The 144,179-nt window shown below is 38.2% G+C and overlaps 7 protein-coding genes and 3 pseudogenes across 11 annotated transcripts in view; 7 read left to right on the forward strand and 3 right to left on the reverse strand.

Annotated features, from left to right (window-relative positions):
* Positions 1 to 1,727: 1,727 nt before the first annotated feature.
* Positions 1,728 to 47,390, forward strand: LOC145495169 (glutamate receptor ionotropic, kainate 3-like). Its single transcript, XM_081474747.1, has 17 exons — positions 1,728 to 1,755; positions 1,982 to 2,040; positions 27,951 to 28,042; positions 28,221 to 28,355; positions 28,669 to 28,908; positions 29,463 to 29,668; positions 29,938 to 30,006; positions 30,271 to 30,357; positions 31,093 to 31,224; positions 31,569 to 31,673; positions 31,882 to 32,001; positions 32,208 to 32,402; positions 33,483 to 33,843; positions 33,943 to 34,305; positions 34,923 to 35,093; positions 44,583 to 44,730; positions 47,057 to 47,390. The coding sequence occupies exons 3-17, from the start codon at positions 27,958 to 27,960 to the stop codon at positions 47,106 to 47,108; spliced, it is 2,469 nt and encodes an 822-aa protein (XP_081330873.1). The 5' UTR covers positions 1,728 to 1,755; positions 1,982 to 2,040; positions 27,951 to 27,957; the 3' UTR covers positions 47,109 to 47,390.
* LOC145494215 (glutamate receptor 4-like) lies at positions 7,249 to 19,840 on the reverse strand. The gene is made up of 14 exons (XM_081473670.1): positions 19,753 to 19,840; positions 19,201 to 19,332; positions 18,422 to 18,661; positions 17,882 to 18,084; positions 15,649 to 15,696; positions 14,997 to 15,110; positions 14,549 to 14,680; positions 13,355 to 13,459; positions 12,907 to 13,026; positions 12,270 to 12,464; positions 11,245 to 11,605; positions 10,226 to 10,588; positions 9,028 to 9,198; positions 7,249 to 7,509 (listed from the first exon to the last, which is right to left on the reverse strand). The coding sequence occupies exons 1-14, from the start codon at positions 19,838 to 19,840 to the stop codon at positions 7,373 to 7,375; spliced, it is 2,409 nt and encodes an 802-aa protein (XP_081329796.1). The 3' UTR covers positions 7,249 to 7,372.
* A 1,896-nt stretch (positions 47,391 to 49,286) lies between the features above and the next one.
* Positions 49,287 to 60,565, forward strand: LOC145494216 (glutamate receptor 4-like). Its single transcript, XM_081473671.1, has 14 exons — positions 49,287 to 49,470; positions 50,896 to 50,991; positions 51,083 to 51,214; positions 51,490 to 51,729; positions 52,305 to 52,510; positions 53,503 to 53,649; positions 54,638 to 54,763; positions 55,203 to 55,283; positions 55,730 to 55,834; positions 56,326 to 56,453; positions 56,585 to 56,930; positions 57,747 to 58,125; positions 58,455 to 58,825; positions 59,671 to 60,565. Exons 1-14 carry the CDS (start codon positions 49,287 to 49,289, stop codon positions 60,013 to 60,015), a joined length of 2,886 nt encoding a protein of 961 aa, XP_081329797.1. The 3' UTR covers positions 60,016 to 60,565.
* A 1-nt stretch (position 60,566) lies between these two features.
* On the reverse strand, positions 60,567 to 81,888 carry LOC145495189 (uncharacterized; annotated as a pseudogene). The gene is made up of 21 exons (XR_014050381.1): positions 81,211 to 81,888; positions 79,123 to 79,215; positions 78,719 to 78,752; positions 78,093 to 78,556; positions 75,745 to 75,765; positions 74,980 to 75,231; positions 74,463 to 74,759; positions 74,156 to 74,271; positions 73,716 to 73,780; positions 73,232 to 73,377; positions 72,602 to 72,892; positions 71,922 to 72,043; positions 71,623 to 71,765; positions 70,929 to 71,039; positions 70,163 to 70,341; positions 69,429 to 69,551; positions 68,595 to 68,665; positions 66,910 to 66,950; positions 66,516 to 66,612; positions 65,835 to 65,934; positions 60,567 to 65,604 (listed from the first exon to the last, which is right to left on the reverse strand). The product of XR_014050381.1 is annotated as an uncharacterized LOC145495189 (transcript).
* LOC145494217 (uncharacterized) lies at positions 81,486 to 85,120 on the forward strand (annotated as a pseudogene).
* Positions 85,121 to 87,822: 2,702 nt separating this feature from the next.
* LOC145495188 (angiopoietin-1 receptor-like) lies at positions 87,823 to 102,480 on the reverse strand. 2 transcript variants are annotated; one of them, XM_081474770.1, is made up of 21 exons: positions 102,339 to 102,480; positions 101,544 to 101,635; positions 101,011 to 101,044; positions 100,713 to 100,852; positions 99,576 to 99,596; positions 98,696 to 98,947; positions 97,599 to 97,895; positions 97,285 to 97,400; positions 96,945 to 97,009; positions 96,504 to 96,649; positions 95,747 to 96,037; positions 95,407 to 95,528; positions 95,068 to 95,221; positions 94,421 to 94,531; positions 93,656 to 93,834; positions 92,927 to 93,049; positions 92,199 to 92,269; positions 91,571 to 91,611; positions 91,196 to 91,292; positions 90,392 to 90,491; positions 87,823 to 89,023 (listed from the first exon to the last, which is right to left on the reverse strand). In XM_081474770.1, exons 2-21 carry the CDS (start codon positions 101,602 to 101,604, stop codon positions 88,925 to 88,927), a joined length of 2,520 nt encoding a protein of 839 aa, XP_081330896.1. In that variant the 5' UTR covers positions 101,605 to 101,635; positions 102,339 to 102,480; the 3' UTR covers positions 87,823 to 88,924. The 2 variants fall into 2 exon arrangements, with proteins under 2 accessions (XP_081330896.1, XP_081330895.1); XM_081474769.1 differs by having other exon boundaries at positions 100,392 to 100,852.
* A 5,548-nt stretch (positions 102,481 to 108,028) lies between these two features.
* Positions 108,029 to 110,697, forward strand: LOC145494219 (uncharacterized). The gene is made up of 4 exons (XM_081473672.1): positions 108,029 to 108,514; positions 108,938 to 109,359; positions 110,280 to 110,391; positions 110,515 to 110,697. Exons 1-4 carry the CDS (start codon positions 108,029 to 108,031, stop codon positions 110,695 to 110,697), a joined length of 1,203 nt encoding a protein of 400 aa, XP_081329798.1.
* Positions 110,698 to 112,320: 1,623 nt separating this feature from the next.
* On the forward strand, positions 112,321 to 127,166 carry LOC145495190 (uncharacterized; annotated as a pseudogene). The gene is made up of 19 exons (XR_014050382.1): positions 112,321 to 112,531; positions 113,595 to 113,686; positions 113,885 to 113,919; positions 114,068 to 114,539; positions 115,832 to 115,852; positions 116,486 to 116,737; positions 116,896 to 117,192; positions 117,391 to 117,506; positions 117,772 to 117,837; positions 118,241 to 118,386; positions 118,673 to 118,963; positions 119,467 to 119,588; positions 119,774 to 119,927; positions 121,757 to 121,867; positions 123,391 to 123,569; positions 123,927 to 124,049; positions 124,852 to 124,922; positions 125,954 to 125,994; positions 126,252 to 127,166. The product of XR_014050382.1 is annotated as an uncharacterized LOC145495190 (transcript).
* Positions 127,167 to 130,598: 3,432 nt separating this feature from the next.
* LOC145495195 (NEDD4-binding protein 1-like) lies at positions 130,599 to 141,813 on the forward strand. Of its 2 annotated transcripts, XM_081474776.1 has the most exons (4): positions 130,599 to 135,384; positions 137,123 to 137,416; positions 137,894 to 138,840; positions 139,607 to 141,813. In XM_081474776.1, exons 2-4 carry the CDS (start codon positions 137,222 to 137,224, stop codon positions 140,292 to 140,294), a joined length of 1,830 nt encoding a protein of 609 aa, XP_081330902.1. In that variant the 5' UTR covers positions 130,599 to 135,384; positions 137,123 to 137,221; the 3' UTR covers positions 140,295 to 141,813. The 2 variants fall into 2 exon arrangements, with proteins under 2 accessions (XP_081330902.1, XP_081330903.1); XM_081474777.1 differs by lacking the exon at positions 130,599 to 135,384 and having other exon boundaries at positions 135,391 to 137,416.
* A 10-nt stretch (positions 141,814 to 141,823) lies between these two features.
* LOC145495203 (kynureninase-like) overlaps positions 141,824 to 144,179 on the forward strand; it is a 30,378-nt gene continuing 28,022 nt past the window's right edge. Inside the window, exon 1 of the mRNA XM_081474786.1 lies at positions 141,824 to 142,860. Within this exon, the coding sequence (XP_081330912.1) occupies positions 142,662 to 142,860 (199 nt within the window). The 5' untranslated portion in view covers positions 141,824 to 142,661. The remainder of the gene's footprint in view (positions 142,861 to 144,179) is intronic.

Raw genomic sequence — 144,179 nt, forward strand, 5'->3', positions numbered from 1 at the left:
GGAAGCCACAGCTTGGAATGTCGTACAGGTTTACGTAATTTCCAATTACTCATAACATCAAAGTGCGAGGATTATCTGCATTCTTTATTTCTCCCCGCAGTTCAAACTTTGCATTTTTTCATTTTCGTCATGTGCTATAGCTACTGGGAGTCACACGGTGGGTTGCACGCGATATAGGAGAGAAAAGTGAGACCAGAACGAAAGGAAGCATCGCTTTGTGCCCACGCCAATGACCACATAAATAACAAATATGGGCGGTAATGTATTGCGTGTTTATTCATAAATAGCTCATATTAGAATCTTTGTGTCGAATAAGTTATGTAATCAAGCACACATTGTTTAATAACTATTTTTGTGTCCACTTTTTGACATAGCATTTTAAAATCTCAACCAAAACAGCAATAATGCGCCACGTGTAAACAGCATCAGTTTACCACAAAAAAGAAAATCTTTGAAAAGTTGGTGAATAAGCATTTAAATGAGAGTTAGCATGGGGAGGCATCAAGCTTATGGCAAGGGACCGACAGATGTGGAGGGAGCATGTTACTGCCCTACATGCCACCTAGACGTAAGGGGCATGAGTGAGTGAGTAGCATTGTTGGGCTGCCTGTTCAGAGAAGTTCATAATTAATTTCACACAGCTACATTGGAAAACATTGGAAATCTTCTCACCTTGTTACGAGAGCCGCAATTAAATTGTATGGTAAGAATTGAAATTTGTTTCTAGGGAATTGACTTAACCTATTAGAACCAATTCGAGATGCAAAAAATGAGTGAGAATAAAACCTTGGACCTCAAACCAACTAACCAAACATACAAATAAACAAGCAAAGAAACAATGAATTTCCATAGAATACCTACATTTTATAAAACCAGGCGAGGACGTTTAGCTTTCTCGAAGCAGTCTACTATGATATACATGTCGCTAAAAAAACTGATAGCTGTACTTTTGGAAAAAGAGAACTTACAGTGTAAGGGAGAGGCGGTGAAAGAAATGACTATTTTTAACGCAAACAATTATTAATAAAGCGATTGTGACAAACAATACAGCCTTTGATGTATTCTCCCGATTTCGTAAATGAACTGATATTCAAGCAATGAAACATCGGATCGCTCCTCTTTCATTTTTCCCGAATAATTGATTAATAAACCGTCTAATTTAAATTGTGTTCTTTAATTTAGACTTCAATAAACGGAAATCTAACATAATTCGGCAATAATCAGTTTTAAATATATCATTCCACGGCGTGAGAAAAATTTGCCAGTTAGCAAAAATTTTTAATACTCTTCAATTATCAATATTTGTCACTGAGTAAAATAAACGTTTAAGATCGATTGCTGGTGATCTCTGGAAATCACTGATATTATTATTTGTCAATCTGTGGAGTCCACAAACAAATCTTGTTATCAATCGATGCATTTTTTTTCTTCCGTTTTCATGCCCACCTCCTGACTTGTAAACAACTGCTTACACAAATTTTGATGAACATCGTACAATAATTGTTAATTTACATTGAATGTGTACCCAACCTTCCAATTTCCTCGAATTGCCTTGTTCGTAAGAGCCAGCAATTTGTAGTCTTATAATAAGTCAACAATTGCATCGGATAAAGACATTAAGTGGCCACGTTGATATTAAAACTGCCAACTTGATAGTTTATTCGAGACGACATCTGCTCTGCTGCAAGCTATCTTCTGCCCTTGTAACACTGACTGATCGCCGGTCACCCATCACAGGATAACTGCAGCTTTCAGGTAATAAAATGTGCACAGTTTCGCATTAAAAAAGAACGACCTCATGGTAAGAACATTATTCTGCCATCGGCCATATTAGAAAGGAAAAGTATACTAAAATCAGATAGCAGTTTTTGCTGATCAGTGGTGGTACATAATTGCGCTGTTTTGATATACTTATACCGTATGTTTTTTTAGCTGTTTGAATTTTACTGCAAAGTCGTCTACAATATGATGTCTATTTTAGGTGATTTATAGGATATAAAAGACGAAAAAGGAAAGTACAGAAGGCTACAGAATTGAAAGGTGAGTTTGACCGAAAAAGTTTAAATAACGTCAACTTTCAAGTCATTTAAACCATCGCCCATAAGCAAAGGAATATTTGATTATTTACTTAATCCAATGTTCAGCAACCGTCGGACGGTATCGAATAAAGCCTTAATTCTGCTTCTACAAACTGGGAGCTCGCAGTTAGATTGTAAGTTCAGCACTGGGTTTGAATGACATTTAAGTCTGAATTTCTCTAAGCTTTCTTTTCGCAATTAACTGCCTAAGTTGCTTAAATATCTGCGTCGGCCTGCTTTCAGGTAATAGACTTTTCATCCGCCCTTCATACATTCAGTTCTGTCAAACACTTTCGGCAAGTCCAACCAACAAGAAAATTAATTAACAATTATTGGACGAGGTTGAGCAAAATCAGTATCGTGACTGCTAATCAGTGGCACGCAGATCAATTATTTGCGGAAGCCAAAGCTCGTTTGGTCTCGCCATGGATAGTACAGTAAAAACACAGTAAAAAGACATACGATAACAAAAAGGTACGTTTAGGTATAAATGTTAGTCAGGGCTTGAATATATGGCTTGCAATCGAACCTCTATAAGCGGCCAGTTATCACAGTCTCCAAATTGTGGTCGGCAAATTGCTTAGAATGAAACCCTATTAACCGGCTACCTCTATTAAGGGGCCGCGGCCACCTTTTGGTCGTCCCGATGAAGGTTTTCTATTGTCCTTACCCCTGTTAAGCCGCCACTCAAAATTTAATACACTTAGTTTAGATTTGTTTCGGAAATGGCTATGACAGATAAGAATCCGAATTGAAAGTGACCACTGATAAAAACTTTGAAAGACATGTTTATGATTGTCTTCACGTGATTCCGTGTTTCCTTAAAGCATGTTTGTAATTATTAAAAATAAATTGATGTTTCTACTAAGCCTCATGCTAAATTCCTATTTAGCGGTAATCTCCTGTTTACCCGATACAAAATCTGCCTTGTTCACGGAGAGCAAACCACACATTGGGACATCCAAATCAAAGAAAAGTTAAGTTAATTTTGTACCGTGTGACTTTTGGTTGCAAAGGCCTTATTCATAATGGAATCTTAAAATGGCGCTTGGAATTGTTCCTTTCTGTGTTTCGCGCAAGGAGGAGAGGAGTCTTGTCTGACCATGGAAAGTTTGGCCGCTTTAACTTACATGAAAAGCCGGCTGTACACTGTTGAAGTCAGCACGGGTAATTTTGCCCCCTTTCTCTGTCTAAATAGGGTTAAAAGCCTTCAAAGATCGTGTTTTCACATTGGTCCACAAACATACAACTTGAGACTGATTTTAATTAAGAATTGGACCTTTAACCAAAAGGTGGATCAACGATCGATTTGTAATGATCGACGAATCACATCAAAATTGATCTATTGGGTAGTTTATCCACCACACTCTTAGCATTTAGTAGACCTGTTAAACAACTTTCTCTAAAAAATTGTCCTTATACCCTTGGAAAAATGTGCTAAAAACGTACTTTATAAACATGCATCACATTTCCAAATAAAGACAAAAGGGCATTTCGCAAAATTTTAAAATGTTTGGAAATGTGATAAAAACAAAATCTCAAGTGTTTTTAAATCATCTTTTCTATTGAAAAGCGAACAACAGAATAAACCGAGACAAAATATTAAAAGTTCAAGCTAATTTAAAACTGATGATCAAACAACCGTCAGTGTAGCTCATTAATATTAACGTTATTAAAGCCGCGGGAGGCACGGTGGCCTCGATGTTAGTGTGCTCGTCTCCGGATTGAGCGGTCTGCGTTCGGGCCCTGGCCCGGGTCATTGTACGGGCATGTGTTGTGTTGTTGGGCAAGACACTTTACTCGCAAAGCGCCTCTCTACTAAGGTGTATAAATGGGGGTTAACCCTGCGATGGACTAGCATCCCGTCCAGGGGGGAGTAGAAATACTGCTAGTCGCTTCATGCTACAGAAACCGGGATAAACTCCGGCCAGGTGGGCCATTTGGCTCGTATGCAGACTTTTTTTAAAAGTTAAAGCGCCATGGTTTCCTCAGGATGCTCTAGGCGTCGGCATGTACTTAAACACGAAACAACGAAACGAAACCACCGAAACGACCGAAACGAAACCACCGAAACAAGCGAAACGATCGAAACGAGTAAAATAGTAAGTAAATAAATAAAAAGTTAAAAAAAAGCCTTGATCTCTAGCACTTTACTATGGCAGCCGGATCTCGTACCCAGGTCCTGCTCTTTACCCACATGTGTGACATCGTGATATTACAAACCTGAAAGGTGGATGAGCGCAAGCGTGTCTAGCAGGAAGACATCGAGAAAAAGGTGGGTATTTTCACATTCTGAATGGTATTCTAGCTAAAACAAGAAATCTAATTTCAAAGAAAGGTTTTCTGGTCGTATCGTGGATTCTTAGACGTGGCGAATCGAACGGCCTTTTCGAGGTTGACTTTGCAGCATTCTTCGTGCGAACCAGGACTTTTTAATATATATCTCTAAAGAAAAACGAGGGCGACTTGACAGGCTTTAATTATATTAACGTCAGGCCTTCGTGTGCTCCTGCAGTTCTCAAAGTAATTTCTTATTAGGCGCTCAACTCTTCACGGATACTCTTGAGATTGCGTTTCCGTACATCCTGGGCTCGGCGTTGTCGATTCGCCACCGCCTAAGAATCCACGATACGACCAGGAAACCTTTCTTTGAAATTACGTTTCTTGTTTTAGCTAGAGTGCCATTCAAAATGTGAAAAATACTCACCTTTTTCTCGATGTCTTCGTGATCGTCGTCGACACCCTTGCGATCATCCATCTTTCAGGTTTGAGATGTAACGATGTCACACATGTGGATCTGGGTACGAGATCAGGCTACCATAGTAACGTGCCAGAGATCAAGGCTGGTTTTTTTCTTTTTTTTTTTAACTTTTTCATTTATTTACTTATTATTTTACTCGTTTCAGTCGTTTCGCTCGTTTCGGTCGTTTCGTTTCCGTGGTTTCGTTTCGTTGTTTCGGGTTTTAGTACATGCCCTACGCGTCATGTTAAAAATAAATAGTCTAGTGCGAAATTTATTATGAACTAATGAGATAACTTAAGCCTTTCAGTTATTTCTAACAAGCACTTTTAATAATTAGTTCTGTGTAGATTTTAATGGACTCCTGCCAAAATGCGACTGCGCAAAAAATCGAGTACGGGAAATTGAATTTCAGATTCAAATGTTTATGATGTGCTTGGTTTCAAGATTTAACCGCCATTTTTCCAGACCTTTGGTTTTTGTTACAGGTTTTCATTTGATTTGAAATCACATCATATATTTGTATACAGTTTAGATGGAGTTTTCACAATTCTACTCCTGCTTTTATGTTACAAGTGACTTAAGAGGCTGTCTCTGTAAAACCGACCACTGATTTTACTTCGAAAATTCGATTTTTCTTATAAGCTGGGATTTCGAAGCCCTTCCCTAATCAATCGCTAAATTGAGTTTGATTTGATTAAAAATTCTAATTGAACTTTTCTAGGATTGAGTGAAGTTCGGTCCGCTCGACACAAGTTGCATGCCTGCCGAAACTGGAAAAATAGCACATATTGCCGGCGCTCTAAAAAAATTTATATTCGCTCAAAAGTCCCAATTCTTTCTTTCAACTATAGATATATCATAGCGGTTTGTTTAGCCATGTTGCAATTATAATTCAATGTTGTTCCTTCAACGGTTAAAAGAAGATTTTCTGCCCGTTAAATCGAGTTTGAACCGAACACGAAAATAGCTCTACTTTGAAGGCACGTTTTAAAAATGTGGCACCTGTTTGAAACTGCTGAACTACATGAATAGAAAGTATAAATGGCCCTTAATTTAAAGCAATAATAAAATTTGTCTGCCTACTAGGTTTTCAAAACTAATGACCGCTTAAAGTTAAGGAAATTTTGAAAATTTTCCGGTGAGTAACTAACATAGTCGCCTTCGTAAAGTGCTCCGATAAATTCACGTAAATCTCTTACCTGGCTTCAAGATTACAGTTTTGGTCCTTTGTAGTGATCCTTGAAACCTAGGTAGCGGTAGGTTTGTACATTTATACTTTCCTCATCTGTGTCGAGCGTGACCGTAACATACTTCGATGTTCTTTGTATTACTGACCATTGTTTTCCTCGAAGCCGGTTTAATCATGTAGAGTCCTCTTGAAAGGTTTGTAGAAGCACTCTTTTGGACAACTCTCGGCACACATACATGTATGAACAGTAAACGGTGATCCGGGGATCCAAGGAAGGATTGATAAATGCCACGGCCATTTTGTGTTTACAACAGGTGTTTTAGTTCCCAATCTTCCCGTGAGTATCACATCATCATGATTCCCATTATTAATTCTTTAGAACGCTTGAAATGTTTGTTATGGTTACAGTGGCTGAGCCTACCTCTAACTTTGACTGAGTTTTGCAAACAAATGAACGGTAAAACTGAAAAATTGGCGACAAGCTTTCTGGCGTTCCTTAAATTTGGTTAGAAAAAGCATGGCCACCTGGTTTAGTTCAATATTAAGAATATTACGAGTTTTATTTCCTTTTTATTTCGTATACCCTTCAATGGTGTTAAAATATATTAAGCGATTAAATATTGACTTGAATAAATATCGAATTGCACAAAATCTTTTTTTCTCAAAAAAAAAAAAAAAAAATAAGGAAAAAAATATCCCACCAACTGACCATTCAAACAGTATACAGCGAGAAGTCTCACTGACTGAAAAAGTCATTACTCAGAGCCAAAATGGAATGGATTCCCTTATTTCCTTATGTCTATGCTTGGTAGAGTGCTGACCATCGGTTGTTGACCTGTGATTTAACATGAGAAATGCTGAAATATCGATCTTTCAGAGGGAGGAGTGTGATACGGTATGTCTCCAGAATAGTGCACATACATGTATCCCTCAGATAGGTCATATACCAGTTATTGACTTGTTATAACCGATCAATCGGAGAGTTCGATCCTTGGCTGCACTTGCACCGTTGCACTCTTTGGCCTATCGATGCAAATAAAATTGTATGAGGAGGAATATTTGCAAGATCAACTTCCCTGATATTTTTATACATTTTTTATTTGTCAGAAAATAGTATTTGATGTTACTATTAGACAACTACACGTTATTACATTACGTTGTTTTATTGGGAAAGGAGAGTATATGATCTCAGTAAACAAGAAAAACCTGAAAACAAAACAGGATGGTGAAGAGCCTTGATGTGCCTATGTGCATCTTTGTCACGATGGTAACAAGGTTAGTTCAAGGAATTTAAAAATAATAGCTTATTTAAATATCATTGATCCCCAAGGAAAGAATATTACCAAACTTTGAAGTAAAAATCTAATCCAGCAGCTCAAACCTTTTGTTGATCCACAAGATCTCTGCGATCAGTGTCATGAATGCAAGAATTATTCCAACACCCATCACAACATACACTCCCAGCATTACTCTCACATCGATACGCTTTCGGGACAAGGCTGAAAAGGAGAAATAAAGTTTACTTCTCAGCATTTTGAGAGGAACCTGTCTATCAAAATATCTAAATAGACGAATTCGTTGGCTCTCTCGGCAAAATGTCCGGTTTTTTTGTTTAATGTATTACTCGGCCATGCCAAAGAGTGGTGCTTCTCAGCTTATCAATTTGATAAAAACAAGTAGCAAAGAGTTACTTCACTTATGTGTTGCAACATCATCAAGTGATTTTAATACACCACTTTCCATCTAAGCAGACAATAGTAATACGAATAGCAATAATAATAATATTAATAATATTAATAACAATAATAATAAAAAAAACAATGGAAAATTACTCTAAAACTTTACAATAATAATAATAAACAAAATAATTCGTTGGCTCTCTCTATAATAACAATACTACTACTACTACTACTACTACTACTAATAATAATAATAATAATTTAATAACAATAATAATAATAAACAAGCCGAATGTGGGGCATGAGAACGGAAACAATACCAGTTATCATTGGAGCACTTGGAGCTATCAAAAAGGGACTAGAAACTTATCTTGGAAGAATTCCCGACCAAATAAGCATCAGTGAACTACAAAAGATGACCTTGTTAGGTACAGCACACATTCTGAGGAGGGTGCTATCAAGCTAAAAACTGGCTATCCCCTAGTGCCCCAGGACCATGGTCTGGTCTCGGCCCTAAGGACTCTCAGCAAACATTACGTGAGGATGATGATAATAATAATAATAATAATAATAATAATAATAATAATAATCCGTGAAAGTCAGTGAAAAACTATCCAAATATAAGGACTTGGAAATCGAAACAAGCCGAATGTTGGGCATGAGAACGGAAACGATACCAGTTATCATTGGAGCACTTGGAGCTATCAAAAAGGGACTAGAAACTTATCTTGGAAGAATTCCCGGCCAATTAAGCATCAGTGAACTACAAAAGATAACCTTGCTAGGTACAGCACACATTTTGAGGAGGGTGCTATCAAGCTAAAAACTGGCTATCCCCTAGTGCCCCAGGACCATGGTTTGGTCTCGGCCCTAAGGACTCTAAGCAAACATTACGTGAGGACGATAATAATAATATTTTAGGCAGCATTTATGATACGCCATTGAGCATGGTGATGATGATGATGATAACAATGATGATGACGATGACAATGTTGCTAAACGAACAGTCATAAGATGGAGTGTATCAAATGTGAATTTACGGAGCTGAAATTATGCAGATCTTTTAATAGTTTCGAGTTACTTTCTTGGGATTTGGAGACGAAAAATGCTTCAAAACTTAAAAGATTTACAAAACTCACTCTGACGATGAAATCATATTTAAGTTCTCAACACATCTGTGGTTTTGTTTTGATTAATCTAGTTCTTTCCTCCCTCATGTAGGGCAAAAAGTTTTGTTCTTGTATTATTAAGAAGTAAATCACTCAACAGGCAAATTTATTGCCCGATGATAAGAAAACACGAATATAAATAACTGCAGTTATAGAAACGTTTTCTCACTTGTTCCTTGTTCTTGAGGACACTCATTTGTTAATTCCCACCATTCTCTTTTCAGCTGATCAAGGAAATCATTCTCACTGAGGCGTAGAATGGCCAATGTGAAGTCCTTAAGGGCTGTGTCGTTTGCTTGTAAAGCAAACGAATACGCAAGGGCCGTACTTAAACCTGGAACTGAGAAATGTTACAAAATCAAAAAAAGTCGCTGAATCACACAACATCTACATGTGAGTTGCAGCACTTGTAGAATCTTTGGTGCTAGCACCTGAATCGTCTTTTCGTTTTATTTTCACGTATGCACAAATAATACGTGTATTCAAAAATGCTTTTAAAAGGACCACCCATCAGATATAGCACCATGTCATTGAAAAGCGCGCAGGAGTTTTCACTAGATTCAGCAAAATAACGATACAATATCTTGGAATATTTTTAATCGTTTCGTGCGTTGCTCGCAAGGCCTACCAAAGAAACACGATATTAATAATGACAAAAGTTAAATATTCAACAGTTGGTCTGGAAAATCGAGCACTGATATATTAAGCAATTAGATTATGAGCTCGAGATTTAACGAATAATCTAATTGTTTTAGTATAAATCTACTAGTCGTTCGAAACGTTATGTAAATCCTCTTCATAGACATTTCGAAAAAGGGTAATAAAGAAGATGTTGTTGTTGTTGTTGTTAACGCCAAGAAGCGGCCGTCATTTTGTTAATAAGGACACACTACTACGCTACTCACTATCTATCACAGAATAAATAGTGAGTAGCGTAGCCAATGCAATAAGAGAACGGCGTTCGTGATAGAACGTTGGTAGATTTATACTCATACACATTAGTATAAATCCACTAGAGTTCTATCACGAAAGACGTTCTCTGATTGGCTACGCTACTCACTATCTATTCTGTGATAGATAGTGAGTAGCGTAGCAGTGTGTCCTTATTAACAAAATGACGGCCGCTTCTTGGCGTTTTCGAAGTGTCTGTGAAGAGGATTTAGATAACGTTTTGAACGGCTAGTAGATTTATACTAAAACAATTAGATTAGTCGCTCTCGATTTCTATGCGTGATAGTTGACTCGGGCTGGGTCCTAGTAAACTATCACGTGATAGAAATCGAGAGCGAATAATCTAATTGTTTAATAGAGTCGCACAAGTTGTGATACTCATGGTAGTTTTGTGAGTGAATGTGTGTGAATTTTACCTGTTGTTAGGTCGCAAGGTGGCTTAATGGCGGCAAGTTTGAGAATTGGCCCGTCTCCAATGAAAGCAAACTCGTCTCTATCTCGCACCAGTTGAATACCTGCAGGTGTGTCTTGAATTGTGGTGTTTTCCTCTGTGATTCTATTCCATATCTTTTCATGTGGCTCGTATTGACTTGTCTTGAGTGCCTCGTACGTGCTTGACGAGTCCACGACTGCTACGTGATAAGAGGACTTCACAATATCTTCAAGATTGTTGATGGGAAGATCAGTGTTTGTTACGGTGAAAAAAGCGGCCAGGTTCGCAGTGTAAGTTGACACCCAGATAAGTATACAGAACCAGTAGCATCCAGCGAGAATACGACCTAAAGAAACCCGGACAAAGGAGAAGAAAATCAGACGAGCTATGCTACATTTTTCGTTAATAAAAGTTAGCGTTTATCTGGTATGACGGATCTTATATAGAAAAACCAATAACAACAACAACGATAATACGAGCAGAATACATCGTCCTAGCATGAAATCATACAGTTATAAAGCCCAAGACTAAAGAGTTACCAAAGTTTGAACCCTCATCAGGCAGAAGGGGTGCCAAAGCTATTTATGTTTATATATTTTCAACTCAAGTTATGATCAGGTTTCTCGATCCAAAAAAATATACCGTGATATTTAATCCATTTGAGAAATTAAAGTAGCGAGAAAAGTGTCTATGTAACCTTTTGTATGTGAAGTGCAGATAACCAGTGGCCCAGATAATGAAAGTTATTACCATTTATTTACGCCTTTTTCCGGCCGCTATACTAAAAAAAGCAAAAAAAGTTGAGGTATTGTTGGACCATGGAGGTACACCAATATGGCGGTTCCATACTGGACTCTGTAAATTCGTGAGGTTCGAAGAATAGAATTTCTGCCCCTCAGCTCCCTTGTTCAGCAAGCAACGGTTCGCCCCGGTCACCCTGCTTTCTCAATAAGGCGTGAATAAAATAAAGTGTTAAAACAAATGAAATCCATTTGCCTCTACCTGACAAACTTCTTGGTGTGTTATCACCTCCCTGTTGCAACATACAAGCCAATGAGAACCAGACACTGTTGAAAAAGCTAAACTCTTCCGATGTCCCTTTGCCATTTTCATCTTTGTATCCATAAGGACTGTAATAGTTTATTACAAACACAGCTATGGCAATGATCACCAGACTGCCTAGTGTGCAGATCCAAACATAGTGGTGAAACGGAAGCATAAACTGGAATAAATTAACCGTCCCAGCGGAAGTTGTTTTCTTGATAAGTATCTCTCTTGTGTAGTACATGTACGGCACAGTAAAGTCCACCACTTTCTCGCGACGTTCTGTTACTGTAATCGCAGCAACTGCGATGTCGGCACGCTTTACAAAAGAGACAAAACATGTATTTTTATCACATGACTAACAAATAGTTTTCTCATTAACTTATGATCAGTCTTTAGAATTGTAGATTGAAGTTTTCTTTCTTACAGAAAACCAAAATGGTGTTACATGAACTTGCTGTTTTAACTGTGCTATATCACAAAAATTAATTCGACAGGATAAGTTCAGGACCATTTACATCCTTAACCCAAACATTAACAGATCCGATGAATTTCGAACTTCTGACGCTCCCTCAAATTGCTACCATGGTAACCGACTAAGAGTATTGTCTCCTCCCATACAGTCCGATCCGCCCCCAAGATTTGCAAGATTAGCAGTCCATTGAATCCTAATTTGATAATATGCGGCTACTAGATGGCTAGTCGTGCCATCTACGCGAATATAGAGTAAGGGATTTTTCCAGTTATTGGGATCGAGTTGTCCTTATTTTTCATTTCGTTATTTTCCCCTTCATTGTATGAAAAACAACAGTGGGTTCACAGCTGGCACGGATGAACAAAGAAGCATTAGGAAGCGTTTGTATTTTGACACTTCTCAAAACCTAATATTAATGGGAAATTTTCTGTCTGAATAGTTCAACTTTTACCACAAAAAGCTGTTGTGTGGAGTATAGTGCAGGAAGAACGGTAAATGTTCAAGTTACCTTGTTCATTAACTCGCCAATCAGTCCATTCCAGGTTCCGTTTTCAGTTTCAGCACCGTACAACCCGTCCGGGGAGGGGTAGATCTCATATGTAAACTTGAGATTTCTTGCTAGCTCATTCAGCAGACGGATACAATATCCGGTATATGTAATGCTGCCGTCTTTGTCCCTTTTCTCCATCACGAATGGTGCGTCCTGTTTGAAAGTGTTGTATAAAGAAGACATCGATTGTTAATTATTGTTAGCATCAAGCATCTACTCTCTGTGTATTCTGCTGTAGACGGTGAGTAGCCTGGCAGTGTGCGATTTTTGACAAAATTTCGGCTACTTCTTTGCGTTTTCGAAGTGTTCTTGAAGAGGACTTAGATAAAGATTTGAAGGACTATAGCAGTATACTAAAACAATTAGCTTATTCTCTCACAATTTCTATGCGTGATAGTGGACTCGGGCTGCGCCCTCGTCAACTACAGCTGTGTGACTCAACAGGAATCTCGAGTTCATGATCTAATTGTTATTTTGAGTCAATTGACTTTAAACAATAACAAGATAGAGCTTTCACCAAACCTTTAGAACACTAGTGGAAGGTTTTATCAAGTAAAACAACAATAACAAAACAAAATGCTACTATAGATCTTACCATTGCGACAACAGCCCTAAGCTTTCTTCCTTCGAGACTTCCTTTGGAAAGTGGATTGTCCATGTTGCGTAAGACACTTTCAAACAGTACGGCACCTTTAGTTGAATTCCATGTACCTACCTAAAATACGATGTAAATAGCAGAGGAATGAATAAACCTAATTAAAAGATCTTAAAGCATGAATTTGAGATAGCAGAGTTTAACATCAAATAATTACGTATTGTCTACATATACTGCTACAGCTCTACAGAAGAAACTACCCAAACCCAGTTAAACCAAAGTTACCAAAATCAAACATCAATCACCTTTTAGTTCAAACCAAAAAATGTGCTTTCAGGGTTCACAGCAAAGCTTTAATTAACCTTTAATGGGAAGTAATCTACAATATCCGTCAAAAGCAAATTAGTTAAACCTCAAACAAACGACTTGTCTGTACATTGTCGTATACCTTTACGAGGGAGTTGTTTCGAAGGTTCAAAATCTCCAGTTCAATTCCTTTTCGCTTTCCATGCTTGTTGAAGTGAATAGGGCCTGTTGGGCTATCTAGATTAACCTATTTTAGCAAGGAAATGATCGTTAGACAAAAAAAAAAAAAAACCCACAACGTAGGAAACTAAAAAAGAAAGTTAGCGAGCTGAAATCCTTAGAACAGTATGCTGTATGCCGATTTGTGCGTGTCACTCAATAAATAAGCATGAAGAACTTGCTGCACGTAATTATATAAGCAGCAGCAGAAGAAGAAGAAGAAGGAGAAAAAGATGAAGAAGAAGGTGATGAAGAGGAAGAAGAGGAAGAAGAAGAAGAAGAAGAAGAAGGAGATGAAGATGAAGAAGAAGAAGATGAAGATGAAGAAGGAGATGAAGATGAAGAAGAAGAAGCAGAAGCAGAAGCAGAAGCAGAAGCAGAAGCAGAAGCAGAAGCAGAAGCAGAAGCAGAAGCAGAAGCAGAAGCAGAAGCAGAAGCAGAAGCAGAAGCAGAAGAGGGTGAAATCAAATTTTGGGAAAAACACGTTTCATTTTAGCGGAGCGAAAATTGTTAATGAGCTGTCCACCGACATAACGAAAGCCGAAGACATACAGAGTTTCTGCCGCCGTGCAAAAGGGTTTTCATTATCGTAATAGTTCTTAGTGGCTTCTTTTAGTATTTTAGTATTGTAATTAGATTTTTAACGTAGTTTTATTTTTTAACGTATAGTTATAAAGTTTTAATTTGTGTACATAAATTTGTTTTTTTAACCTGATGTTATTTATACAGGGCCCCTATGGATACCAGCCTTTGAGCTGAACGGGCTACCCTGTTTAAATAAAGTATTACTTTACTTTAAGAAAAAGAGAAGAAGAAGAAGAAGAAGAAGACGGCTTTATCTCAAGGCGCCGGTCAACATTTAGTACTGGTGGCTCAGTACTAAAAAGTACAGTTAAAGTAAAGTACAGTTGTAATTGTCTTAATTAACTACACTGAGATTTTACGAAAGCTTTCTGCAGTGATTCCTCAAATTGTTCTTTCAGAATTGTTCTCATTAATAAGACATAACTATCTGAGCTAGTTTTGCTTATTAAAACTGATTTCAGTGTCTGCTTAGGGTACAAATATGGTAAAGGTTTAGCAGTATCAAATCCATGCCTTCAAACAGCCTACTTACCTTCCTCATGCAGGTAAACATTGCATTCGTATCTTTCGAAGTAATAGCAGACCCATTCATTGATGAACATGGTTCCATCTTCATAGCGTGATTGATAACTTGCAATGCGTCGTACACAATTGAAATGAGCTCCTAAGGATGTAATAGTGTGCATTAATTTAGTTCAGTGCAACTTTTGTTTCATACCCTCGTGTACAGAATCAGAAAAGACCTCAAGATATAAAACTGCCTTTATTTTATTGAGATTGTTCCCCTGGAAGGAACTGACGTCTTTTCCCACCGCTCTCATGCCCTTTAATGGTCCTCTCCTAATGCGCCCCTCAACCACTTATCTCGTCAACCTAACGCAGAATATACGTGCTAAATTTTAGTCACTGTCTGAAGTTTACTAACTGTACAGTCAAGTTTACTAACTTAACAACCACTTCAACAGATGTAATAAACGTACTTTGCTGCTATCGTTAGATTTATTTTGGATTGCAACAGGAACCGAGCTGTGGATGTCTGGAAGCTTGAAAGCTAAAACAATGTTGTTCCAGTTGCAGCTCAAGTTAAATGGTACCTGAAGTAGAAAAAGATGAATTAAAAAAGATTGTTATAAATAAAACATTTGAGATCAAATTGAACTGATTTTCATGTTGATGTACACATTCACTCTATAACTACTTATAACTTGCTTACAACTTAGACTTTTGAGACTTTTTAGGATGTTAGAATACCAATGATTGGCTATGTTTTAGGCGTACAGCTAATAAGGTCCGGCTTTCCGTTTTTATGACTATCACATTAACAGGGGAATGTCCCCGCGCTGACTTAAACAGTTTAGAACTTTTCGTGGAAGTAGAAGCAGCCCCGGCAAACCTTAGACCCTCATGTAAGGCGTGTCTCGTAACAATTTGGTTTGACATGTCACTATTCGGTCGTAGGAAAGAAAAGCAGCGTCTGAAGAGCAATAAGGTTAATTGAGCCATTCTAATACTCTGAGGATGAAGTTGTTTTACTTTAATCTAGTGTAAAATAAAATAAGAAAAAAAATCAATAGCAATTAATTATCATTCTCCTTATGCAAAATCGTAATTTTAGTCAACTGATGTTCTAACCTTTCCCTGAATTATCCATTTGTAGCCAGTCCTATGTTGACACTGTTTCTGCAAAAACGTAACAATATGATTACTTTCCCTCGCATAGACAACTTTTAAAAGCACTATGGCAGATATAATCAATAATGTATCGACATCTGAAGCGATGACGTTTGAAACCAGGAGCAAATTGTCCAGACTGCTACATTTAAAAAGGTATCATATAAAGGTAACTAAGAGCATATATCGGCTACACTAGCATCATTTAGATCAACGCATCGAATAGCATAGTTCATCTGCTGTTGGAAAACATCTGACAGAGAACCATAATGCCTTGGTTTGCAAGAAAAGATTTTAAGGGAATTTTAAACCTGAAGAGGTGACAACTTGAAGGGGAATAACCGAATAATCACCTATGAGTTGCTTTTCACTTTAAAAGCTGTCATACGTGAAAAAGTTCTTGTCGGAAATTTGTCGACAGCTTACAGTCAAAACTTGTTTGGCCCAATTTTATTCTGATCTATTAACATTCGAAAATTACTCCTTACTTGGTTTTGATAATCATGCGGCTGTACAGTTCTCAAAAGCGGTCGCTCGGTATTTCTTAGTTTTGAGATCATAACTTTTGCCGTGTTCAGTAATAATAAGCTTTCTTGCTTCCCAGAAAACTATTCGATCATAATTTGACTAGCGGAGATCCTGAGCCCCGAAGGCGCCACATCCGTCACATCCGTCACATCCGCCACATCCGTCAGTCCGTGCGTACGTGCTACGCGACAAATGGAAATTTACAAGCTTTCAAGTTCTTGTTTTCGTTCAAAACACTATCAATTACTTCTTTTGGTCTTAACATGGAAAGAAAAAACACCAAAAAGTGTTTAAAGGGCATCTAAGAGGAAATTGCGCAAAGTTCAAATAATCAATTGGAACGCGCTGAATGCAAGTGTCAAAAATTGTGGACGTTTTTGTGCTTCTGAATACATTTCTTGGCGTTATTTTAAAGTGGTACTATGATCAAATTTTCCCCCCTCGATGTTTTAGGTGTATCACATAGAATTCCATGAAAGAATAGAAACGCCGTTTACCGTTTGCCGTTTGCAAATATCTGCATCAGTTCCGGAGATATTTAAGTTTGAAAAATGTGTAAAATATGCAAATGAGATGACTGATGATGTCATACACTCAACCCAATTTTATATCAAGTATATAAATAGAGCTATCTTGGGTAATTTGCAGCGCAGACCATTGAAACTTGGTAGGCTAATAGTTCTACAGGAAACACACCTACGGTTATATAAAATTCTGTTGCCATGGCAACTCACTCTTTTCCAGTCCCCACCCACTTGATTTCAATATGTTAGTGATTTTCAGCTCGCAAAACATTAAATGAGGCCACAAACTTGAGCCAACATATTTATATGCTTGCTGGATCAAGCATATGAGGCACCATTAGCAAATATCAAAATGGAATGCCAAAGGTGGCCAGAAATGCCTTTAACATTGGGGAGGTCTGGAACCCAGTATGTTGCCATGGTAACCAAACTGTTAAGCTCATATTGTGGAGCACATTTAGTAGAATCTTACTGCAAAGAATCAAACATTTCTGATGCAAATTGGCTGAGATATCTTTTTTTATCATATTTGATCAAAATTTGGTTGAGTGTATGACGTCATCACTGGGCTAAGTTGCATATATTATAAACTTGAATATCTCTGGAACGAAAAGAGATATTTGAATATAGTAAACAGCATTTTTCTTCTCACACAGGCTACTTGTTTATGTTTTAAAATAAATGCGATAGGAAAGATGCGATTTTCGTCATAGTACCACTTTAAAGTGGTATATAAGCAATCTTCACGAAGTTTCTTAAACATTTCTTTCATTTGGTCATCTTTCGTTGAGAATTTATGCTTTAACGGCGAGCAGGATTTGCTATTTTGCACTCGCACGTAGTGATTTGCGTATTGTGTTTATGGTGATGTTCATCAGTTCTGCTTAATTGAAATAATCATTTGTGAGTTTCTTTAAGGGTTAGTGTTTGGAGTAAATGATCAGTATTTTATGTTTCCTCCCCAATCTATATATTAGTTTACGTTCTTTACTCGACAATATTTTTCAATGAATAGGCACGTGGATAAGATACCTAGTACTCTAATACCAAACAGAAAACCAACAGGAACAAGTGTATTACAAATATATTAAGGAATCACTGACACAAAATTACGAAGAACATGATAATGCCATTAGATGTACCTTTTGTAGCATTAAGTGAATAGTTTCCGTGCCTGTGTAAAGTAAAATTACTTCGGCCTCAAAGTTTTCAATTTCTTCCATTGCTCTCAATATTGAAGAAGTCGGACTTTCATTGCCTTGTTCAGAAAGCTGCACCAAATTCACCGTCAGACTTGATCTCTGTGTTATGGCGTGAAAATAACCAGCTTCGTACAAACGAGACTCTAAAAGAAATGTTATTCAAAATGTTTTGAAAATGTCTTAGTCAATTTTGGCGTTCATGCCTGCAAACCACAATCAGCATTCAGAAATTCTACACTAAAGAAATTGCTTCTTTAAAGGTATTAAAATAATAGAGCCGTGAAAACAATTGTCAATCTCGACCTGTAAAACCTGACCTGTAAATTCTGGTCTGTCTTAATCCTCCCTGGTATCGCTCACAAATAGCAATGAAGATGAAGAGGTGTATGTTACGTACATGTTACATAGCTGTTGTTTAAAAAGAACTAAAGGGAAAATTACTAAATGAAAAAAAAAAATATATAAGCTGAGTACGTTTACCATCATATACAAGTGCTACGCTTTCCCAGTGAAATGTGTTCAGTATGGCAAGTGTAGCATGGGCGTAGTCTTTGTATCCCGCTGACATCTGAATCGCTCTACCGCATTGGTCAGAGGGCCTGCTGTCTCCATGGAGACGGAGAAGAGGAATGCCGGTCACTTCAGAGAGCGCGCATGCGCACGTCCTCTTGTTGCTCCCCTCAATAAGAACAACGACGTTTTCATCAAGAAGCAATGAAGCTGAAATGCAGATTAGAGCAAAGCTAAAAATATTCCTTACAGCATAGCAAAACATTGTGTTGCAAAGTATGCAGCAAATTAGCGACATTTCCTAATTGACCTATTAACAGCTATCATTTACTTGCCGTTTTCTTAAGGTATTACAAGAATTTTGGGGCAGAAAAAGAACTATATATGACAATTTGGGCTCCGTACATTCCCTAAAATATAAAATGGCAAAAAGTTTTAAAGATTAACTAATTAAAACGCCGATTGCACATGGCAAGAAAGATAATTTTTGGAGACACCTTGAAAGAATATATTAAATTGTCGTGGTAACCGTATCAAAGTTTAAACCATTAATGAATAACAACTGCAGCCATACCATGCCTGCTTTTCTGCTTTTGTAATGTGCATGTATGACGCTACACTAACTACGATTACAAAAATCTCTTGATAGCAAATAACCCACCGAGGCGTTATCTGATGTTGTTGATATTAACGTAACGTTTTAATGTGTGGAAAGCAGACAAACGTCTGTGCATTATGAGATATGTTACCTTGTTTATATAAGTTTCTCTTGTCTGACACGTTGAAGTTTTTCAAAACTATTGAAACACTGTTCAAACTGTGTGTATTATTGACCAAGAAATTGATGGCATCAAACTCTGCTGGGTATTCATTAACAACACCTGTATGAAGTAAAATAAATAAACAAATAAATAAGTAAATAAATAAATAAATAAATGCATGAAAGAAATGAATAAATTACAATATTTAGAAAGGAAGCCACATCAGCCATAGCTGGTTTTCATGTGGGCCCTCTATCCTGGTCGAGTTGGAATTTGGAGTGTTGGTTTTTGTGGATGAAGGAAAACCTGAGAACCCGGAGAAAAACCCTCGGAGTAAGGCATGAACCAACAACAAACTCAACCCACATTTGACAACACTGGGCTAGAATCAAACCCAGGCAGGGATAGGCGAGCGCTCTTACCATTGTGCCATTCCTGCTCTGCTTTTGAAACAAGGCAAGTCAGTCACACATCATCGCACAATATCATTATAATAAAGGAAATAGAAACATGAAACCAATACATCAATCAGTTACCTACCGCAAGTAAATATCCCGTTATTTGAGAAAACCTTGTGCACGAGTGAGATAATAGTTATCAACGCGGTACACACGGGTCTTCGTACCATGTTATCTTCTAAAAGAAATTGAACAGACAATGAAATAAATGAATGGTCGATCAGGCAGACAGACTGAGATGTAGGAAGACTGTCAGACAGATAGTTGTTGTTGTAGTTGTTTTACAGACAGAAAGACTAAGAAGGTCGGTCGTTCCGCAGGCACGCAGGTAGTAACTGAATAAGAAAACGTTGCAAAAAATAAGCGTTTAAGAACACAACCGTTTAATAATCCCCATTATTTGTTTTAACTTACGGCCTACCATACTACAAGACGCTTCATGGACGTTTTGTGAAAATGAGCATTTGCCGAAACATTTATCCATCATTGTTGGGACGTTGTTGAGCTATGTATGCCAAACGATGCTGTGAGGACGTTCTTTGAATTGTTCTGCATCATAGTACTTTACTTCCGCGCGGTTTAATAAAGTACTAAAGGGAGAGTTTAGACCCTGGACCGTGTTGATTTGATTTTGTATGTTAGTAAAATTTCCCCATTTCCAAGTACACCAAGTGGCACCCTTTAAATCTATACTTGCCACCTGTTCCCGCACACTTACATTACAATTAGCACAATGGTTTAGCCAGGTTAGGACCTGTTGTTTCAAATTCAGGTAAATAGTACACGGTGGCGTTGTTTTATAGGCTATAAATATTTCAGGGCTAATATAAGCACGAAAGGGATGGAATTAGAATGATTTGGCATAAGAAATAATAGGAAAAGAAAGAAAAGTTCCTTGAATCATTGTTTGTCTAAAGAAACGAAATTTAATTACTCTTGGTTTTCAAAGTGATTATGCTTGATGGCCAGTATAGCGACCAACTACAGTTCAGTGTTCTTTGAGTCATGCTAAAATTGATTAATAAAATATTATTGACCTCCCTAATATCGGTGGAAATAGCAGTAAAAAGGCTTTCCTTTCACAACTTATCACGTGAGATATCTCTGGATTCCATTTCGTCTCCACCAGGTTTGACTGATTGTATTCACAGTCGTGTTAAACCTGAAATGACCCGCATGCAAAAGGAGAATGGAAATGGGGAGTTTTCACGATTTTGCAGCTTCCCTTATTTTATGTTGACTATCCATTATTAACATTCAACGACAGCCTACAACAGTTAAGAGAATAAAAGTGGTAAGCAAGCCTTTCAAAAGGTTAATATTTAACAATATTTTTTTCTTCGAAACTGTGCAGGAGCGAAAATCTAATAATATCTAGGAAATAATGGCAGTTGGGTGTCCTTGAATTTCCTGTATTTCAATTTTGCCCGGACTCTGTTCCAAAAAAGGCGCGCTTATATAATTAAATCACTAATAAAGTAATGAATTCATCAAGGTTCTTTAGCTTAGCTATTCTAGAGGCAGTTTTTTTCTTTATAATTTTGATAACTTATTCACTCTTTAGGAATTGGCATATTTTATTTGTTTATTTTTAGAAGCTGGGCCTTTGTGTAAAAGTAGCTCTTTCCAACCACGGAACGTGTAGATGTTGAAAGGACACCTAGCCTTAGTCAGTAAGGTTTTCCAAGCATGCCTTTGTGCTCTCAGTAATCGTCATTGGCAATTACGGAGTTCACGGGTGCTTTTTAGAATTAGGTTGTCTCTTAGTATCGTAGATAGGGAATATGAAGATTAATCTAACAAAGAGTTCCAGTAACGAGTTTAAAAATAACATCAACAGATTTTCTGCACAGATCCCAGAAAGTAAACCTAAGTACATATCAAATTACAGTTAATTAAATTTTACTCACACTTACAAGCCTGGGAACGGCGTGAAATATGAAGGATATTCCGTGAGTGTGTAGTTTAAACACCTTTCGTGCAAGTAATATTTTACAGTGCAGCTGACAGCTGCCAGGACCTCGTTACCATAAGATAAGTTGCATGTGGGTCGTTTGAGAAAAGAAAACCACCTACTGATACTTAATCACTTGGCCAATTCTAAAGGAAATGCATTGTAGTATTGGAGGTACCGGTCGATCTACCTTCAATACGCATATTTTTCAATAACATAATATATTATAGGTAGGTTGTAGTTTAGGATGTGATTTAACAGATACGACTATAATTTCACTTGAATTAGCTAATGAAAAACAAGTATTTTTTGTAATAGCGCATTGCTTTTTAGCAGAGTTTTAGATTTTTTCAGTAAGATGTTGTTATATCCATAAGAATACGGCGAAGTCCTGGCAAGTCACTTACGATAACATACAAAATATATTCTGAAAGTCTTTTTGCAATGTAATGGTGACTGATTTAGGACATTTTTGTGTTCTCACTATCGATATCATTTCAGATTGTCTCCTGTGGAATCGTCTCCTGTGTTCTCGTTGGAGTACCCTAGGCGCTAGACAATTTTGTGCGAAAACGCGGGAAATTTATTTAATTTTCAATATTGAAATATTCCAGACAGTTTTGTTTATAGTACCAAATGGTATTTTTACCAAGTTACATAGAAGGAGATCCTCAAATTTACATGCTAAAGGTTGTAAACCTCCCATCGACCAGACATTGGTGTGTGAACTTAGTTTAATGGCAGTCAAATTTCGTTATCAACTTGGGTACAAGCGTATTTTCATATAATCTACATTGAGAAAAATGATTTGCAAACTCCCCTTTGAGGTCTGTGACTCTCGTAAAGTCTTTACTATTGAATTAATGCAGTGGTTAAACAGCAGCATGGGGTATTGTTTTTCAAAAAATAACTAACATATTCCATGAGAACTAAGAGTTGACAACGGGTAAAGTTATATTACCCAGAGTACCCTATGATAGCCCATACTACAACCTTGTAGCTTCTCCTATACGATCAGACTTGAGGCAGGACTCTTTTTTACAGATGAACTGAAAGGTGAGTGTATGGGTTGGTGATGTAAATTACGTCACATCTGCAGCTTTCAAGTCAGTGTGAGAACATACTCTAACGTTCATCATATTGGAATCTTACGCATTTCACAAATTACCTTCGACGAAATGGTTATCAATTTTGTGCTGTTTTCAAACAGTCTTTATAGAGGGAAATTTCCTATTCGTCTTATATTTGAATTCCTAATGATGTAAAGGACACATATACAAAGTAAAGGTATAAATATTTGTAAAGGTGAACTCGCCAACATTAATTGACAAATATTGCCGATCGAATCTGAATATTGTGAACACTCAGTGAAAACTAAACATCTGACATTGATAAGAGTAAGAAAATATTTGATAACCGTTGTAAACATATACATGCTTTGTGTGCGAAGGTTAAATTTGCATTTCATTGTATTGCCGCATATTTTATAAATAAACTGAATAACTCATAGCAGTATTCGGACTGGGTGTGCTGACCACAACTTATTTACTGATGTTTACGTAACATATCTTAGAGCTCTCTTTGATTTGAATTAAAGAATGTTTGACGCTTGGCATGAAAACGAACTAATTACCCAAAGTCTCGGCTACTGTATTGTTTCATTGTATTCAGGACTAGGTGTAGCTTGTTATGTGGTGATTGTTTATTAATTTAATGTTTCGTGGATATATCTTAAATCCTCCGAGTTTATCGCTTTACTTTAGACTATTTTGTGTAGTTCAATAAGTTCTTTGAAACTGATGTTACTATAAAATAAGGGCTGAAAGTAGACGACGCTATTATCCGTTCAACGACCAATTTCAAGTTTGACCCCAGGAGTAAAATTTACATGCTAAAATATGTAGCAAAACGCTGAGATATGTGCAACGAAACAAGCGAAAAAAAAAACAAACAAAACAAATGAAAACACTCAACAAATAACTTTGCGCGGATTGCATGCATAGTTACGTAATAGTCAAAGACAGTTTTAAAATTATTGAAATATATGAACAAATGACGAGAATAAATAAGGGTTGAAGTTAATCACAAAGACCTAAAAAAAAATTTATTTACAGATAGAGTTCACATCGCTAGGTAAACAAAAAACACCACTAAACGAAGTCCATCTCATGAGAAATTGTCGGTGAAATCGCTTTTGTACTTGTTGCATTCCACATACAAACAATAACCAAATGCAAATATCAAATCAAATGAAATTCTCGTATTAACCCCTTTATTGGAATATATCTACAATCTACAGATGCTTGCAATTATTCACCCTCAAACTGCTATAAATGTAATACATGCCAGAAATCTAAAAAGTCGGTTTAACCAGAAAAAAGTGACCAAACATAAATTGTATAAAACCCAGCTATAAATTTAACGACCCTGTTTGACCATAAACGTAAAGAGAGTTTACCATAAACGCAAAAATGGACTATGCTATCGTAAAGCATTAATTCATAATTCCAGGTCACTGAACATAACGTAGTCATCCTCAGTGAAGATATATACTTGTAGTTTGTTAGAAAAAAGACCCAAAAAAATACACGCGCTTATTGGTTCAAAATCGTGTTTCTATTTAATAATTAGATTATTAGCTCGAGATTTCTATCGCGTGATAGTTGATAAGGGCGCAGCCCGAGTCAACTATCATGCATAAAAATCGAGAGTGAATAATTTAATCGTTTTGGTGTAAACCTACTAGTCGATCAAAACTTTGTCTTACGGCCGCCAGTTTGTTAACAAGGGCACACTGCTACGCTACTCACTATCTATCACAGAATAGATAGTGACTAGCGTAGCCAATCAGAGAACGACATTCGTGATAGAACGCTGGTAGATTTATACTAAAACTCGATAGAAACATAGAACTAGCACGAGCTGTTGACGTTATAATGGCGCGAGCAAAGAGAATTTACATTTTGATGATCAAAGTAAACAGATTGTTTTCTTTTTTTCGTCGCGGAATTTTTTAAAAGAAATAGAGAACATGTTCACTGTGTTTCTATCGAGTTTTAGTATAAATCTACTGGCGTTCTATCACGAAATGACGGTCGAGTCTTTGTTTTTTCGAAGTATCTGTGAGGAGGATTTAGATAGAGTTTTGAACGATTAATAGATTTATGCTAAAACAATTAATAATGATATAATAATAAAACTTTATTTAAGTGTCAAACCATGTAGCCTGGAGGAAACTCATACTAATAACGGGACGCAGACTAATGCAAAATACAAAACTGAGAAGACTAAGATATCTACATTAAAATAGAAACACGAGTGGAAGTTTGGGAGAACGAGAAATGCTGTGGGAACACGAACCAACAGGCGAGCATTTCCACAGCTTTTTCGAGTTTTTTTAACAACTATTGCCTAATACAAGACATTTGCTGAGTTTGAGCTAAAATAATCAATTTCAGAAACTGTGTCTGTCCACAGGCCAATCACATCCACTTCTTAACAGAGAGCTGGCATATAACAGGCTTTTACATGGCAACCATGTGACAATTATTTTAACGAAACGCAAACATAACGTACGTATGCTTCTAAAGAAGATCTTATTTTCCGCGTGAAAAAAGTCAAATTCAACTTTCATCATGTTGAAAGAAAAATTATACAACCATGGCAACATCAGTATACTGATTGATAAAGTTAGTATCTTTTCTCTGCGCGATAAAGAAATTATATTTGAGGAACAAGAAAAAGCCCGGTATTTTATCAATATCTATATCATAAATGAACATGTACAACGGATCGTTGGAGTTTGAAACCGAAAAAGTTGTAAACTACTGAATGAGCTCTGGGACCAGCTGCACATGAGCACTTATATTTTCAGCTGTCAAATTTATCCTATTCTAAACAAGTATGAATTCTTTCAATCAAATACAATAAGTTGAATCCCACCTCCCTTCCAGGAGTATGATATAATATTTAAACAATAATCTTCATGTAAATATTTACGATAAAAAACGACGTTTTGATGTCATCTTGATATCATTATCATGTTACTAAAAAAAATTTATTCCGGTATATGATTATGTAACTCACGCATGAAACTCTTCACACCTCAACTGTATAGATACAAACTGATCGTTGATTTGGAAGGTGCATGACCAAAGGTTTTTAAGTTGCGGAAAATGCAAGAGATTTTTACAACGTTATGTCAGACCTCTGGTAAGTTTAGAGCCGTAATATGAGTCGTTTTGGAATTATTTATATTTCGAAATTTGATACATTTTTTACAGAGTATTTTATTTCGCTCTGAACTATGACATATCAGTTTAAAAAGCTCGGCAGATCCCACACGTTAAAGTTCTTGCGTTATTCGTCAATGTTAACAAGTAACCATTCTTCATTTATGATGTCGTGCAGGTACTTTCCTGTACTTGTGAAAAGAGATCGTCATGAATGAAAACAAACTTAATTGGAATTCCGTGTTATTTTGCGTCTGTTCAGTAATGGAAGTGACTTTGTGATGACAATAGTGTTACTGACGCTTGCACAACCACGCGACTTCGGATTCCAAAATGGCAAAAAACGAGGAGGAAAATTTTTTTATAATTCGATCAATTTTTGCTTATTTCTCCCGTTTAGCTCAATGTAGCCGTTAATTTTCAGAATGTCAAGTTGTCTGCAAATTAAAATACCAAAGTGTCGTATGCCTTGAGGAAGGTGGGTTTTCACTTAAACATTCTACTGTAATCACAAACGAAAGGTATGAAAATTTTGCTCGTTTTACGTATTCTGTTTTTGAGCACTTTGGTAGGAAAGCATCATAAATTGTCGTGTAGGAGACCAGATGATCTTTGTGACAGTCAAGCTAGGAAAATAACATTTTAGTGTTTTTGTGAGGTAAAATATTCAAGCTCACCAGGTTTCCAGAGAAATTCGAAAAAAAGAACCGAATAAATAAAACCTGTTAGTTGTCAAAAAGCAACCGACACTGAGGGAGTTAAGATGGTTATATGAAAGAACAAAACATTTTGAAGGGTTCGCTATAGGTGCCCAATCTCCGGCATCCGGGACGCAGTTCTCATTTGCGCCTCTATCAGGTTTTGTCGTAAACATTCGAAAACTTAAATTTAAATTTGAGCTGCAAACCTAACAGAAGATTGAAATAATATTTCCCGACTCCACGCTAAGGGTAGAGCTAAGTATGTGTACAGTGCAGTCGCCATACATCAGCTCAAGTAGGTTGAAATTTATTGCGTATCACGAGAAGTAAAAAATAATTGTTCTTAGTTGATTGGCGTAAAAAAGGACAAGCAAGCTGGATGCATCAGAGGCTATTGTGAAAGCACAAGTAACAAATTTACCTTTCACAAAGACAAAGATGGCTTCCGTACTCTCAAGGTGCACCTTGTAGTTATAATACAAACCATGGATGAGCGAAATAAGTGACACCTTCCACTGCACTTGAATATTCTTCTTTGGCGGTTGTCGTAAGAAATTTCAATTGATGTTATTTAACGTTTTCTAATCGTTTCAAATTTATTGCTGATTTTGATTCAGGATATTTCAAAATTTCCACGTCGGTCTATTTCAGTTATTTTACACTATAGTATTGGGAGATCTGTGATAAAAAAAAGATCAAAAACGATGAAATAGAGTCACCATCACGCAAAAGCTGTTTTGTTTGAGAATCGGTCATTCCTGTTTAGGGATCTTTTAAGAATTAAAATTACTGAGACAAGCTGATATTAATTTGGGTCCTTTCAAAAATAGAAGATAGTGAGATTAAAAATAAATAGAAATATATCTGTCTGGATTTGTAAAAGCTAAGCCAGAAGATCGTTTAACATGTTAAAGATTTAAATATATTTTATTTGCTGCCATTTCTGGCCATCAGAATGAAGACTATGCAATAGTAAAATAGCCAGCAAATAGGTCATTATTTGCCAAGACGTTTTCTCCTACAGACGTTTTTTCCTACAGTTACATTTTTGAACAGGAAAACACAAACATTATTATCTTCTAAAGTGTAAAAAAAGAAATTAGTTGTCACGAAAATAAAATGGAGTGGAAATTTTCTCTGTTCCTCCCGTAATTCTTCACGCTTCATTGTCAGTAGCTTAAATAGAAATATAAAATTAGCAAGCTTTAAAGTAATCATAGTATACTTTTCAGTTCGAATGAAAGTAAAGAAAGACATAAGCTGTTTTTTTCTGAAATTACTTGCATCGATTTTACACAATAGATCTAAGTAGTCTCAGTAGTCCATGTAGTTGTAAACCGCTGATTTTAAGATGAATTCGAAGTTTGTTATTTTGTTTCTTTCGCCCCAACAGGTCTACAATGGAAAGAGGACGCTTTTACATTGCTCTGATATTCATTTCATTCCTATCCAAGACGTACGCGACAAACAGAATATTCAGTTATGGTAAGTCAGTGAGTCATTATTACGACTTAACTAGACAGTTTGTTTTTGCATGGGTCATATCGAGGTTTACCATAATCACTTGACTTACAGGGCAATCAATATCAATCTATGACCAAAAAATGTAGCTTTAATCATCGATTTTTCAAAATAAAATGTTAGTTTATTTCTGATCACACAGGTCTTATCGATGGATATTCATCGGAATACGAAGCGCTTATCAATACCGTCATCAACAAAACTGCTAGTTCGAACAATGCTTCGATAATCTTTAGCAAGTACAACACATCAGAAAGTACAAAGCTATTTCATCAAGGTGAGATACTTTTCAGAACTTTGCTCTCACAGGCTTGAGGTTAAAACACGAGTGATGGTAGTCTGTAGATGTAACTATATAATGGAAAAAGAACAAAAAGCACGTCAAGACCGATTTAATCCACGCGCCCGTTACCGTTCAGATTCTTTATCAAATCTTTCAGATTTCTTCTTGAAGAAGACTTGTTAGACAGTACAGATCAGAACAATTTCCTTGCAACTTAAGTTCTCAATATCGTTTAGGTTAACTTAGTATTGCGTTGCATTATCGATCACAGACTAGCTCACAAGTTTATTAATCACATTCATTTCAGCTTCTCTGTTTCTTGATCAAAACATCCTTGTGCTCATCGAAGGAAGCAACACGAAGACGTCCGCATGCGCACTCTCAACAGTGACTGGCATTCCTCTTATCCGTCTCCATGGCGAGAGAAGGTCTCTCGATCAATGTGAAAAAGCGATTCAGATGTCAGCGGGATACAAAGACTACGCCCAGGCTATTCTTGACATACTGAACACATTTGAATTGAAAAATATTGCGCTTGTTTTTGATGGTAAATACTTGCTTTTACCTTCACTATGAGTCGCTAAAATCCTTACTTAACGGTAACTAGCATTTACATAGATCTACAAATTTATAACGATGGGTTGATCAGTTTTAAGGGATTTCTTAACATTCTATGTTACTTCCATTAATGCATTTATAGGGGTAACTTTGTAACATCCGGGTTTCGTCCTGGGTATGGTGATATCAAGGCTAAACTAAACTAAATTTAGGACAGACACAGCTTAAGTTAGTTATTTTGTTAGTGTGACTTCTCCACTATTCACTCTAACTACAGTTAAGACGGACGGTTTTCTGAATAGAGATACGAAACCAGGGTGACAACCGGACATAGCCTTCTCTGGTCACCAAATCACCAAATTAGGGCTGTCATGAACTACATGCACAGTACTTTTAAGTTTGACATTGGTGTGACAGCAAATTCGACTACAACCACTAACCACTGACAAGTCTGACTTTATTTGACTTTTACTGAGCCGAGAAAAACTATAGATAACGCTTTGATGTGCCTGCAACCAATATGTCTATACGTGTTTCTTTCAGAGGAAAGTTTGTACGAAGCTGCATACTTTCACGCTATATCTCAAAGATCAAAGCTTGCTGTGGATTTAATTCAGTTTTGTAAGCCGAATGAAAATGAAGATCCAACAGCTCCAGTATTGAGAGCAATGGAGGAAATCAGGAAGTTAAAAGCTCAAGTCATTCTCCTTTATACCGACAAAGAAAGCGTCGAGCTTATGTTACAGCAGGTAAGCATGTGTGCCATACTGGTCCAAAGGGAAATAACATTATTTGTTTTAAAAGAGTTGAACTTAATGCCTGACACGTCTCTATGAAACAGCAACGTGCACCGGGAGTAAACTTCGGACTAAACGACATAAATCCCGACTAAAGTACTGTTTTTATGGCAAAAAAATCACAGTGTCTTGCCTCTCATTTCGTTTGGCATCTTTTTTGTGTTTGAATGAGACAAACAGTTTAATAGTAATAAAATTTGTTTGTCATTCATCGTTTGCAGAAGCCTTGTCAACAAAGAGATGACTATAAGAATATGAGAAATGTGTATAAATGGATACTTCATAGAGAGGTTTGATTCTGACACTACTACTCATGATCAGGCTTTGATTATTGAAATCGACTTTGTAACTGTTTTCACTTTATAAAATTTCTTTATTTTATTATTTTTCTCACTGCTATTGGTATCTTTCAAAACGATGTGGAAGAAGATATTCCAAAATATCGTTTCTTCTTAACCATGCATTAGTAAATCTTGAGTAGGAGAAACTACGCTTAACTAAAAATTGATAAGAAATTATTGCTATGTCATGTGTTCGACTTTTTCCCTCTGCAGATGCCAATGAACTTAAGCTGTCACAGAGACAGTATTGTTTTATCTGTGAAGCTTCCATACAGTCACGGTTCAGCTCCCGATGGACTGGTAAAATCAAATAACAACACCGATGAGGCACTTTTGTTACTATATGCAATAATCAGATCCGATTATTTAGAGAATAGATAATACTACCGTGTTGTGCAAAATTAACTGAACGCAAGCAGAGTTCGCCAAATGTCGTGTGTTGTGAGCCCGAAATGTCCCCGATACCTCGTCGAAGTTTCGCCTCGGATGACATTGACATTTGTCTGAAATATCGGCTTCTTATCGCAATATCGGCGTTTCAAACGTAATATCGGTGATATTTCGATTTCTTAAATGAAATCGAAAGTTCGCTAACATGATATTGTGGCGGGAAGGCGATGAAATTTCGCCATTGGGTCCCGAATCTTGGCGAGATTTCGCATGTGTTAAATAACACGTTGCGAACTTTCCTGATGGCAAAATACAAAACAAACTGAAGCCTTGCACCAATGTTTTAAAACATACATCAACGGCAACTATTCGATGTCAGTTTTTGTTCTACTAAATAATTATAAAACACTCTTTAGTGAATACTGCAGTTGTTTTTATTATTACTTAATTTTCTCGGGAGAATGTTATCTTAACTTTAAACACTCGGGGTCAGGTGAGAGTCAGGCAAACCTTAAAGATTACACGAGGCTTTCTTTCCAGCAAAACAAAAAGACCATCATCGCAAACCCTAGTTGGGCTCTACTTTACATCTTATAAGTAATTTAATCAAGAACCATTTTAATACGTTTTAAATTATCTGCCTAGGACATGGCGGCACTTGCCCACGATGCAGTGCAAGTTATCAACCAGGCAATCAACACAGAGCCGTGTTTATCGATCAATGGAACTTCTATTAGCTCAAATGATAAAGAAGCTATGTTAACATGTCTGAAGAAGGTAAGCGTTATGCACTTCGAATTATTCTCCGAAAATGTTAATTCGGTTACCAGGATAGTCATCAGATAGATTTTGATAGTTTGGAAACTACAAACTATCCAGTAACAAGCCTGAGTTTCTACGTGGCTAACTTCGATCGCAGCTAGTTTTATTGTTTCAAAGAATGAATACTTCGAATAAATTAATAATCCGCAATTATTATTGCTGTATTATTCAATTGATAAATAGCCTCCATACTTTTGTTAATTACTAGGTATGATACTGGCCAGCGGGTGCTTTCTTTTCAGCAATCTTATACGATTCTTATTTTCCGGTTTTCATTGGTAAATACTTCTCTGTAACAGGTTAACATGGACGGCTTAACAGGCCCCATCCATTTCGACAAGTACGGCACGAGAAGAGATATTGAACTGGAAATTTTAAATCTCCGGAACAATTCCTTTAAAAACGTAAGTGACCCATTAGAGAACAAGCATATTCCGTTGCCGCCTCAAATTGTCGAGTTTCAATTTGGGCTTCTTCTTCCCCTGAAGCAGTCGACGAACTAGTCATGTTGAAAGAACAATCCTATCCAAACAATTGCCTTCATGTACGAGAATTCTTCCTAATTGATATGAGAGAAGGATTTTGATAGGTTTTTGTTTGCCTCGAAATTAGGTAGGGACGTGGAATTCAACCAAAGGTGTCATTCTATTTGATAATATCTCGCGGAACATGGACAGTCCACTGGATTCCAAAAGGCTGGAGGGAAGAAAGTTTAGAGTTGTCGTTGCAGAGGTAATCAATCCTTTGAAGTTGTCTAAGTGCATCCACATAGTGTTCTCACCAATTTTGGCCGATTTCCAGCCATTTCCTAATCTCGAATCCAAACCGGGCTCGGTCTGAACTCACGACCTCGGTCGGGATTCTCCCAAACAGGCCTTCTAGAGAAAACTAGTCCTTAATATGAACTATGTAAAGGTCAAGTCGCTTTCTTTCAACAGAATGCACCTTTCATGATGAGTACGAAGCTTGAAGGTGGCATCATTTCATACAAAGGATATTGTATTGACCTGCTGAATGAACTAGCAAGATACCTTAAGTTCACATACGAGATCTACGTCAGCCCTGATGGGAAGTACGGCTCTGAAACAGAAAATGGAACCTGGAATGGAATGATTGGAGAGCTGTTAAACGAGGTTCCTAAACATATTGTCTGCTTTGTTTGTTGTTGGAGTGTTTGTTGCTTTTGATAAGTGAACCTCCCTATGAATAGAGATGTCTTTTTTTTACTGATTTTTGAAATTTTTGGCCGCTGCTCGTGTGGGAAGTCACATTTCTCGTTATAGCGGACACCCTCGGAACCGCCATTTAGTGTCTGTAGTAGCGCGATCTTCCCGTTTCTTTGATTTGCAGTACATGTTTACTTTGACACATAATCATACTGTATGGGTCAAAATAGTGTGCAAACTAGTAAACATTCCAAGACGGCAGCACAATTATTTCATTCAATATGTCTAAGATGTCTAAGATCTTGTAACGAGAGTAGAAGAGGGAGTAGCTAATGAGAATTTTGCGTTCGCCAGCGAACGCAGAAATGAAGAAAAAAAGTTTCTTATGGCAGGTGTTCCTCCTCTCTCCCTCCCACGCCCCCTCCTTCTATCCCGCCCTTCCTTATCTTCCGTTTTACGCCTGCAACGCAAGCTATCTATCAAGGGGATCAAAGACCCGCTTGACAGCGGCGGTGGCAACCGATCATCTGGATGGGTCTGCTCACGTATACGACAGTTCCAAGATACCAAGTAATTTTTTCGGTTTTGTGATACTCTGAAAATAGATTTTGGATTATGTAAGAGAAGTGTATTCCAGATTCCACCCGCTGAATTCGGGATTCCAAAAGCAAAAATATGTTGGTTTCCGGATTCCGGATTCCCTTACCTGAGGCGAGTAGAAAAATAAACATTTTAGTCAGGGACCACATGATGTGTCTGCAATTTCGTAATAGGGAATCTGCACTGAATGGTGGGAGTGATTTCCATGCATTTCTTTGTGATTTCTGCTAGGGATGTAGCTTCTGTCCGCAATGGCAATGTGTCTGTAATAGCAGCGTGTCCGCAAGGCGAGATCTGACCGTGCATCTTAAAAAGAACATTAGATAATTTGAGACTTTTTTTTTGCTAAACCACGAATCGTGATTTGGACGGCCAGTAAATGGCCACTCATTGGTTATTGACAAGATTGTTCATCTTGTTCTCACACTCTCTCTTTTTCTCCCAAAGCATGCTGATATGATTGTGGCGGATCTCACTATAACTGAACGTCGCGAAAAAGTGGTGGACTTCAGTGTTCCTTACATGTACTACACTGAAGAGATGTTGCTGAAGAAAACCTCTTCAAGCGACACAGTTGATTTACTACAGTTTATGAATCCCTTTGACAACAACGTCTGGTTTGCCACTCTTGGGACTCTATTTATCATCTCTATTGCTCTGTTTGTTCTAAACTACTTCAGTCCTTATGGGTACAAAGATGACAATGGCCGGGGAACATCGCAGGAATTCAGTTTCTTCAACAGTGTGTGGTTTGCTTTAGCTTGTATGCTGCAACAAGGAGCGGACAATTCACCAAGAAGCTTGTCAGGTAGAGGCAAATTGGCTTTAGTTTTCATTAAAACAGTGTCCCAGAATTTTAAATAGATTGTTTCGTTTAGGTTTTGATTCTCTGGTTCTTAAATTTAAGGCCGTATTCTCACTGGATGTTACTGGTTCTCTATTCTTATATCGGTATCAACCTACACGGCCAATCTCGCCGCTTTTTTCACTGTAAAAAACGCAGCTCTTCCCATCAACAACCTCGAAGACATCGTGAAATCATCTTATCAAGTAGGAGTATTGGAGTCAGCAAGTACGTACGAGACATTCAAGACGAGTCAATATGAAACATACAAAAAGATCTGGCATAGAATTCAAACAGGAGGCACAGTAGTTGAAAGTGTACATGAAGGAATTCAATGGGTGCGACACGGGCAGGAGTTTGTATTTATCAATGATGGGCCCACTCTCAGATATACCGCCAACCAGCCTCCTTGTGATCTGACAGTAGGTAAATAATAGAATAAATTGCTGCGACTCACACTCAACAAAAACAATAACTTTTAACTCGTGAAATGCGTAAGGAAGTTACGGGTTATGGTGGTGGTTCAGATTATGCAAATTAAGGGTCGAGCATCAATGAACTGTTTTCGCAATTCCGCCTTTTTGCAGGCGCATAAATGGTTTGACAACTGCGCAACTGCGAGTGCTAAAATTGAACTAAAATTAGCTGGTTGTTGAAATTTCTCGTTAATTTGTTGATTAGGGAAAATGTTTATGCCAGCTTGTAATAATTAGTTCAGCTAACCCAGATTGATTGTGTTAAAATTTTGATTCTTTTTTTGGTCGGTGACAGTTTTAATCTCGAATGCTGCGAAAAGTTCAATTGAAGTCACGAAAAAGTTGGCTTATACCTGTCAACTTTAGCTAACATGGTTTTGCTGCGTTGGTTAACAGTTATTAAATAACCTTTCTGCTGTGGGCAGAAAAGATCGTTGTGAAAGTTTACTGTCAGAAGCACTAATCATTATTCACTGCGAAGTTCATGAGTTTGCTCGTAGAACACTGTGATTTAATGCGTGAGTGGAATATATTTCAAGCATTCATCGCTTATCTCTGTTTAAATAGTTCCAGGTCTGTCGACGTCAAAAGGACTTGCACTCGCTTTACAAGCAAATGATCCACACACTGATGACTTCACGCTGGCCATTTTACATTTGTACGAGAATTATGTCCTTGACAACTTGAAACGGAAATGGTGGGAAACTGCTGATGAGTGTTTTCAAGAAAAGGAAACAAGTAAGGAACCATCTTTATTAGCTATTAGAATTTAAGAGTCCCTGTCCATAAATATGGAAAATAACTCGGCAAGGGTCGAAAATTCGATTTCTCGCATATTTTTATGGTAGATAGGCTAGGGCACGACAAAAACTACTGGATAGTTTTTTTGGCAAGATATCCTTTTATTTCAAGGAAATATGCAAATTACCAAATTCCGTTAAAATCGTCATTTGACGCACCATTTTATTAAACAAGTTTGAGAGCCTCGCATGCAAAACCACATCATTCTTCCGCCTTTAAAACACTCAAATGTTTTTGTGCAATATTTAAATATGTACTAGTTTGATTTTCGGGAATGTTGCGTTGTCTTTTTGGGTGCAAAATAATTAAATTTCGAAGACATGTATTTCACTCACTTAAAAGTACTTCGTGAATATAATTAATTTTCACCATGTGCGAAACCTTCAAATGGATTAAGCTTCTGGTGGTTGAATCGCAGAAGGATGGTCTACAGATGCCTGTAAAAGTTTCTTTGGGCAAAGGATTATGAGCGACGCGAGAGCTTTTCAAAGTACGTCAAAAATGCAAATATTTGACCATCCCGTCGTCAAATTTCAATTTACGGGTTAGACGTATATTTTAGTATGCGCCACATGACATGACCTATATTAAGTTGAAATAGACACAGAGCTGATAATTTCGAAATGTTCTTACCTTATTTGCTGTAAAAGGCAGGTTCAAAAAAGCCGATTCGACGTGTTTCTCTCACCATACGATCACCACTGCATCTAAGTCAAAAACGGCTAAGTCATTTGTAAAAAGTTGCTTGCTTTGCACTACACCAAAATATTACGTCTGATCATCATGGTTTGATCTATTGCTGCTTGAATCCTTGCTTGCAGCGGTTTCTTGTTTCTTCGTCACGCGATGCTGTCATCCCATTTTAGGGTGTAGGGGTAGGACAATTTCTATCCTAATACGTAAGGCTCCGTAAGGCTTGGAACCACTGGGAGCACACAGTCTTGTTGAGTAGGAAGAGACTAAATTAATAATATAATAAAAAAATAATATTTAATATTTCTAAGGCGCAAATTAACATGTGAATATGATAAAATGCGCCTAACAAACCATATGAGTAATATAAATTAAACGATATGCTATGAATAGTGTGATTAATTTAAAACTAATTATTTGCAATAATTATGTACATTAGGCTAAGGTAACGAGCTAAAAATTAAAATATTAAAAACAAGGGATCTAGTAAAAATGTATAGAAAACATCAAGAGCTATTCAAACGCTTTTCTAAATAAAAATGTCTTCCGTTTGGACTGAATAGTCCACTATTGCCCCTGTTGTCATCTTTTACTCGACCACAGCAACCTACATGCCCTGCGTAATACTGTAACGCTAAACTCGTACCTAGGTTCTTTCGCGCTGTGCAATTATTTTTGGTTTACATATACAACATTTAATACAGTGGGCTACCCTCGGGAAAATGGGTGGTTGGCCGCTTAATAGAGGTTGGTGTACCCTGGATATTTTTCACTAAGGGTTATCATTTTCTTGGTGAACATGGAATCAATTCAAGAAAATCATGATAGATGTGTGTTTTAATTATCACTCGTCACCTTCAATTCCAGACTCTTATCTGCCATCACCCTTTCCAAAAGAAAGTTTTTAAATTTTGGGTGGCCGCTTAATAGGGGTAAAAACAATAGAGAGACCCTTATCGGAACGACCAAATGATGGCCGCGAACGCTTGATAGAGGTAACTGGTCAATAGGGGTTTTATTTACAGTATTTTATGGACAATATTTTTGGACTGTATAGACAAAAGTCCTCTATTTTCTGTTACAAAGAGACCAATGCCTCGCCGCCTAAGCAAACAAATAAAACACGCCAAATAAAATGGCATGGTCAGGGTTTGTTTACTCACGTAATTCCTTATTAAATTTAGTCTGTTTTTCTCACGAATTAGACACGTTGTGATTTCCTATTTTTATTTCAGCTAGTTCTTGCTTCACTGATCTACAACTTGTTTATGGCGATTTTTTTAAAATAGTAGTGAGTACAGGCACTAGCTTTATCAGCTGTTGTCTGAATCATCAGAACGTACAACAAACGTGATTTGGACTGAGGCCATGTACACTATAGAATACGATTATATAAATATACATATATTATTATATAAATTATATGAACAGATAAACAACGAATAAATTGTCTCACTTATCCTGAGAGTGCTCTATACAAAATAGATCAAAATGTGCAGCATATGTTGTGACAGCTTGCGTGACTAACAAATAACGGCTCTAAGATTGTGCTGCGCCGATACGCTTATCAGCAATGATCAGCAATCGATCAAACGTAGTATTTTGGCACAGTGCAAAGCAAGCAACAATCTACAAATGGGTCAGCCGTTTTTGACTTAGATGCAGTGGTGATCATATGCGCCGAAAGATGGTCACAGATTCATGGTATTCGACCAATAATAGGTTGACGGTAGGCGATGTACATCGGACGTTAACGTTGTGTAAACAAAAGCAAACTTCTGCTTTATGTGCGACGAATGGTGAGAGATCGGCTAGAAACACGTCAAATCGACGTTTGGACCTGCCTTCTACAGCAAAGAAGCTTCGAGCATTTCGAAATTATCAGCTCTGTGTCTATTTCAACGTAACATAGGTCATGTCATGTGACGCATACTAAAATATACCTCTAATCCGTAAATTGAAATTTGACGACGGGATGGTCAAATATTTGCATTTTTGACGTACTTTGAAAAGCTCTCGCGTCGCTCACTATCATTTCCCCAAAGAAACTTTTACAGGAATCTCTAGACCATCATTCTGCGATTCAACCACCAGAAGCTTAATCCATTTGAAGGTTTCGCACATGGTGAAAATTAATTATATTCACGAAGTACTTTTAAGTGAATGAAATACATGTCTTCGAAATGTAATTATTTTGCACCCAAAAAGACAACGCAACATTCCCAAAAATCAACCCAGTACACATTTAAACACTGCACAATTATATTTGAGTGTTTTAAAGGCGGAAGAATGATGTGGTTTTGCATGCGAGGCTCTCAAACTTGTTTAATAAAATGGTGCGTCAAATGACGATTTTAACGGGATTTGGTAATTTGCATATTTCTTTGAAATAAAAGGGTATTTTGCCAAAAAAGAAACTATCCAGTAGTTTTTGTCATGCCCTAGCCTATCTACCATAAGAATGTGAGCGAAATCGAATTTTCGACCCTTGCCGCGAATTCAGAATTTGTCTGATTTTTACAGGCAGGCACTCTTAAATATGTTATTGGAGTGTAACGTATTGCTCTTACAATCTCTCGCTACTCACTATCTGTTTAACAATTAGATTATGAGCTCGAGATTGCTATGAGGTGATAGTTGATGAGGCCTTCGGCCTCATCAACTATCACCTCAAAGAAATTGAGAGCGAATAGTGTGATAATAGGTTTTTGGCCTGGGAAAGCACTTCTGTGAAAACCTAGGGAACTCTCTCGCTGCGGGGATCAGTGCCGGATCTGTTACAGGGAATTATCTTCAGAGACGTCAACAGCACTCAGAACTTAGGTCCAACGATATCGTTTTAATCCAAGAACACAACCAAAATGCAACCGGAACATAACCGGAATGCAACCAGAATGTAACCGGAATGCAGCCGGAATGTAACCAAAAAATATTTTACAAGGCATAACAATTTAAGCCGGAAGCACAATTCTAAAAGACTACGTAAAGCTATTAAAAGGTCTTAACTAAATATTATCTAATACATTTCACAAAGCTCGATTGGCTATAACGGAATTCAACGTTCACAAGATTAATAACTTTCAAAACAATACAGGTAGATAACAGTTTAACAAAAGTCTATCGCAGGTAGCAATTACAGTTCAACGCTTATTACAGTTATGATCCTACAACAAACTAGGTGTCTGTTACGGTTAATGAATTGGAACAGTAACCTGAAACTCGGAAATGCAAAACGAGCTAAAACTAATATAATATATTGGATTTCTATATTTTCTGACAGCGAAAGCAAATATGTAAAACGTACTTAATTATCTAATTTTCTCTCCTCACAATAGTCTAATTGTCTCAGCAGAATTCTAACTGAAATAAACGCAAATAACGATTTCTAATTTTCTTTCCACGCATTATTAAACTTTACGCTTTAACAAAATCGCACGCATTGAATTGTCCTTGATAAATTTGTTGTTGTTTACGCGCGCGCACCCGTCTTTTCAATAATTTCAAGTTTTTAAAGTCAGGAAACCACAGTGATAACAATGGGGTGACAGGCTATACAACTCCTATCCGCGTGTAATAGCCGCTTTAAAAGCAAATAAAAGCAAATAAAAGCAATGACAACCACAACGTGGTGCTAGATGAACAATCATAGGAAGAACTCCTAAATTCAGAGCTTTTGCCTGTTCAAAACCACACAATATCATAAGCAACACTCAAAACAGTCCACAGACTTGCGCGTGAACATCTACATTTGCAGTTCCAGAACGTACAAACTGGAAGGACAAAAAGTTCGATGAAATTGATGCAAGAAGCATAAGCACGTCTCTCTAAGACAGACTCGTAACTTTCAACAAGGAAAGCTACAGCTATCTCTGGCGAAGCCGGACAAAGATAAATATGACACCCGTGATAAGAAGCAGCATAACTTGCAACAGTTAATCAAACAGCCGGGCCCGGCGTAATAATAAAAAATGCAAGTAACCAACATGTTCACGGAATGTTTCAAACTTTGTCCCTCCAGAGCTAATATTTAGAGAGCTTAAAACATATCCTGCAATACAAATGAGCCAATAAAAACTAGCACGTGGCAAAAAACAGAGATGTCGAACTCTACAAATTACACGCGGATAACAGCGGAAACCACGCAGACCTATGACCTCTAACGGCTCTACTCTGGTGAAATGTCCTCCTAAAAACAGGATTATGATTGCTTAGCGAAATATTCAAAGATCCCCCTATCGCGGGATGCCGTCCTCTGATTGGCTACGCTACTCACTATTTATTCTGTTATAGAGAGTGAGTAGCGTAACATTGTGCGGTTGTGAATAAAATGACGGCCGTTTCTTTGAGTTTTCGAGTTGTCTGCGAAGAGGATTTAGATAAGGTTTTGAACGACCAGTAGATTTATACTAAAACAAGTAAATTATTCGCTCTTGATTTCTTTGCGCGAATAATCTAATTGTTAGGATAGATGAATTTTTCACTCGTTTGTCTCACGATGGAGTTACTTTGAGATGTGGATCGCGACGTTTCGACTGCTAGGCTTCATCAGGCGATGAGGTCAATTGTTGCGTGTCGCTATTTGTAGCACCTCGGTTCGCTGCTATTGTTGCATTTCGATCCTCATTATTATTCCGACTTTGTAACGCTGTTCCCTAATAGTTCCGCATTCTAACTGACCGGCTGTTGTGCTTTCTGATTGTAGGTATCCATGCTTCCGGAATTTCGATTACACTATTTCCGTTGAGGGTGTCTGGAAAACCCGAATAGCGAATAGTCGCGAATAGCGAACAGCGAATAGCCCCGAATAGCGAATGGCGAATAGTACGAATAGTGCGAATAGTGGCGAACAGTCTCGAATAGTGGCGAATAGTGGCAAATATTGGCAAATAGTGACAAATAGGGCACCCAGTATCTCGCAGTCAACCTCGTAGCAACTTAGGATGGGATTTTCCGGCTAAAAAGCGCAGACGCTTATCAGGACAAAAGGTGTTTCTAAACGTAATTCATTCTGTTTTAACCGCTGCAAAAGCGTAAATACCTCTTCATTAGGGTATCCTTGTGTTTTCTGTTTTCGTAATGTCGGCGATGGACAGCCTACTAGCCTGAGTCCGGAGAAGAAAAGGTAATAAATTCATTGAAATTCTATTGCTTATTTGGATAATTAATTAATGTAGGATATTAGATCTAAAGCGGTGACTATTGACGACTATTCGTCACTATTCGCCACTTTTCGCGACTGTTCGCCACTATTCGCACTATTTGAGACTATTTGCACTATTCGGGACTATTCGCTATTCGCTATTCGCGACTATTCGCTATTCGCTATTCGGGTTTCCCAGACACCCCTCTGTTGATGTTATTTGGATGAAGTCTTATACGGATAGCTTTCTTGACCCTTCGTGCGTACGAGTGACAAATCATCTATCCTATCTCACAGCACGATGAATAATGTGCAAATCTTTAATGACATTGAATCTAATTGTTAATTAGTAGAATTCCACTTGAACACTGATGCAAATGCTGCAATCTGATTGGCTGAGTGATCATAGCACATATAAGCAATAGTCTCCACTCGGCGCGGAAATATGCTCGGATATTTGTCCGCGGGTATTGTCTGTTCCGAGAAGCGAATAGTTTTCCGAGAGTGTAGCTCGAGGAAAACTGTGAGCTTTGAGGAACAGATAATGTCCGAGGGCCAATATCTGAGCATATTTTCGCGCCAAATGGAGGCTATTGTGTTTATTATCCTTCAATTATTATCCAACTGCAGCGAATACCGTCCAAATAACTTTATATTTTTACTCGTTGTTTGTATTTTGACTCGCCTTACGGGCTGGTCAAAATACGGCACAGCTCGTAAAAATATACAGTGATACTACACACCATAACATCTAATAATATCTATCTATCTATCTATCTATCTATCTATCTATCTATCTATCTATCTATCTATCTATCTATCTATCTATCTATCTATCTAACAAATAGATTCCATGTTGCCGTGCGTCTGTTCAGTAATAGATCACAGAAGACGTCTAAATGTGGTAAGAACATCAGTGACACACTCGGCTATCGCCTCGTGTGCCACTTTTTTGTTCTTACCACATTTTGACGTCTTCTGTGATCTATTACTGAACAGACGCACGGCAACATGGAATCTATTTGTTTTATATAATAACGAAACAAACTACTACAGATAAAGCTTTTTTTTATTTCAAAATCTTTCAACATAACTCGGAAGCCGGCCTTTGCCCACTTTGGCGAACACGAAAAAAGCCATTTGACGTAATCTATTGTCTATAGAAATTGAAGCAATCTCATTGGTTGCTATGAGTAGCAAAGAATTGTGATTGGTCCGGGAAAATCACGCCACTGTCAAACTTGACTCCAGCGTCGCTTTTCGTGGAATGAAAACTTACAGCGAAAGCAGAATTGAACTGCGAAATCTACAAATATTAAAGAAAATGCTGGATAATTCAAGTCAGTTTTTGTTATCAGAGCAGTCCTGTGAGCCGAAAAGCTTGGATGCTGCCTCGAATATTGCAGGAGTTGAAAAACTACGCTCGGAAAACTTGCGGCTGCTGTCAACCTGGAGGCCATTCGATTCGAGTTTTGAATGAAAGGAGCGTTAGTGATCGTGGAAATTTTTGTCCTTTGTGGCTGGTGATTCTCAAATCAGTTTGAAATAGTGTCGGAGACACGTTTTAGCTGTGATACACTTGGCCGTGAGCTGTAGTGAGCTATACTTTGCTCGCTGCTGTGCCCTGAAACGGACTGGAACATTCGCATCGGAAAGTAAGGTTATGTGTTTATTTTAACTGATTTTAAGAAGTGGTTTGATGTTTCATTCCAGACAATCACTATGTCAACAATTATTTTGAGACTGAGAAAAGTTCAATTTTTTAAATAAATTAATCTCATAAACATTTTGTTTATTGGGTTTGTTAAATTCGAGACAAAATGGTTCTCGGCTTACCAAGACTAATTTTGTGTTTGGTTTAGTCTCGCTTGACTGCCGACTGAGACTGCTCGGGTATTTTTTTCTGAGTCATTTTCTAAAACAGAAACGGCTTTATCTTTCTTCTTCCTGCTAGACTATACTTCTGGTAGCTGTTCAATGCCTGGACAAGACTTTCTTGGACCTTATCTTTTGCCCAGTCATGTAAAATATTATCTAAATTCTCAAAACTTTCCGCCATTTTAAAACACAGAGGGAAAAACTTTGAAATGATGACGTCAATCGTGCATCTGTCCTCTAATAGATCATAGGCGAGAACCAATCAAACTGCGAGAATAACTTGGGTTATATAAATATATATTGAACACTGGGGAATATCACTCGGATATTCCTCAGTTTTGGCTGTGACGTCACGTGACGCGATTAACACAATCGCGCGTAAGCGAAAATATTTGATGGATTATAAAAGCCATCAGCGTGCAATGGTTGGAGGTCGTCTTCGAAACGGCGAGGTTTTATCGCTTTTACAAAGTTTCGAATGAACGTTTTGGATTATTACATTCACGACAAGACTGAAAGTAGAACATTTGCGGTTTCTTGGCTTTAGAAAACTCGAAATTATTGAAAAAATGACGCGCGCGAGCACAATTTGAAATGACAATTCAATCCCGGACCGATCTTCCGATTGCTCAAAGTTTAATAATACGTCGAGAGGTAATTGGAAACCGTTATTTAAAGTAAATTTCAATTCGAATTCTGATAAAACAATTAGATTATTGGCTCCCGATTTTTATGCGTGATAGTTAACTCAGGCTGCGTGATAGTTAACTCAGGCTGCGTGATGCTTAACTCAGGCTGCGTGATAGTTAACTCAGGCTGTGTGATAGTTAACTCGGGCTGCGTGATAGTTAACTCGGGCTGCGTGATAGTTAACTCAGGCTGCGTGATAGTTAACTCAGGCTGCGTGATAGTTAACTCAGGCTGCGTGATAGTTAACTCAGGCTGCGTGATAGTTAACTCAGGCTGTGTGATAGTTAACTCGGGCTGCGTGATAGTTAACTCAGGCTGTGTGATAGTTAACTCGGGCTGCGTGATAGTTAACTCAGGCTGCGTGATAGTTAACTCGGGCTGCGTGATAGTTAACTCAGGCTGCGTGATAGTTAACTCGGGCTGCGTGATAGTTAACTCAGGCTGCGTGATAGTTAACTCAGGCTGCGTGATAGTTAACTCAGGTTGCGTGATAGTTAACTCAAGCTGCGTGATAGTTAACTCAGGCTACGTGATAGTTAACTCAGGCTGCGTGATAGTTAACTCAAGCTGCGTGATAGTTAACTCAGGCTGCGTGATAGTTAACTGGGGGGTAACCTGCTAGGAGTAGACGGTCCAAGGTGTGTTTTCCTAAAAGAAAGTTTATAGATATGAAATAAAGACAAACTTAGTCGTACAAAGGCTGTAATGAATGTATCTGTAAGATCAATGCCAAGTTGAGAGAGCCAACAGAGCATAATTATACAAAATCCTTATGAAGAAATCGCTTCACGTTTGTCATCAAGTGAGGTTGTCAGAGTCCTTGGGAAAATATCATTAAAATTAAGAAGATTTTAAAGCTTCCACAGATTATTCACCTCCATATGAAACAAGAAAAATTTGGGTTTCCTAAGCCAAGTTCTGGGTTACAATATACGGAAAATTGTCCATTCCATAGACCTCTTATCACATCCATGTAGAGAAAGTGGTTCAATACGAGTAGACCTTTTCTCTTTCTTTTTGAACAGCATTGTCTCGAAAGCGTATTGGCTTGATGAGCATGCTGGGAGTGTATGTTGTCCTGGGTATTGGAATAGTTGTTGCATTTCTGACGTTGATTGCGGAGATCTTGTGGAAAAGAAGAGAGAAGCACAAGTTGCTGATCAAAGCCAGAAGGTTGGTCACTAGGTAAACAGGATGACAGCACTATGATTAGCACGCCATACATGAGCACCTCACGGGTTGTGCACCCCATTATTCTCATGGAAAACCCTCTTTTCAGACTTCCTTCCGGTAAAATATAAAATGATTTCATTTTGATTTTTTAAATTTAGATAAATAAAACTAAGAACTTTTCCTTGAGGGTCTGGATGGGATTAACTGACAACTGACAAATAAATAAATAAATAAATAAAAAATAAATAAATAAATAACTGACAACTGACAAAAACTCGAAAATTTGACTGACAACTGACATTTGTAGTCAGATTTACTGACAACTGAAAAAAGGCTTTAGCCATTGTCATTCGTTTGAAATTCATTGAAAATAACTTTTTCGGTAGAGATATTGGTACTTTAACCTTTGTTGTTTAATATTCATCTTGTTTAGATAGTTTTTAGACCGAAACCATCAGTCTTTAATCATTTACAATTTGACCCTCATACTACCTGTTACATGTCCCTCAACTACATTTTCATAGTCTGTTTGTTCACAACTCGTTTACTTTCACAGATCAACCAAAACGAATCAAAATAGATGTAAATAGCGGAGCTCCGGCGGCCCGAAAAGCGGAACATAACTATAAGAACAAAACCACATGCATGGACAGAAATAGACAACCATGTAACTCTCTTTTCATGGTCAACATAGCTAGCGGCATGGATCTCGGGCGCGTGCGCCCGACGATGACGATGACGACGACGAACAACGACGACGTCGTCCAGCTAATACCGAGTCATGCAGCCTTGGTTTACAGCGTACTTCTTCGGTCTTGGACATCCATGTTATGGTCAAAAATGGGTATCCGCTGACCAGTATCACGTGGCCATATCGCGGACTCAAGTTTAAAACTCATCGAGATCATGTGTGTTTATTTAAGTTAACAACTGACCATTTGTTGGTTTTTCGATCGGATCGCGGGCTCAAGCCAGGTTAACTTGTAATCAGGGCCGGGTTGTTAAACCAGGATTAAAAGTTAACCGAATTACAAATTGTTCTCGTATGAATTGTTTGCCACTGTTCATGTTTTGTGTAGTTTGAGATTATTCAAACAGAAAACAGAAGGCCAAAATGTATATCGTATATCCTGGGTTAGCTTAATCGAGTTTTGAACAAACCGGCCCAGTAACTCCGCTTTTAGGCTTGGCTAAATCTATATATATATATAGAGAAGTGTAGGTCAACTGTACTTTCTCGCAGGTTGGTTGAGCGAAAGAGCGAAACAAAAAACCGCGGGAGATTAAATTAGCGCAAACGCAAAGGGGAAAGAGGGTGGGTAAAGGACAAAATCATTTAGGGTTTGGTATTTAATTGGGATTGATCAAGACTATCAATGTCTGACGAACTATGTTTACAAAACCCATTATTTCAATTGTTAAAGTCTCGAATCTTGATCCGCACCGCCCTTCTTTGGTCTCCTTCTGTTTCTGTTTGGTTTCTATTTTATCGATTAAAATCAGCATTTCTCTTTAGAAAAATTGCATCCCCAATAAAAAGGGTGTCATTTTACACCTCTACCTCCCCATAACGGCCACTTCTCTACAACAGCCTGCAACGGCCTGTCCTCAAGGACGAGCCGTTGTGGAGAGGTTCGACTGTATTGTCTTTAATAGGTGTCAACTAGGAGACGTTTAAGCCATTTAAGGCCCTTAGTTAATTATTTACGGCCACTTAACTGACAACTGACAAATGGTCCAAACTTTAACTGACAACTGACATTTGCACCTCCTATCCAGACCCTTTACCACAGTTGTTTAACATTAAGGAAGATAAAACGTTAGAAATGTCTTTCGGGTAGTGTATTTAACGGGTTATGCTGTTGCTATGGTATTCTTTTTGGGGGAAGAAAAAGACCATAACATGTTTTCTAATGAGTGTAATGAGTGAGCATTTGTTTGATACAATCTTAGCGTGGTCTAAAAACGAGAAATAGCGTTAATTGATCAAAGAAGAAGTGCTGATAAACACTGGAAACCGTTATGAGCCACTATAAGTAACTTCATTGAAACTAGTAATGTTTAAGAAAGTTGAAGTATGATTGTAGAAGCTACAAGTTTTGTTTCGCTTACAGCGAACATGGAACCTTCGGAAGATCGTTTAAGCCTAAATATTGGTAATAGCTCTGGGGTGGTTATCCTTGCCCAGTTCTCTGATCTACCAAGGTGGGATTCATCTCGATTTCACTTTTATTTTCCTCACTGTTTCTGCAGATTGATACAATTAACGGATCCAACGATACCTGTCATTGTATGTAACGCATATTGATACTTTTTTTGTCTGTAGGCCAAAGCCTGGTCCTCTTCAAGTCCATCCGTCACAAACAGTGACAAAATGATCGTCGCAGTTCCATTTTTGATTTAAGCAATTGCAGGGAAGTAAAATCGTAGGGCTTTGGCGAAGTTTAAGCCCAGTAGCTTAGCTATTTGTAAACTGAGTTGAGAAGCTCAACTCAACTCAGCTGAGATCATTTGTTTAGATTAGGCGTTTATCAATAATAATGTTTAAGACAGTTGAAGTATGATTGCAGAAGTTACAAGTTTTGTTTTTGTTTTGTTACAGCGATCATGGAACCTTTTTCTAGCTCACTACTTTGGAAGATCCTTAACGCTTAAATATTGATAATAGCTCTGGGGTGGCTATTCGATAGTCACTTTGGAAAGTTTTCTCTTCGTCATTTAATTATATCCTTTTTCTTTGGTCATTAATTAATATCAAAAGTTTCATGTATTAAAAGCTTAGGAAAAAGAACAGACAAACAAAACGGTTAAACAAGGTCACAGAGTGTTTCCATTCAATAAACTCTAAATCAAGTCGCGGAGGATTTGGTTCTCGTTAGATGACAAAGTGCTTTACCACAATTTTCTTTACATCTCGATGATACAGGTCGCCCTGGGGAGATAAGTTCACTTATTGATCGATGTCAAACTGTTAGAAAGGGTTGCGTCAGGTTCAAACACAAACGCCGATATCTGGAATCATTCTCGCTGAAAGCATATACTGAAAACTCGATCTTGTAAACACCAAGTTGTTTCAGGCTTGGCATGTAATCGATAAAATGAATGTATTTACATGAAACACGATACCGAAACTCGAAAATTGAACCCGTTATCGCATTCCATAGATGTGAAAAGATGAGTCACAATTGATCAACTCATTGATAAAGATCTTGTCGTAAATTGTTGTATCCTCGCAGCCAATAATAAGTATCATTTATAGTAAATGCATTCATGCACATTTATGTGAAAGCATTTTTGTTTAAATGGAAATAAGAATGTATTGTTGTAATGCAAAGAGTGGAGACAAATTTGGCCCAGACAGTGCTACTTGCCAATAATAAAAACGTACTCTCAAGTTCTGAGAACATCAACTTTAGAGCAGATTGTAAATAAAAGGCAACTTATTGCTTGTCAAAATATCACTAACCGTTCTACTGGTTAGCTGTACTGTAAGCAATTATTCTTAACTAACATTGAAGTAGTCAATAAAACAGAAGGAAGACTTGTCACTTGTCGTTTTCTGTTTCTTTATATATCATTCATTAGCATCGCGGTTAAAGCTTCAACTAAAATGCAGTTTTCTATTCGGCGAGAATATATCACGTGACGCGCCTTAAAACTGGATGAGTGCTGACCGAGACGAGTTCACCAACTCCCCAGTCAAGAGACCACATGCAAAGACTCTCCAGGCTCTTCACTCTACAGAGTATATGACAAATCATGGCATCATTGTAATTAACAATTATTCACCCAAGTGGTGAATAATTGTTTTAGTATATACCACACAAGCTGAATAATTAGCGGACCAAAACGTTATTTTATGTGTGAGAAACGGTCGGAAATTTTAAAATCTCTCGCGCCGACTGCTCGGAGGTGAATAGTACTTGCTAATCACCTCCGAGTTAACCAATCAGAGCGCGCGAAAAGCGCTATTCACTTGTGTGGTATATACTAAATATTAATTTTACCTTGGATTTGAAATGATGGCTAGCAGCTGGGGGTAATCTCTTTTGAAAAGATGCGAAATTGTCATTCAATGACAGCTAGGACTTGATGGTCAGACCATCGATACGATATCGGTTGTATCAAATGTTTTGAAACTGAGATCAGAATTTAAAACGAAACAAGTAAGTACGGTCCAGTTCCTCCTTTAAGGCTCTTTTCCGTGTTATACGGTGTATAATTCCCTCCATTGATTCTACACGTAATTATTTTTGATGTATTACTATATGTGATTTAATGCTTGAAATGAAACTACAGGCTTCTTAGAGAATTTAACTACCGTACATAACGGTTAAACTCTACAGAAAAAAATATAAACTCTGATAACAACGAGTTACTTGAGCAGTAAATATTATAATATATGTATTTTTAAGTAAGCATTCATACGTACAATAAATAATGCTTAGAAAATTCCTAATAAATATGCTCAAATATCGAGAGGTTGAGCCAAAGAAGAAATCTGTTTCAGCCAAACATTGTGGAGTATGTCAGTTTAACCAAAGTAAATAGGAAATATGGTGTCAACAACATTTATAACTTCACAGAACTTCTCTGAAGTTATAGTTGATGCTCCTCAATCGATTGAGTTGAGCGCTCTACGAAATACGTTCTACTCAAAAAACGAATGTGTCAACAAAATCGATATAATTACGGAAGAGCTAATGGCATCATGGGGTTTTCGCAAAATTGATATAACTAGTAAAGGAAAAAATGCCAGAATTTTCATTTGCATTTAATACTTTACCTATTGTAAACAACAACATATAATTCTTTTTTTCTATCCTCAGTCAAAACTGAAAAAAAGCAACTTCAAATAATTTATAATTAAGTTCTGATCTCAATGGATGAATCGATGCAGGATACCTTTCAACGTCAAAAAAATTTAATAGGCTCTCGACATGGAAGATTTATTCACACGTTTGTCGCCCAAGGTGAACTGAAACACGATCATAAAGTAATTGGATCTCCAAAGGAGTCACCATTGTTTTACTGTGCAGTCTTCCTTTATCACTTTCTCAAAATCCTGCTATACCTAATCAGGTATGCCAACCACAACAGTAAGCAACATTCGCAAGTGAAATTAATTTTTTCGTAGCTTTCAAGCTGGTAATAACAATTAATTTTGGTTTGCACTGCGGACTAATGAAAAAAAAAACTTTGCAAGTCTCGAAAAAAGCAGAAGTGCCCGCATGGTAATTATCCTGTTCCTGGCAATAATAGGTCCACCGTACGTACATGTGCAGACTTGCACTCGGTTATCCGAGCCTAGACTTCATATTATAAAATGATATGACATTCATATGTATTTTTGGGAGTGCAAGTGGTACATGTACGTATGCAATAATTCAAAACAACATGCTACATTTTTATCTGGTTGATGTTAAGATAAATAACTGATTACGTTGACGAATTAAAACATTGTACGAGAAGGATTAGATCGCACATGTAGTCCTAAATACTGCCATCATTTTCGTCTTCTTGGGTATGAAAGATTTTATTATAATTTTCAAATTTATCTGCTCAGAAAATAGTTATTAGGGGCTAACTAAAAAAACCTTTCGGCTCCTTTACCCTATACGTTCCAATCAACAATTACTTTTCGTATAATACGTCTCCTGTAATTAATCTAAGTGTGAGGCAGTAAAGATTAGTGCTATTTTTGTTATCATTGTTACAGAAGAGACCTCGACATCTACTAACCTAAAGGTAATCTTTACAAGAGGGTCACCCCTCAGACAAACAGTGTAGTTTTTGTGCAGTGCAGTGCTTGTGGTGTAAGCTATCTCTACAGTTAAATGAAAACAATGGCTGAAAAGATTTTAAAATGTAAAAGTTAGTGGTAAGAATTACAAATTTTAAACAAAATATGAAAATTCCAAATTATAAAAAACGCTCCCACTAAAATGCGTCCGTTGTCGTTAAATTCCGACAAGTCAAGCAATTTGTTACCAGTTGAATTTGCAATACAATTGTTAAATGTAAAGTTTGTATGCTTATTATATCGCTGTCATAGTACATGATAATATTGTTACAATAATTATTATTTAGATGTGTAATTCAACTCAAAATAGATTGATCTACTGTACTTGTAGCTGTCTAGAATATATATTTTTTTCCTTTCAGAGTTCGTCTCTCAAAGAAGTACCATGAACATTGCGTTCATAATTACTGTATTATTTGCGCAGAAGGTATATACGACTAAGACAGCATTTACTTGTGGTAAGTCGCCGACTGCAAATCACTGATTCTCCTTATTTTTCATTTTGTGTTCTGCTGAAATGTTCTTCTTATCCCATCTCTTATATTATAGGCCTCATAAATGGAAATTCGGCAGAACATGGTGTTATAATACTCTCTGCTAACGATACTTCTTCTTCGAGCAATGTTTCATTAATTTTCAAAAGATTCAACATATCGGAAAATTCCAGCCTCTTTAAAGAAGGTAGGGAACCAAATACAATACTCTCTGAATATGAGATGAAATGAAGTCATTTATGGATGTATGGATGTATGTGTGTATGTACTCAACTTAGGTTGTTTTCGTGCCGAAATCATGTTTTACTGGTAATTCAATTCGGGCTCTTTTTTCTTATGGCTTCGTTGTTTGATTATAGATGGATGGTGGAAACAAACATATGTAATGTAATTATATTAATTTATTAGACTTATCGTTATATTTTTCATAAACCAATAACTTTCAAATAATTGTTATTTCAGCCTCCGCCATCCGTGATAATAACGTCGTTGCACTAATCGAGGGAAGCGACACGAAATCGTCCGCATGCGCACTTTCTTCTGTAGCTGGCATACCTCTTATCCGTTTCCATGGAGACAATAGACCCTCTGACCAATGTGAAAAAGCGATCCAGATGTCACCGGACTTCAGAGACTTCGCACATGCTACACTTGACATACTCAACACGTTTGAATGGACAAACATAGCAGTTGTATTTGATGGTAAAAAAAAAACAGTTATTACTTAGACGTTTCTTACTTGGAATTCACTCTTTATAGTCTCTTAAGGATATTTGAGGCTGATTCCCTGATTATGAGCGTTATTTCGCACTTTATCAGTGTGCGTTCACTGCGAACTTGAGTGCTATCTTCCACCTTTCTTTGTGTATCGAATAAAGGATATTTCTCATAAAGTCGAGCCCTGCCGTACGAGGACACCGCCATAATACCACATCTCTGTATTACGAACAGCTCACTTGCAACAAGGGAAGCTAAAGGTCGTGTAATTTACACCTCTATGATATGGAAATACCTCTACATTACGAACAGTTCACTTGTTCACAGAGAAAGTAGAATTCATATAAATTGCACCTTTACGAAATGGGTAGCCCTGTATTATGAACAGTTTACTTGCTTCCAGAGAAACCAAAATTCATATATTTCTACATCTATAATACGGACATTCAGTTCTGCTTGTTTAGAGTGCGTATTACGGAATATTCTAGACTATACTCGAATACAGATGCAGGACAATGAAAAACACCCTAAACATCTGTTTTGTGTTTGATTTCTTTTAGAGAGCAATTGGCATGAAGTTGTATATTTCAAGGTCATAACCCAAACGTCAAAGCACACCTTGAACTTAGTTCCGCTTAGTGAGCTGGACACGAATGACGATCCAGTATTGCTAGCAAAGAAAACAATGGAGGAAATAGATGAGATTGAAGCTGAAGTTATTCTGCTTTACACAAAAACAGAAAACATTGAACTTATGCTGCAACAGGTAATGTCATGTTGTTTAGTATTTACTCTTTCGACATCTCTGCTTTTTCATCCGAATCTACAAGAAGAGTAAGTGACAATATGATCAAGCAAGTTATTCTGTTAACTTTTTTTAAACCTTCATTTACGATAGAAATCCTGCCATCACAAACGTGTCTATAAATGGATAATCCAGTCCCAGGTATGATCACATGACAAACTTCTCATTAAATTTTATTCATTCACAAGGACCAGATCATATTGACACTGACCATGTGTTCTAAGTGTAAAAATAGGAGATCTCATAGCAATATTAGCAGCAAGTTTACTTAATTACAAGCGTCGAATATTCGCTCAATGTCAATGGCCTTTTTACAGATGTCACGCTTTTCAGCTTTTTCATTCAAACAAAAAATCAACCGCACTACTCGATTTATCGTTCTAAATATGTGAAGTTACATTAGAATCCGTTGCAAAATCCTAAAAATATGGCACCCCTAAGTTGTCAATTTTTAAATTGTAAATTTGGGGTCCCGTATTTTTGAGCTTGCAACGGGTTCTCATGAAACTTCGCAGATTTACTAAATTCGGCATGATAAATTCAACTATAGAGGTGATTTTTTGATATTTCGTAGCATAGGTGGGAGGCGCGGTGGCCTCACGGTTAGTGCGCTTGTCTCCGGATCGAGCGGTCCGCGTTCGGGCCCCGGCCGGGGACTCTGCTTTGTGTTCTTGGGCAAGACACTTTACTCTCACAGTACCTCTCTCCACCCAGGTATACAAATGGGTACCGGCAGACTTAATGCTGGGGGTAACTCTGCTATGGACTAGCATCCCATCCAGGGGGAGTGGAAATACCCCTTGCCGCTTTATGCTACAGAGACCTGGATAAGAGCCGGCCTGGTGGGCCAGTTGGCTCGTATGCAGACATTACCTTTGTCTAACATAGGTGAAGAGGTCCATAGATAAACAAGCTTCGTTTATTTTGTTTTTGTTTTGATGGTTTTGGTTCAGATTGTTACCACTCTTTCGTCGCAGGTACCATTAGACATAAAATGCCACCGGAAAAATATCGTTTTAGCTCTCACGATTCTATATATCCGGGGCTCAGCTTCCATTGGGCTAGAAAAGGCAGTAAACCATTCCAAGAATGTCAACAAGGTAGGCGGCTTCTATCCATTGATATACATCTTGTACTATCGTTTTGGAATTTAAAAAGAAATAAGAATGAAAAAATTGTATTAGAATTGTATAACTTGCAACTAATGAGCACAGTGGACGCTGGATTTTTCGAACATCCGAGTTAGACTGTTCACAGCCCTCTATTTTCTTTTTTTTTGTTTCGATCGTTGAGCATGCGGATGGAATCGCGAGAAATGGACGCCAGCTGAGAAAAAGAGAGGCTGTGAGCAGTCTACATCCGAGTGAGACTAAAGATCAAGGGTACATGAAATATATTTGGTTTGAGTCATCGTAATTTCGAGAAATCGAGGACTCAACAAATCGACATTTCACTGTGTGTATATCAGATCCTTCTTATTAAATATCAAATTAGCAATTAAATTGCTAATTGAAGCTTTAGCTTCGAATAACTGATCGCTTATAACACCAGGGTTGTCTTGATAACTTATCCAGTCTCCAATCTTAAAAAACTCAAGTAGCAGAATTCTTCACTGTGTTTTTTTTTAATCAATGAAGTACGTAGAAACTGACCTTTACTTTTCAGCGAAAATCGCACAGAGACTGTACTATTTTTGCTCACAGCCCATGGAATCTCAGAGAACGCCGAGCGGTATCACAGCTGCGCGAGTTCATACAACTCTGTCATCTCACGTCCGGGTTCCGGGTTTGGAATCATTTTACATTATTAAAAGAGTTATTTTTAAATGGCTTGGGGTTTCAATAAACTTCTCCCTCCGGATCCCGATGAAACTGTAGCAACACAGAGATACTACTGCAGTGCAGTGACAGTACGTTTGACTCCCGGTAACTCGAACCGTCAGGGGATTTCAAGTCCGAGTTATCGGGAGTTCGAGTTATGGGTGGATACGAAGAAATGACAAAAAAATAACCGAACAAACAGAAGTGTGTTAGTCAAATATAAAGCAGCCCATAGATCAGAAAGCAAACATGTTGATAATTTCCTTAGGATCTCCTACCACTAGCCTACGATTCGGTCCAAGTTATCAACCATGCAGTCAATATGAAACCCTGTTTATCAATGAACAGGACCACATTTGATACTGGTGTCAAAATGTTAATCTGTATGAGAAAGGTAAGTACTATTGATACTCAATACTCAGGGCCTTGGTCTGTAAATACACCTCTTACAGTGTAAGTGTTATTGAGTTGCATCAATGGAATTTATACACTGTATCTGTTTATTTATGAAAACAGTGTGAATAAAATGTCACCTTGGTGTACACGTTTTTTCGTTCCCCAGAACGAGAGTATAAATAGTGGATGTAAAAAGTGAAGCGAATGTGACTCTTTTTCCCCTCCACTCTCCTATCTTCGGTTTTGTACTCGTCAACTTTTTTACTTCACTTGGCACGATTCCCAGGCCTCGAGGAGTAAAGAACAAATCAAATTCTGTTGCTCATTTGGAGCAAAAAAAGCATTTTGTAAACCCTGCTTGCATAAAACCAGTTGAAAAAATAACCATGATATTCTTTTTTTCTATGGTCTGGGCCTGAGTGTATTATTGCTTTCAGGTAAGTTGGTGGAAGTCGCAAGCATCATTAACACAAATGTCTCATAATGACGCACTGTCATGTCCCAGAAGGTTGAAGACAGTAACCACACAGGCAGCCTCTTGTTTGGAACTCTTTATTGGGGGCAGTAGGGAGGAGGGGGAGGGCAGAAATCCGAGTGACTGAACGAGTCCATGGAACGCGAAGTCCGAGACGAGAAAGCACGTCACTGGAAGGGGACCAGAGGGAGGGGATTAATTGTTGAATTCCTTGGAGAATTTCGGGCAATGTATAACTACCATTCCAAAGCAGAATTTCCAGAAAAATTAAATACGAAAAAAGACTGGCCAGAACAGAAATCTATAACTACTCTTATACAAGTGTTTAAAAAACCCTAAGTGTTTTAATCTACCTCAATAAGAGGTTCACATACATGCGAGCAATTAATAATACTAAAGATAAATTGTGCAAAATATAATCAGAGGGCTCATTTGCATTCACAACAGCCATAAAAATTGCATTACATGAAAACATTGATTTGTTCACAGGCCAAGCTTAATGGTTCAACAGGGCCTATTCACTTTAACGAGTATGGCAAGCGAAAAGGAATTGAACTGGATATTTTGAATCTCCGAAACAATTCCTTTCAAAAAGTAAGTAATGATTTCTTAAATTCTTATGTTCATGAGGTAGTTTTTCAAAAATTATGCTACCATAGATTACATTTATCAGTCCAGAATATAATGTGCGCGTGACCTAGATGATTTTGAATTAGTCGAACCTCTGCGTACAAACACCTCTCTGTTACAAACAATTCACTTCAACTCGGCAAAATGCCAAGATATTCTTTCTTTGTATGAACAAAATCCTCTTTATACGGACCCTCTATGATACAGACAACGGACGGCTGAATCGTGAACCAGAGATCAAATGCTTATTAATTTAATCTCTTTACTGAGGACAAATCATTGACAATTAAGAAAATAGTTTTCCTTGTTCTTACGAACAATAGAGTGTTTCTGTCGGAGGTTTTCTGAGCTGATATTGCTTTCATCCTCGCTTGAGAATGGTCTTATTGATGGATTTCAATATGCTCATGGACTAGACTATGACATGGACTGTGCTTTTATACATGTATACGTAGATAGGTATATGGAGTTCCAGTAAACGTGCCGTCCTGTTTGGGAATATCCTAAGTAACAGTGACAAGACACTTATTGGAGGAAGCCTGGAGGGACGAAAGCTCAGAGCTGTCGTTACCGAGGTATTATGGTTAGCTACACATGTGTTGACTCTGTAAGACCCTTGCACTCATCCTTATTTACAAGTTTAATTCATATTTAGGCTTTAATTTTTGTCCCTCAACTAGTTGGATCTAACATGAAGCTATTTCTAATGTAAAGGCACAGAGGGCCTAGTTTTCAGCAGGTCATACGAAAGCGATCGGTTTCGTTAATTAAAAAAAACACATGTTGCTATTATGCTTATTCAAAAAAAGCAAGTGTGTATCAGAAGAATCTTATTGTCTTCTTTTTCACGACACTAAAACAGACGGCACCATTTGTAATCAGAAAAAAGGAAGAGCAAGACGGTGCAGCTTGGTATGAAGGATACTGTATCGATCTGCTGAATGAACTGGCAAGAAATCTCAAGTTTACGTATGAGATCTATCACTCCCCGGACGGGTTGTACGGCGCTGAAAAGGAGAATGGAACCTGGAATGGAATGATTGGCGAGTTAGTAAACAAGGTTTGCAAACAAGTTCTCTCAGTACTATAACCTGGGTGCCCGCTGACCGGCTAATAATGTTGTCTGTCAAGGTTTTCCGAACTTTGGTCACATTTTTTTCATCATTTCAAACGTTCTGATTGAACATGAGAAACAAAATTTCCTAGGAGCATTCTAGATGATCGCCCATATTTATTGAAATATCCTCACAGCTACTTTTATTTTACAAGTGTTTCTCTCGGTTTATGATAGTTCGGTCGAGCATTGCTTCGATAGTGCCAAGCGATATGGCCACACCTTTGTATGTAATGATTAAATCCGTCAGTATCATCACTCAGTACCAATACAATACAGGTGATCGATTACAATTTCCCGTTTTTAAAATAGGACACTATCATGCCATAGTAGATTTGTAATAGTTATTGTACCACGAGTAGTACAATTCAGGGGCTAGTAAATTAAAATTTGTCCGCGTGCGCAGCCCGATCCCAATTTGAAACTGCATGTGCGTACGTGATTCTTTTTCTCACTGAATTTCCTGACGAGGTCAAATCAATTGTCCGGAAAAAAACAAAGTCCGAGATAAGTAAGTCTGCAGGGACCTTTCTTTAGCTTAATTTACTGAATGGGACCGTCCATCAAAAACATTTGCATAGGCAGACAAAACTTCAAGAAACAACATATAATTAAAGTGGACATAATGAACGTGCGAATGGCGTGCTGGTGTCCAATTTGAGTTATAGGACACCTACGTTATCGCCACGCGCAGTTCAATTACGTATCAAACAGCCGAGCATGCTTTACTTACTTACGTTTTACTTTCACTTTTATTAAAAGCGTGCTGACATCGCTGTTGCGGCTCTCACCATAACTGAACGTCGAGATAAAGTGGTGGACTTCAGCGTCCCTTACATGTACTACACTGAAGAGATGTTACTAAAGAAGACATCTTCAACAGCGAAAATTGATTATCTCCAGTTTTTGACTCCATTTGAAACTTACGTTTGGTTTGCTATTCTAACCAGCTTAATGGTCATTTCTATTACCTTGTTCACGATAAACTACTTCAGCCCCTATCGATACAAAGATGATACCGACAAAGCAACATCGGAGGAATTTAGTTTTTTCAACGGCGTGTGGTTTGCATTGGCTTCTCTACTGCAACAAGGAACCAATAATACGCCTAGAAATTTGCCAGGTATGAACACATTCCGTGGTGGGTAAACATAGTGTTATATTGGTATAAATGTCCTTGACTCGGTCGTGAGTGATCCGCTCTATCAATCCCAGCACAACAAGGCGGGATTTTAAGTCCTTGATTGACTATAAATATGGAAGGAAACGGAAGAATCTTTTTACACCGACGACTTTTGGGTCGTGGTATTTTGAAGTTACCGCACAAAAAGCACAGCATACAGTTTTTGTAACACCAAAATAACGCACTTAACTTGGAATAACATGTACATGTAACCACCAGTTACCAGCTGCTTAGAAGCAAACCAACAGCTCTGTTAATACCTTTCTAATTAGCTTAATATATTTTAGGTCGAATCCTCGCTGGTTGCTACTGGTTCTGCATTCTAATCTGGGTTTCAACATACACTGCAAATCTGGCCGCTTTTTTCTCTGTAAAGAACACCGTGAGTCCCATCAATAACCTTGAGGATATTGTCGAGTCCTCCTATCAAGTCGGAGTGTACGACTCGTCAAGTGTCCATGAAGCTTTCAAGACAAGTCAATATGAAACTCACAGGAAGATTTGGCAAAGGATAGAAGCGGAAAACACCATAGTTCAAAGTACATCTGAAGGCAGTCGTTGGGTGCGAGAGAGAGATGAGTTTGTGTTTATTGATGACGGGCCAATTCTCAGACATGTGGCCAATCAGCCACCTTGCGATCTCACCGTAGGTAAATACTGAATCCACGGTCTTTTTTGTCGTATGAGACGTATGTCAGTGAGCATATCCAGTTTAACCTGTGTTTGGTTCCTTTCACAGATTCATACTTTCCAATTTTTTACTGAATTGTTTTTTGTTGATTTCCCGATTGGAGGTTCCACATGCCAAGAAATTAAATCGGTATCTAGCTCCTCTGATATATAAGACTGCAGCGGCCTCATCATAGCCACACTTAGGGAGGACACGTGGCCCAATAGTTAGTGTGCTGGACTCTGGGTGGAGCGGGTGCTGGCGGCGCGGGATCGGGCTCTGGCCAGGTCATTATGATTTGTTCTTGGGCAACTTTACGGTTACATGGCCTCCACCTACCAAGGTACCGTGGTAGCCCTGAGATGGACCAGAATCTCATCCACGGGGGAGTAGAAATACTCCCAGTTTCTTTATGCCACAAAAACTGGAGATAAACGCCGGCCTGATAGGCTCGAGCTCAGAACCGTTATCCAAACTCATGTATATGACGACTTTCTATTACTATATTGCAGTTTCAGGTTTAACCACAGCTAAAGGACTTGCACTCGCTTTACAAGACAATGATCCACACACCACTGACTTCACACTAGCTATTTTACGTCTACACGAGAATAGATTTCTTGAAAACTTGGAGAGGAAATGGTGGAAAACCAAAACTGGGTGTCCCCAGGAGCAAGCGACAAGTAAGAAAACAGTTTTATAGGAATGAGTCGTTGCCTATGGTAATCAAATACACCACAATAATATTCAGTGTTTTAAGTCAAAATACATTTAGTTTCTTGTTTATGCATTCTCTCGAATCTTTAACTGTTGATCAGGTCGTGGATACTTAGTCGTTCGTAAGGCATAGAAAGTTTCGAGGCCTTGTAATACAGTATTGTGGTGTCATACCTACATTTTCAATTACCATTTTACCTCTCCTCTATTCAGAAATTTGTATTGAAACGTTTGTTCGAAAGATATTGTCAGGAAACCTAACCAGATCTTTTGTTAACTTTTCAGTGTTGTATCCAAAGCGTATTGATCTGATGAGCATGCTGGGAGTGTACGCTGTACTGGGTGTTGGGGTTATAGTCGCATTACTGGCGTTGATTGCAGAGTTCATGTGGAAAAGCAAAGAACGAAAGATAAATAGCAAAGGTGTACCTGCAAGGTTTGTTAACATTTTCTTGAACTGATATTACCGTTTTGTAGGTGATCATTGTCACCTTCTACGCGATCAAAAGTTAGGAAAGGCAATATCGCACTTGAATCACGTTCATAATAAAGACTTCCCATGAAAACATTTTGGAAGACAACGTAGCTCAACGTGACTATTGAATAGGAAAGAGTTCCTTGTAGAAAACAGCGAAGAAAGCCTAGGCCTATTCACGAGGAGTACACTTGTGCGGACAGACATCTTAGCTTCGAGCGGGGAATTAAACTCGTGTGTGTCGATCAGCTGATCAACGAAAATCAGTAAATTACCAAACCAATTCGATTACGTGCCGGCTACGTTATCTCTAGCTATTTCAGGCGGCCAGCCCTCCCACCGTTTTTCTTATTATAGTGTTAAGATATGTAATAATGTAAATAGGACCGAATGGGGGAAATATAAGCTTGTGTTCGATTTCCCAGCACAAAATTAAACTAAACTCCGGGCACTGACATTGAAAGACGAGAGTGTATTTCAAAGAGTTGTTATCGGAATAGCTTGGACGGACGTTTGTTGGAGGAAAGGAAGGGGGGGGGGGGGATGGGGAGGATCGAATCGTTACGGTAACTAGGTCGATTTAATATCTATTTCAATTATGGAGAAAGCTGATGGCTTATGGAAAATTTCCCATAAGCCACCCGCTTATAGGAAAGACACGTTCAGACACGAAGACGTTACGGTGCAGGTGACATATCCTACAAGAATTCGTTCTGTACTCCGGCTATCGACGCCCATGCATCTCGCAATTCTTATGTTAATGAAACTAATCGGACGCGAGTACATAACTCGCGTGTGTGTCCCGGCAGAATAAAACCTTCGGCTCAGTCATTCTCCTTTCACAAATTAAAGTCTGTGATAACCCCTTTACTCAGGGCTTAGTAAAATATTCAATTTTATGGAGCACGCCAAAAGCTGCTGCACGTACAGAGACAGATCACTAAACTGGTCACTCAAAATACCCATTCTTTGACTGATTGCATGTTACTTTCAACTTCTCTTCATTTTCCCTTTAATACCCAAACCAACTTTATCACCAGTAAAGAGCGGTTTTCAGTTGAGTGTCGTAAAACCAAAACCTTAAACCAGTTTCTTACCAATTAGACTACTCAGCCACTCTCAAACCGTAGTAAAACTGAAACGAAAACCGAAGTAATGGCCTGATTGCTTTCCATGCTCAATTGAAACCTATGTGGTTAATCTACATGGCTGTATTTTGAACTTTGTTGTCATCGATTTGTACTTCTCTCTCAGATTCAATATCAGGGTTTTTATCCTTCAAAGAATCCTAATAAAACAGAAAACATAAAGACGTTTGATGATAAATGCGTTCCATCAATTAAAATCAACTAGGCTAATAAACGGCATATGTTTCAACAAGGGTACTTCGGAGTGCATGTTATACCTATGAATGGAAAACTAATAGTTTACAAGAGAATAAGACAACTGAAAGGACAGAAAAGAAAATTTGTATGCCTCACTTTTAAGTAAAATATCGATCGCTTAAAGTGGTGTTATTTTCAATATAAATTATTGAGTTTGTTTTCGGCCTCCCCAAGTATTACTGCAATCAAGCGTTCTTTCACTTCGGAAAAATTCAATTAAATAACTGTCGCATTACAGCTTTTGAAAATGATGCATTGATCACAAGATAATTTTGTTAAAAGTTTAGTTGCAAGTATCAATCACAGCTCAATAACCTAGCTACGAGAGAGAAAAGCTTTAAATATATGCTCGTTTTTTATCTCTGTTTTATTATTTCCTTAGACATAACAGACCATTTGTTTCTTACTTTTTCGTTGTGCAGCTCGGCCTCAAGTGACGTCACAAGTTTGGCGAAGGCAGGCCGCTCGGAGGGGTCTGGAATCCAGCATGACATTGTGATCTCGGAACTGTCATCGTAGCAACATTTTCTGTCGCTGAGGACTGATTTGTAGGAAAGATTGATCGTTTGGTTAAAGTAAACACTGACAATATAATCAACTAATCAACTGTTCGATCACATGATCGATCGATTAGTCATTCAATGAATCATTTAACAGTTTATTTATAGACGTAGACCGTACATGAAGGAGCTAGAAACCAAGTTAAAATACATTGTGAAGGAAAAGTACGAACCCTAAAAAGTGATTAAACACTAAGCTATTAAAACTCATATATGAAGGCTCATTAACTACATGTACATATATTACATTATAAAATGCACGAAAGAAAACAGTTCCACTCAAAATTGATGATTACTAACTCGTCAATCTTCTGTACTTCTTGCTTTCTAAACGGTTAACTTTTTTAAAAGAGTTTGCAGAGACCACGGGTAAATAGCGTAAAGTAGATCCATTTCAATCCCCTGCAGGTTGTACCCAGCGTTTTTACATTTGATGTGAACAAAAAAAAAAAAAAAAAAAAACATTTACATATGGGTAGCGGTTTATCCCAGGCTAACACGATGTACCGAGTTTGTATATTTGTCACTGTCAAGTCTTTAGGAGGCGGAGGTTTTTCTTGATGTTTAATTATGAAAAGGCAAACAACGCATGAAGTCAATAGAGTGTCACTGAAATAGTGTACGGTAAGTATAGAGAGTACGTTCTACTTCTAGGTACGTCACGCTTTAATTTGTCCCAGATCGAGGTTATCTTTCTTTCAAAATTGAAGTAAAGTTTACATGCTAGCCACATAATATTGTTATTATCTTTTTAAAATGCCATTGTAGCTTATTGCAGGTAACCTCCGGGCAAGATGAACCGAACCGGGAATCTTGTGCTGTGATTGGTTACTCGAGCGGGCAAGATGGAGCTAACTTTTCCTCTCGGGATTACTCCCTGTTTCCCGCAAGATTTTCCATATAATCATCATTTATTGACGAAGCTCCGTCTCTGGCCATAAACACGCGCAAAAAGTGTGTGTGCGTATTTTGTCGACCAAATTTAGTGATAATGTGCCAAAATATTTTATATTGAAACTGCTGACGTGGATTTAAACTCCACTTTACACGTTCCCTCCCTTCCCCAAGGAATGATTCTTATACCGATTTCCTAGTTTAATTAGTAGCACAAACATGTTAACCATACTTCAGTTGTTCCATCTTGACTTTCACTGAGAAGTGCAATCTGAAGAATAGTCACAAAGACGGGAGGGATATTGGTAACTTTCGCAGTACGCTTGCACTGCAGCTTCTGTTGACTAAAAAGACTAATCTGGCGACATTCTTAATAAGTAGGAAGTTGATCATGCAGAAATTCGTAAAAGGATAGAAAAATTGAAATTACACTATAATAATTGCTGTGACACTTGTTTATCTTTATTCATCATGAGCATTCTTGCATACTCCTAGTTTGTTTTACTTTTCGGAATGCTTCTTATAACTTTATGGCTGAAGAATGCCATGAACTGCTTCCATGTGTCAAGGGTGCATTACAAGCTTGTCTATCTGCCAAAGGACAACAAGAGAATGAAGCTGCTTATTTAGCATAACTACGATGTAAAGAAAAGATGTCAACTGTAATTTCTGCAAGACGCTTATGAATATTATTCCAAACTTTGTTCAAAGCTCATTCATTAAAATGAATGTAGCTTTTTTGAAGGTATTCTAGACTTGAATTGCTTTGTAGTTGCATTGGCTGTGCCGACTTTCCACAGGAATGGACACACACAAAAAAAGGCAGATCGATCAATCGCGAAAAAGGGAACATGTTGAAGGTTTGCTGTCTCGATCGGCAACCCTGAATGTTTTAGGAAAAATGATATTTAGTACAGCAATCAATTCTGTACATCAAGAACAGCAAATTTATGAGTCTGAAGCTAGCGGGCAGTAACATCGCATACTCAAGGTTAAAGTCAGAAATACAAAGCTGGAAGGAGTGGTTTGCGGTTTACCGAAATTCCCTCCGAGTCATTGTACAACATGTTGAATTGAGCTCTTTGTCCCTTTATGCTTAGCTATCAATGATCATGAATGACTCTAACGATATTTAGCTGTTGATCCAAACCAAGTCCATTACGGCTTCTGTTAAAATATTTGCTCGTCTTTGGTCAATGCCCGCTCAATATTTCGGATCGTTTTCTTGAAGTCTCATTCAGTTCCTCTCCTCTCTTTTCTTAGTTCCTGTTTATCTACAGCATTTAATCACCTCTCGGTAAAGGGGAATTCAAATGACCCTCGGAGAACCTTTTACAAAATAATTTACAGTACACGAAGTAAGGCTCAAAGGAAATACGACAAATGAGACGAATTTTATTCGTTTTTGTCAATAGCTGTGACAATTAACTGTGACCATTGTCGAGGAGAGCGAGTGGTAACGTTTACCATGGTGACCTTGAAATTGCACTGAATTCCACTTGCTCACTCAATTTCAAAGCTGCACTGATTTAGCCGGAATTTGGGTTGTTCTCATTAAATGATTAAGCTTATAAACTCGGTCATCGTGACACAACAAGTCTCTTTCACTGTCCATGACACTTATCTAGCCCTTGCAAAACCCATAGCGTGATCAACAGTATTCGATCCCTTTCCATTGATTTCAAAAGATAATCAGCAGCCACACGGAAAATAATGAGGAAAAACGAACCTTGCTTACATCGCCCTTATCATGAACGTGTTATTTGTACATAATGGTAATTAATTGTCATTGTCATTTTCACGAACATTGAAATTCCATAAGGTAACAGATTTTAACTAAAGAAGGATATTTCTTTCCATTAAGTACAAACTTTAGTTTGGGCAAATAATTTATTATTTGGTTAAGAAAATCATGGAAAATCGTACAGACTATTTAGAGAACAGCGGATTACACAATGGCTTAGGCATAAGAGGACACAGAGATCCTAAAACCGTAACATTGATTAGTCAAATTGTCTAATTAATTGATATCTATTTTGCTTAGCGACTACTCAAAGTCTAAATTCAACTTTAGGGTCCAAACCCCGACAAGTTCCATTTCGACTAAAAAATTAGTATTTCCCAAGCAGAAAAATGCAAAGTATATTTTATTCTGTTATGAAATTACCCTGCTAATTAAAATGTGTTTCTACCTTTTCTACTCAGTAATAGGCCAAACTGGACACGGGTCCATTTTATGATGAACTATTCTAAGTCGTCCTCTCTGTTTTAGCTTCTCTCCACGACTATGTCATTTTCCGAAGGGAGAATTTACTATACACTACGGTGAAAATGTTGTCATCAACACCATAACATCCCTATGCAAACGCTCTTCCACCCGATGATGCATCTTCCAGAAGGAGAGATGAAGTCACCCTGTAGATAATTATGGCGTCAAAAGACCACCCGCCCTACGCCCTTACGCATGCGCCATAACTCAGAAGCCCATTCTTTAGCTACGTTTTATAATGAGCGTTTTGGGCTGAAATGCTACATTATGTGAAGATCCTTTACTCTATAGTCACCAAAAAAGGTTACCAAAAACGTTGTGTTCACTGTCGTGTGTGTCAATTTTACCGTCATTATTAGTTATCTCATCTACATAGCAGTATTCTCCTCTTTCTGGTCATCGAATTCTATTACCAAATTGACATTTCCTTCAGATTCAACTTCATTGCTTTTAACCTCCAAGGAATCCTAATGAAACACAAAATAAAAGAGTAATACAATGAAAATCAGCTAGGCTGATAAAGATGTCGAGATGGCCACTCGATAAAACTGTACTGCATATAGGTAAATGCAAGAATTACAACGTGATAACCCACCAATCGAGTGAAGATAAATATATTCTCTTTACATTAATATGTTCACTTTATGTCTATTTTATCATTTCTCGGCACAAGTTTAAAAGACTGTTCATTTCTTACTTCTTTGCTGTGCAGCTGAAGCTCCAGTGACGTCACAAGCTCGGCGAATGAAGGCCGCTCTGAGGAGTCTGGACGCCAGCATGACATCATGATGTCGTAACTGTCATGATAGCAGCAAAAATTCAATTCGTTCAAGCAATTGAACGGAATGAAGAACTTAGTTAAGAACATTTCAGAGTGAAATATAGTCACATTTATTGTTAGTGTTAATCAGCCTTTTAAAAATACTGCAGTTGTAGCCAGCCATGATAAAAATACCAAAATGTTTGTTGTCACTGACTAAAAAAAGCTTGATTTGGACGTTTCGGTTGAAATACTGTAACCTTCTTTCAACCCTTCTTTAGTCAGTGACAACAGACATTTAAGTATTTAAATCAACCTTGTTAATTGGAATTTGATAGCCGCTTTCTATGTAATTTAAGCCCAGTAGAAATATTAGTCTGCAAACTAGAGGGGAGACACAGGCCCTTATAGGTCCGCAGCCTCGCCCCAATTCCACCTGTTAAGTGCTGAGGTGAGTGTTGTAGACGTTAAAGAGTCAAATCAATCCAATAACTACAAGGGCCATTAAATGCAACATGCTACTATAGCGTGTCTGAATAAACCGGATTGTTAGATTTCCTGGTCGTAATCTATGCATACATGTAGAAGCTATTTATTAAAAAAAAACATCTTATTTACATTTCATCTGGGCATCGTTCCGGTTTTGATAATCGTTTTCCTGACTTAATAAATTCCACAACCTCCATCCCTCCAAGACCGGAATACGGCATTTTACCTTAACAAGAAACAAACAGTAACGTAGTCAGCAACAAATCAGTTGAGGGTCTCTTTACCCTACATATTTTTCTAGTATCTAAGATATAAATGTACAATTGCGCTTTATCACTGGCGCGTTATTCAACGTAAATTCTTGATATTTGCTTCTTATCTCCCGATTGGAACGAGATTATTCAAACTTCCGAGCAAAATAGAGCCAAAAAGGTAAAGATATTATCACGAAATTTGGTTTATAGATAGCAATGATTATAATAACATTAACTCTTTTGACAATAATTACTTAGAACATGTTTACCTTCAGATTCTATTTCCCATAGTAGCACACCAAAAGACCACCTGCAAAAGAAAGGGAACGCCTTTATGACACGAGCGTGGGACAAAGAAAAATTCTGAGTCCCCGACAGGAATCGAACCCGTGATCTCCCGAACACCGGGCGCGCGCTCTATCCACTGAGCTAAGAGAACTCATGGAGAGCAAGGTCATTTAACTGAGTTCATATATGATAGGTGTCTTGCATACTGCTAGGATCAACGCTATCGAATTCATCGTGAGTAGTGATAAGTTAATAAAGATGGTGAATTTTTAAGCTCGGTAATGAAATGTGAAGGTGAATTAATCAACATTTCATTACCGAGCTTAAAAATTATACTTTACTTGCAAACAGTTCTAATCAAACGGCCGGGCCCGAATAACTCACCATAAAGTGCTCTTCATAAACACGTGCGAAGCAAAGGAAGGTCAAGAGACCGAAAAGAGAACGGCGAATGTACAAATGTCACCATACTGAGAAGTCGTGGCCCGCCAACCCACCCGCCGCCATATTGCATTTCTCATCTGCGGTCAGTAGCGCTCGAGTGTTGAAAAATTCTCTCTGAAATTCCCGCTATGCATTACTAACCTCGAAAGGTTGATACAGACCAGTTTGCTGTTTTCTTGGTCTTCTTCGAGTGTCAGTTCAACCAGCTGATTCAACCCCTGCTCGCTTAATTCAGCAAATTTCTTACGTGGAGGGTCGGCAACAAACTTGAGCTGGAAATTTGGTAGCTCACAGAAATTATCTTCCTCATCTCCGGGAGAATTATTAGATTTTTTCATATTTTAGGAAAAAAAATAGGAATTATGTTTTTAAAAGGGCTAAATTCGATGAAAAAATTGCCGAGAGTACAAATAAACAAACTGACGTCAGTGTGCAACCAACGGGCAAATGAATCGGGCATTAGCCAATCAGAAAGCGCGCTTTGTTAAGGCTATGCTATAATGTACAATAGGCCACCTTCACAAATGTAACTAGAATGGATTTGCTAGTGGTAGTTGATTTTACTTATTCGTAAGTTACCTTGGAAAGAAACAATTCAACACCAATGCGTGACAAAAGTAGCCAATGCAACAGGCTCGTTTATATACAATGGGAAAACTCTGGTTTGTCTTTTTGCTTTTTTGTTAAGCAAATTGGGCTCTTAATTCTGGCTCACCAGGAAATCTGATTGAAGTGGGCTCTGTCAGGCGTTCGTTACTCAAGTTTTAGCTCAAAATCTGTGAAAAAGTCTGTAAAAGTTATCTATAAAAGTTATCTATAAAAGGTGTTCCTAATGCTTAGGAATTTATGTTTGCAATAGGCTGGGCTGCTTTGATTTCATCATTCTCAAACTCATTAATAATTCATCAAGTTAAAACAAAGAAAATCACAACCGTGAAGGAGGTTTGGATACCCGGTCTTAATTAGCATAGATTTTGACGATTTTACTTCTTCGTTAACCTCTTATATTTTGTTTCGATTGAGAAGATATATCAATCACTTGAGACAGTGTTTCATCGGCTATCCAAACACCTCGAACTTCGTCAAAAATACTTCCCTGCGCGTTGTATTTTCAACTCTCTTCTCGGTGTTTGGATATCCCGATGAAACACTGTCTCACGTATTTGATATATTACATAAGGGCCTATCATGCTCCACTGAGCGCATGTAGTGCTCAACTTACAAATCTGTCGTAGTGTTGTAAGTATAATCCTCCAGTGATTCAAGAGCCATCCAACGAACTGGTAACATTCCCTTGTTTGAAAAAAAAAAGATCAGAGCATTAAAACAACTCAACAGAATAAGCTGAATTAATGCAGGTTGTATTTTGAGGCTAGAATTTGCAATGAGGTGAACAAATATAGACACCCTTGCATACAGTTGTAGTTGAAGTTGCTATTTTTCTTGCTCTCAAACCTTTAGCGTTCCTGAAGGTTTTAGTGACAGCAGGTTTAGTGAAAAGTGACAGCAGGTTTAGTGAAAAGTGACAGCAACCTTTTTATAAAAGAAATCACAATAGATTCGAAAGACTTTTGGCCGCTATAAATGAAATGTTTTAGCTCGTCGAGCACGAATTACCATGTCATTTTAACTTAATAATTTAACAGACCTTTGGAAAGGTTTGGAAAATGACGCTCCCAACAAAAACCGCTGATCAAAAGTGCAGCCTTCCCCAAAGATGGGAAAAATCTAGACGTCATCGCGTAATCTTATTGGAGTAACTTTCAAGTAAAGATATCTTTGCCTCGACCACTTTTTTTAAATTCAGCGATTTGACCTGAACGATTTTTGTTATCTTGTTTAATAACACTGTCATGTGATCGATTTTATCGAATCAAAGTTAGCTAGAAAAAAGAAAATGGTGCAGTCGTATCTCCGCCAACTATGGAAACTTCAGTAAGTAAGTTTGCCACCTCCTATAAGCAAACAACCTTGCAAAATGAACACCTTTATTCTGGTCCCGAGAATGTCCGCGTACGAAAAGTTTGACTGTAATCATAAAAGTATATTTCCATACCCCGGATGTATTCTCGTATTCACCACTTTCGTACACATCACGTGACAAGCCGAAATCAGAAACCATGGCAACATTATTCTTGCCAAGAAGCACATTCCTTGCTGCAAGATCACGATGAACACACTGCAAAGTAACAATAGAAAACTATCAGACTAAAATGTCTTAGAATTTATTTAATCACACTATTACGACGAACTAGGAAAGTAAAAGGTTTTGGATGCGGAGTTTGTTAGAATTCAGAGACGTACAGCTTTTGTCATCGAAATCTAATCAACATGTTATGAACTTTTATCTTTTTTTGGCGCGGATTCAGAAACACCAAAAATTTAAGGTGGCTCTGAATCCGCTCCCACAAATTTACTAAGCTTGCAAAAAATTGCATTCTAATTTGAATCACAGTTCAGTCATAAAGAATGAGGCTCGCCAGAGTCGGTTTTGAATCGCAAGCCCATAAAGCTAAAATTGTTTTGCTTTTAAAGTTTTCTTCTGTTACTGTAATGGTTCCCTTTTGCGTCATCAACACAAATTGTTCACCACTGAATGATTGGGAACTTTTTTTAGTACTATTACTGCAGCATCGACTGAAAACGAGGACGAGGGCAAAGTGCTGGAAAATACTGGAAACTGTTATAACTAATGAGCCACCTACACTTACACTCCGCATGGGCACTCCTCCAACATTTCTTCCTATTAATTTTATTTTGTGTTTTAACTTTTGAATAACAAATATTTACCTTTTTGCTAGACAGGTGCACCATTCCACTGGCTACATCTCTTGCGATCCTGGTTTTGTCGGTGTGTGAGAAATTCACATGTTTTTCTTCAACGTTAATGTATGGATTTTCTCTGTTTTTCTTCAGTTGATTCAACAAGCAACCATTCTCAGCCAAGCGAACGACTACCAATATTGACCCTAGTTGTGATCAAAACATTAACATGTTTAGAGATCGCCATTAAAACAAACAGCATGTAGTAACAGTAGTTATATAAAGCCCTCAGGTGGTTTAGGGCTGCCTCAGTTATAATGAGAGCCGACAAGTGAAAGGGTTGACCTCTGCTGCTCAAGATAAAGCTCCCACACAATCCTTACTCAAGTACGCAATGGTCCAAGTTCAATATTCATGATCAATGCTTACTAAAGTACCAAGATATTACAACAACTTTCCAGCCAAATCAAGTCAGAAAGATGCTGTGTTAGACTGTCTTATTGGTCACGTTAAGTTAATAAGTGGAAGAAAACAAATGCAAAAATTGTAAGACTAGGTTCGGGAGTACAGTTTACTATTACATGTACCACTGCTACCGCTACTTGCACTTATAGCATCCAAAAGCTAAGTTTACGTTAATCATTTCAAGTAATCCTGGACGAAGCTCGAAAAATAATTTTTAAGTTATTTCGTATATTCAGATCTATTCATGAGCAGGTGGACCGAGATCTAGACGTGTGATTAGTATCTCTTCCTGACGTTTAACAAGCAGAGCTGACTTGACTATACAAACCACTCCTTGTACAAGCTCCGATAAGACTTATGACGTTAGGGTGGTCACCAACTGTCACCATGATTTGAAGCTCGTTCAGTAAGTCCCGCCTCTCCAGTTCTGTAGCATTCGCTGAAGTAAAAAAAAATGTTCAGTTTAAATTATTCAATCGTGTTTTGCAACATTAGCAAACTGTAAAGCAGTTTAAATTATTTAATTGCAGGGTCGAATAAAGCGAGCTGCAAACCGTGTGTACATGTGCAATCTTAGAGAAGGAAAAGAAAAAAGAAGAACTACGTGGTAAAGAATTTCTACTTCAAGGGGCAATTCTTAATTGTCCGTCTGTTAGTCCTCTCTTATTTCCTCTGTTTTTTCGTGTCTCATTTCTTCTGCTGTATCGTGATCAAATAGCGCGGCCTCGTGAAAAAGGATTACGGCCGACCACGCCGTGAAGACTTCTGTGCATTCAAACCGTATTATAATCAAACACCTGTGTCAACCGCCCCGCCCCCCACCCCTATTTACATCTTGGGACAAATTTCGCCAAGAAACCCCATTTACTTTGCTTGCGAGAGCTTAAAATAACTTTGAAGTAATTATTCTCAGGTCGCTAGGTAAAGTAGTTTTTAAGAACAGGGACTTAATGTCCTTAGTTCTGCCAAGAGGTAACCAGCACATTTACGTGACTAACATATAGACAGTTCATAATCTTTACCTTTTAGCTTTTTCACTGCACATTCCCTCAATTTTCCATCCATCCGTACCAAACCTTTGTAATGCACCTTCCCCTAACTTCTCTTTAAGTGTAATATCTGATCTACGAATCTCAACCCAATCTCCGCGCATCCAAAGCTCCATCTAGAAAAAAAAGGTTTGTTTTCTTGACATTTAATTTTTGTGACGATTTGACCTGAATGGAAAATAAACAAGCAACTAAGCGAACACAAATAAATATCAAGAGGTACATATTTAATTGTGACATTTGCTGAAGATAAGTATGCCATGTTTACTGACCTCAGCTTGCTCAGAACTCGATTTACAGGTTGGTCTGAACTTGAGGCAAACAACCACGATAAACAACGCAGCTAATGTCAGAGGTAACACGATGATCAGGATTAAATTCCTGATGAATCTGTCTGCGAACAGGAAAATTGAATAAAGGGTTATGTCACAGTCTTGTTGGTAATACTTGACTATTCTGAGCTTTGAATGGTAAATGTGACTGTATACGTGAGCCCCAGGGCCCCTATGGATACCAGCCTCGTTACTGAATGGGCTACCCTGGTTAAATAAAGTCACTTACTTACTTCCTTAATGGTAAGCCCTGTCATTGAAAGAGTTCAAGTGTCAGCCACCGCGCCTGGACAATAATAGCACATTTCCTTGGCCATTTTACTGTTTATTTATTTGTTTGTATTGTGCTGATGCTGTTCTTCGCATTAAATTGCCTGCGAAATTTTGGCTACTTTTGGTTCATTCCTTGATTTTTTGTGGCTACTTTTCAGAGGGTGAAGCAATCATTCAATCACGCTCTTGATTGTAGCATAGAGCAAGAATGGTAACTAAAAGTTGAATCTTCTTCTTCTGACCGCAAGGGTAATCATAGCTATATGTAGAGATGGTCGCCTACAAGGCCGGTCTTGTAGGAAAATTTCTATCGTAATACTAGACGATTTCACAGCGATAACACCTACCTGGCAGTGTTCCTTCGGTTAGCAAAATACCATCCGACCGTCCATATCTGTTGTTGCTTGATAATCGAATGGTGTACTCTGTGGAAGGTTCTAGATCCTTGAAAGTCATTCTTGTCTGATCGTATGGCTGTGTCTTCACTATTGTGAAGTTCTCGGAGGCTGATGTTTTTCTTTCTATGGTATAATTGTGTATCTGGTAAAAGCTGCCGTGTTTTGGTTGATCCCAGGCAAACACGATGTACCGAGTCTGTACATTTATCACTGTCAAGTCTTTAGGAGGCGGAGGTTTTTCTTAATGTTTAAATAAGCAAACACAGAATAAAGTAAATATAATATCAATGAAATTGTGGAAGATTAGTATGGAGAAGACTTTTTCACTTACAGAAACGCCAAACTATGGCAAAAGTCATATTTCATTTAAAGAGTAAGGCAAACATACTGGCTACTTGACGACAGCTTGTGATTCACGAGTGGCTCCCGTGTATAGTTACTCATCTTAGATGTGATTCTAATTTATTCCTGTTAATCTACCAGTATTTCGTCACTCAGTATTTTTTGGTACTAGGGGTGCAACGTGTCTTGCTACAAAAAACATTTCAAGGGCATCACTGCTGAATTATTTTTGCTTACCGAGAACTATTAAGGTAGTCACATTAAGTCCTTTCCCCAATGAGGAATCCAGTCCGTCGATTAACTGGTCAAAAGCTTCATCTATGCTGGTCGTGTTTGTATTTATAATCGCGAGGACTCTGACGTCTGCTTTCACGCTTCCATTACTAAAACGAAATAACACGCCATTTCTTTGCTACTGCCACATGAAGTAGCTCGGCATAGTGGTTTGCAACCACTATCCTTTGATAGATTGAAGTTACTTGGTAAACAAGTGATGAACGTATGCACAATACACCCTACTGTTCTATCGCATAAACTGTAACGACATTCGTAAACGCTTCACCCAATATTTGCATTATGGATTTATGATAAAAATGACACAAAAAGATTGATTAGAATCATTATTTGGAGAGTTTAGAGGTTGTGGTAGTAAGTTGGCTGGCGGATGGTGAGACGGTGTCGTGTTACTCGACCGCGCTGATGGTGATTTAATGGAACATACCTGAACCGCAGAATTTCGACGTCATATAACTTCACAACTGAGGATTTATTGAGGTGGTGCTTTATCTGCAAAGAAAGAGGAAACTGTTTGAGTTTCAGTACATCTAGCAGTCTGCTACTTTAAATAAAAAAAAGAACGGCTGTACATGGGGCTAAAGCAAGTAGGACGAGGACTCAAAATTATAATATGAAATTTAGATATTATTCACATTTCAAGGACCTTGAAGCAGTTTCCTACTTTCTGTTTTAATTATCTTTTGTTGTAACCAATAGTTTTTCGGGTAATATAGCTTGTGTTGTTGTTGATGTTAATGAACGGGAATTTAACCTTACTAAACGGTATGTACATTGCACAACAGTTTATACAGGTCTTTTCTAAAAATAATGTACATGTAAACGTGCGAACAAGCCTTTCCTTATTAGGAATCGAGCTTATCGTACCGAAGTCTTGATGTTCTCTTCCATTGTCACAAACTTGCTGCTGGTTCGGTTCAAAAGATCACTGCTGAAATCTGCATCCATCACCAACTGCAGACTTACATCAATACTTATTTCACCTGGAAATGAAACAAAGAAACAGACAGAGCAATTACACGTACGAAAACATCAACAGGCGAACTTGAAGACGTTATAGTACTGAAAAAAGAGCTCGGCGGGATTGAATTCTTGAGGAGAGGAGGTGTTAGGCTTAAAAACATAATATGATACTCTGCATGTATGTGAAACAGAGCTATCATTTCCGACTCACCATATGACAAAGTTTTTATGACCAGGATCTTGCTCGTTCGCCCATGTCCAATTTCGTTAAATCCGTTTATTTCAATCTCATACTTCGTCTGTGCAACAAGATTGAGAACAACAATCTCTGTCATGTTGCTTGCAGTATTTGCTTCTTCATACAGCGGAGAGCCAAGGCGTCTGTATCTCACTCGATAGCCCAGCAGTTGTTCTTTGTGGCGGGATGGAGGCAAGCCATTCCAGGAAATGTGGATTGCAGTTGAATTGAGAGGATAACCTCTTAGGAATGTAGGGGCCTCTTCAGGAACTGGTGAGACAAGCGTATCCATAAGTTTTATTTATTAATAAATTACCAAATGCTATTTAAGGTCTAACGACAGTCGACAGGCCGAGACAGGTATCAACACATGAAAAATAGCTTCCATTATAAAAAAATTCATTATGATATTCTCGTAGACTCATCGTTACTCTCGTGTTCTTACTCATCATAATGTATTCATCACTGGACAGGAGCGAAGTCAATATACCTCTTGGAGGACATTTCGACACGTTGCAATATTCCCATCGAACTTTAGGGTCAGTGGTATAACACCAAGGTCCATCTGGGGCACTGCTATCTGGATTACGACACATGTTGAAGTCATTATGTCTATCTGTGACATCTTGAGGAATACGCCAATGACGATGAGGACATTGTGAGTTCCACGCCTGACAGGTACGACCAGATCGGGTGATGTTTACATTGCCACGGTACCCAACACCAATGCCATAGAAACAATCTACAATAAATTGTACTAGTGCGATTAGCTATAGAATCAAATTAATCGACAAACCATGAATCTAGAAACTTAAGCTCTGATCTGCCCATGGATGGGACACGGAACGAACAGATTTACTTTCGTCAATAAGGAGAATATTGCGTTGAATATTCGTGTATTTTTATTTGTGTTACTAATTGATAATAAATGATGGATTGATTGTCAATGATCTATAATTAATTGATCGAATGAGAAGTTCTAGCCTAAGAAGTTCTAGTCTAATGTAGCTAGGATTCATTGCATGCTATTTGAATTGTATGAAAAGTATTCCGTCTTGAGAATAGAGTTCTTTGCATTCCTTTTTCAAAATTGAGGTAGTTAGCAAATTGTATTTAATGGAGATAGTGCGTACTAGAAATTTCGATTCAAACTAACGCATGCACGATTAGGTGAAGTCCATTTCAAATGTTATATTTACAGGTTTTATTACTTTCAAATTAAAAATTATATAACAATTAAAACTTAAGGACAGACCTGTGCTTTTTGTATCATCACCTGTGGAAAATCGGGGAAAACAAGGTTAATATTTCATTGCTGTGAAGGAAGCAATTCAGTTATTAAAGGACCGTGGTCAGCCTCCGCCACTTTTGATGCCATCGAAATTATTGATATTGCATGGTGTAGCGAAATATCTTATCGCTCTACTGTACTTAACTAACCAAAACTGTCGCATGTAAACCTAAACAAAGGTGTGGCTGACTAGGCCCCTTTAACAAATAGAAAAACAAAAACCGTCTTTAACCTATCGCATTTTAGATAGAAACACTAGTGGACGTTTCGGAATAGAGAAAAATATCGTGGGAACACAAGCCGCAGGCGAGTGTTTCCACAGCTTTTTCGAGTTCTCCCAATATAACACTGCGAATTTTTGTCGAAGAATCTGATTTCTTTCCGTGGCGGGTTCTGATGTGCTCAAGTTACAGACTTACGGTTCAACACATTACCGTGTGGCTATAAATTCTTGCGGGAGTTTATTTTTGCAGCGAATCGCTGATATTTTGTATTTTGCGGGAACTAGTTTTTGCGATTGTAGAAGACTTGTTTTTCTTGCTGGGTACTAATTTTTGCGATTTTCGCATTTAGTTGAAACATAGGTTGAAATGACAACATTTTCGCATTTTAAAAATTAAACCGAGAAGTGAGACACAGAAATTCAGTAATCAGTGTCACTATCATAGTTACATTGTACTCTTGTGTGGAATTGTAGATGGTCTTCTCAATGACGTACCTTAGACGATTCTTTCTTGTTAACTTCTTTTATTTCTGAAAGTTGTGTTTCTCATTTCAGCTTTTTGCTTCTGAACGGAAGAGACGTTTTAATAAATGGCGGCAACAACATTCTACTTGTGCTGTTTGTATGTATAATTTCGCCAGTGGAGTAAAGTTTTGCCAATCGTGGAAAAACCGTAAAAATCGCAAAACTTTACTGAACCTATAAAAATTTGATGCCACACGACATGCTCAAATTTTTCACTACAATGATGAATTTTGATGCTCAAGAAATCTCACTCACATGTTCGAAAGGTGACACTATTATGCTCCATTATTCCCTCATAAAAAGGTACTATTTACTCTTAACACTTGTTATATTGAAGTATAAGTGACACCTCACGGTAATCCTCCAATACTCTGGCTTGCTTATTACGAAATGAGTATTCTAGGGATAAAAACTTGCTCTGATGAAGCGGAAGAGGGTTGAATTAGCTCCCTCACGCTGAAGCCCAGTTTGGAAGGTCTTTTTTATGTTGAGACCACCAGGAAGTGATAGATTGGTCCGTCCAAGGCCCAGACCCCACCTGTAAGCAAGTTTTTGTCACTGTTACTGTCTGGCATAATACTCGACTCTCTTGCCTTACTATGATGCTTAAAATAATATCAGCATAATGTGTAAGTCTCTCTTCTCGGTGTTTGTGGAAGGGGAGTAAAGACGAGCCTTTTTTGTCTCCATAAGGGAAAGTCTGTTTCACAAAAAGGTTGCTGATCTCAAATCCGCCGTTGTTATTCTAAGAAGTGAAAGGCAACCTCAAGGGCTTGCTCAAGACAAGAACCCGACTAGAGCTTGACGGCGGACAGGACCAATTTCAATTGAGAAGCATGAAAAGCTTCTATTGTGGGTGCTATCATTTTCAGGAAATTTTGAATTTCGTGTCATATTTATTAGTCGTCATTGTCGACTGAATGGAAAGTTCGTGAAGTTTTGGTCGAACGGAAAGCGCCTATTGGCTTGTAAGTTACTTAAAATGTGAAAATTGGACTTGGAAACGCTCAAGTTAACCACTTGAATATCCAATAAGGGCTCAGTTTAAATAATCAAGCATGGCCAACTTTGACTTGGCTAGCAGGGGCAACGTTTTTTCATATAAACGCTTGATCAATTTGCCTCAAGGGAAGGGCTGTCTCTGTTACACGAGATCATATAAATAGGACCTCAGAATCAATTCTACGTTCTTTGAATTATCTAGATGCAGTCAGTGCATCTATCGGTTTAAAAATAAACTTCTTGAAAAATGTCTAACTGAAGGAGAGTGTTGAACTCCAATTGTCTGTGGGCGATCATGACCTGCTAAATACGGGGAATTTGGTCAGTTCACGTCCCGTTATTTTACAGTGGAACTCTGAGAAACGTAGAAAGATTCATTACGCACGTGAAGAAATAACCCATTGTTGAACTTTACACTTTCGACGTCTGAATCAAGTATGCGAAACTCCATGTTAATTATTTGAGTCGACTCAAACTCAAAATCTTTCTATGCCAGCGTATGTTGCTATATGCCTATGCATTTGTGAAAACCGGTCATAATGCTTAACATAGATCTACTCACCTGATATTGGATAGTATTGATAGCATTCAGGAGCATCTCCACCATTAGCATCGTCATATAAGCTGCAGTTGATCATGTCTCGGTCGAAAACTGGGGCCTTCTTTGCTGCCTCTCTAATTAAAATCATTTCTTTCTTACAAAGCTCTTGATCCAGATACTCGCATGTTCTGCGACAAATCTTACGGGCACGTGGCTTGTCTAGTGAAGTATCGCACGGCGGGAAATGATAACGGCAATACAAATCTCTCATTAGTGGTCTGCAATCATTGGCTATTTCAAAGATATCAAAGTAACTTCGAAATGTGTTGGTCTCGAATTCACCGTACCTCAAGGTACCACTATCACCAAACACGTACAAACTAGTAACTATATCCTCGCAGAAACCTCCTTTAATGTTGTAGGTGTAATATATGCAGGAAGCATTCTTTGCAGAAGCGTTTACTGAGGGTATTGTTTGCACGCAGCTGAAACAAGAACAAACTGAAACATCAAGAGTAAATAGAAAAGACGCGACTCTTGTGCCACCCTTTGTAAGTGGTAAACATTTCAAAAATGACCAAAGTTAAGAACCTTTTACTTAGAACATTTAAATGTGCCATACATTTGTACACGTTCACACAACCCACCTTGAGTTAGCATCCAGTTGTGTAAAGTTATTTCCTGGTGATAAATCAGAGGCGGGAAAAAATTAGTTCGCTGTGGAAATGAATCATCTTTAAATTCGTGCCAGTTTGAAGGTCTAACATTATTCAGGGCCTTTTGTTTCTGTAAGCAGGATCTGGACACTATTGTGTCCTAAGAGGATAACGTAAAAGTTGAAAACATTACGTAAGGCCCTTTGGACCTTTTTGGAAAGCAGTGGCCATAAGCAGGCTGGCAGCTCTCCGCTAACACAGGGATGTTATTCATGGCATTCTACCGCAGGTTTTCCTGCCGGCATTTTTCCAAGTTGTGTGGTTCATTAAACTATACAAATGCGTGTTGTATTTCTTAGATGCTCACTAAATATTCCAAAAACAAAGTCACCTACCGCAATGAGCCAAGTTAATGCACAAGACAAGAAGAAAGCCAAGAACTTGACCTGCTTCCATGTGTCAAGAGGTCCTCACACAGGCGAGTCAATCTGGCGGAAAGAAACAAAGAGCATTACTTATGATGAAGTCATTTTTAAAACGATATTCAAGAAAATTTCTACAGGAGGCTTATGGACATTATTACAAACATTTTGTTTAATATACGTTAAAATAGATAATAACATCAACTTCTTTATTTTCTAAATACAGATTTGGCCTTGGTGAAGCTTTTCTAAATCCCGATTTGCTTTTTGTTTGCATTGACGCGTCTGTGCCAAACTTTCCACCCGGGTGAACACACACGCAAGTATATCATGTAATGAGAACAAGGTGGACCTTTCCACAAATATTACGCAAAATCGCTTAAATATCTTTCAAGAAATTCTCAAAAACTTTCCTAAATATCATCCAAAACTTTCTAAATATCTCCAAAAACCCCCTAAATAACTCTTATTTTTGTCGTAAAAATTCACCGATTTTGAATTACTTAGGCCGAAATTTTAAAAATTCCTTGCAGTGGGGGGCGTTGAGGAAGAAGATTCGTGCTCTTCGATGTTTATAGCATCCTCCATTTTTGACATTTGCTCCTTCAGCTCTTTTTCAAGTGGAAAATCGCTAAACTGGATTGTTTCTGGAATAAAACTGAGTCTTGTTTCAAGGTAATATGTAGTGAGAAAAACACAGGGCCAGGCAAAAAAAGCTAGCTATGAATATTTCTAAATCTCCCTAAATGTTCTAAATATCTTAATATTTTCCAAATATCTCGGAAAAATTCTAAGTACCCCAAAACATATCTGGATATTTGTGGAAAGGCCTAGAGCAAGTAAGTGTGTCCACAGTAGACAGAAATCCATTTTGCTATAAACGTTGTAGAGCGGTTCCAGTCTAAAATGGTGGCTAATTTAACTTACAAATAACAATGACAATAATAAACTCGGCCATCGTGACACAACAAATCTCTTTTAATATTAATATCCGTGTTTACTTTATTGACTTTCATTGTAATAGATGTCCAACAGTAGCAATTAAATAATGAAAGAATGAGAGATGCGAATGCAGCCATAACACTACTGGAAAAATGAGCTGAAAAAATTTCAGGCTCCGAACGGGATTCGAACCCACGACCTTTGCGTTACCGGTGCAATGCTCTACCAACTGAGCTATCAAAGCCACATGAGAGCGGTCGTGTGTAGGTTCGGCCCTATATGTTCAGTGGACGTAATACTCGGCTCAAGTATCCCGTTCAGAGCCTGAAATTTTTTCAGGTCATTTTTCCAGTAGTGTTTTGGCTGTATTCGCATCTCTCATTCTTTCATTATTTAATTGCTACCGTTGGAAATCTATTACCACGGAATTCATTTACTTTAACCTTTGCAAAGCCGATGTAAGATCTATTCGTTCCCTTTTCTCTTAATTTCGAAAGACTGTCGGCTAGCACAAAGTAAACTAGAAGGAAAAAACATTTTCTTGTACATTGCCCAATATCGCGGCCTTTTAGCATCAGCAAGCTACCCACGCATAACGCTAATAATGCTTAACAAATACAAGAATTTGGGAGTGCGCCAGAACTTGTTAGCGGGTTTAAAATTCCTGTCATTAATTAAATGATTTTCAGAGGACAACTGGCTTGTGTTTAATTCCCATCAGAGGTATGAAAGTGTAAGATGATTCTGTTCCCGAATTGTTCAGTTTCAGAGCATTGTTTGACATATCTTGGGTCCCTATCTTAATATTATGTTTTTACCCTAGACTAAATGCAAATGCTTTGCCGGAAGATTCCTTTGAAAATCTCTTAAAAACTCTGACCCCAGCTTTAGAAGATTTTCATTGAAATCCTTATTATGATTTGCTGTAGTAAAGACAATATAAAGAGCAATTCTTCCACGTGAAAGTGCCGGATAATTGTATGCATCTACTCGACAAAAAGACGCACTTTAAGGAAATAAATTTTTGAATTAATACTTACATTCCATCCGTTTGAACTTGACATACTAAAAGACTGGCGAGTTGAGTAACGTGAGCATCGAAACAACTGCTTTGATTACCTTTTCAGTTGAATGCTGTTTATCCCACAATCTTCTGGTTGTAAATGTAAGGCCCGTTGCTGGACGAAATTCGCTGTGCTGTCAGCCAGGTTTCAGTGGGAGAGATGAAAACAAACTGAAGTAGTCGCGCACACCGCACAAACAAATACTGTCTATAGTTAAGTCAAGCGTGACGTCGACCTTTACAACTTGGGCCTGTGCGCAGAGGCGGAAATCAAGAAGTAACGTAATTTCAATATTTAATATTGATCATTATGAGAACTTTCGATGATACTATGGAAAAGAGTACTTTAATTGCCACTGTATTTCTGAGTCACATGTAAACGTGGAAAGTTTTAGTTTCACATAGTCGGGAGTTTTATGAACGCTGGTATAGGGGAACGGGGAACGTCTGCAGTCTGCAGTCTGCATTTTGTACCTCGTCTGCATTTTGTACCCGGTCTGCTGTCTGAAGTCTGCATTTTGTACTGACCGATTGGGATAGCATGTTATAATACCGATTCGATTTTCTCCCAAGGCGCCATTTCATGCTTTGTTTATCCAGTACTAATCGGACTCTGCTCTTACAAGAACTTACTGGTCATCTGGGGGCATAGCCGTTAGAAACTCACATTTCACTTCCTCACATTTCCCCAAATTCTCCTTGTCCCCCATTTTGAAATCTCAGGCGGGTTACCGCTGTACACTCGTTCCAAGTTTTAGTAACATCCTTAATCATAAAAATTACAATTTCCTCGATTAGGATTGGTTCGAAAAAACTCCAAGTTTCCACTAATTCATTCGCCAAGTTGTTATCGGACAGTTTGCTATTGGACAGTCTGTTATCGGACAGTTCAATAAGCCAATCACATTCAAAGTCGTAGTTTAAATCAACCAATCACATTCAAAGTTGTAGTTACGTGCGTGCGTGCACGCGCTTGCTTTTGTGTTTTCGGCGCCTAATCGCCGGTAGGAGGCGCGGTGGCCTTAGAATGTTTACATCTCCTTTGTAGGTATTTTAATACAAATTTTCCCCTTATTTCATAACTTGGCCATTCTTCTTTTCTCGGAATTGTAATTTTTATGATTAATTGGTAATAGCGGAGCTTCGGCGGCCCGAACCAAGCGGAGCCCCATACTCATATTGGCCATGTAGGCCATTTCTACGTACAGTGAAGCTTCTCTATTATCGCTCTATTATTTCGAAAAAAGCGCTAAAAGTGCCGGGCATTCATCTTAAGGTATCCCAGTACTCTCAGACTATGCCAAAAGCTGAGGGAGTCGAGTAAAGGAAAGATATTCGCAAAAGATCTCGGTCATCAGGGTTGACCCCGCAAGCATACCAGCCGAGCAGTTCAGTCCAGAATGCTTGCCTCCTGTAGAAGTCTCAGACTTGCTGAGTTACCTCGTTCTTGAGACCAGCTTTTACACCAACAAGCAGTTCAAGGCGTTCAAGAGTCTGGAGGCGTTTAATCAAATGGTGTCGGGATTTGTAATCTCAGTTGTAGGCAAAGTAATCGCCGACAAGTATGTCGTGAGAGCAAGTGTTCGGCGCGGCATTCACAGCGTATGAATGATCGTTTATTGAACATTTGGGTCATTTCCGAAAACGATGGGACTATTTTGTCAGCCCGACGCAAAGCTGGACTGGCTGAGTCATGCTCACATATCGCGAGTGTTTTATTTTATTTAGAGGCAGCTACACGAATTCATGGCAAGCTCGCTTGCACACTGGTAAAATGCTCGTGGATTTTGCCGACATATGTCAATGAAGTGCCGTATGCGAGGGCTAAGGACATCGATTTTTCATCGGCTAACAAGCTCAAAGAAAAGCTCGACCAGAAAATTGGGGATCTACAACAGCCGCAAGCCTCGAACCATACAGCAGCTTCTAGTTCTGGGACTGCGTCGGCCGGCGCATCAGCGCCTCAGCACATGCAGCGCTCATCGGCGCTTTCGAAAGGGGAAATGGGTCAGTTTTATGTCAAACTCATCCAGTGCAAAATTAAAGCAGTAGCTTTAGGTTTAATCGATCCTTTTCCTTACCAATTTATCGATCAAAGTCGCTCTGTTCCAGTAGTTTCAGAGCGAAGTGTTTGCTACAAACTCGTTCACTCTCTAGCACTCTCAGGTTTGTAGAGTCGCCGCGACTCACCGCAGAAATCCACTCGTTTCTCCTCCTAGTAGTGAGTTCCTCCTGTTCTTCACCGTGATTTGTAATAATCTTAGGTATAAGAAAAAACCCTAAGCCTTTATCCTTTCCAACTTTGTTCGAACAGCCAACAACAACGCATAAAACCATCCCTTCTTTCTCACATGAACTCTTCTTTGGATACGGTTTGTTTACGCTTGAGGGACACCAAGATGGCGGATAGTAACCGTTGCTAAGCTATTGGTCACGTGGGTGAAACCCAAGAATAGGTGGACAGAGACATGCAGCCATGATTTGCCGTGTACTTTTTTGATATTGGACAACCATGTTATAATCAATTGACACCTGTCAAAACAAGGTATCCGCTGACCAGTATCACGAGACCATATCGCGGGCTCAAGTTTACAGCTCATCGAGGTCACGTGTTTTTTGAAGTTGACCGCTGACCAAGTACTGGTTTTTCGATTGGATCGCGGGCTCATGCCAGCTTAACTTGTTGAAAACAGGGTGGGATTGTTCGGAAGCCGGTTGACGTTAAGCCAGGATTAAAAGTTAACCGAATTATAACTTTCTGTTCCATACAACTGTTTTTTTGCTGCTTTGTTTTATGTATATGGTGATTATTAAAACTCAAAACAGAAGGCCAAACAATATACAGAAAACCCCCCCTGCAAAGTTACATGAAATCAAAATTCTACCTTTTCCTGGGTTTGCCTAATCGGGCTCTGAACAATCCGGCCCAGGGGCTACGCTTTTTGGCTGGCCTAAATCTATATATTAAGACTACGTGTCGTCCAATTCGGTCTGTAATCATACTCGTGATAAACAAATCGGGCTCCCGCTGCGCAGTCGTCCAATTTTGTCATCACTCTTATGATAACAGACAGAATTGGACTCCACTCAGTCCTGTTACCATTACTTGTTGTACATGTATAGACACGAGTGTTTTACTGGAAAATATACCACTCGTAAAATTCATACGAAACCACATCCGGGACTCGAGTGGCGTATTTTCCATATCCTCACTAGTGAAGATATCGATGATTTCACTGATATCAAGTTTGTCTCTTAAATTGTACTTAAATTCGTTGGTGTATCATTGAAACATCCTCGGGTCTTCCTCGAAAGTCTTCGGCAATCTGCGGAAATCTTCGGCAATCTTCGGAAATGTTCGGAAATGTTCGGCAACGTTCGTGTGACCTTCGGACAAGTTTTATCTTCTCGCCACCGTGTAATATCCTCTATATATTGAGCTGAGGGAAGCTGATTTGTGCGCCCATACGTACAAACCTCTTCAACTTTACCCAGCGGCTCTTTGTTGCAGGTAAAATTTCGAAGCTGAAGTTAATTTCGCATAGACGGGGGAAGTGACAGTTGGGGGAAGTTGGTTTGTGCACCCAGGCATGAACGTCTATAAATTTCTCAGCATGTAAAATCGCGAAGATATATATAGTTTCGCAAAGCCGGGAATTTTATGAACGCTTGTATATTAGGCGGAAGCTTATTTGTGCACCCAAGCGTACAGAGATCTATAGATTTTCCAGCGTTTTTAGAACCACATTTCTCCTTTCGCGAACCAGCTAGATTGTTCATTTCACTACTGTATATTTCCGGTCAACTGACATCCACTTGTACTAACACCCGCTTATTACAGGCCGTTTTGTTCGTGCCGAAGAATAGCTCATACATTTCCTCTAACATCAGCCAGCTAAATACGGATACTGGTTAAGAAGGACAATAGACTCTTTCCTGTTACCTGAGTGAGGCACTGTCTTACAAGGTTGCACTCACTGCTCACGGACATTGGACACTTCCGCAGTTTCGCATTTTTTTATTTGTGACGATTGTGTGTGTTAATTTTACCCTGTTGGAAAATGAAAGCTTTCTACAGTTTAATACTACTTTATTTCAGTCATAGACTATTTGCTAAATGATCGCTTTGTTTTTTTTTTGTATTAAAGAAGGAAATATAAGTCTCAGTGCGAAGCATCTGATTATTCAAACGCCCGTAAGGTTTCTTCAGTTTAAAAAAAAATTCAGTTAAGGTTACACAATACCTTGAGAGTTCCACTTTTGTCGAATTTTTCTTTTTAAGCAAAACAAAAAGCTCACTATAAAATCTGACATTTTTCAGAAAATGAAAGTAAAATCTTAAAACGCGCGCGAGTTATTAAGGGCCCATTAACCGATTTATGCGCGCGCTCGCGCGTGTTGCTAAGGAAGTGAAATTTCACTTCCGGTTACTTACGTCAGCCTGAGCGCAGAAAATAAAAATAACTCAATAACTTCCAAATTCTCTCACATTTTAGATGTTTTCCTTTTTGTTTCACAAATTGCAAAGTAAAAAAAGTACAAGCAAAGACAAAAAAAGAGAAAGACAGAAAAACAAGAGCAATAGAAAGAGAAAAACTAACTCTGTGTGGCTTTGTTTGATCTTACCGAAGTGAGCTGGAAGGGTAAATTGCGCACGCGCTGATAGGGTAACTTCCAATATATATCGGGCGCACTTCCGGTTTCTTTAAATGCTAAAGGAAACGCGGTTTTTCCTTAAATCCAGCCTTTTTTAACGGATTTCGATTAAAACCAACGTTGGAAACATAGCTATGCATTCCTTTTTCAAAATCATGCTTTTTCCAGAAAATTACGAACTTTTAAATATTTTGAAATTCTCTCAAAATCTGACCTTTTAGAAATGAAACAAAATCGATGCATAGCGTAATGAGGATTTAAATTAAAATATTAAATCAATGAAAAAAATTCCGATAAAGTAATTTGCCTGGGAGTCTTTGCGTTTTTTCAGTATTAGTCACATGACCATGGGCGTGGCCTGATGACGTCATCACTAGTGTTGCTGATCATGAAAAAGTTAAAACACATGAAATAACTCTGAAGTGACTAAAAATGACGAGGTTATATGAGAATAACTTTTCCCTAGCAACGGCTCGAAAAGATCGGTTAATGGGCCCTTAAGGAAAAAACGATTTTTTTAAAATAAAAGTTAGTAAAACAGTTGCGTATCATAGTCCTCATAGCGCGTCGACTTTCTGCGCGAAACGGCTTCCTCCGGTAGTACTCGTTACAAGGGCCTCAATAGCATTTTTTTTTGTTTACACGCTGTTTCGCAGTTGTATTCTCGAATTAATTCGTTCTTCCATCCTAACTGTCACTCTTAATTCAGGTCATGAAACGTGCTAGAAAAAGGAAGAGAAAAGTCCTTGGACAGCGTAAAAAAAATCGAAACCGGACCTAAGAAGAAGACAAAAGCGGAATTTCTCGAAGACAAGAAGAAAACTTTGACCAACAGCGGCAAGGGATTGTGCATACCCATACCTGTACTCTTACCACGCTTATTTCTCTTGGTTTTTTCCTATTTCGCACTGGAGGTGAAGACATCTCTATAAAAGCACGCTGAAGTTCAATAAGGAGAACGTGACTGTTATACTATTACTGCCTTGGAATTCCCGCGAAAATCATTTCGCTCTCTGTGACCGTAGGAGTGCCATGATTTTATTGGCTGGCGGCATGTTCTGTTGACATACATCCGAGTTAAGGTTTGGCATGTGTACAACTCTTCGAACGGCGATAACTCGCCGGCAATTATAGTATTTCGCGAGAATACCAATATTTTGTGTGTAATAAAAAGATTTTTACAAAACAATATGGGGTCACCGGCTTAGTTTTTAAGATAGATGCAATTGATGCTAAAAAAAGTGGGTCAAGTTTGTTGCTATGTAACAGGACAGTGCAACCTTAATTTATGACTTAAACACAATGAAAGGCACAGTAGAGAGTTACCTTAAAAAAATAGCACAGCCATTCAAAACAGTACAGTTCCAAGCCTGAAAAATCGCACCTAGTTCGCACCTAGCACCTAAGTCTCAAAAAAAAAAAAAAAAAAAAAGAATTTTTTGAGCCACCTTAAGTAAACATGTTAGCTCGGCAAAAGTAAAAGGCTCGAAGTAGAATTTGGATTGTTCAGAACAATCTTCCCCTTGCTGAAACTTAAACAAAAGGAAATTGTACTAAACTCGACTGAAATTTTGAAGCTAAATTGAAAATGCACACGTCTTGTTATATACGCACGGCCGTGCGTATATTTAAGAATTGGTTCATGCTTAGCGTGCCTATATCGAGTTATGCACGCGGGAAGTTTGGAGAACACGAAAGAAGCGTAAGAGATCCGCGAGGCGGCTTTTTGGTCAGCACAGTTTGGTTTAAAATACAAACACGACGACTTTCCAGTTGATCCCATGGCTTCAAAAACGCACCAGAATTAGCTCCATTCCTCTTTCGGTTGCCGTCCGCGTCTCAGAAACGTCGCTGCTTAAGTTCACTATTAACAATTATTCGCCAAAGGCGAATTGAATATTGGTGAATATTCACCGAGTCTAACCCTAACCCACTACTAAAATCAATCCAAGCTGAGCAACTGGTTTTCGAGTAACAACCAACAGATAACGTACTGATTTTGTAAGGGGGCCACACTCATTTTGATCAATGTTGCTTTTAAATGAATAATTGACACTCTCAGTAGACGTCCAAAAAGAAGCACGGTGACCTCATGGTTAGTGCTCTCGACTCCGGATCGAGCGGCCCTGACCGGGGACATTGTGTTGTGTTCTTAGGCCAGCCACTTTACTCTCACTGTCCGTCTCTCCACCCAGGTGTATAAATGGGTACCGACGACCTATAGTGCAGGGGGTAACCCTGAGATGGACTAGCATCCCATCCGGGGCGAGGCAGAGTCGCTTCATGCTACAGAAACCGGGATAAGCTCCGGCCCTATGGACCACTTGGCTCATATACAAACTTTGCCTTTTTTTTCTTTCTATGAAGCAACGAGTATTACATACAAAGTGATCATTGAGAGCCGGTTCTAGAGAGACAATAGTGGCCTTCCGTTTATTAAAGTCAAAAAGAGAAAAGAAGTTAAAAACAGCTCTCTCTAAAGGACTGGAAGTGGCCGACATTAGGTGTAGCGATCACTATCAATCAACGAATATATATTTTCTTGGACAACCGTCTCTTTGCTGACAACTACTACAAGTAACGCAGGGTTTACTATACAAATATGAAATTTCGTTGTCGATTACTTGATTGAGTCTGCTGGGTGTAGTAAATTAGTGACTTCATGGAAGTAGACTTGTTTTTAATTTGGGGGCTGTGCGTCAAACATCTTTCGGAATGGTGCAATGAGTATATTAATGAGGTCACCCATTTTTGCTCACAATCCAGTTATATTTGTCTTATGAGGGTTGCCCGGTTAGTAACCTGGAGTTGCAACCTGCTAGTGAGTTGATTACGGTACTCCGTTAGCCTAATTGGCTCTACGGTTTGTCTGAAAAGTGGCATGTAGTTAGCAAGATTGAAATTTTGAAATTTTCTGAACCTCATTAGCAGTAGCAAGCCAACCTTAAAATGATACGCTTTTGGTATAGTTATATTAACAAGAGTATTTATCGTTTTGCTCTGAAATGCTAAATTATATGAACAGCCTTCATTCTATAGTAATTGAAAAGATGTCTAAATATATGTCAAGTGTTTCGAGTGTGTCAACTTTACTACCATTATTAGTTATTTGATCTACATAACAGTATTCTCCTCTTTCTGGCCATCGAATTCTGTCGCCAAATTGACATTGCCTTGAGATTCAACTTCATTTCTTTTAAACTTCAAGGAATCCTGATAAAACACAAAATAAAAGGGTAATGAAAATCAGCTATCGTAAACTTCCGAAAGTAACGAACCCCTGAGAGTAACGTGAAAAAATTATGGCAGCTAATAAATCGCGAAAGTAGCGAACCCTCCGAAAGAAGTGAGAAAACCCCCACCCCCTCTCCGAAAATAGTAAAACCAATGCCCCATTCACATCAACTAAGCTAATTTAACTAAATCAGGTTAAGGGTTTCCCAATTTGTCGATTACGCTTTGCAGTCATTTCGAAAAGACAAATTTCAAACCAACTTGCGAACATATCTCAATCAAAGACGTTTTTACCTTGTAAGGTTGTGGAGTGTGTACGGCATAAGCAACTAATTTTTAACCTTGTTAAGGTAAACCACCTTTAAATATGTTTAACATGTTGGTGTGAACGCGGTACAAGTGTTGTGAAATGTCATCAGTCAATGTTGCACCATGTTAAAAACAAAACCGACCATCCATAACAGGAACGTACAATAGCAAACTTAATGTCATTTTCAATAGGAAGGTATTGAAACGAGCGTTTCTTTACATTTAAATTGAAAACTCGGCCATTGCACTGGGATACTGTTACCGCAGACTAACATAACAGTGCGTCATGAGCTACAAACACTTTAAAGTATCAACTGATGACTTTTCAAAATGCTTAGTGAAGAATAAAATTTTATAATATTTTATGATAATTTTAACTTTCCAGTATCTGACTAGCTTTCCTGCCGACCACTGACAGCACGTTATAGACATGAACAACCCACCCACGTCAGTGGCAGCAACATAAATTTAAACTGGAATGAAGAATTACGTCTCGTGTTTTAAGAACTGTTTTGACCAATTTCCTTCTCTTATTTCGTAATAAGAACTCAGTCTTACCAACTTTATATAGCGTTCTTTACTCCCTGAAAGTAACAAAGATGACGCGATGATGTAATATATCAAACACGAGAGAAAGTGTTTTATCAGGATATCCAAACACCGCGAAGAGAGTTGAAAATACGACGGACAGCAGAGTATTTTTGACGAAATTTGCGGTGTTTGGATAGCCGATGAAACGATGTCTCAAGTGATTGATAAATCTTCACAATCGGAACAAAAACTAAGGAGTTAACGGAGAAGTAAAATCTCAAAATCTATGCTAATTAAGACCGGGCATCCAAACCTCCTTCACGGTTGTGATCTTCTTTGTTTTAACTTGATGAATTATTAATGAGTTTGAGAAGATTAAATTCAAGAATCACAGTACAATAACCCACCAATCGGGTGAAGATATATATTCTTTTTATATTAATTGGCTTATTTTATTTCTATTTTATTTCTTCTCTGCTTAAGTTTAAAAGACTGTTCATTTCTTACTTCTTTGTTGTGCAGCTCCAGCTCAATTGATGTCACAAGCTCGGCGAATGAAGGCCGCTCTGAGGGGTCTGGACGCCAGCATAACATCATGATATCGTAACTGTCATGATAGCAGATAAATTCAATTCGTTCAAGCAATTGATCGGAATGAACAACTAAGTTAGGAAAATTTCAGAACGAAATATAGGTACATATATAGAGGATATTACACGGTGGCGAGAAGATATGAATTTTATGTTCTCGTGGCAAGAACAATATCTCACGAGTGAGCGAAGCGAACGAGTGAGATATTGTTCTTGCCACGAGAACATAAAATTCATATCTTCGAGCCAACGTGTAATGTTCTTTTTATTATATGGAGAAACCAATTCAATAAAAGCAATCCAGCAATAAATGAATCAATCAATCAGTCAGTCAGTCAGTCAATCAATCAATCAACTAATCAATCAGTCAATAAGTCGATATTCGTACACAAAGCGCTCAGGGAATGGAAAGTTCCTTTAAATAACTTGCTAAAGGACATAAACGAAATTTAACAAATGATCAAGCGCAATTCAATATTGAGTGGGCTTAGTCGAAGGAATAACATTTTTAATTTGTCGCATCGCCCCAATTCCACCTGTTAAGTGCTGAGGTGAGTTTTGTAGTCTTTAAAGAGTCAAATCAATCCAACAACTACAAAGGCCATTAAATGCAAAATTCTACAGCAGCGTGTCTGAATAAACCAGGCTGTTAGATTTCCTAGTCATAATCTATGCATACATGTAGAAGCTATTTATTAAAAAAAAAAAACAGCTTATTTACATTTCATCTGGGCATCGTTCCGGTTTTGTTAATCTCTTTCCAGACTTAATAAATTCCACAATCTCCATTCCTCCAAGACCAGAGTACGGCATTTTACCTTAACAAGAAACAAACAGTAACGTAGTTAGCGACAAGCCTAACAAATCAGCTGATCTAAGATACAACTATACAATTGCCCTTTATCACTGGCACATTATTCAACGTAAATTCGTGATATGATCGCTTCATAGCTCCTTAATGAGACCAGCTCATTTAAACTTTCGGGCAAAATAGAAGCAGCAGAGATAAATACATCCTCAGGAAATTTCGCTTATAACTCGCAATGACTATAACAGCAATAACTCTTTTGACACTAATTACTTAGAACATGTTTACCTTCAGATTCTATTTCCCATAGTAGCACACCAAAAGACCACCTACAAAAAAAAGTTAATGTGCTTGTAAACAACAAGATACAGAATTTTTCAGTGGGTTTAAAATTTTTAGAAGACTCAACTCCTCACCCAATCAACATACTTAAGCAGTCACAAATAGTCCCCATATCCACACCAGGTCCCGCAAGGTGGTGAATGGCACTGAGTTCGTTGTGCTGTAGCCCACCTCCACAAATGTACAAGTAAAAACTAACTGGATTTGCCAGCGGCAGTTAATTTTACTTATTCGTAAGGTACTTTGGGAAAAACAATTCAACACCAATGCGTGACAATTGTAGCGAACAGGTTCTTTCACAAAAAAAAAAAAAATGGAAAAAATGTTGGTTTGCCTTTTTGTATACTTTTCTTTATTTAAGAAAATTGGCGCTTGATTCTGGCTCTCCAGGATATCTGATTGAAGTGAGCTTTAGTTAAGCCTTCGTTACTCAGGTTTCAGCTCAAAATCTGTGGAAAAGTTGTATGTAATAAAGTGATGCTTAGGAATTTCTGTTTGCAATAGGTTGGGCTGCTGTTCTGTCATCAATAAGGGCATATCATACATCACTGAGCTCAAGCAGTGCTCAACTTACACATCTGTCTTAGTGTTGTAAGTATAATCCTCCAGTGATTCAAGAGCCATCCAACGAACTGGTAACATTCCCTTGTTTGAAAATAAAAAAAGATCGGAGAATCTAAACTAGAGAACAAGCTGAATGAATGCAGGCTGTGTACTGATATTTGCAACGACGTGAACAAATATAGACAATGTTGCATACAGTTGTAGTTGAAGTTCCAATTTTTCAAATTCTCAAACCTTTAGCGTTCCTGAAGGTTACATTATATTATGTTATGTTATGTTATAGTAACTTAATAATTGAACAGACCTGGTTGAAAAGTTTGGACAATGACGCTCCCAAACAGAAGTCGCTGATCAAAAGTGCAGACTTCCCCAAAGTTGAATAAGACATCATCACGTGATCTTATTGGAGTAACTTTCAAGTAAAGATATCATTGCCTTGACCATTTTGTTTTCTCAATTCAGGGATTTTTATTTCATTTGACTTAAACTGGACGATTTTTGTATTCTATTTAATAGCACTGAGTCACTTCATATGATCGATTTTATGTAATTAAAGTTAGCTAGAAAAAGAAAATGGTGAAGTCGAATTTCCGCCAACGACGGATACGTAAGCAAGTAAGTACGTTTTCTATCTTCTTAATAAGCGGACAGCCGTCCTAAACGACTTCCTTTGTTCTGATCCAAAGGTTTTCCGCGAACGAGAAGTTTGACTGTAATCATAAAAGTAAATTTCCATACCCCGGATGTATTCTCGTATTCACCACTTTCATACACATCACGTGACAAGCCGAAATCAGAAACCATGGCGACATTATTCTTGCCAAGAAGCACATTCCTTGCCGCAAGATCACGATGAACACACTGGAAAGTAACAATAGTAAACTATCAGACTAAAACGTCTTAGAATCTATTTAATCACACTCTTACGACGAACTAGGAAAGTAAAAGGTTTTGAATGCAGAGTTCGTATTAAGGAGCGTACAGTTTTTATCATCTAAATGTAATCAGCATGTCATCAACGTTTTTCTATGTTTAATAAATATGTGGAGCGGATTCAGAACCACCGAAAATTTAAAGTGGCTCTGAATCCGCTCCAACAATTTTCTTCAACTTGGTAAAAAGTTGTATTCCAATATGAATCACAATTCAACATAAACAGAGAAGCTCACCGGAGTCGTTTTTGAGTTACAAGCCCTTTAAGTTAAAATTGTATTGTTTTTAACGGGATATACTGTTGCTATGGTTAACTTTTGCGTCATAAATAAGACCATAAAGTTTACCGATGAATGATTGTTTTTTTTTTGGCGCCATTATTGCATTAACCCACAGACGAAGAGTTTAAAAATGCTAGAAACTGTTGTGAGCCACCTTTACTTACATAAATTAGCACTCCACCAGAATACTCCTCCACCATCTCCTCCTATTAATTTTTTTGTGTGTTTTGACATTTGAACAACATATATATACCTTCTTGCTAGACAGGTGTAACATTCCACTGGCTACATCTCTTGCGATCCTTGTTTTGTCGATGTGAGAGAAATTCACCTGTTTTTCTTCAACGTCAATATATGGATTTTCTCTGTTTTCCCTCAGCTGATGCAACAAGCAACCATTCTCAGCCAAGCGAACGACCACCAACATTGATTCTAGTTATGATCAAAACATTGACATGTACAGAGATACCGCCATCAAAACCACAGTAACAATAGTCATACAAAGCCCTCACGTGGTTTAGGACTGCCTCAGTTATACTGAGAACCGACATGCGAAAGGGTTGACCTCTGGGCTGTTCAAGATAAAGCTCCCCCCTGCCCCTCCTACTCACACAATCCTTACACGAGTTCAACATTAACTATTTATTGCTGTACTAAGATATTTCAAAAACTTTCCATCCAAATCAGGCTTATCGAAAATGAAATTGAAGAAAATGAATGCAAAAATTGTAATTTAAGACTAAGGGTCAGTAATACAGTTTACTACTACTACTGATGCTACTACTACTACTACTCCCACTTATGACATCCATCCAAGTTGCGTTACCTTATTACTTTCAAGTATAATCCTGGACAAAGCTAGAGAATCACTTTTTAAGTTTCGCTATTTTCAGATCTTTGACTGAGTGAACCGAGATTTAGACATGTGATCAGTATCTCTTCCTGACATTCAACAACAAAACATGTTATCATTCTGAACTGTGCAGAATAATCAGAATTATCACTTCACAATATTTACCACTCCTTGTACAAGCTCCGATAAGACTTATGACGTTAGGGTGTTCACCAACTGTCACCATGATTTGAAGCTCGTTCACTAAGTCCCGCCTCTCCAGTTCTGTAGCATTCGCTGAGGTCGAAAATAGATTGTTTAAATGATTTAATCGCGTAGTTGAATTTGCAACATCAGCAAACTATAAAGCAAGCTGTAAAAAAGTCCTTCTACCTACTTCTACATGTGCGATCTTAGAGAAGGAAAAGACAAAGGAAAACCTACATGAAAAGAATCACGATTTCTTTTTCAAGGAGCAATTTCCAACTGTCCATTTGTTATTCCTCTGATATTTATTTCTTTCCTTGCCTCAGTTCTTCTGGTGTTTCGTGATCAAATGGCGTGGCCTCGTGTAAAATGACCCCGCCGTGAAGACTGCTATATATTACTCAAACATCTGTGTCAAAACAAAACCCAATAAACATCTTGGGATATATTTAATATAGCACAATTTTCGCCTAGCATCGTATCTTCTTCTTTGGAGAGAGCTTAAAATAACCTTGAAGTATTTATTCTGAGGCCCCTAAATAAAGTTGCTTTGAGGAGTCCTCATTTCTGTGAAGTAAGACCGGTACATTTACGTGGCCGACATATAAACAGTTTAGAATTATTACCTTTTAGCTTTTTCACTGCACATTCCCGCAATTTTCCATCCATCCGTACCAAACCTTTGTAAGCTTCTCCAAAAGCACCTTCCCCTAACTTCTCTTGAAGAGTAATATCTGATCTACGAATCTCAACCCAATCTCCGCGCATCCAAAGCTCCGTCTATAAAAATAAGGTTTCTTTAATTGACATTTAAGTTTCTTTAATTTTCAACAATTTAAACTAAATGGAAAAGAAACAAGCAACTTAGGAAATAGTGCGTTTTCTTTGCAGTTGCATTAATAAATATCAAGATGCACACATTTGATTGACAAATTGCCGAAGATAAGTATGTTACGTCTACTGACCTCATCTTGCTCAGGAATCGTTTTACAGGTTGGTTTGAACTTGAGGCAAACAACCACGATAAACAAAGCAGCTAATGTCAGAGGTAACACGATGATCAGGATTAAATTCCTGATGAATCTGTCTGTAAACAGGAAAATTGAATAAAGGGTTACGTCACAGTCTTGTTGGTAATACTTGACTATTCCTAGCTTTGAATGATAAATGTGACCGTATACGTGAATGGTGAGCCCTGTCATTGAGAGAGTTCAAGTGTCAGCCACCGCGCCTAGACAATAATAGTACCTTTTCTAAATCATTTTAATGTTTCTTAGACGATTTAACACCAGCGATAACACTTACCTGGCAGTGTTCCTTTGGTTAGCAAAATACCATCTGACCGTCCATATCTGTTGTTGCTTGATAATCGAATGGTGTACTCTGTGGAAGGTTCTAGAGCCTTTAAAGTCATTCTTGTCTGATCGTACGGCAGCGTCTTCACTATTGCGAAGTTCTCGGAGGCTGATGTTTTTCTTTCTATAGTATAATTGTGTATCTGGTAAAAGCTGCCATGCTTTGGTTGATCCCAGGCAAGCACGATGTACCGAGTCTGTACATTGGTCACTGTCAAGCCTTTAGGAGGCGGCGGTTTTTCTTGATGTTTAAATAAGCAAACAAAGCATGAAGTCAATAGAGTGTCACTGAAATTGTGTGCAGTTAGTACAGAGAGTACATTCTACTGCCAGGTGTGTAACAATGTAATTTGGCCAAAGAAATTTTCTTTCTTTCAAAGATTTAGGTAAAGCTTACGTGCTGGCCACGTAATATTTTAACTCTCTTTAAATGCTATTCTAGTTTATTGCAGGTAACAAAGTAATTACAGTGTAGAAGACGTTTCATTTCCAGAAACGCCAAACTATGGCCAAAAAAGTCATATTTCATTTAAAGAGTAAGGTAAACATACACTTGACTATGTCTTCTGTTACATGAGTGGATCCAGTATAGTATACTCTCCTTGGATGCCACTCTACTGTATTGCTTGTAGCCTACCAGTATCTGAAAACGTATCTTGCTGCAGAAAACATTTGAAGGACATCACTGCTGAGTTACGTTTGCTCACCAAGAACTACGATGGCAGTAACATCAAGTCTTTTCCCTATTGAAGAATCCAGTCCATCGATTAACTGCTCAATGGCTTCACCTTTTTTGGTCGTGTTTGTATTCATGGTGGCGACGACCCTGACGTCTGCTTTCACGCTTCCATGACTAAAACGAAAAAGCACGCATTTCCCTAACTACTGTCCTTTGATGGACTGAAGTAACTTGGTGAAAAAAGGATAACTTATTCATGACATGACGTCTTACTGTTCCATCGTGTAAACTGTAACGACATTCGTAGACGCTTCACTCAATATCTGCATTATCGAGTTATGATCGAAGTGTCCCAGAAAGATTGATTAAAAAATCCTTGTGGGAGATTTTTGGAGGCAAGTGGGGTGGCAGATGGTCAGATGGTGTTGTCGCTGCTGGTCATTCAATGAAAGTGATATGGTCAACATACCTGAACCGCAGAATTTCCACGTCATATATCTTTACGACTGTGGATTTATTAAAATGGTGCTTTATCTACAAGGAAAGGGGAAAAACGTTGAGCAGTTACGAGTTTGTAACAGTAGAAATAGCGGTTTGTATGTAGTTACTAAAGATGTACGGCTGTGTAGAGATCTAAAGCACTCGTCAATAACATGCACATTTGAAGGACCTTGGAGAAGTTTGATGCTACTGAACGGGAATTCAACCTTAATACGCATTACGTACATTACGCAACATTTCGTTTAAACAGGTCTTCCCTTAAACTAATGCACATATGAGCCACTCCTTAGGAATGGAGTTTATCGTACCGAAGTCTTGATGTTTTTTTCCATCGCCACGAAGTTGCTGCTGCTACGATCCAAAAGATCACTACTGAAATCTGCATCGATTACCAACTGCAGATTTACATCAATACTTACTTCACCTAAAAAATGAGACAAAAATTAATAATAAAGAAACAAAAAAACATTTATTACACGAAATTATCAACCGGTGAACTTGAAGACGTCATGGTATTGTAAAAAAAGGCTCGGCAAGGCTCGTGAAGATAGGAAGTTTCAGACTTAACATAATCACAGATAATCTACAGTGGAGAGAGAGAGAGCGATCATTTCCGACTTACCATATGACAAAGTTTTTATGACAACGATCTTGCTCGTTGGCCCATGTCCAATTTCGTTAAATCCGTTTATTTCAATCTCGTATTTCGTCTGTGCAACAAGATTGAGAACAACAATCTCTGTCATGTTGTTTGCAGTATTTGCTTCTTCATACAGCGGAGAGCCAAGGCGTCTGTATCTCACTCGATAGCCCAGCAACTGTTCTTTGTGACGGAATGGAGGCAAGCCATTCCAGGAAATGTGAATTGCAGTGGAATTAAGAGGATAACCTGTTATGAACGTAGGGGCCTCTTCAGGAACTGTTGAGACAAAAGTATCCAAAAGTGCTTTTTTTAGTTGCCAACACGTTTTTATCGTAAATTGAGGTCTAAACACAGTCGGCAGGTGTCAATACTTGGAAATACCTTTGGACAGTGTCTTGTCTTGCACACTGAAAGGCGTTTCTTCGATAGGCATTTGACGATGAAAATAAACGATAATAAAAACGAACGACGTTTATATAGGTTATTAATCTAAACATGAGAATGTTAAACGTGATAAAAAGGGATAAAACGTGTTGATACTAAACGTTACGGAATTAAAAAAGATAATAAAAATAACTCCGCGCTGTATAAGTTTGGATGGATTAAGTGTCTTTTGTCGCAATAATTTGGAGAACAAAACATCTTAGTCATCCAATTCAAAGGCTTTGAAACAACAGAGACATTGTACTAGAACATTTGATGATTCAAACTTTTTATGTGTCTTTACACTTCGCTTTACTTCTTTTCGTCCTCGGCAAGTTCGTGATACTTACACTGATTTTCCTTGTTCCCGCAATCTTACAATCATTTTTTGAGGAAACTTGGCTTTAAATGAGGATTAAAATACATTACAAGGTTGCCAGTAACATCAACAATTTTCGCATTAGTACGCTTGCTCTGTAGCTTTTGTTCCGGTTCATGCCTCATTGGCTGTATATGTAAGACATAAGAAGTTGGTGAGGAATTCGTAAATACATGGAAAAATACATAATAGTAATTGTTTGGACATTAAAATATTCTCGTAGACTAATTGTTTTTCTTTTTTCCTCCACCTCACTGGATCGAGTTCAATATACCTCTTGGAGGACATTTAGTTACGTTGCAATATTCCCATCGAACTTTAGGGTCAGTGGTATAACACCAAGGTCCATCTGGGGCACTGCTATCTGGATTACGACACATGTTGAAGTCATTATGTTTATTTGTGACATCTTGAGGAATACGCCAATGACGATGAGGACATTGTGAGTTCCACGCCTGACAGGTGCGACCAGATCGGGTGATGTTTACATTGCCACGGTACCCAACACCAATGCCATAGAAACAATCTACAATAAATTATACTTGTGCAATTAGTTATAGAGCCAAATTAATCGTGTGAATCTGGGAATTTAAGTTCTGAATGGTGAAAAGCTTTTTACTTTGCAAAACAGAAAAGTCAAAGGTTTTCTCTTTCTTCATTTTAGAACTGAATCACAATGGCACCATCGAGATTAAACAGTTTTTAAACTGTTACAAAAAGCTACGGACCGACCATATCTACCACATCGACCATATCGTCAAGAAGGAGGAAAATATACGGCGGTGAATATAACATGAATTTTGTATTGCTTATAAATGAGGAGTTTTTATGTAGCTACTTAACGTATTTATTACACGCGATTTGAATTGTATGAAAAGAACAAACGGCCATCTTGGGAAGGGACTTCTTGGTATGAACCTTACCACAACATATTAATGTTTCTTTGCTTGAAAATTGACGTTTCATTCGTTTTTCAAAACTGAGATAAGAGACAAATTGTGTGTCATGAAACTCATAATATATGAACATGATTTCAAACTTGAGCGTGTTCACGAAAGGTCGATGACGTCAGTGAAGTTCATCTCAAGTGTAATATTTACGGGTTTTATTAATGCCAATGTAAAATTATACCAATTAAAACTTAAAGGACAGACCTGTGTTTCTTGTATCATCACCTGTGGAAAATCGGGGAAAACAAGGTTATTCCTTTATCACTGTTGAGCAAATAAATTATTGAAAAATAGAAAAACATCCATGTTTAATATTTAACAAATGAAGAAGCCTCGACTGTGCTCTGTTCTGTTGCAAAGCACGCAGGAAGCGGTATAGCACGAAAGAAGTGTAGGGGGAAACACAAGACGAAGTCGAGTGTTTCTCCCCACTTCTTGAGTGCCCTACCACTTCCTAAGTGCTTTACAACAGAACAGAGCACAGTTGAGGGTTCTCTATTCGTTTATGATGAAGAATCCATTTATTTCCCCGCGCATTCGGCTAATTCTTTCAAACCAAACTTTATTTTCTGAAATAGTAAAGGTGGTTTAAGCTCAGAAGGCACACTAAAATAGACTCTTCAAATAACTAGATGTATTCAGTGTATCTATCGGTTGAAGAAGTACATGTAGAAGTAGCTTCATTCAAATGTGAGAAAATGGAAAATTCGCTGTCGTGGCTCACAGTCTGTAAATACGAGGATTTAAATCAATTAAAGTCACGTTATTTCACAGAGGACACAGTCTGAGAAATATAGCAGGATTTAGAACTTGACAATAACGTTTACGCTATTCAAAGCTGTGAATTAATAAAAACTCTACAATCGCGCCAAAGAGCCGCAAAGTAAAGTTAAGTAAAGTGCTGTTGGGTAGCGTCTTTTGTTTGGTAACCTTCGTAACAAAAGGTGCTAATTATCAACATCTTACTCCACTTGCTATGTTGCTATGTCTATGCCCTTAGCTTAACCTAGATATAAGCACCTGATATTGGATAGTATTGGTAGCATTCAGGAACATCTCCACCATTAGCAACGTCATAAAAGCTACCGTTGATTATGTCTTGGTCGAAAACTGGGGCGGTCTTTGCTGCATCTCTGATTAAAATCATTTCTTTCTTACACAACTCTTTATCCATATAATCGTATGTTCTGCGACAAATCTTACGAGCACGAGGCTTGTCCGTTGAAATATCGCACGGCGGGTAATGATAACGACAATACAAATCTCTCATAAGTGGTTTGCACTCATCCGTTATTTCAAGGATGCTTAAGTAACTTTCAAATGTGGAGGTCCAATATTCACCGTAACTCAAAGTACCACTATCCCCAAACACGTATAAACTAGTAATTATATCCTTGCAGAAACTTCCTTTATTGTAGCTGTAATATATGCAGGAAGCATTCCTTGCAGAGGCGTTTACTAGAGGTAGTGCTTGCACGCAGCTGAAAAACGAACAAAACAGACATCAACGACAAATAGTAGACATTAACTGGTGTATTAATCCCGTTGCTAGTACTAACGAATTCAAACTTGGCTAAAGTTAAGTTTTTCTTAGAACAATTAACTGTGTAATACGTTTGTTCGCGTTCACGTAACTCACTTTGAATTAGTGTCCAGTTGTGTTAAGTTATTCCCTGGCGATAAATCAGAGAGAGTTAGTTTTGTTCTGGAAATGAATCATCGTAAAATTCGTGACAGTTTATACAAACATTATTCTGGGCATTTTGTTTTTGTAAGCGGGACTGCTGTGTGCCAACAGTATAACGAAAAAGTTAAAAACATTACTTAAGGCCTTTTTTACCTTTTCGGAGAAGAGTGGTCATAAGTTGGCCAGCACTGCTCTGCTTCCTGTAGCACAGGGATGTTATTTATACCGCCGGTTCTCCGGATAGCCTTTTTCTAAGTTGTGTGTACATATATACATACATAATACATACATACACCCATACATAAACTTTTTTACTGTGTCAAAATATTTAGCCCATGGGGAAACACGCTTCTACTAATTGGGACACCCAATATTATTTAAAACCTACTAACTATATATTGTCTAATATTGTTTAATGAAGTCATAGAAATGCATGTTGTGTTTTACAGATACGTAATAGATATTCCAAAAACAAAATCACCCACCACAATGAGCCAAATTAATGCACAAGACAAGAAGAATGCCAAGAACTTGAACTGCTTCCATGTGTCAATGTTTGTCACACAAGCGAGTCAATCTGGCGAAAAGGAACAAAGACCATTACCACCATATATAGTAAGGAAAAGATATTCAAGAAAATTTCCACAAGAGGCTTATAACGAAAGACTGTTGGCAAATTCAAATTGAATTAGAGGAAAAAAAGAATTTTCGCACATTGCCCAATAGCGCAGTACTTTAATATCAGCGTGTTATTCGTGCATAATGCTACTATGCTGAGCAAACACAACGATTTGGAACTGCGCCAGAACTTGATCATAGTTAACTATGACTTGATAGAGGGTTTAAAATTCGTGTCATTAATTAAATGACTTAAAGAAGACTATGGGCTTGTGTTTAGTTTCCATCAGAGGTATGAAAGTGTAAGATGATTCTGTTCCCGAATTGTTCAGTTTCAGAACACTGTTTGACATATCTTGGGTCCCTATCTTAATATTATGTTATTACCCTAGACTAAATGCAAATGCTTTGCCGAAAGATTCCTTTGAAAATCTTTTACAAACTACGCATTCGTCTGACCCTAGCTTTGGATGATTTTCATTGAAATCCTAATTAAGATTTGTTGTAAAAAAGACAGTATAAAGAGCAATTCTTCCTGGTGAAAGTGAGAGATCATCGCATGCATCTACTCGACATCATCGTATGCATCCATTTTAAACTAGATAGACCGGTGAGTTCAGTAACGTGAACACCGAAACATCGAGAAAAACTCCATTGATTACCTTTTCAGTTGAATGGTGTTTATCCCACAACGCTCTGGCTGTAAATGTAAGGTCCGTTACTAATGAAACAAAATTCGCTGTTCTCGCAGCCAGGTTTCGGTGGAAGAGATGAAAAGAAGTTGAAGTAATCGCATACATAGCACAAACAAATGTCTATAGTTATGTCAAGCGTGACGTTGACCTTTACAAACTGGGCCGGTGCGCAGAGGCGGAAATTAGGAAGTAAAATAATTTGCACACTGTATTTGTGAGTTGCATCTAAACTTGGAAAGTTTTAGTTTCGCAAAGTCAGGAATTTTATCACATCCCATGATAGCTTACAATTGTAGCATTATTATTTAGCAGTAAGAGTTACATTTCCATTCAAAACTGAAAATTATCAACGTAAAGGACACCGACATTTCATCACTTTACCAACAAAAGCCCTCTGAGAGGACATGTGGTTACTGGAGAGTGAAAAACCACAATGGTACAAAAAAGACTTGCGGAGTTTTAGTTTTATTGCAAAATGTTTGTTTTGAAATGTAAAATGCATGACACATATGCTCGATGCGAGGATGGGAAGGCCAGGTGCCCGTTTCTCGAAAACCCTGGAAACTTTTCGGGCCCGTAAAGCCATTTTTAGTCCATCTGTATCTAAAAACGGAGAAGTGTATACGCCTGAAATTTCTTGTTTGAAGGGAACTTCTCTTCGTATTCAGAATGGTACGCTGGACAAAACTGTTCTGGATCGACGTTTTACAGCAAAAAATTAAAATAAACATAGTGACACAAATAATTTTGTGATTGTCTTAAACTTTACTAAATTCCACACATGGAAACTTATTTTTATATGGACCACGCAAAGAAGGCTTGTGTTACACCTTGTCCAAATTTGGTAACTGAGTCACAAAAGTATTCAAAATTACGTGACTTCTGAGAAAAATGAGTCATATTTGGAGTGTTGTTTTGCAAAGAAACTCTTCACGTGTCGGTGGATTTTTTTTGCCACGATTTTGACAAGAAAGCATGAGAAAGACTTATAACTTATTTGCCCAGTGAAATGCAATATGATCTTAGAACTCTGTAGTCTTGAAACTGTTCTTGCCACTAGATCGGTCTTGCGCCTGTTTTGAAGATGGCTGTCTTTTATCGCGCTTCGTACAAGCCACAATTGCACAAAATACAGCTGTGTTAAGGCGTTGTTAGCCAAGAACATCAGGCACTGCTATTTGTGCTTTTAGGAAAGTTTAAGGACCAGTTTCTGGGCCCATCCACCAGAAGCTTGCCATTTTCTCGGATTTTCTTGCATAACAGCTTGAAATAACTTCGTTTGGTTTGCTTTGTGGCCCTTCAGTAATAGCATCACAACGTGAATCTTTAATTCTCTGAACCGCTGATGTATCACAGGATTATAGTGCTGTTTAAATGGATTATCGCTCCTTCCTCATGCCATCTCGTCGAATTCATGAAAATATCCACAAACGCGCAACGACGTTCTTCGCACAACAGCACAGGTCTAACACTACGATGTCGATGTAAACCTTACCAATTGTTATCTTAGAAATCGCGCAATTTTCCGTACTTTTGTGATTCAGTCCGCAAATTTAGATACGCTGTAACGCAAGCCTTCCTTGCGTGGTCTACACGAAAATAATTTTCCATGTGTGGAATTTAATAAGGTTTAAGACAATCAAAAAATTATTTGCATCGCCTTGCTTGTTTTAATTTTTTGTTGTAAAACGTCGATTCAGAACAGTTTTGTTCAGCGTGCTATTCTGAATATGAAGAGAAGTTTGTCCAGCTCTGTAATCGTCAGGTTCGAGATTTTGCTATGGCTTTACGGGCCCGAAAAGTTTCCGGGGCTTTCGAGAAACGGGCCCCAGGACGGGAACGGCAGCGGACACGGGAAACTTTCGCTAGTCCCGTCGTGTCGCCAAAGATGAAACGCTGTTCCAAAAACGCGGAGTGCGGAGTGCGGAGTGCGGAGTGCGGAGTGCGGAGTGCGGAGTGCGGAGTGCGGAGTGCGGAGTGCGGAGTGCGGAGTGCGGAGTGCGGAGTGCGGAGTGCGGAGTGCAGAGTGCAGAGTGCCGAGTCTAAAAAAAAAATTTAAAAAGAAATTAAAAAAAAAATAGAAATAAAAAATATAAAAGTGAATTAAAAGAATAATCAAGTACATAAATAAACTAGAAATAGAAATTTAAGAAATAAAGATAATAATTATTAAAAAATTCACACCTCCTGAGGTGGACTGTTCATATCGCGTATATCTCATTAAGTCCAAATGGTATATTCAACTCACGATTTTCATAGTTAGCAGTTCACTTTTGGCTGTTCCGAAAACGAGGAGTGCGGAGTGTAAAAAAAAAAAAATAATAAAAAAACAAAAATTAAAACAAAATAGAACTAAAATAATAATAATAATAATAATAATAATAATAAATATAAATAAAATACAAAATAGAAATTTAAGAAATAAAAATAATAATTATTAAAAAATTCACACACCCCTGAGGTGGACTGTTCACATCGCGTATAATTCATGGATCCAAATGGTATATTCAACTCACGATTTTCATAGTTAGCAGTTCACTTTTGGCTGTTCCGAAAACGAGGAGTGCGGAGTGTGGATTGTCGAGTGTAAAAAAAAAATAATAAAAAAACAAAAATTAAAACAAAATAGAACTAAAATAATAATAACGATAATAATAATAAATATAAATAAAATACAAAATAAAAATAATAATTATTAAAAGATTCACACCCCCCTGAGGTGGACTGTTCATATCGCGTATAATTCATGGATCCAAATGGTATATTCAACTCAAGATTTTCATAGTTAGCAGTTCACTTTTAGGAAAACCCGACCGAACAAAAAGAGGGCTGAGAGTGCTCTGCTCTGAAACGAAATTAAAACGTATAAAATGACGTTTGGCCATTTCGTCTCAGGTAGTTTCGAGAAAATTGATTCGGCTGTCCACGCATCGCGCTAGCTAGCATCCTCGGAAGAACTGGGTACCATGTCTAAAAATAACTTAAGAGGGATTACCTTAGTTAGAGGACCTATATGGGGGATTCACTCTCTTACCTTGATAATCTCTTGATCGTAGTCATTAGTAAAATCAAAAGCTTATAAAAGAAACAGTTAGTTCTTCCTCGTGCAAAAATTTTCAGAAAATTTTAAAACGGCTCTTCGGAGTCATTGAAAACGGCTCTTTTCAGAGCTACCACAAAAACAAAGGTCTTGGTCTTTGTTTGCTTTGATTCTTTTGCAATTGTTTTGTTGATGGAAATAATATATATAGGGCTTTCCACAAGATGCTCGACAATTTTTTAGCTTTTTTGGCAACTTTTCGTATTTCGAGCAACTCTTTTTCGTTTTGAACAACTTTTGTTTCGAGCAACTTTTTCAAATATATGATCTTTCATATAATGTGGGAGGAAAAACACAAATAAACTACAAGTTTGTTGGGACGAACTTGTAGTTTATTTGTGTTTTTCCTCCCACATTACATTCTTCGCTCTACTCACTGCACTGTTTCAGCGGAAATCAAATTTTACACTTTATGATCTTTCATACATTCATTTGCATTCGTCATCATCTACTTGATGATGGCTTGATAGCTCAGTTGGTAGAGCACTGCACCGGTATCGCAGAGGTCATGGGTTTGAATCCCGTTCAGGCCTGAATTTTTTTTTTTTTTAGGCTTTAATTTCTCAACTGCTTAAGTTGTGTGTATAACTGCAATGATCAATCATATATTATGTCTATATTTTTGCATTTTCTGACCAATTTCTAGTTTTCTATCAATTCTGAGAAATCGGAGCAGCTTTAAGTTCTTAAATTGACCTTAATTGTTTCCTTATTTCACCGTGTTTTTGTATGCAATTATAAATTTCCTGTGAAAAAGGAGCCAGATCCCCCCTCCCCTCTGGGGCAGATGATGGGTGCAAGATGCATGCTGCCGGGCTGCTAGGTCAACGGACGAAGATTCACACTCGTCTGACTCGAGTGTCTCAGGTGAAGAATTTTTGCAAGATTAATATTGATGCGTAGTCTTAAATTAAGGACAAAGTTATTTAGCAACGCTGGCTACGCCGCAAAATTGCACAATAAAAGCTTAGATATCTTACTTTTGTCGTACAATTTGCATATTTTTGCAGCAGACCAAATAAAGGAAAAGAGCAACAAAATTTTTTGTTTGTTTGTTTTTTTGGAGCAACTTTTGAGCAACTTTCGTTACAAAAAGCTACCTTTGACCTTTTTTGAGCAACTTTTGAGCAACTTTCTGAGAAATTGCGGGCAACATAGCTTGTGGAGAGCACTAAAATAATATTCATATTGTTGATTTCCACGATACACATTTAAACGATATGTGACTTTATCCTTATATCATTTGACCCCCCCCCCCCCGGCCCGTACGCCTATGGAAATTCGCAATTTTTTCACTTCAGTAGAGACATCAAATTAAAAGGAACGAATTTTAAAAATTAAAGTAGTTATTTTTCATTAAAACTCGCGTTTTAAAGGTGAAGATCGATCAAAAGAACCTGAGCAAATCTCGCGGTATTGGCGGCCTCGCTTCGTGAGATCCGAAAAGTCAGGGACTATCTTACCTGCTTACTTACTAACGGAACCGATGAAATTACGGTTACTTCCAGTAACCACAAAAAATAAGTCATGATAGATCATTTTATACAGCCCTTGTGGCAAATGACTGAAATGAAATGAAGAACATGACGCATTAAGAAACTGGACAACTTTGAAACTAAGGGACTTAGAAGGTGTTACTATTCATTGGGCGAGTGTTAATATTGACACATACATTACACCTGCATTTCCAGCCATGATTTCAACTTTTCAACGAAACCTACTATTCTTCAAAAGCCTTTATTTTATTCTATTACTGCAGTAACAATTGTGTCCCAGTTCATCTGCGTAAACATTGGTGTCAATCCGATGTTGATCTCAAAGAAATTTATATTTATGTTTTTGTTACTCTGTTGAAAAGAACAAATGTCCAAGAATAAAATAATAAATGGAAGAAACGCAAGGTGTTGCTTGGATGCAGAAAAGAAACCCCAGGGAAATATACAAGAAATGAAAACTAAAGGAGAAACGAGAGGAAATTTGCAATTTATTGCATGCGTTAGGATCATACATTAATTTTCCGGTATCTTTTGGGTCGATGGTCGGGTCAAGTTCTGGCTTCAATGAGTAAATAAATGAGTGAATAACAGAGAACATTGTGTATTTACAAATACGATTAAATAAAGGATATTTTATAAAAATGGTGAACGCCTTAAGACTTAAAAGCTTTTTCTTTGATGAGATATTTTGCCCTGATTGCTTTCAATTATTTCTCATGAATATCAACATGAGCCTCTCAAGTATTCCATCCATATTGTTAAACCTTTTTCTCAATAAAATAGAGGTAATGTTCAGCTCAAAGTTGTGATAAATTTTGTATTTTCTTTTTTTCTTTATGATCAATTGATGAGTACATGTCATAAACAATTCTATATTGTTGCATTTAAACTAACGCAATATTATTCCAGCTTTTTCCATGTTGATTTTCTAGGCTAATGTTAAACAATAATTCGAATAACAGCTTTGCAAACGAATTGTTAGCAGAAGGATTGATAGTCCGCTGTCTTAGGGAAATATACTCCGGACTTCAGTATCATTTATACCGTGTTGTACCAAAGCGATGGATTGCGCTAGAGTGATCCAACTTTCCTTGGTAATTGCATTTGCAATTTTTATAAGCCCAACTCAGGGTTTGATATGCAACGGAATGGCTGAGTTCTGTGATTTAAGAATCAACCAAGCTACCTTTGCAGGAACGCACAATTCTGGTGCAGGCTTTGACGGGATCCTTTACTATCACACAAAGATCGGACTAAGTTTTCCGGCGGGAAGCTGCTGGTATAGAAGCCAGGGACAAAGTATCACCAAACAGCTTGATAATGGCATCCGGTACTTTGATATTGACACGTGTTTTGTGGACTCAGGAAGATGGGAGCATGGTCCTTGGACATGCCACAGCGGAGCTTACGGTGGACCGATTAGAAAAATGCTGCACCAGATAGATGAATGGATGCGAAGAAATCCTACTGAAGTTGTCATTATCAAGTTTGGTAGAGACACGGTGAAGTCGAAAGCCCAAAAGATCGGAAACGAAATCCTTAAACAGGTAAAGACTGGAAAAATTACTCGATTGTGGCTCGTTTTATCCTTTTAGCTTGTATCAATCGATTTCATACACCTTTATGTGTACGGCTACCAGACGAGCCAAAACCTTTCGAAAATCAACCCAAGCTCAGCAATTATACACGCTCAATAAGCCAGAGATAACCTATTGCTTTTGTATTGGGGTCACACTCGTTTTGACCAATGTTGCTTTGAAGTGAATAATTGACACTTTCAGTAAACGTCCAAAAAGAAACACAATTTCAAATTAACTTTTAGCTTTTCTTTTTACCAAGAAAAGAATATCGCATACAAACTGACCATTGAGAGCCGGTTCTAGAGAGACAATATCATGCCCTCCTTTTTGTCAAAGTCAATAAGCTTATATCTCCTATATCGCACCTGAAAATTATGCCTATCTTCGCAGCTGAAGAACTTATGGGAGCCAACAAAAGAGAAAACAAGTTTGAAACAGCTCTCTCTAAATGACTATCGCAGACAATCCTGGAAGTGGCCGACATTAGGTGAAGCGATTACTACTAATCAACGAATATTTCTGTTCATGGACCACCGTCTTATTGGTGACAACTACTACAAGTATCGCTGGGTTTACTACACAAATTATGAAATTTCGTTGTCGTGGACACCAATGAACCTGATTGAGTCTGCTGGGTGTAGCAAATTAGTGGATGCTATCCAGAAGCGATGTGCTGACTCGTATTACTTTGATTTCATGGAAATGGACTTGTTTTTAACTTGGGGGCTGTGCGTGAAACATCTTGCGGACTGGTGCAATGAGTATATTGATGAGGTCAGTTATGTTCTGCTTACTATCCACAAGACATCATAGTCTCTTGCTATCTAGCTATACTTGTGCTAATTATGAACACTTAAGGTTATTCCCCAGTATTGCATTGCGCATCCCTACTGCGCATAATTTCACGTGTGATTAGCGCGCGCGCAGTAAAAAATGGCGGCTTTTTCTTTACAGCTGGACCTTGCCATAGAGGTAAATCGTCATTTTCTCGCAACCGAGTATGGTGACCTATCATTTTTTTCTGCTGTTTTGATTTGAGTAATAAATCTCTCTGTGTAAAATAAATATGGACCAATTCTCAGTGTAGAACAAAACGCAATCGCCGGAAACGTGAATTTAGCAAGCAATCGTGACTACAATCATGGTGCTATTATAAGGATTTATATGGGTATAAACAAGGTGCTGTTGCTCCTAAACGAACATGGGGACCCCTCATTTTTATTTCAAAATTTAAGTTCCTATAATATAAACAATCAATAGGCAAAGTTTGACAAAAATCTCAGTGCAGGTTCTATTTCAGGGGAATGACTTTAAGGCCTAATGGAGATTCTCTATAAGTAACCTGGAGTTGCAACCTGCTAGTAAGCCTATTACGGTACTCCGTTAGCCTAATTGGCTGTAGTTAGGGAGATTGACAAATTTTCTCAGCTTTATAAGCAGTCGAAAGTCAACCTTAGAATGATAAGCTTTACTGCAGTTAAGGATTTATTATGATGCCATAAAGAACACTATTTCTTGCGGATCAGAGGGTAATTCTGAGCGGACACGAAGGCTTATCTTGCCCATTTGGCAACCAATCAAAACGTCAGATTTAGATCATCTTGCTCGCTGCGGGCTTGGGCATATTATTAATTACGTGAATAGCTTAATTTTTTCAAATGGTGTGCACCTCGTTGTCGAAAAGCCTTTTGTTGAAAATTTGACGAAATTTCTTTTCCGCTTCAAACTCTAGCATAAGAAATATTATAAGCATTTCAAGGTTCTTCGCTTTACACATCGATCGAGTCTGCAGCCAGTGGGGCTTAGGTGCATCATGGGAAGAATATTTCATTTGTGGTGTCTTGGTTCCCCCAGCTAAAGAGACCTGATAAGCTCTGGATCTAGAGTAAATCATGAGTCGCAAGATTGTCATGACCACAGAACTGACGCTATTAGCCGCCTTAACTAGCCTTATGTTTCTCTTTTAGGCAACAAAGAAGTGCTTTGATGAAAGGTCATCTCGAGGTAGAGCAACCGCAAATTTCATAGTGGTGGACTGGGCTGGGCGAACTCACGGCGTTAACAAGATAGGCGAGGTTGCTAAGCGGAGAAATGTGCAAAATGTTAAATTTTTCACGAAACAAGAGATTAATATTATATATATTAATTAAGGGTTATATTAATATTATATTATAATATTAATATAACCCTTAGTATGAGAGGCAAACAAAAAGATCAATAAAATGTCTTGATGAATACTGTCTTGGGTGGAAGTAGTAGTTGTGCACCCTCTATGATCTTTCCAGTCTACCTTCCGATAATTAAATCACTGGAAAATCATAATGAATTAATGTATAAATAAAGGATTAAATGCGCGTGCAAAAGCTAAATATTTATCTAAGTTTTTCAGGTCGCTTTCGTGAAAGATAAACCCAAATTGTCTTCCAAATATGAAGGGAAAGAAATTTTTCTACTCCACAACAAACTGTCTTCTTTTTTTTTTTTTTTGGCAAACTTTAAAACTAACTTGTCAGAGGTCCATCTTAGCCGTCTGTGTTGCCAAATTCGGACCACTCAGGTGACCAGTCAGGATAGACTTTTTTTAGCTTGGGCGGTTTTCCATTGCAGACCACTTGATATTCTCCAGAGAACTGCTCTTTTATCCATCCAAAAAATTATTCATTCATACACATGCGACTAATTGAAAATTTGAAAGCAAGAATTCTCATGGTCTGAAATGGGGCAACAAACCAACCAAGCTTAAGAGGTCTATTCTTCTTCATCTCGGGCCAGTTTGTAATATAATAATTAGCGCGCACTTTCTTACATTATTTTTCTATATATTTGAAAAAGCTACTGGCCTTGAGGGTGTTTGGGGTAGAGCGTGAACGACCCTCCACTTTTCTATAAGGCAGCAATAAACCTGTGAACGTCAGTTTACAATTTGTACCTGTCATTCTGCAGTGATTCCTGTGCATTTTGGAATTCAATATGGAATCAGTGATACGTTATCTAGGGAAGTTACATGTCATCATCATCATTAGTCCTGGCTCTCCTCTGAGAGAATAAGGCCATTGACTTGTCTCCTCCAATCTGCTCTGTCCCTCGCAGCGGCAACAGCCTCATTCCTAGTGGCAAAATCCGTCTTCTGCCTCTCTCCCTCCACAGCTTACCTTGGCCGAAGTTATATGTAGCTATATATTAAATATGCTCTATATGATACTCAATAGTCCTCTTCCTCATCATCATCATCATCATCATCATTATCATCATCGCCATCGCCATCGCCATCGCCATGGCCATCGCCATGGCCATCACCATCACCATCACCAGATGTTTGTACACTTCGGTGTACAAATAAGCTTCCACCTATTATACAAGCGTTCATAAAATTCCCCACTTTGCGAAACTACAACTTTTCGACTTTGCATGCGACAAAAGCTATGAAATTTAGAGACGTTTGTGTTGTTGGCTGCACAAATCAACTCCCCCTTCCCCCGCGATTATGCCAGCGTTCATAAAATCTCCGACTTTGCAAAACTATAGCCTTGCAATTTTACAAGCGACAAAAAGCTTGGAAATAAAGAGGTTTATATGGTTGGCTTCCCTCCAATGCACAAGCGTTCATAAAATTCCCGACTTTGTGAAACTAAGAACTTCTCAATTTTGCATGAGACCCAAATGCAGTGGCTATTTGCAAAAATTTTAGGGCCCTACTCTTTTCACTTTTCACCAGAATCGACGAAATTTCTCTTAATGACCAAAACAATTCAAATTCTTTGACTTCTTGATTTCCGCCTCTGCGCACAGGCCCAATTTGTAAAGGTCGACGTCACGCTTGACATAACTATAGACAGTATTTGTTTGTGCGATGTGCGCGACTACCTCAACTTGTTTTCATCTCTCCTACTGAAACCTGGCTGACAGCACACCAAATTTCGTAGATCAACGGACCTTGCATTGACAACTAAAGCGTTGTGGGATAAACAGGATTCAACTGAAAAGGTAATTAGTTGTTTCGGTGTTTACGTTACTGAACTCGCCAGTCCTTTAGTCTCCACAGTTTTAAACGGATAAAATATAAGAAATAATGTACAAATTCATTTCTTTAAAGTACGTCTTTTTGTCGAGTAGATGCATGCATTGGTTTCTAAGTTTTGCTTGACAGAAGTGTTCTTTATATCGTCTTTTCTACAGCAAATCTCAATCAGGATTGCAATGAAAATCTTCCTAAGCTGGGGTCAGACGAATGAGTAGATTATAAAACCTCCAAAGGAATCTTTCAGCATAGCATTTGCACCTAGTCTAGTACAATAACATAATCTACAGATAAGGACCCAAAATCCGAAATTTTACAATTCGGGAACAAAATTATCTTAAACTAACGGAAACTAAATGCAAGCCCGTAGTTTTCTGAAAATAATTTAATTAGTGAAGTGAATTTTAAAACCATCACCAAATTCTGGCGCGCTTCCAAATTTTTGTCTTTGCGCAGAATTTTTAGCAATATGTGTGCGATAAAGCATCGCGATAAAAGGCGGTGTATGCTAATTGTTTTTCCTTCTAATTGACCTTGTGGTTGCTGACAGTCTTTCGAAATTACTGAATAGAAAAGGGAACGAATGGAACTTACATCACTGAACGAAGGGTTAGATAAAGTCAAAAATGCGACATGGACAGTAAAATAGACTTATTGTGTCACGATGGTCCAGTTTATAAGTACATTTGAACCGCTTTACAACATTATATGGCAAAACTGATTTCTGTCGACTCTGGGCAAATTTCTTCCATCTGATTATTGATATGCTTTCGTGTGTGTCCATTCGTGTGGACATTTTGGCACTTAATGCAAACAGGAAGCAAATTGAAATTTAGAACAGCTTCATCAAGGCCAAATCTGTATCGAGAAAATAAAGATGTTGTTGTTGTTGTTGTTGTTGTTGTCTATTTCAAGGTATATTAAACAAAATGTTTTAGTGACGTTCATAAGCCTCTTGCAGAAATTTTCTTGAATGTATTTTCCTTACTATGCATCGCAGTATCGGTGTCTTGTGTTCTTTTTCGCCAGATTGACTCGCTTGTGTGACGAACCATTGACACATGGGAGCAGTTCAAGTTCTTGGCATTCTTCTTGTCTTGTGCATTAACTTGGCTCATTGTGGTAGATGGTTTTGTTTTTGGAATATTTACTGAGCATCTAAGAAATACCAAACGGTTTAATCAACCACACAACTTAGAAAGGTGCTGGCCGGAGAACCTTTGGCAGAATGCCATGCAATAGCATCCCTGTGCTACAGGAAGCAGAGAAATGAAATTTCCAGAGCGAGCTAATTTTTTCCTGTCTCTGATTTTTCACCGGGGAATAACTTTACACAAACGGACACTCATTCAAGGTGGGTTGCGTGAACGCGGACAAATGTATGACACATTTCAATGTTCTAAGAAAAAGGTCTCAACTTAAGCCATATTTGAATTGTTGACCACTGACATTGAGTCATGTCTTAACTATTTACTGCTGATGTTTTATTTTTCTTATTTCAGCTGCGTGCAGGCAATACCTCCCGTTAACGCTTCTGCAAAGAATTCTTCCTGCATATATTACACCTACAACATTAAAGGAGGTTTGTGCGAGGATATAATTACTAGTTTGTACGTGTTTGGTGATAGTGATACATTGAGGATAAGTGAAATGGATACCTCCAGATTTCGAGGTTATTTAGATGTCTTTGAAGTAACGGATGAGTGCAGACCGCTTATGAGAGATTTGTATTGCCGTTATCATTTCCCGCCGTGCGATATTTCAATGGACAAGCCTCGTGCCCGTAAAATTTGTCGCAGAACATGCGAGTATCTGGATCAAGAGTTGTGTGAGAAAGAAATGATTTTAATCAGAAAGGCAGCAGAGACCCCTGGATCCTTGTCAGCAGCTGGGCAAAACATGATCAACTGCGCTTATATGACGTTGCTAATGGCGGAGATGCTCCTGAATGTTATCAATACTATCCAATATCGGGTGAGTATATCTAGGTTTACATAAGCATAAGCAAAAATAGGTACGCAGTGCGTACATGGTCGGACATGTAATATATGCATATTACGTTGTTAACAGTAATAAGTTTTGTAGTGATCCTTCGTCATTTTATTTGAAACATGAACTATGCATATATAAATATCAAACCAACTACTAAACGAATTTATTTAAAGACAGTGAGTCTTTAAAGAACAAGTTAAGAAGCTTGCTCAGATGACAGCTCAGATGGTATAAATATGGAATGATTTCTGTCTTGTTAAACCTTATCTTGCCAAATTATACTTGTTTGCACTGACAAGTCTGTTATGCTGAAAATGTGAAGTAGGCTAGGCCAATAAGTTGTAACCATTTCAGTGTCCTACAAGCAGAATAAAAGAGGGTATGAATTATAATCATTATAGTTTATTAGCAATTCTTTTATATCAAATGAGCTTTGACATTCCCTGCCAAACTTTCACTGAAGTGCAAGCTAATGTTAATTTCAGACACTTTCTATATGGCAATTTTCACAGAAGCAAAAAAGTTTGCCGAGTGCACTTTGACGGCAAGCTGTATAAAGAATCCCTTATTTGTAAGAACTTAGCCATAGCAGCAGCACTGGAAATCAGTCTATGGTGTTGATAAGCAATGTAAATTAGAGAGTTTGCTACACAGTGCTTTCCTGTGAGTTAGGAGTAAAAATAGTTTAACTGACATTAAAGTCAGTCACAACTGGGGGCTGGGTTTGTCTCAACGCAGTCAACACCGCTGGCAAGTCGAAGCCTTAATTCAGGGATATAAGCTTTATAGAAACGATACAAAAATATCGGTGTAAGCCATAGACGATTCATTTTCGTTATTTCGAAATAACGAATCACCCATTTCAGTACTACTGAATGAATCGATTTGAAGTAAAACAAGAGCAGCATAGCACACCAGAAGTTTGCCTTGAAGCATCCTCGATACTCCCTGAGAGCTAAATAAATGCTCTGCATACCGACAACAAGCTTTTACGTTGTGCTTTGGGATTTGTGCCCAAATTCAGTACAGATTGATTAAGCTTCTCACAACCAACTAATTCTAAGTTTCTCTAGGAAATAATCAATTACTGAATTAAATTACTCTGCAACCTGAACACATCAGAATCCGCTACAGGAAGAAATCAGATTCTTCAAACAATTCGTGTACTCGAAAAAGCTATAAACTTCCACTGGTGTTTCTGTGACTCGATATATCAAATAGAGATTGCTCCACAGCAATGAAGAAATAACCTTGTTTTCCCCGATTTTCCACAGGTGATGATACAAGAAGCACAGGTCTGTCCTCAATAATTAGACTTTTAATTTGGCAGTAATAAAACCTGTAAATATTACATTTTAGATGAATTTCACCTTGTCGATCTTTCGTAAACTTGATTTAGTTTGATATCAATAGTGCGCAATCCGTTACACACAAACTACCTTTAATTTACCTCAGTTTTGAAAAACGAATCAAACCTTACAAGTTTTTAAAGTAAAACACACACACACACACACTGTGGTAAGGTTGACACCAAGAACACTCTTCTCAATATAGCATACGGATGCAATTCAAATCCGTAAATAGCTACATTACATTCATTGATAAGAAATACAAAAGCTACAAAATGCATGCAATATTCACAGCAATAGTAATTTACTCCTTATCAGCGAGAGACGAGATCTGGTAGCTCCGTAGCATTTTGTTACAGTTTTACGAGTCATTTTAAGCTGAGTAGGTGAAAACTCCAAACTGTTAAATCTGGATGAAACCAACTTGATCCTGTTTTTCAAAAAAAGGATGAGAATCAGAACTGAAACTTTTGACTTTTCTATTTGGCGAAGCAAAAAGCTTTTCACCATTCAGATGCTCCCAGATTCACACGATTAATTTCGTTCTATAGCGGATCGCATAAGTACAATTCATTGCAGATTGTTTCTATGGCATTGGTGTTGGGTACCGTGGCAATGTAAACATCACCCGATCTGGTCGCACCTGTCAGGCGTGGAACTCACAATGTCCTCATCGTCATTGGCGTATTCCTCAAGATGTCACAGATAGACAGAATGACTTCAACATGTGTCGTAATCCAGATAGCAGTGCCCCGGATGGCCCTTGGTGTTATACCACGGACCCTAAAGTTCGATGGGAATATTGCAATGTGCCTAAATGTCCTCCAAGAGGTATATTGGACTCAATCCAGTGATAATGATAATTTCAATAGTTTTAAACGTTTTAACGCCCTTGAATAAATGACACCTAATGACTGTCTTCAGACCTTCAATGACCGACGATAGGAATCATCTGGCAAGTAAAATAACTTTTACTTTTGTGTTACTAGTTCCTGAAGAGTTGCCTACATTCCTAAGGAGTTATCCTCTCAATTCAACTGCAATTCACATTTCCTGGAATGACTTGCATCCATCCCGCCACAAAGAACAACTGCTGGGCTATCGAGTGAGGTACAGACGCCTTGGCTCTCTGCTGTATGAAGAAGCAAATACTACAAGCAATGTGACAGAGATTGTTGTTCTCAATCTTGTTGCACAGACGAAATATGAGATTGAAATAAATGGATTTAACGAAATTGGACATGGGCCAACTAGCATGATTCGGGTCATAAAAACTTTGTCACATGGTAAGCTGGAGATAATCGCTCTGATCTATGTAGATTTTATACTATATTTTTGAACCTTATATACGTTCACTCTCCATGAATTAAACTATATGGAGCATTCGTAAGTGCCATGCTGTCATTAAGTCTATTTGTTCCACATTCTCGTGAAATTATTGTGTCCTGTTTTCTTATTCTTTTAAATTTTGGTTTCATTTCCAGGTGAAGTAAGTATTGATGTAAATCTGCAGTTGATGATCGATGCAGAATTCAGCAGTGACCTTTTGAACCGTAGAAGCAGCAACTTCGTGGCAATGGAAGAAAACATCAAGGCTTCGGTACTATCTTTCATTTAATTGTAAACATGCGTATTACTTTCGAAACCTCTTGTTTGAAATATTGCGCAATGTACATGCATGTGCATACCTGTTAAATTTATGAACTTTCAAGCTGGTCCAGAGTTCCTCGCGGCGTCATGTAGAGTACAAATTTCAAGGGCGAACATTTATATTTCACGTAATCTTGAGTCCGCACTCACAGCTTCGAAAGCCGTACTCTGTTACAAACTCAAGACTGCTCAAAGAATTTTTTCTTTCTTTTTAGATAAAGCAACATTTCAATAAATCTTCAATTGTAAGAATATACGACGTGAAAAATTTTGCGGTTCAGGTATGTTCTAATAGATGGTACAATAGCGTGATGGTCCCCCCAACACCGTCTTACCATCCACCAACCAACTTAACTACAAAACCTTTAGACTTCTTTCAGATAATAGTATACTGATTCCAATAATCCAATAACATTTCTTGACACACTTATCAGTAATCTATGATGCAAATATCCAGTCACCGAATAAGGGTGTTGGGACAGTTAATATTGTTGTTTTGGTAATATATAACGTCATGTGCCACTGTTAATCAATTGTTGGAAATGTTTTGTTCTCATCATTTTAATTTTGACTGTATTAGGAGTAGCATCGATACATCGAAAGAAAGAGATGGAATCGTTACGAGCTACTTCACGTTGTAGTACATTTGTAGTAAAGCGCTTGTGTACTATTTTTTATAATTAGTAATGGAAGCGTGGAGGCAGACATCAGGGTCCTCGCCATTATGAACAAAAACACCACCGACAAAGGTGAAGCCATTGATCAATTAATCAGCGGACTGGATTTCTCAATGGCGAAAGGACTTAATGTTATGGCCATAGTAGTTCTTGGTAAGCAAGAAAATGCAGCAGTCATTGAAACGTGTCTTTTTTGTTCCCCCAGAACAGACGGCAATTTATTATTCCTGATGAAATATAGGTTACCTGCAACAGACCAGAACGGCATTTAAGGAGAGTAACAATATTACGTGACCAACATGTAAACTTTACCTCAATCTTTGAAGGAAAGAGAACTGTGTGATGCACCTGAAAGTAGAACGTAGTCTCTTTACTAACCGTACACAATTTCAGTGAAACCATATTGACTGTATGCTTTGTTACTTATTGAAACATCAAGAAAAACCTCCACCTCCTGAAGACTTGACAGTGACCAATGTACAGACTCGGTACATCGTGTTTGCCTGGGATCAACCAAAACATGGCAGCTTTTACCAGATACACAACTATACCATAGAAAGAAAAGCATCAGTCTCCGAGAACTTCACAGTAGTGAAGACACTGCCATACGATCAGACAAGAATGACTTTAAAGGATCTAGAACCTTCCACAGAGTACACCATTCGATTATCAAGCAACAACAGGTATGGACGGTCAGATGGTGTTTTGCTAACCGAAGGAACACTGCCAGGTAAGTGTTATCGCTGTCAAATCATCTAACTGGATAATAAACAGTGATATATTCACGTATTATACTAGATGCTCCGCTTGCGACCGCTCTTGTAAGCAACCAGTTACACCTATAGCTTTGATTGCCTTTGTACTCAGGAAGAGTAGGTTCAACTTCTAGTTACCATTCCTTTGTGACAATTAAGAGCGTGATTAAGCGCTTGCTTCACCCCCTCAAAAGCAGCCACAAAAATAAAAGAAAAAATCAAAAGAAGCCAAAACTTTCCAAACAGTACCATGTGAGCAACAGCATCAACAACAACACAAACAAGTAAACAAACAAACAATAAAAAGACCAAGAAAACGTATCAGTATTGCCCAAACTAGATGACTGACACTTGAGCCCTTTGAATGATAGGGTTTACCATTCATGCATACATTAACAATTTACGGTCATTTCAAGCTCAGAATAGTCAAGTATTACCGACAATATTGTAACCGTTTATTTACTTTTCGTATTCACAGACAGATTCTTCAGGAATTTAATCCTGATCATAGTGTTACCTCTGACATTAGCTGCTTTGTTCATCGTGGTTGTTTGCCTCAAGTTCAGACCAGCCTGTAAATCGGGTCCTGAAAAAGATGAGGTCAGTACATGACATACTTATCTTCAGTAACTGTCACAGTCGAATGTGTGCCACTTGATATTTCTTTCACGGTAACTGTAAAATAGGACTGTTTCCTTAGTTGCTTTTTTTTTCGTTTCAGTTCAAATCGTTTTCACAAAAATTATATGTCAAGAAAAGAAACGGTATTCCCCTCTCATTTCTAGATGGAGCTTTGGATGCGGGGAGATTGGGTTGAGATTCGTAGATCAGATATTACTCTTCAGGAGAAGTTAGGGGAAGGTGCTTTTGGGGAAGCTTACAAAGGTTTGGTACGGATGGATGGAACATTGAGGGAATGTGCAGTGAAAAAGCTAAAAGGTAAAGATTCTGAGCTGTCTATATGTCAGTCACATAAATAAAGGTTTACCTCTTGACAGAACTGAGGACACCAAGTCCCTGTTCTTCAAAGCTACAATAATTACTTCAAAATTATTTTGAGCTGTCACAAGCAAAGTAAATGGCCAAATTTGAAATTTGTTCCAAGATGTAATGGCCGTCGGAAGGGGGGGAGGTGGTTGACACAGTTGTGTGGGTATGAGACACAGCAAAAAATCAGTTGCAAGATTGAGATATATTAAAAATAAACATATAAATAAATAAATAAATAAATAAATAAATAAATAAATAAGTAAATAATATGATTTACGTGTTTACCTTGTGGGAGTACGGGAAGGACAGTTGGCGATTTATCTTATATCTAAAGTTAATAAAAGATCTAGTGGCTCTGACGTTAGATGGAAGGCTATTCCACAAATTTACCCCACTGTAGCAGAAACTAGGTTTCAAAAAATCGGTACGGGGCTTAGGCAGAGCCAATTTGTCTTCACTATTGTTAAGTCCATAGTCCGTTCCTAAGGGTTTAAATAGGCCTTTCAAGTACTCCGGAGACTGATCAGTCAAAGTTTTAAACATCAATTTCAATTTTTTTCTTTTTCCTTCAGATATAGAGATTATCCCATCCCAGCTTGCCGCGGAGGGCGGTAGTGCTAGAATAGTAATCAGACTTGGTGATAACCCTAATAACGCGATTTTGTAGTTTTTGTAATTTGTCGGCTAACTCGTTGTTGAGACCGCCCCACACAGGACAGCAATAATCAAAATATGGTCCGTTAATAGCTCTATATAGCAATATAGCTGTATCTTCGCAAATGAGTGGCCTCAACCTTTTAAGTGCACCTATACCAGAGGAGGTAATCTTGGCAGTCTAGATTTACATGTTTGGACCACGAAAGATTTTGATCGACGTAGACTCCTAAGGATTTGGTGTGGAGCACTCTATCAATTTGGTGACATAAGCGAATGCTTACATTAAGCCACCCATGGAGGTTAGCTAGTTCAGTGTTTAGTGCTGATTCAAGCTCTGGTAAGCTACTGGCGGCGATGCTGATACTTGTATCGTCGGCGTACATTCGTGGCCTTGAGGCTTTACTCAGGCAGGCGGCAAATCGTTAATGTAAAACAGGAAAAGCAGGGAACCAATAAGGCTTCCCTGTGGGACACCAGAGGTAAGAGCACGCGCACCAAACAGCTCACCATTAACTAGACACTTTTGTCAACGATCGCTTAGACCGCTTAGATAGGGGTCAAACCTTTTTAGGGCCCTTTGTTCAATGCCATAGCTTGCTAGCTTTCGTAAAAGAATCTCATAGTCAGTGGTGTCGAAAGCCTTTTTTAAATCTATGAATATAACATCATTTATAAGACCGTTGTCAATATTGACAGACCAACTGTTCACGGAAGCTTCAAGCAAGGACGTTTTAGTGTGCTATGAAGTGATCTAAAGCCTGACAGTTGGTTGAGAGATCGTTATCATTGTAAAATTGGTCATAAATTATTCTTTCGAGCACCTTATACAAGGCGGGGTCGGCTGTTATCATTTTGTATGAGGCCGCGCTATTTGATCACGATACAGCAGAAGAAATGAGACACGAAAAAACAGAGGAAATAAGAGAGGAATAGAAGACGGTCAATTAGGAATTGCCCATTGAAATAGAAATCCTTTACCACGTAGTTCTTCTTTTTTCTTTTCTTTCTCTAAGGTTGCACATGTAGAAACAGGTAGAGGAACGTTTTACAGCTTGCTTTACAGTTTCCTAATGTTGCAAAACACGATTGAATAATTTAAACTGAACATTTTTTTACTTCAGCGAATGCTACAGAACTGGAGAGGCGGGACTTACTAAACGAGCTTCAAATCATGGTGACAGTTGGTGACCACCCTAACGTCATAAATCTTTTCGGTGCTTGTACAAGGAGTGGTATGTATAGTCAAGTCAGCTCTGCACAGTTTAGAATGATTAAATGTTTTATTGTTAAACGTCAGCCGAAAGAGACACTGTTCCCGACAAGGCAGCAGGCCCTGGGAACGAACGAACATTTCCCGCTTGTTTATAGCTTTCGTGATGTAACATTGCGTGCTCGTCAAGCTATTGCCCCGAGATCGATTTCAATTCATCACAAGAATATTGGCATATGGCTTGCGTAATCATTGAACCAAGCCTCGAATGACTTCTCGTTGTCTCCGCGTTAACCCCGTCCGATACAGATACTGATCTCGGTTCACTAGCTCATGGATAGATCTGAAAATAAGGAAACTTAAAAAAAAGTATTTACCTAGCTTCGTCCAGGATTACTTGAAATGATAAAGGTCAACTTAACTCTTGGATGTCATAAGGAACCGGTCTTTATTTGGGTGGGTCGGAGGATGTTCGGCTAAAGACAGTAACATTTAGCTTATCCCCCCTTTCAATGTTATTTCAATGAAGTGATCCCCCCTCATAGCTATTAATAAATTTCGTGATCCCCCAACGTCTTCGCACACATATTTATCTTTCGACGTGTATATTTAGTTCTTTTAACGTCCACATGCAAAAAAATGTTTCTATGATGTACTTACAGTATAATGAAGCTGCCATGGTGCAGTCTGTTCAACCGTGTCTTTTGCTAGTCTGGATCCCGGTATCTGATGTCAGTTGACATGCCATCACTGGGGCGGATACAGAATTTTAGAGACGGGGGTTTGAGATACGGATAGCCCTCCCTGTAGGGGGTCCGGATGCATTGTACCCTGAAAGACTTTTAAATTTGAGGTCCTCCGAAAGAGGATTTCCGGCATTCTGAGGCCAAGTCAGCGTGTTAGAATGTCTCATTTTTCTTTTAATTCTGGGAGCTCGACCGAAACCCCCGCCTAACCCCCCAGATCCGCCCCAACAGCAATCTAACCATCCCAAGTGCTTGGACACTGCAAAGTTACGTCGTTAGAGTGCCAAACAACTGTCCACCAAGTCGGTATGGGCATGTGACATTTAGCGGTAATTCGGCCATCTGATCCCCCCTTTTGAGCTCTCAGTTATGACTGATCCCCTGGCCGGCCCATTCTGTTATGCTAAAAATCAAATGATTCCCCCAAGCCTCCAAATCCTCCACCCTCCTTTCCCCAGACGATGAATAATGACCGGTCCCTGAGTGGAAAAAGCAGTAGCAGTAGTAGTAAACCGTATTCCCAAACTTAGTCTTACAATTTTTGCATTCTTTTTCTTCCATTTATTAACTTAACGTGGCCGATAATTGTTCTAACACAGCAACTTTCTAGCTTGATTTGGGTGAAAAGTTGTCGAAATGAGAGCTTTTTCCTGAACGGCAGAGGCCAACCCTTTCGCATGTCAGCTTTCATTGCTGAGGCAGCCGCAAAGCACGTGAGGGCTTTGTATAACTAATGTTACTGCATGTTGGTTGTATTAATGGTGACCTCTAAACATGTCAATATTTTGATCTTATCTAGACTCAATGTTGGTGGTCGTTCGCTTGGCTGAGAATGGTTGCTTGTTGCATCAACTGAAGAAAAGCAGAGGAAATCCATACATTAACGTTGAAGAAAAACAGGTGTGTCTCTCAGATATGGACAAAACCAGGATCGCAAGAGATGTAGCCAGTGGAATGTTGCACCTGTCTAATAAAAAGGTAAATATATGTTATTTAAAAGTTAAAACACTAAGATTAAAATTGATAGGAGGAGATGGTGGAGGAGTACTCTAGCGGAGTGCCAATTTATGGTAGTTAAGGTGGCTCATAACAGTTTCCAGCAATTTTCAGCACTTGGTCTTTGATGGGTTAATCCAATCCCTCGCCTTCAGTCAATGTTGCAATAATGGAAGCAAGCCATGGACTTATTCTTAATGCAAAATACCACCATGGCACTGCTATAACCCATTAAAAACAAAAAAAAAATCGTTTAAGAATCATGGGTTCGTTAGAGTGTGATTGAATATTGGATTCTGAGAAGGTCAAGTTTACTTGTTTTCTATTGTTACTTTGCAGTGTGTTCATCGTGATCTTGCAGCAAGAAATGTGCTTCTTGGCAAGAATAATGTTGCCATGGTTTCTGATTTCGGCTTGTCACGTGATGTGTATGAGAGTGGTGAATACGAAAATACATCTGGAGTATGGAAATGTATTTTTATGATTTCAGTCAAACTTCTCCTTCGCGGACACCCTCGGGACCTAGACAAAGGTGTTTGTCCACTTGCAGACAATTAGAAATGTACTTTTTGCACATAACTGGTTCTATAAAAATGTGTTTGTTCATGGGAGGTGATCCGGCGTTATCTAAAGTTTGACTGTAACAATGTTTTCTATCTTTGATCAGATAAAATCGATCTTATGAAGTGAAGTGCTAGAGAGCGGAAAATTAGTTTTGACACAGTGCTGTGAAACAACAAACAAAAGTCGTTTTAGTTACTTGAACTATATTTTGAAATCGGTACGTATAAAAATGATCCACGCAAAGATTTATTTAATTGAGAAAGTGATATCTTTCTCAAGGCTGGACCTTTGATCAATGGTTTTTTGAGGAATTGTCAGTTTCCAAATGTTTTACCGAGGTTTGTTGACTTGATTTAGTTAATATAAATTGGCTATTCATGCTCGATGAACTGATAAAACATTTCACTTATAATGGCCAAAAGTGTTTCAAATCAATCGTAATTTTCTTTCTTTTTTTTTTTAGAGTTGTCTTCACTCGTCACTTAAACTGTTATCACGAACACCTTCAGGAACGCTAAAATTTTGGGAGTAAAAAAACATAGCATCCTCAACCGCAACTATATGGGAGGATGTTATAATTTGTTCACGTCATTGCAAATGAACACCGAGTGAGGTCTAACTTATTCTAGTCTCCATAGCCTGCGTCAATTCAGTTTATTCTGTTAAGTTTTTTAATTCTCTGATCTCATTTCCAAACAAGGGAATGTTACCAGTTCGTTGGATGGCCCTTGAATCACTGGAGGATTATACTTACAACACTAAGACAGATGTGTAAGTTGAGCATGTTGTTTGAGAGCGCTCCACAAGCACAGATAAGCAAAATATTCCCATCATTAATTATTGATGAAAGAACAGCAGCTACGTAGTAGACACAAATTGTTCCGAAGCACGACGTCGTCAATAAAGTCAACGTTTTGACAGATTTTGAGCTAAACTTTGAATAAAGAGGACCAGTCAGTTATTTCTTGTTATAACCCACTGATAAATTTTCGCACGTTTTTATTGATTATACTCTACCTTACGTGTGCAAAAGTAAGGGGTCAGCTGGACAGTTTCCACTTAATTTGTAACCTTTAACTTTACATCGAAGAAAACAAAACTCGTTTTGTATAGTATCACAAATGTAAGCGGAAAGTACGAGAAAGTCAACAAAATATTTTGTCAACGCGTTTGAAGGTGAACGCAAAGTAACGAGTTGACAACGAAACTCCGTTCACCTTTGCCATGCAGCTGTTCACCTGAGCCAACTTCGCCTTCCACCTTAAACAGTTTTCAACGTTATACTCTAGTATTTTTGGACCTTTCTTTCAGTGAGAGAAATTAACGAAGCTACCATCTTAGTTGGCGACCCTTTATCCGACTTCCTTGCCACTCTTGAGCTCCGCGCACAAACATGACCAAGCTTCTTCGGTCAAGATGGCTGGATATGCTTGGTCAATAAAGGATTTATTATATGGCTTTCGGGGACATTTTTCTTTCGGGATATGGCGGGTAGTCCCGGGCGGGCAAGATAGCTCCATCTTGCCCGCTCGAGTAGCCAATTACAGCGCAGGATTTGATTAATCTTGCCCGCTCACGGAGCTAGCCATATAATAAATATTTATATTCGTTTCGAAAGATACTATACTGCAGGGTAATATAAGCTCGTGTTGTGCGAGTATCTCTTTTGGATTTCAGGACCTCAAAGACCCAAAGTTCTCTTGCCACAAAAAGGCTGTTTTCTAAAATTGTTACAGGATGAATGCCAATGGATGTAAGACGGGGCTTGTTCAGTTTACAAGCGCGTTACCTTTCTTTTGTAGGTGGTCCTTTGGTGTGCTACTATGGGAGATAGAATCCGGAGGTAAACTCTTCTCAGACTGAGTAATTAGTGTCAAAAGAATTAAAGTTATTAAACTGAATTAAAATAAACGAAATTTTGGTGAGGCTTTCTTTACCTTATTGCTTACGTATGGTGTCTTCTTTAGTTTCATTTAAGATGGAAAACGATCGCGAATTTTCATTTTTCAATAATATTGCAAAATATGTATTAAAATGTACCTGAGTTAATATTTACATTCGAGTTATTATTGATTACTTTACTGTTTGGTTCTTGTTAAGGTAAAATGCCGTATTCCGGTCTTGGAGGAATGGAGGTTGTGGAATTTATTAAGTCAGGAAAAAGATTAACAAAACCGGAAAGATGCCCAGATGAAATGTAAATAAGATATATATATATTTTTCAATTAATAACTTCTAAATGTATGCCTACTGATTACGATCGGGGAATCTAATAACGTTTTATTCAGACACATTATAGTAGCATGTTGTATTTAATGGCCTATGTATAGTAATTGCGTTCATTTAACTTTGCGTTCTTATATTAGTTTTAATTTCTTAGTATTTGATTGTTTATTGATGTTCTGTTCTTTTAGGATCTCTCCAGCTCCTAGGAGCTTCGTGGATTAATATAAACGACTGATTAATGATTTTTTTGCTTACTTGCTTGCTTGCTTGCTTGAATGATTGACTGATCATATTTTCAGTGTCTACGCTCACCACAAGATTTATCTTTCCAATTTATTGATGAAAAGCTACAGAAAACATCTTCCATAAGTGCCTTCTTCCCCTTTCCAATAAACATATGTATGACTTATATTTTTACTAGGCTTGAATTACATTGCAGGTGTACTAGTGGACTATTAACTTCAAGCGAATAGAGTTATAATTTACAGCGATTTTTTCGATCCTCGTTTCTTTTGTTTCTTCTTTGAGTGTGTGTCAAGCTTCAGTATGTAATACCATACGTTTACTTTCGAGTCCTTCCTTCTTTACTTTCTAGGGGAAACCGGACAGTGATTCGACCACTTTGTTCAGCTTTCAACCAATAAAAAAAAGCCACTGAACCTATCGAACTGACAATCTTAATATCTGACCATAGCAACTGCAAGACTACATGTGTAAAGTTATTCTGAAACTTTGTTAAGTAGTTCTTTGCTCAGATCAGTCACTTTCACGATCAGGATTTTTGGTGTTATCATGTTATCACGAGATCATGATGTTATGCTGGCGTCCAGACCCCTCAGAGCGGCCTTCATTCGCCGAGCTTGTGACGTCACTTGAGCTGGAGCTGCACAACAGAGAAGTAAGAAATGAAGCCGAGAAGTAATAAAATAGAAATAAAGTGAACAAATAAATGAAAAGAAAATATAACTTTTAAATCCAATCGATTTTTGCATTAAACGATTAAACAATGAGATTATGAGCTCGAGATTTCTATCGCGTGATATCACGCATAGAAATCGAGAGCGAAAACACTAAAGCCTGAGGCCTGTTTCTCGAAGGCCCCGGAAACTTTCAGGCCAGCAAAGCATTTTTAGTTAATCTGTACATATATAAAAACAGAAAGGTGTATAAGCATGAAACTTCTTGTATGTGAATAAAACAGCTCTGTAATCATAGGCTGCAGATTTTGCTACGAATTTCCGGGTGCGAAAACTTTTCGGGACCTTCGAGAAATGGGCCCCTGGTTTTCACTAGCGATGCAAGCTCAAGCGCAAGCACAAGCGCAAGCACAAGCGCAAGCACAAGCGCAAGCACAAGCGCAAGCACAAGCGCAAGCACAAGCGCAAGCAATAGGGATGACCCAAGTGAAAACGATATTCGACGCAAACACAAGCACAAGCAAAATCATCCGAACATTCCGAACTGTTTGGGCGCGAGTTAATATGGGTTCAGTATTTTCATGATCCAAATATAACCACGTGTGGTAAATATCCTTGTGCTCGTGTTATGTCTGAGTGATATTTTGCTTTTACTTGTTGCAGCGCAAACGCAAGCATAAGCCCAAGCATAAGAAAAAGGAAACATTTTGATAGTTGTCCTTGAGCTTGCGCTTGTGCTTATGCCTACGTCAAGGCCGTTTTGTATATGTAATAGGACTACATGCTGTCCAATTTGGAAATAATTGGACTTTTTGAAAAAAATTCCCAGGACAGCCAAAATTGGACGAGGCCGCAGGCCAAGTCCAATTTGGCTGTCAGAGGAATTATATAGCTCGTGAGGTAATACAGCTTTGCAAGGAAAACTACAGTAACTGTCTCTGAAGAAAAAGACTGGGCCCTCGATCTTCCGAAACTTGGGAAAGCTTCGAAAATATTCGGTGATCTTCGGAGATCGCCGGAGATTGTCACAAGTCTTCGGAAATCCTGGGAAGTGTTCGGGTGATCTTCGGAAATCTTCGGAAGTGTTCGGGCGATCTTCGGAAGTACTCAAGTGATCTTTGGAAATTTTCGGAGATGTTCGGGCGATATTGGGAAATCTTCGAAAGTGTTCGGGTGATCTTCGGAAGTCTTTGGAATTGTTCAGGTGATCTTCAGAAATCTTCGGAAGTGTTCGGGGATCTTCGGAAATCTTCGGGAGTGTTCGGGTGATCTTTGGAAATCTTCGGAAGGTTTTGTGTGACCTTCGATAATCTTCGGAAGATTAATAGCTTACTGTCCTATTTTTCCCAAATTGGACAGTTTCTGCGTTTTACTCAAAGTCCTTATTGAAAACTGTCCAAATTAAATCCCAAATTGGACAGTTTTCAGAAATTAAAAGATAATAGCTGTGCTTACAATACTGGATTATCTGACTGCTATATAATTACGCGGTGAAATAAGAATTGTTGTGCTTGCGCTTGTGCTTGAGTCGCTAGTGAAAACCAGGCTTAAGAAGCGGTCGTCATTTTGTTAACAAGGGCATACTACTACGCTATTCACTATCTATCACTGAATAGATAGTGAGAAAGCCGACACAATGTGTAATGTAAACAAAGCGGACACAATGTATAATTTAACTTGAACAATATTTCGGCTGGCCACTACCAAACGAAGCCCAGGCTAAGGATATGACCGCTTGGTCAAAATCAATGGCAGCAGTAATAATGTAAGAATATTGTAAATTTCGAAAGAGTGCAGTTCGAGAGCTAATTTTTCCAGGCAGCGAAGCTTATTCTTTCTGTGAAGAATACGGAAAATATAAACATGCATATGCTAGTAAGTTTCGGCTTTCTCTAGCACCAGTTGGATACTAAAGGCCAGAGTTTGGTTACGTTTGCGGACTAGCCGAATCTTCCAAGTGCAACATGCCCTTTGCCAGGTCCACAGTTGCAAAGGGGACATTACCATTATATTTTCCTGTTGGGGAAGTCGAGCCGCTACACGTCTAGACCCACCAGAGTACCCAGAGCATGCCCAGTGTCACACATCTCCAATAGATCGTTTTCACGTGACGTCATCACTTTCTAAAATCCAAAACGAAAAAGCCACCAAAGTTTTTGTCCGCATCAGGCACAAGAGGCGGTATATTTATATTTGTTTACAATTTTACAGCTCAATAGCGTGCTTTGTTTGGAATCCAGAGCATTTTGAATTTCAGGGTTATGGAGGTGCGTGACACAAGGCTATGATCGAGTTTGTCGAAAAATATATACTTATCCCACGGTTTTGAGCCATTTTAGAAGTTAAAGCATTAGGAAAAGTGCTTATGTAAATGCTTGTTTGATTAGTACTGGTAATCAGTCGCCTAGATAGCCAAAGTAAGTTCCAGATGTTAACACCATTTTCCGGCCGCCATATTGGTGTACCACGGAGGTACACCAACATGGCGTTTTCATACTGGGCTCTGTAAATATCGGCGAAACATTTCGACGAAAATCTGAAGTTTGGGGAAACGCACAGGCCTAAAACTTGGAGAGGTGGCTTATTTAGTTATCTTCTATAACATCATAATTTCATAGCTTTTTCCACTGGATGGTTTTCGATTTATTTTTTTATTGCGTGACAGTGAAAACGATCTATAATAACTGGTCAAAATACTCATAGCTGAGTGTTTTGCTTTACCTACATATCCAGACTGCTACTACCAGCCATATTTGGGTATGGGGAAAAATTACAAATATTTCACACCCACACACATGTTTTAAAGAATAGCTGTAGCGTGCATGAAATATTTTGTAATTTTCCTCTATACCTGAAAATGGCTGGTAATGGTAGAGGCCATCCAAAATATTGTATCAAATCAAGTTAAGTTCTACGTTGTATCGGCTTTGCTTAATTATTCCATCTTTGCACTTTAATAGATATACATCATTCTAATTAACTGGATTCCTCTACCTGTGGATGGATTATTAATACACATATTCCTTTACAAACAGCTTTAGTATTCCGTTGCTTTTCTTCGCCATGTGGGATAGGGAATAAGCAAGCAGATAAGCTGACTTGCGTTTTCTTTTTCAAAATGCGGTCTTTCCACCCGAGAAAAAAATACATATGTGCTGCTCCAAAGACCCTTCGCCGAAGATGCCTTGTTTAATAACTTTGCTGATTAAATTACTCTTATATTTTCTGTTTGATTAGGATTCCTTGAGGGTTGAAAGCCTTGAAGTTGAATCTAAAAGAAATAAAACTTTGGCAACATAAATCGAGGATCACAAAGAGAATAATGCTATGTAGATTAAATAACTTATAATGGTAGTAAGGTTGACTTGGGTAATTAAATATGAATTGTAAGTAGTATACAGAAAATAAGCATTACCACCGACCCATCACGGGTCGGCGCATGTGCAAGCTTTGGTGTGTCAAAAAGGCGGCAATCACATACAGACTCTAATTTGGGCGAGCTAAGAGAGCTAAGTGACTGATGCCCAAACTTCTCCAAGGATAATTTTCAGACTGAAGGTTTTATTCTGCCGGGACACACACGAAGCTGAGTGACGCGTGGGATTCGGAAGCAGGAGTAATTATTATATCCTGTTGTAAGTAAAGTAAATGTTGTGCCGTATTGTAAGGAGAGTAAATATAATCCAAAAATAGCCATATGTAGAGTTTAACTGCCATTTTCATTTGAAAAGGTCGGTTGCCGTGACTGGTAGATACGATCTAATTTTGAAAAATAAAGAAAATTTGAAGAAAGCGAAAACTAATTTTGACCAAATGCAGAGGTGTTAAGGTGAAGAAGAAAAAAAGAGTAATAGAGGTTCACAATGCCCACCATTGATCAGCTCCAGCCGTTTTATCATTTAAACCTAGGCAACTGATGAGTTGAATGTCTTAGTTTTCTAACATCAGTGAATTTCTGGCAGTAAGATCTAGAAACAGGTACCAGCACTGAGATCAAAAGCCTGAAGGTTAACTGGCCGGAAGGCGCACTTCAGGTTGTGTGCGCGGGGGAGGTGACAGGACAAGTAGCTCTTAGCCACGCGTTCTAAACATGTACTTTGGGCACATCACGTACTCCAACGACAAAAAAACCTTCACAGGACAAACTTAGTAGGACTGTTTGCTGATTGAATATACTATCAAAGGCACGTGCGTGATGATTCCTCGCAACAAGAGGTAGAAACAGTGAAATTTGCGTCCCAAAGAAAGGAAAACTGAAAATTTGTACAAATTAAGGATTTGGCAATGATGATGCCTTCAGCAGGGAAGGAAGTAGACTACGTCACCACTTTTTAGAATATAATTTGACAGGAGTCGCTGTTTCTGTTATTTGGTTTACAGTATTTTCATAGCCTGCTTTAATTTTTTTGCAGTGGAATCGTGAACGTGACTAGATGGACATCATAGCTGCAGCCTTAAATGTCAAATTGTTTCTATTTTTTCAAACTGAGTAAAGTAAATAACATAAGTACCCTCTTTTGAATTGTCATGATCGAGTGAACTGCAGAGGCGTAACGCGTCATTTTCCGCGCACGTACCGAGAGGAAAGTTAATCGAACACCGAAGTCACTTCCCCTCATATAAATGTTATTTTTAAAGGCCCTGAGGGTCATGTCCCACTTTTTCACGGGACAACGAAAACATAAGAAAAGGTTGAGTAATCAGAATGACTTAAGTTGTTTATACGTCAACCTTTGGGATGATTGACAGCAGGTTTAATAAGGAGGCTGGCTAGTAGCAAAGGGTGAAACGTCTTCAGACGGGAAAATTCGCAGCAACATAATGAAAGAAACTAGATCAAAGCAGCTCACTGACTAAAGACGCTTTTCGTCAATAAATATATAAATATATTTATATCGTGCCCTAGAAAATCAGCCAATCAGAATATAGGAAAGCCCTTATGTACTGGATGGTATTGCACTCAACCTTCCCAACGTGCGCTGCATGTATGTCGCAGTGATTGTGTTGACCATGGCCACTGTATTTTCTATGGCATGGCATAAAATAGTTATGCAATGTTTTCTCTTGGTATATCGTGGTATATCACTCGAAAGCATTGCTAACTAGTATATATATATTTAGATTTCCGAGAGATACGTACGTGCGAATATGGTCTTTATGTGCACCCTTGTCCGGTGATCAACTGCCATGGACTTACTGTCTGGTTTTCTACGGGACGTACAAACACTCAGAAATTCAGCCAAGTTCCGAAGGTACTTCAGATGTTAGCCGAACCTGAGTCAGAAGTTTCCTTTAAATAACATTTCAGAAATAGTCGAATTAAAGAGGATGTGTACTATTTACAGGTTAACGCACTCAGCGAGCTGGATTTACCTGCACGAGTTCACTAATAATGAACGAGAAATTTCAATACCGCACGAGGCAAAGCCTCGCTCGGTGTTGAAAATTTCGTGTTCATTGTTAGTGAACGAGTATTGCTGGTTTTCAGTGTCACGCAATTCAAAATAGATCAAAATAAAAATCGAAACCGGTCAATAGATTAAGTCCAGAATCTGGCAAATGAAAGAAGGTAAATATGCAAAGACTCTCGCCAAAATTCTGGTCACAGCAATTTTTCTTATGCGAGATACGTAGAGACATTTTTTACCCAAATTTATAGAGATTTGTATGGAGACGCCATGCTGGTGCCCATCCGTATGGGAACCAACATGGCGGCCGGAAATCAACAGAAACATTTGTCACTGAGTTTTGCTACAAAAGCGTGAATTTATCCCTCGAGGAACTCTAGAACACTAAAATAATACTTTTTCTAAGACATGAACTGTTCAGATAGCCAAGTTCCCCGAAATAAGTCACTTTTTTAACCATCATGACAGCTCTCTAGGCCGTCATGTAAATGCCGCGTCACGCAAAAGCTTAGAAATTCAAGCGTAGTGTATCACAAAACCAAGAACCCATTCGGAGCGAAAATTTGTGTGAATATTAGTTTTTAGCTGCTCTTATACATCATTAAAGTAAAATCTCAGGAAGATCAATAGTTTTGTAGTTCGAATTTTGGTGACGTCATCTGAAGACCAGCTATAATTCACGAGTAATGAGTGCGTTGACATTTTTATTATTCAAATTGAATACACTTTACAAAGAAACAATGGATTGAAACCACTATATTTGAGTCAGCCGAAACCATGGTGTAATGACAGTAGTGTGTTAAGTTTACACCACGGCTATTGCACTACGATAATGACGTCAAGGTGGTTGTCTCGTCGCAACGTAGTACAAAGTATCACGTGGTACAAATCAGCCAATCAAAAAATCGGAATTCGTACAGTGTATGAAAGTTGAATTATAAAACTGTTTATAATGGGGAAACCTACACACTAACAACGGTGACGTAGAGGACGACGAGTTCTATTTTACTTCAGAATTCGATTCAGTATATGTCTGTCGGTATAATAATTTGTGTAGCTCAGTATGTTATCAAGGCGTTCAACAATTCCAAAGAGAAAATGTTCTCTTTCTCCACTGAAAATAAGTATAACACGGTATTTTCACGTTGTTGTTTCAATATGCAGAGGACTTCTAAGAAAACATACAAAGGTACATAATAAACATGTACGTAGAACCATTGTTCTATTGATTAATTTGGGCCGTTTAAAGTAATTCAAGTCATCGTTGGTTTGGCATTATTATGGTAATTAACACCCTGGGGCTTATGTCAATTGCAGTATAAAAGAATTTACACGTGTTCCACCCCATCACTCTACCGGCGAGGCCGTGAAATCGAAGAGGTTGGCGACCCACCCTCCCACTCAACAGGTAAGTCGGGGTGATCTAGCTATCCGCTTCTATTTTCAGCTGGTCTTAGGCTTGTACCAGGCCATGAATAACAACACCCGGGGTAGAACATACTTTATTCAACCTTACTCTTAATAAACGGTATACGAGTCATAAAAGAAATTTAATTAGTCAAAAGCATCAGCTATCGAGTCACTTGAGTCAGCATAAATTTGCCTGCAATGGTCAAGTCTTTCCATATGATATAATTGTTCTCCATTCTCGATTTCAATTTTCCATGGTGTGCGCTTTCCCTTTGACAAATGATTGGCTTGCCAATGAGCCAGGTTTTTATAAAAGTCAAATTGAGAATGCTTTAGAATTGACATCGCTTCACGTCTTCTCCAGGACATAAATAAACAGATTGCAACTAACGGCTGATATTTTTGTTCTCTATAATCATAGGATTCTGAAAAAAAAAAAAAAAAGTCTGTGTGGGAAAACAGTGCAGCCTCTGTACGATTCTAAATTTAGCCCGAAGAAAAAGTCAGTGTTAATGCTTGCACCCAATAATCCGTCGATCAATATCGGAACTGAATTTTTCCTGCCAAAGAAAATATTTCACTCCTGAAGAAGATTCACGTAGTTCCTTTGTTGCGTTATTTAGTAGTGAAAAAGGGGGTTCGCAAGGCCCCCGCCTCCACTCCACACCCAAGTTCCTCCCTCTGCGGACGGTGGTGCCTGTTAACTTACAAACGAATAAAGCACCAGGGAAATGACTTACAGTGTATTGCCTGACAGCTGATAAATACTTCACTCTGAGGAGAGTTGCGGTCTTAAAAAAAAAAAGCGGTCTCCGAAAAAAGAAAGAAAGAAAAATGGATTCCTCGTTTCGTGCACTTTGCCATTCAGGTGAAAGCAACTACATGTAGATGGATTTTGCCAATAGGGTAAAGCACGCCATGTTAGCGTTGTAGTATAAGGCAACATTTATAGCTATCTTGATCAAATCAAATGTTGATCATCATCATCACCCAAACAAAAAAAAAAAAGCAAACAAACAAAAAGAGTCGAAACGTCGAGAGAGGCCCCGACAGTGCCGGAGTGTTGGCCACTTCTTGCTGAACATGACTGGATTAAACAGTGACCATGCGTCACGGCCAGGTGACCAATCACATATCAATATGACACGTCCGCTGATACATGCATGATAAGAATGTTGTTCCTGTGTTGTCCGCGTTCTTGTCGAGGAATACTTTGTTCGGCTGTTTAGTTAGATGCGCAGGACGCACAAGGGGAAGAACATAAACAAACTAGTAAGTTTTATTTTTTGTATGGCCTTATAAGTCCTTCGGTCACCGTTTCAGCGTGAAGTTGTATCGACCAAGGCGTATTTCTTAGCATAAAGACGGATTGTGCCATGTGCCTTGAAGCGCCTCATAGCGCCTTGAAAAGAGGACATACTGTATAATATTTTGTTTGTTTGTTCTTAAGTTTGTGGAAAGTGCTCGCAACATTTTATAATACTAAGTCAAGCTTTGGCACATCGACATTAATATTTCTCGACGTTACTAATCGAACTGTTCATCAATTAATTTCGATTAATCGAACGTTCGATTTGGTTCGACTAGTAACCTCGAAGACATTTACGTCTGCGTCGGTTCGTAGGTTTTTGATTCCTCGTAAGCAACGGTAAGGAGACAGTGTAAATGCGTATCTGTTGCGTTTCAATTAATAAGACTTATTTCCAAAGGATGCAGTTGTTGAAGATTTGACTTTTCCGCACCGATCTTTAGTTTCAGTCGTCGGCTGTTAAAAATCTTGCAATATTGTACTAGTTAGACGATATGAAATTATTATAAAATAATGCGGAAAAACTACGATTACTCCGGCTGCCCTGGGCTGATTTCGATCGTGAAATACGCAACAAGTATGACATTCAGTGTTGGTGGTCATTTCAACGTATTGAGGCGAAAAGAAAACTGAGGAATTCGGTATTCCCTATAAGGACAGGCATAGTCAGTTATTAAAACCGAAGTAGTGGGCAGTTTCATTTTATAAGCGGAAGTTGTCTGAGTAAAATGATGCTTATTATAATTATTCTTTGGCCTCCACTTTCCATATACATTTTCCGGGCCGAAGAAAACTGAAGCATTTCTCGAAAGAAGGAATCTTCTTTTCTTAGCCGTGTCTTTAAGATCGATAGAAATAACTTGCTGTAGTAGAAATCTTTTAACTGACGCAGAATTCTGCACTTCGGTCGCGAGTCGACCCCTTTTCAGCGTTCGCAACATACCAAGGGGTTCGTTCCTGATGCGGAACAGAATTATGTGCTTACGCGCACATCAATACTTTCGTCTACAGTAAAGGCGATTCGTCATTGTGAAATTCCTCAGTGCTTTATAGTTACCCCTAGTTTACCGTCTAAGGCCGAGAAGAGAGAAATACGTGCTTGGAATATAAGAACTTTAAAACAGCTGCATCGCAGTGACTGGAGTGACAGCCTCGTAAGTTCGTTGAAACAAATCATTTCTTGTCATAACGTATTTTAATAAGCTATCGTGATCTCAAGGCACTGAAACCAAAAGATTTCATGTATTACTTAATTTGCTCGGTTTATGTTTTGCAGCAGTTTCTAGGAAGTCTATTTACCCTGAATGATGTATTGCGTGCGTCTGAGGTGACGCTTGGGAAAATCGTTTAAATTGAACCTATAGGGAGGGGAGAGTGTGTAAAAACGGGCAGATGTTTTACAACCAGTAAAGCTGTTATTTCAGTAGATTTCGAAGGAACCTCTAGTTATGAAAGCTTTTTGAAAATGAATCTTTGGTATGTTTTGCCTTGAAATGGATTTTTCAGGCCGCTTTCGGAGAAATTTTTGGTATTGCAAAACTATTATTTGTCTCCTCCCCAAGGGAAGTCTTAAGAAAACGTCAATAGGGATGACGTAAGCTGAATGGTCGAATTTCAGTGGACGAGACCAGAACACAAGAAAGGATGTTTTACCAGTATTTATATCACTGATCAAAACCGCCCTTAACTTCCTCTTCGCAGAATTGAGTGCTTCGCATATGGCGTTCCACTGGTGTTAATAGAAGGAGAAAAGTCTTCACTGTTAGGATTATTTACTGCCAAGTTGATCTCAAAACAAAAATGGCGGACAATGATATTGTGGAGGAACTGACCGTTGAGCATGGAAGGCGAACGCTGGTGGCCAGCGCGTTCGAACGAATACGACTGTTATTTCATGTGCTTGTCCACTTCAGCTCGCCAGAGGAGAGTGCTGTTAAAAGTGGAATTCAGTGGCTGGCTTTAAAAGGCGAGAAAGAGGCAGTGGCCAAAGCGAAGGTTTGTAGAAATTTAAGCTTTAGGTTCTATTGTTTAATGGCGCTTAAAGTTAAAATTTCCATATGTATCCTCATGAAATTCAAAGAGCATGTCGCAAGGCCTTAAAAACTTCCGTGTTGCTGATCGAAGCGATACTGGCTTTTTGAACACAGTTCTTTCTTCTCGTTATAAAACTCAGACTTATTGGTCTTGGAGCTTATGAAGGTATACTGTGCTGGAAATACTTCGGCGTTCAGCAGTGAATTGCTATATCTTTCAGCAATATAGACACGAGTTGATTGTTCCCGACAGAGTATCATGATTCAAAGCTTTTATTGCTCAACAATAAAAATACAAAGTCTAATGACTTTTCATTGCGAAAAACGAATTTGTCTTTACATTCGGTAAAACTACATGCAAGAAGCTTTAACTTATTATTGGTTTTCAGCATGTCTTAAGTGTTCCGTTGTAGTGAAGTTCTATCTCCCTTTTTTTCAGGAATACATCAAGTCGCTTTGTAATCCAGAGTTAGACATTTCTGTTCCGTTCAGTGAACAGTTTTACAATGTGCTTTTTAAGTTACGAGACGACCTTGAAAGAACGACCAGTGCTGTGGTTAAGTTTCCTTCACGGAACAACTGCACGTTACAAGGCAGCGCAGAGGCCGTCACTTTGGCACAGTCTTTGATTGAGGATAAAATAAGATCACCGCCGAACACCACTCTGCCTCATCCGTCGAGTATTGAGCCGCAGTTAAGAGAATTTGCCATAAAACTAGGCTATTCTAATCAAGTGATTGATCAAGCTGTTCAAAAGCTAGGAACAAACGTTACTCAAAATACGCTGTTGAATGAACTTCTCAAAACAACAGCATCGTTGCCGTATCAGATATCCGCTTCGTCTCCTCAACCAAAGCCTGTTCCAGCAGCAGTAGCACAGTATCCTCCAAGAAGAGAAGTTGTTGCAAGGGGAGCCCCAAACACACCCCCAGCACACATGTTGAGGGCTGGCTATGAAAACCCTACAGACAAGGTGATCAGAGCTCCCCTTCATGGTGTTCAACCCAACTGGGATAGAGACGCTATCGCAAGAGGTGCTTCAGCTGTGTTGCCGAGACCGAGTTACGAATTACCTAGTGATGTTTTGGAACGAGGAATAGCAGTTCCCAGAGGTACTAAAAGAGTTCTTGAGCGCCCTAGCGATATCATTGCAAGGGGCTCTTCTTCTGTTCAGCCCCTTATGCAACTGCAACCTTACAGCAACCCAGCATCAACAATGTATGATGGCCACAGAGAAGCTGGCAGCAGTGGCATGAGTGCTAGTGATAGGCTAGATGAAGAAGAAAAACTCATGTACCAACAAATTCTTGGTGCCAAAAAGGTTGCAGGGAATTCATCCTCAAATTTGAGGCCTGTAGTGATTGATGGAAGCAATGTTGCAATGAGGTAAGCTACATGTAACTTCTGTTGTGTTTACGTGCTCACGTCTTAACGATACAGGAACATAACTCGTTAGCTTAATTTTCAGGGGTATGGCTGACTGCAAAATGGGGCAAAATTTCTCTACAAAAAACTTTGTATTTTGGATGAGGAGAAAAAAAAATTGATCTATTGAAATGAGATAGTTTTGTTTTGATGAAATGCGATATCTGAACAGGAAGTTTATTTGAATACTTCTGAGCATGTGCAGTAGAGTGAAAGCTAAAACAGGGTCAAGCAAGTCATTAGAATTCCTGTGGTTGAGTAAGTTCCTTTATCAATTGAGCAACATCCTTCAACATATTGCTTTCGAACCTCCCATTCACGGTCTTGAAATTATCATAATTTTTTTCTGTGTAAATTTAGTTGAGTGTGATTTATAATAGGGTTTAAATTTGTCTTTGTTGTGAAGAGATTATAAAATTAAGATTAAAAAGTTGTATCTTGCTCAAACATCATTTAAGACAAAGGTGTTCCTGTTTTCAATGAACATCACACAGTCTTTGTTGTTGTTCTTAACCAAACAGCATGCTGCTGTTATTTATAGTTAAAACATTCTTTGTCCATTTTGCATGCTTAACTGGCAATACCCCCGACCAGATGCTTCTAGAAATAGTGGAGATTGTTGTTAAGTTTGGTTGTTAATAAACTTGCATAAAACACATAGTTTTCCATAAAACATGATTTACTTTCATTTTGTTTCCTTACAAAAATAATTTTTCCTTCTTTACAGCCATGGACGGCAAGATGTTTACTCTTGTAAAGGCATACAACTGTCTGTGGATTGGTTCAGAGCAAAAGGGCACAAAGAAATCACTGTGTTTGTGCCATCTTGGCGCAAGGAAGCATCCCGTCCAGACAAACCAATTACAGATCAGGACATTCTGTACAACTTAGAACGTGATGGTATCTTAGTTTTCACTCCTTCAAGGAAAGTGAATGGAAGAAGAATTGTCTGTTATGATGATCGATTTATCATAAAACTAGCAGCGGAAACAGATGGTATCGTTTTGTCAAATGACAACTACAGAGACTTAGTTAACGAGAATCCAAAGTGGAGAGAGACAATTGAACAGAGACTTCTCATGTACTCTTTTGTTGGGGACAAGTTTATGGTTCCTGACGATCCACTTGGCAAACATGGGCCAAGTCTTGATAACTTTCTTCGGAAGGGTTCAGCAACTCACCCAAGGATTTGTCCGTATCTAAAGAAGTGCACCTATGGGTTGAAGTGCAGGTTCTATCATCCTGAAAGAGATCAAGAAGCCATGAATGTGAAACTGGAGAGACTGATTGGCATATTTGGGGAGTCTGTACCTGAAGTAGCCATGCGAAAAGCAATTAGTGATAACCCCACCGCTACTGTCACCATATTAGCTAATATTTTATGTGATATGGGAAATGGACATGGTAAACACTAAACTCTTGGAGTTCTGAACTGTATAATTGAAACTTGTGTACTTCGAATACTTTCCCTATACATTACAGTACTTGAACAATGACTTGTATAAAAGGGTGAATGAATTCAAGCCACTGAGTCAGTCAAATCAGCATTTCTTTCCCTTTTGGCACCACAATATATAGTTTGGAAGTTTTGTATTTGTTTGGTGCCATCCTAACTGAGTGTCTCTCTTTTCTGTACATTGTAGGTTCGGTACTTGTTTCTATGGTTCTGTGGCACGTTTTAAGTAATTTAAGTAATATTATGCCCTGAAATAAGTTTACCTTTTTGTCTTGTTTATGCTACACGTGTGCAGTGAGTAGAACTGAACTAGTCACATAGCATTGCACTCAGGGTTTAGTTAACTTAGTATTCCAGATAAGCATAGGTCTTATTTCATTGGTTGGATACCAAGTGATTTAGCTTATTTCTCTCGAAGCTGAATCAAGAATGTGATGAAGCAGTGTTTTTGCTTTTTCCATGTGGCTAGTGTTGTTGAAATGTCCACATCTTGTCAATTTCCCCTGCTTGGGTAGAAAGCGGCAGATGTTTGTAAACCCCCTAATGTGTATACCAGTTCTGGCATTACTTGACACATTGTTTCCACTCTTGACTTGGTAATAGCTAATAGTAAATCTGCAAGTGCATGTAACATAAATACGACATCCTGAACTGAGTGAGAACAGTGTGTTGAGCAATGTCAGAGCACAAGGTATAAGTTAAGGTTACTCTCTGTGAGAGCAAACAGTAAATTATGTGATCTCTATGTGGTCATTAATAAAGAAAATGTTTTGAAATCAAAAACGAAAAAAAGGGAAAAAGGAAAAGACGAAAAAATAATGTAAGAGAATAATGGCAAGGTGTTGTAGTTGAAAAATGGGAAGCAAAATAATTTGACATTCACTTTGCTGAATAACGAAGTTTTGTTTGTTTAAAGACAATTTTAAGTATGAAATAGTTTTGGTTAAAGTACATAGCTGGAAAGAATTAGGCAGCTTTGGAATATTTTACTGCCATCCATTTTGTTTGAAATAATAGCAAATAATTTTATAACTGTGCTTTAGAGAGAATGTGGACTGCCATATGATGTCATTTAGTGTGCTGTGTATTGTCATAATTAGTGAATATTTTGCACATGTATTTCATGTTTATTACATGTGCTACTAATGCATTTAGTTTTTAATTATAATTAAGCTGCAATTGTTGTGAGCATACTTATGCAAATTAAATTGCACTATCTCTCTTTAATCTATATGTATGTATTATTTTCTAAGAAAAGTCAAAATAAAGATTAAAAAAAACAGAAAGTAAATTTATTTGAATGGTACCGGGATGGGATTTTCAGTTATTTAAAACAATCAAAAACAAGGCAAAGGGGCTTGTGCTTTCAAAAGATTAAGTGTACATGTGGCCTGAAATCCCTGTGTGCAACTTGTTGTTAACAGGAGGTACACAGATCATTTGGAAACAGAAAAACTATCTCTTCACGTCTCAGTTCTTCCGATCAGTCAATTTGAAAGTTCAGCAGCTCCCCCCCCCCCCCTCGGACTCCCTCCCCCGGGCAAAAGGCATCTTCAACTTTTAGTTGGCATATTCCTTGTATCCCCTGGTCCAAAGATTAAGATGGTGTGCAAACCCCCCACCCACTTTAGGGTCATTCTACGCAATCAAATGCCCCGATCCCTCGGAAATATATGGGAATCAGGGAATGATAAGTCAAGGAAAATGAAAAAAAGATATCTCCCTTGAACGAGCGCTTTCAGCTCTCACTCCAGAATAATTATTTCACATATGTTAAACAGTAAGTGATGAAATTTTCACAATTGACTTTCATTTTACTTTCATACACTTAACACACCTTTTTGAAGGCGTTCTTGATCTACCCACCCCGCGGAATATTTTCGGCTCAATACGGGCCCTAAATTAAAAGGTACCGCGAAAGCCTTACTGGGCTGAGCACCCTTAGAAGCCTTGGGTACCAAACCTTTTTTTTAACCCCTTAATGTACGACGACTTGACGAGCACTCCCGTCTATTTTATGTGAAAGTCCTGTCCCCCCCCCCCGGGGGGGGGAGGTTTCAAGGATAAACTCTGGTCTGACCCAAAGAGAAGAAACCCGCTTCCAGCAGCCCATGAAAGTTTTGTAACCGAGCAGCTCTTGATTTGTTGAGTCTGTTGAAGGAGAAAGAGAGAGGACCCTGGAAGCTAAGGGCGTGAGGGCTCAGTTCCCTTGCGTTACATGTCACACCTGTATAGTACCCAGTGCTAAACGGTCTGAACTGCGCAAATGAAAGAAAGTTGCTTCCTCTTGATCTGCGGCCTCATGCTGAAATTTTAACACCTGGAAATGACATCTGTTGACGAACTTAAGAAAAAATGCAGGGAACAGTTAAAATTTGAACCCTTTCAAACCCTCCTGAAGTTTGCAGAGTCTAATGAAGTGGACGTAACAGATGCTGGATTCGCTAGACTGTTGGACGAGCGAGATGAACTGAAGAATCTCCGTGAAGAATTTCATTATCCTAAAATGAAAGATCTCCCCTTAGGTAAGTTAAAATTGATTCATTCCGAAACGAGTTAAGTTTAAGAAATTGAAATGTAACAGAAATCAATTAGTGTTTACATAAGGGACCGGAATTTGCGAGTACCTTGATGATATATAGCGATCTCGTTCATTATTTATAACACAGTTTTAGCTAGTTACTGAAAGTCCGAAACTTGCTATGCCGAGATTCGTTTATTTATGACTGGCTTCGTGCGGTAATAGATTCCAGGCAATTCCTGTAGTCAGTAAACAGTTCTCCAGTGTACACACTGTGAACCGTACATATACCACACACCATTAATTGTTCAAACGTATAGGCTTATATTGAAGACAAAAACATGGCGGGCGACCGAGCAGGTGCAAAGAACCAGTGGAATAAGCAAATATTGGTCATCCCAGGTCCTTGAATAGTTTTTATTTTTATTCAAACGTTTTCTGGAATAGTTTTTGCCAGATTCTTGAATACCGGTAGTTGATAAAATCTCATCTGCGACGAGGGGTGTTGCGTGGGTGTGTAATGTGGCGTCATTGAAGAATGTTGAGCCATACACACAAGTGTGCATAAATTATAGTCTTGATTTACAAATGCCAAATGAAACTAATTGATGACATGATGGTAATCGATGGGTAATCAGATGATCGGTCATTGATTATTGCCGACGATCAACATTAGTAATCTGGCTACAAAATTTCAATCACTGATTAGTCATTGATTGCATCAATTGGTCAAATCAATGTGATACATTGCATTTTGCTCTTCTACTGTCCCTAAGGTTGCAACAGATGAGAGATAAGTCATTTGGATTCCCATGAGTTCAGCTACTTTCCCGACATTTTAACCTTACATGCACAATTTTCCTTTGCTTAGTATAATTTATCACTGGGAACCATTCACACAAAGATTTAAATAACAGAAGAGTCAATTCTAAGAGAGAAAAATTCCAGAAAATTGTAATAGTTTTCCTGCATAGTAATATGTAAGGAATCAATGAGTAATTGATTGGTACTCAGTAGGGGCAGGTAATTAGTGAGTAATCATCAGCACAGTGATTTATCAATGACATTGATAAGTAAACAGTAGGCCACTTTTAACAGTTTTGGTCATCAATTAGTCATGTCTTTATCATTGATCATCGCCAATAATCAATGACTAATCAGTTGATTATTCATTGATTACCCATCGATTACTCATTGATATACCTGGTCATTGATACGATACATCTGGCAAATGAGATAATGACTAACAGGGACACCCAACGACCGTTTTCTCTCAAATTCTTTTAAATGCTGTTTTAGGCTATCTGGAGTACTTTTAATTTA

This window comes from Orbicella franksi, chromosome 8, assembly GCF_964199315.1.
Source record: "Orbicella franksi chromosome 8, jaOrbFran1.1, whole genome shotgun sequence".
In the NCBI taxonomy this organism is placed as follows: domain Eukaryota; kingdom Metazoa; phylum Cnidaria; class Anthozoa; order Scleractinia; family Merulinidae; genus Orbicella; species Orbicella franksi.

Excerpts from the sequence above, each read along its gene's own strand:
- LOC145495188 (XM_081474769.1), bottom strand. The coding sequence starts at position 101,604 with ATGGAAGCAGTTCAAGTTCTTGGCATTCTTCTTGTCTTGTGCATTAAT. Across the intron at positions 101,045-101,543 it reads CATTAATTTGGCTCATTGTG|GGAATAACTTAACACAACTG; the intron begins GTGGGTGATTTT and ends ATTTATCGCCAG. Across the intron at positions 89,024-90,391 it reads TGGAGCTGCACAACAAAGAA|GATTCCTTGAAGTTTAAAAG; the intron begins GTAAGAAATGAA and ends GTGTTTTATCAG.
- LOC145494219 (XM_081473672.1), top strand. The coding sequence starts at position 108,029 with ATGGATTGCGCTAGAGTGATCCAACTTTCCTTGGTAATTGCATTTGCA. Across the intron at positions 108,515-108,937 it reads GAAACGAAATCCTTAAACAG|CTGAAGAACTTATGGGAGCC; the intron begins GTAAAGACTGGA and ends CTATCTTCGCAG. Across the intron at positions 109,360-110,279 it reads ACTATCCACAAGACATCATA|CATAAGAAATATTATAAGCA; the intron begins GTCTCTTGCTAT and ends TTCAAACTCTAG.
- LOC145495169 (XM_081474747.1), top strand. The coding sequence starts at position 27,958 with ATGGAAAGAGGACGCTTTTACATTGCTCTGATATTCATTTCATTCCTA. Across the intron at positions 29,669-29,937 it reads TCGAGCTTATGTTACAGCAG|AAGCCTTGTCAACAAAGAGA; the intron begins GTAAGCATGTGT and ends CATCGTTTGCAG. Across the intron at positions 32,002-32,207 it reads TTAGAGTTGTCGTTGCAGAG|AATGCACCTTTCATGATGAG; the intron begins GTAATCAATCCT and ends TTCTTTCAACAG.
- LOC145494215 (XM_081473670.1), bottom strand. The coding sequence starts at position 19,840 with ATGGTACGAAGACCCGTGTGTACCGCGTTGATAACTATTATCTCACTC. Across the intron at positions 14,681-14,996 it reads AATCTAACGATAGCAGCAAA|GAGCTCATTTCAATTGTGTA; the intron begins GTACGTTTATTA and ends TTACATCCTTAG. Across the intron at positions 12,465-12,906 it reads TTAGGGCTGTTGTCGCAATG|GACGCACCATTCGTGATGGA; the intron begins GTAAGATCTATA and ends ACTTTCAAACAG.
- LOC145494216 (XM_081473671.1), top strand. The coding sequence starts at position 49,287 with ATGGTGTCAACAACATTTATAACTTCACAGAACTTCTCTGAAGTTATA. Across the intron at positions 50,992-51,082 it reads TAAGACAGCATTTACTTGTG|GCCTCATAAATGGAAATTCG; the intron begins GTAAGTCGCCGA and ends CTTATATTATAG. Across the intron at positions 51,215-51,489 it reads TTCCAGCCTCTTTAAAGAAG|CCTCCGCCATCCGTGATAAT; the intron begins GTAGGGAACCAA and ends TTGTTATTTCAG.
- LOC145495195 (XM_081474776.1), top strand. The coding sequence starts at position 137,222 with ATGGCGGACAATGATATTGTGGAGGAACTGACCGTTGAGCATGGAAGG. Across the intron at positions 137,417-137,893 it reads AGGCAGTGGCCAAAGCGAAG|GAATACATCAAGTCGCTTTG; the intron begins GTTTGTAGAAAT and ends CCTTTTTTTCAG. Across the intron at positions 138,841-139,606 it reads GGAAGCAATGTTGCAATGAG|CCATGGACGGCAAGATGTTT; the intron begins GTAAGCTACATG and ends CCTTCTTTACAG.